Raw genomic sequence first — 144,179 nt, forward strand, 5'->3', positions numbered from 1 at the left:
TCCCATATTCAGATTGCTGAAATAGATATTTTTCCCCTCTTAAAATTTATTTTTACAAGCCAAAAAAATAATTTGCAGTTGACATCTGAAAGTATTTTTTTTCCTGTGTTCATGCAAGCTGTATTTCATATATGGTACAGGTATAACATGATGTAGAAATGTGTACTCTTAAGGAAACGGTTGCTTTGCACTCGGGATCCGATATAATAAAACACATCTTAATGGAGCATTAAGGCCATACCAATGGACACATAAATACAAATTTCACATAGAAAATACAGAGCAGTTCCTCACTCCTTAAAAAACAACGGGCAGAATCTCTTTCTCAAATACTGCATTTCACATTTTTGGAAGGTCTGTCAGTTGAGGAAATTCCTCCTAAAGTGCATGTCTTCAATGTTCATATTATCGTAGCTTAAATAAAACTATGGGCATTTACAAAAGAAAGCAAAGCAAAATTTCCCTACTGGATACAATTGATTGCTAGTCCAATAATAATTATTATAAGAGGCAAGATTTCTAGTAGCAGCATTGTTGAGTCTCTGCTCATCTTCAACAAATTATGCTTCCCCCCCCCCATCCGCTTTCCACACACTCTGTGGTATGGAAGCAATCTGTGTGACTCTAACTGCAGTATGAGTAGGTCAGTTGCATGCATATACTTATGGATGGATCCATTACTCTAATAGTCTTTTAGGTAGGACAGATCTACATAATGTTTTCAACCAATACTGTACAGTTGTTTGTTTTGCAGTATGGCATCACTCATGGGAAAAGAGTAAGACCCATTTTACTGCTTGTGCAAGTGTGAAGGAGGCATGTTGATAGTCAAACTAGGCATTTGATATTTGCCACAAAGGCAATTGACCTAAACAAATTGCTTTCATGATATCAGCAAGAACTCTTTTGGCCTCTGTGACACGTGCACTACCAATGCAGTGTTATGTGCTACTGGTATTTCTTTAGTAGCATGTGCCCATTTCTAGTCATCAGTAGACTGGATTTGCTTTTTCATGGTTCAGATGAGCTATCTATGATCCAACATTTGTGCTGAGGGTTAAATAAAAACAATAAAATGTGGTGTTTCAACAAGACTATTGCCATTGAAAGAGCTTTTGTATTATTTCCCACATTTAGTTATTTTTACATGCAATATTCTGTGACATACCTTGTCTCCAAATTCGAACAGATTTTCCGTAAAACCAATTTGATACATAAATAAAAAGCCTGATTTGTTCTATGCTACTGAAAAGATCTTCTGGATAAATATTTATTCTGTTTCAAATTATCCCCCTCCACCATTTCCCCTCATTAAATATAGAAATAAAAGTTAGCAAGATCTACAGTCAGGCCAAATATAGTAAAATAGACTTTCTGCAAGTATATTAGACTGTCATAAAGGACAGTGTAAATTATATGATTGAATTTGAAAGTTATGATGTTTGTTGTTCACCTGAAGAAGTTAAAACACAGGGTTGAACTCTATGGCTTCATTGTGAGAGAGGGTTTCCCAGTTCCAATAGATTATCTTAAAAGTTGGCCTAATGCAGTTCCCCAAGCAGGCTGGGGAATTCTGGGAGTTGAAGTCCACACATCACCAAGTCACCAAGTTTGTAAACACTGAGATAGATAATATGGCACATGCAATTCTGTTCTCTCCTCTCCTCTTAGCATTTTCTCCCTGAGCCAGCTCTGAAAGAAGGCTTAAGTTTGCACAATTGTGGCATCAGGCTTCAGTTACCTTACTGCAGCTCTCTATATGCCATGCTATGACAATCCAAGGGCCCCTTAGTGCTCAGTTAAAAATAACAAAGGCAGTTGCAAGAAAGCCCCATTTTGCATTAGCAGTCTCTTTTGGCTTTCAGCCTCAAAGCCAGGATTGGCAGCCTCTAGAATGTCATTGAAACGCGTTATTTAATGGGTGTAGCAGTGGCCTATATAATTTACCTTTTTGTGGTACAGTTTCTGTGGATTTGAATTGAATTGCATTCAAGCCAATGACAATTCTGTATCTTGCATAGTTAGATGCCACTACTGGGCTGTTTGGACCTTTCAGAATTATATTACAAGCTCAAAAATCCTTAAGTACCAAATTCTGCCTATTTTTGTTAGAATTCATTGTTGCTTTATGATTTAATCCTCATCATGCCACAGTTTCTGGTGAATATTTTGGATATAGCTTCCAACAATATGTAAAATTAAGAGGAGAAAACATAGATAAATAAATCAGTTTTTCAAAATCTAGAAATGGAATGAAGGGTTCTGTAACTGGAACAAAAAGGAATTGTTTAGCCTAACTATTGCTAGCTTGCTTTTGTAATCAGCGTTTGCGTCAGGGACAAATTTCATGCAAGCGTGGGAAACGTGTACATGGATAGGATGTACTGGAGGAGGAATAAGGGAGTGTACAGGAATGATTGATGTCTTCCTTATGATGTAATGGCTCTGTTCGTCTGATTTTCATTGGCTAACAAAGTTTATAAAGCAATGCTACTAACTTTCTAAGGTGTGGCACTTCTGGACATAACTCTGCCAGCATTCCAGATTGTCTGTCACCCAGCGATCTTATTTGATCAAATAAAGAGCTGTCTTCTTGGGTTATCTTATTAGATTGATAAGTAAGTTCAAGTAAGGGCCAGTGACCTTACAGGAAGATAAAACGTTTGATCGTCATATCTTTCATACATTTCCTCGGAAATAATTACTGCAGAGGCTTATGTTTACTACTATTGTAAATAAATGTGGAGTCATTCACAGGGAGCCAAGATGATGCCAAAATTATGAAATATGTGCCATAAAAACATAATATAAGTTCTGCCTTTTCAAAGTTGCATACAAATATGCAAGAGGCAGAGTTTGCATCACAATGTCACAACACACCTTCAGTGTGGACACCTATGAAAGGTGAAGACTTGTTTTGTTGTCTCAATGGTTGTTTCAAATGAAGAACAACCCTGAAGATTTCTCCAGAAAGCTTTTCTGGCCCAAAACTGAACACAATAAGTATTACATGCTGTTTTCTGACCTGAACATATTGCAGAATATACATATTTAAATCTAAATCAAGTCATAAACCTCCTGACAATGCAACCCTACATTTATTTATTGAAAGCTATGTCTCACTAAATTTAGTGGTGATTACTTCCAAACAAATAAGTAAAGGAATTCATGTATAATTCATTTTCAACTGGTAACTCAAATCTGATTGGATTGTCATTAGAAAATACACCTAGAGACCATCAATTCTGATGACATCTACATCAGCTTATTACTATCCGTGTTCAATCTCCAGAATATTCTCTGGGCTTATTCAGTATATGTTTTAATCCAAAGGAGATGATCTGTAACAGGCTAGAGTCTGATATATTGAAGGAATAAAAGTCAAGAGTTTGTTTAATGAACTTCTAAAATGAAAACAATAAAATAAAAAACATGAAGATGTAGAATGTATGAACTAACTATTCCAAATAAATTCCTTTGGGCCACTAATAGCCCCTTTGTTGAAAGAGAGAGTGAATCTGAAGAAAGCCATCAAGTGCATGATTTGATTCTTTATAAAGCAAAAAGAGGGCAATATTTTAAGAAGACATTTCAGAGAGAAGTTTAAGCAGCAAGGAAATTCAATACCAACATATCTTATTGGTATCAATATTATTGGCTATATAACAAAAGATAAAAATTCAGAATAAAGTATTAGTTGTAACTGAAAATGAAGATATAACAACGGACAAAGCAAAAATACTTACAGGAAGATAAAACGTTTGATCGTCATATCTTTCATACATTTCCTCGGAAATAATTACTGCAGTGGTTTGTGTTTACTACTATTGTAAATAGTATAACATCCTATTTGGAAACAGAAGATCTAGGAAAATGTAGGCTTAAAAACGAATGGAATAGCCTCATACAGACGTATGGAATGCATCAATTCATGGTAGGATCACAAGACTCAATAAAAATGGACCAATACTGTCATTATACTCAGCCAGGAATAAATTCTATATGTGATATTAATTCTTTTTAAAAATGGGAGAATATGAATCTACTGATAAATATAATATGGGTGATATGCTTTTATGGTTATTCTCATAATGCTGCAAGAGCATATTAAAAATGAATAAATTTAAAGCATCAGAAACAAATATGTAACTTACTAATTACTGAATATAGCTAAAATTACTTTAATTTAAATACTTGGCAGAGTACACAGATGATTCAGCATATATTTAAATAAGGTAAAAGGAGATTTAATTTTTATGACAGCCAGACTCCACAATTGAATGGAGATGGAGATGATATATAATCATTGATTATATATTTAATAATTTATTAAACAACAAAACAGTGGAGTAGCATTAAAATAATTATAGGAAAGGGCTTTGAATTTTTTTGTGTATATAATAGATAAAATATATTAATTCAGTATCTATAAATAGCATTTTCTAACTGTTAATCCTTGGATTAACTTGTATATTTTGAATGCATGTTGATTTACTAATATGATATTTATATTACATTTAATTATGTTGTTATTATGGTAATTCATGATACAGATAACAAAAAAATACATGGTGATGTTCAGTGGTACTTACAATTCATTAAAAATGAACTCAGAATTTAAAAAATAAAAAGCAGATAAAATTAAACCACCAAGCTGTATAATAATTTATAATAAAGAAATCATGAGCTTGGGGAAAAAAAGAACAATTATTGGTCTTGAAAAAATTCTCCATTCTTCTTAGTGGCTATTTTTAGTTACACTCCAAGAGGGCAAGTCTCTAGTTTAGATTTGTATCATGTACATCTAATAAACGTATTACTAAATATATCAATCCTCTCCTGGAAGAGCCACAACCAAGACAAATGGTCAGACAAAAGAAATTAGAGGCTGAACCTGAACCCAAGTAAGCATCTCAGATAAAACCCTCCCTGCTTCTCATGAACATAAAGAGAGGGAGGAGAGAAGCACATTCAGATTTGCAAATTTCTATTACTATAAACTTATAATGAAAATAGTATTAGCTTACTACTGTATAAGCTTATAATGAAAATAGTATTAGCTTGCACGACTTTGGTTTCCTAGCCTGGTTTACCTTGAAGGACTGACAGATATATTCACACCAAAGGCAGCATCTGATTATATTAAGTTGAGAAATTGTATGTGTATAGGGCAGGGGTAGGCAGCCTTGGCTCTTTTATGACTTGTGGACTTCAACTCCCAGAATTCCTGAGCCAGCACAGCTGGCTCAGGAATTCTGGGAGTTGCAGTCCACGAGTCATAAAAGAGCCAAGGTTGCCTATCCCTGGAATAGGGGATGGGGATGGATCCTATTCCTCAAGGTTATTCCTTTTGCCCATTACAATATCATCTTTTTAGTTAGAAAAGTTAAATATGAAATGGAGAAATGAAAAAACCAGAAAAAAACAAAGGAAGAAGTCCTGGTTAATTTTAATTTATGAATAGTTCTAGACTTTGATGCTTCTAGGTGCACGGTTGTCAGAAGGTGGGGAAAGGGGGCAGGAACTTTCCAGTTCTCTATTTACACTATATTTAATATTTACTGTGATCTTCGCTTAACAAAGTATACTTATATTCAGTCTGTGAGTGAGAAGATGTCATTCCCTCCCTCCACTCTCTTTCTCATGGAGCTTGTTTCTGTGCTTTTACATTGTCTGGCTTCTCTTGTGTCCTAGGAAGGAGAAGGACCATCTTAGGTTACAGTACCTTCATCAAGTTTCCGGACTCTTTTTCCAAAACGGTGGTCTTTTTAATCAACCATTTCACTCAGTAGATCATTTTTTCACTTCCTCTCTGCCTCTCATTATCTAGGTGACACTGAGCTTGATTTTGATTTACAGAAAAAAAAACCCACTTTAACCTTGAGACCATTCCAAATCCATTGGGGCAACTTGTCCTGTCACAGTGACACTGGAGTCCTATCTTTGCATGATATGTTGAACTTTGCTAGCCAAGCCAAGGGTAACTCATCACTCTGTGAACACTTAACAAGGCTTGAATCATGTGTAAAGTGCCAAGCTGCAAGGAAAGTCTGTGGGTTAGAACACACTGCATTTCTCCTGAAAAAAAACAACAACCCAGTTTTCTCCAAATGTTTGCTTATCCATATATCAATTGTATGGCCGTCTGGTGCTTAAGAAAACGTACTGTGGACTCTTTAAATTCCCATGAAACATATGGAATCTTTTCTAAAAAAGGCATTATTGTCGAGAAACATTGACTGACTTGAATATGGGTTGACTAAATTTTGGTCTCATGCTGCCTTAAAGTAAGGTGACCAACTTTTTTACAATGAAAAGGAGGACACAAATAAATTGAAGAAAAAAATATCGTAAATAAAAGAAACATTTTTTTCATTGCAACAATAATATAGATAACTTGCATGTGCAAAGTTTGCCAGCCAGGTGTTTTGGCGTGCTCAGCAGCAATTCCTATTGGCTTTCGAAAGCCAATTGTGGGAGTAGCACAGCTCATGCAAAAGTTGAAAAAAAAAACCCATCAAAAAAAGGCGCCGGAACGCCGTTCTGAGAGTGCTATGAGGGAAAAAAAAAAGCCCTGCAGATTAGTCTTCAAATATCGAAAAGGAGGACATGAAGGAGGACACTTTTTGAAGGAGGACAGAACTTACAAAAGGAGGACTGTCCTCCCTAAAGGAGGACGGTTGGTCACCTTACTTAAAGTGGAGAATTTTTTTTACTGGGAACCACAAATAAGCAAATAAAATACAGTGCAATATTTGATAGAGGAAGAGATTTGTCTGTCATGTTCTGCTAAGATTTTTTTTTTAGAAACAACAGCTTTTTCTCAACTATTTGGTTATCTACTTTACTTCAGGCATCAGCATCCCAGATGTGCTGATCTCCTGATAGAAATAGACAATTCTATTTCCATTCCTTTAAGGAAGCATATTAAGAAGGCCTCCATAGGAAGCTAACACAGCAGCTATGTTTTCTATCACCTTAACTTCCTTTTCAGTTGCAAGGGCAATTATTGACAATGTGTTGATTAAATGTAGTATCCTATAGTTTTATTATTATTATAAGCCACCCAGAGTTGTATTCTACAAAATGGGTGCCATATAATCTTGTATATAAATACAAACATGAACATCTGGAAGGGCGATCAGAGGTATGTGATTGTTTGTATGTATGAGAGAGAGATGCACAATGATATATATGCACATGGCATTACTGTGGCTTTGATGGTACATTACAGAGAGGGTATTTTGCAGAAATATGGTTTGATTTGGTTTGGCTTTTTTTTTTTTAGCTAAGCAGAGAAAAGATAAAAGGCGTTCACTGTTCTGCCTAAATTCTTTTTGTTTGCTGTCAAAATATTGGGTCTCTGCTATGGATGCAATGAAATAGCCTCCAATGTTATTGCTTCTCCAAAGTATCAATTTGATGTAAAAGAAGGATCCAGATAAATAGGGATTTTTAATAGACATATCTAAGTCTCAAATAGTTGTATGAAGAATATTTAAGTGCATAGCTGAGAGATAAAACATACCATCTTTGCTATTCTTCTCTAAGTACGTCATACATGTAAATGCTTTTAAACAGTAATTCTGGTAACAAAATGTTCCAAAGCTTCCATGGAAATAGGATTGAGGCATATCCAATAAGGGAGAAGAGAAGTGAATGATTTATTAATAACAAATTATGATAAGCCTCAGAGTATTTGTGCTAATAACCTGTGAAATAGATGGAACCACTGTACATTACCCCCCCTCGCTCCCCAGTGCTAGATCACTTGTATCACTAAGCCATTGTGGAGGTGACATAAAGCCTGCCCTTATTCTGGAATTCTGGATGATTCCAGAAGATGCCATAAATCATTTGTGGGGATCCTGCCTGACTCTTCAAATTTGATGCCTTTGAAGTGCTCTGGAATGTAAACCTTATCATTCCCAGTTTGGTAGTAAAAACAGGCTCCAGTTATCAATTCTTTTCTATTAACCTTGTCTATTTTTCTAACAAATAGAACAAGTTGGTCTCCTTGTTCTTTAGGAAGTTGCTCAACATTCTTTCACAAAAAGAACAGAACAAGCTGTAAAGGAAGACAAAAAAAATCAATTGGCTAACAAAGAATGATTGCATTCAAGTGCTGAGTCTCTATGCTCTGCCTTCTAAATTTTGCTGGAGGGCAAAATGCCTTTAGCTAACCTGATCAACCTGGGATTTAAACAATAATAAGCTAAGATGATCCAAATGATTTATCTAAGCTTGGAGAATTGGGCATATCCAATTATGTAGCAGATTTATGTACTAAATGTGTGGTTTCATAAAAATAAGCACCTTATGTTGCAGTGATTGCTTGTTCCTAACATGTGTTCTCTACCCCTTTTCAGGAAAAAAACCTAAAGTGTAAAAGAAAATAGGAATCTCTGATCTTCAAATCTGGATAGTTGGAAATGGAAATTAATTTTTAAGCCTTTCATGGCATGGGTCTGAGGGACGGCTTTTCTCTGCTTACACTAGCCCATCTCAATCAGATCTCACAAGAAAGAATGTTGCAGGTACCATTGGCCAGGGATCTACATTTGGTGGGTGTCAGGAGACCCTTTTCTGCTGTGGCACCTACCTTACGGAATACTGTTGCCCATGAAATTAAATTGGCCTCATCCCTTTTGGTTTGGTATTTGGTATTTGGTAAGACTTGATTCTATGATCAGGTCTGGGGGCCCTGTGGAACTGGAGACTTGTCCAGATGGCTCCATTCTTGAGGGGGGCATTTTAATTTCCTTCTCCATTCTTGAAGGGGGCATTTTTATTTCCTTCTACTATGGTTTGCATTTTTGGGTTTTATGATATTTACTACTACAATCTTCTATATGGGTATTTGCTCTTTGTAAAATGGTCATAAAAGCAGTTAATAAAAAGAACAAATACGGAAAGTAGCATAATCCCAGGTCCCCAAGCCAGCAAAACAACAACATTTACCTGCTTCCTAAATCCTACAAATTCAGGGCCTTCTGGACATCTGAAGCAAAACAGAAAAAGTCTTCCTTTAAGCTCCTCTTCCTCAAATGTGTCCCAGGTTATCATTTATGATTGAGCATACAAGGCAGGCTGACTCGATTTGGCAAAGACAATCCCGCAGGTAGCCAAACAGGCCTTATAGATCAAACTAACTGACAGCCAATAGTGATAAACATTCGGTCCCAAACTCTACTCAGTTCAGATAATAATTTGTTCCTAATATCTAAAGCAATACTTGGGCATAGTGCTTTTTATTAAAACCATGTGCCATTCGAGGCACCTAGTTGATTTTGGAAGCTATGGCTTTGGTTAGTACTCAAAAACACTCCAGAAGGAATGTTCTATAACACTGTAATATAACAGTTAATAAATCACTTCTGTAATACCATCAAGAAAACTGCATGATCATGTTCATGAAGTCACTAGGTGTTACTTGAAGGAAACTTGGTTCACTTCAGGTATGTGGATATTATAGCAGAGCCTTCCCTACTAGCCTCCCCCAGATCTTTAGGAGGCTTCAATCTTCTGTTATAAATATGGAAGATTACAATTTTGGTTTCATCGAAAAGGGCAATGGCTCAAGGTAGATTACATCACAGATTTCTTCTGAAGCTATCATTCAGCTATGGCACCTTTACTGCCTTCCTTCCTCCAGATACACAAATCGCCATGAGGAATGCAAACCTAGTCTGGCTAGTCTGAATTTAGAGCATGCAAGTCATTGTTTAATGGATCTTGGTTTGTAACATTCAAGCAGAAGGAAGGAAGGAAGGAAGGAAGGAAGGAAGGAAGGAAGGAAGGAAGGAAGGAAGGAAGGAAGGAAGGAAATAGGGGTGGGGCAATGGTGGTGGAGAGTAGAAGGGAAAGAGGAGAAACAGAATATTTGTTTAGTGTGTTCCTGTGCCGTGTAGGGCAGATAGGAGAATTCCTCCATTTGCTCCCTAGCATCAAACAAGTACAAGATGCTGAGTGGGCTCCTGTTGAACAGAGTATAGGTTTGGCACAATAAGCCCCTTGGTGTTGCAACAGGTTCAACAAGTAACCTTAGCTCAATGGCAGCTGTGGGACTGAGACAAGGCACAAATTATAGACTTTGGATTGGAACTGTGATTCTGCTACAATGCTTTAAATTCCAAAGGGGTCAGTGTGTGTGTCCATCTGCATGCAGGTTTTCTTTGAAAGCTTTGCAAATGAATGAAAGGAAATCTCCCAGTTGAAGGACTAATATGAAAGACAAAAGCCTGCTAATGCTTTTGCATTACTTTACAGTCTATCTCCATCAACTTTTATGAGGACACAGATCACAGCCATTTTAAAGCTATCATTCCCAAACTATGCCTCCTCTCTCCCCAAAGTTTCAGCAATCTAAACCTCAACTATTAATGATCAAAATTGGTTTTGCCAAATTTTTGTGGTTTGGGGCCAAGAAAGTGCCAGTGGGTTTTTCTTGTCATATTTTGTTCCTTGTGCAGAAAAAAAGAAAGAAAAAGCTAGACAAAAGTCTTTTAAGAATGTACAAAGTGCTTGATAGTGCATAACTTCAACCAACCAGTCTTAAAGAGAAGAGACTTTCAGAATAGATGCTATAATTCTCAGACAACACATTTTATTTCCTAAATTTAGGAAAGTGATGCTTAAAGACTGCACCCTAGTTAGCTAGAATGGAAGACTGCAGCCAATATATTTGAGTATGTATGGGTAGATGGGTTTATTAGCCAAATATGGACTAACTTTTATGGAAAGTGACATTGAATATTAATAAGTGGAATTAGTGAATCTTTCCAACCAATGTAATTTTATGGCAAATTTACTGGGATTTAAAATTGATATATCAAAACAGAAAGGGGGAGGTGTGATGGTTTAGAAAAAGATGATTTTCTTCTTAACTAGAGTAAAAACATTTCTAGGCTGAAGCCTGAAATATAAGGGAGAAGTACTTGGCTTTATGTCTAATCCTATAGAACAACATTCTATTTTATTCAACAATTTTGGTATTCTGACTATTATGTATGGGCTTCAGGCTATTTGGGCAACTATATTGCACTGTGCTTGAGGGTTAGTAAAGAAATCCTAAGTGTAAACAACTTGGACTGGAAGGCATTGATACAGCTATTTGGAACCTTAAAGGCTATTGTCCCCAAAATAAAGCTTCAAGTGAAATTTGTTTAAACTTTCTGACTCTTTCTCTTGTCTACTTGCATCAGTCCTGTCTGGAAAGTACCATTTTTTAAAAATAACAACCTTTCTTTGTTAAAACTGTAATACTCAGTATCCCTAGTCAATTTGGCTAATGCGCAGGAATTTTAGAAAACAACAGACATTATATCAGCAGGTTAGGGAAGACTAATTAAATGGAGGTATCAGAACTTTGATAAGTATATCTCTATAAGTTGGCTGGAAGTTCAGATATATAATATATAGAGATACTTTTTAAATAAGAATACTTTATTTTGAGTTCTTGGTGCCCTCTGAGCTAATAATTTCTTTCAAAACCCATAGATTGGCTGGCTGAGATTATGCAGTTAAAAACTAGGATTTATTTGCTTTATTAAGACCGCCCCAGTTCTGGAAATGCTTGGCACTGTAAATCAATTAAATCAAATATTTTGTGAAAATATTTACCCAATATTTATTTAATCAGAATTATGTCATCTGTGACAAACATTAGAGGTTTTCTCTAGCAAAAACACAAAAGATGGATATAATTTATAATGAACCATATATAATTTATACCCAGGCATATAAGTCGGTGCTTAAAGGTGTCGTATATAGTTTACAGTCCAAGCAAATCAATATGAGTTTAAAGATGCACATATTGTATATCTACAGATGAATAGACCTATCTATATGAATCTATGATGCCCTAACAGTGGCATTGCTTACAGAAATTATATGTTATTCAGCTGCCTGGGAGAAAGTAATGTGCGGATCTGGTCATGATATTCTAGCATTTGAATATGGGCTGATTGTCTTTCTTCTTGTTGACTCTGAATCTCCCTTTTGAACAATAACTTCCTAAAGTGCAAATATTGGGAAATTACTTATACATATTCATATATATGCTACTTATACACACACACACACACACACACACACACACACACACACACACACACAGATAAGCAGGGACAGAGACAGAGACACAGGCACACACAGACACAGACACACACACACACACACACGCACTTCCTGTTTCTGCTCAACCATCCCCGTCTGGAACATGAAGCATACTGCTACTATTAAGGGCTTTAACATCAGTTTCAACTTTTCCTGTGGAGCTTGTCAGTTCCTCAGTTCATGTAAACTTTGATGACTGTTTCACCTCCTCTGCAATTTGTATTAATCGGATCAGTAGAGAGCAGAAAACACCCACAACTGCCAAATTGCAGAGGAGTTCAGAAAAATCTCATTTGTGTCTCCCTAGCCATGAAAGCTCATTGCAGCACCGAAGAGAATTACAAAAATATAGTTGGGCTAGCAACCCCACTTGAATATTACTTATGCTATGAAATGTCAGAAAATAATGCTTATCTTTTCTATCGCTATATATATATATATATTGTTCTTTCCCATCCCCTTCCCCAGATTTTCTAATTAAAATCAATTTTCTGTTTTTTTTTATTTACATACACTCACACAATGTCTTCCTCTCGCCTGATGTGCAGAAATACCTTCTTTATGTGGGTTTACGTTTAAAGCTTTAATTCTCACAGTCGCTACTTGTTTTGCGTTATTGGGTCACTTGAAGAAAAATGGCAAGATTATTCCAAAATTGCACATATGTGTGAAGCATTGTACCGTGTGATAGTGACCTCAGGAAATCCAACATAAGTCAATAGGAATGAGTTGTGATTGGGCATTTATGTTTGAAAGACACTTCTCTACCTTTAGCAATTCAACCGCCAATGTTTTACTCCCCCCCATCTTTTTCCAAAGAGACTAAAGATCATAATTTTAGATGGTTTCCATGGAGCGATTTTAGCATTCTTACTGGCGTCACTTTCCAAAGAAAGGGGTTTTCTTTGGAAAGTGCTTTTCAACATGCAGCGCTTTTCAGACCCTTCCAGTGGAGCCTGATCTTTTAAAACCCCTGAAGACAACTCATTCCATCTTCAAACTATAGGTGAGCAGCCTGGGGCCAGTTTACCATCCTCTGCTTTTCTCTCTTTCTTTGCTACTTTTTCTTTTCCTCTGGGTGCTTGCTTAGAATTGGTATGGCCTTATAGAGCAAGAGTCTGGTTGAAGCGTAATTGCAATCCTCTTTGCACATGGAATCAAGAATCGTTCCATTGGCTTTAGAATCTAAGCTGTTAATAGGCTAAAAAAAAGGATTTCTTTTTTTCTTCTTCTGTTTTTGCATTATAGTTAAGCATGAATATATATTTAATATATTACACTGCTTGGACTGCTGCCATAGCAATCCTAAATCTTGTTGCTCTGTAAAATAGCTCACCTTTCTTGTACTCTCCCCACCTCAAAGATTTTTGAAAGCTTTCTTCCCGTTGCCCACCCACCCACCCACCCCCAGTATCCCTCAGTTCGTATGATATTTTTAAAAGTCACCCCACTTTTTAAAATAGATATTGCCACATTCTTAAATTCATGCATCACTGCATTGCTATTGCACATGGTGTGTATAGAGTAACCCATTCATCTTGCCTTCACACTCATCTCTCCTGTTGGGAATGTGGGTACAAGCCCCCTCCCGCTCATGGCTTGTGTACATCTTCCCGTCGGACGATCTTGTAGATAATCCAGTAGAAAATGTTGAAGATGAGGAAAGCCATGGGGAAGCCAATCCGCGAGATCTTGTCTATTTTCTTGGCTCTCTGGACGAAAAGCTTGCGCATCTCATCGGGGGATTTGGAAGGGGGCGGTGCTGGGTTGGTGGTATTGTTGTTGTTGGCTCCTTTGACTGAGATGCCATCCTTGGCTTGCAGGCAGGCAGGTCCCATCCCATAAGCCGAAAAATTGAACCTGCCTTCTCCAGTGTCATCTTCCTGAAATATATTAAACATAGGGCTCTACTTAAAAATAAGATATAGACAGTGCACCCCGGCTATAAGGCTCACTGCCAGGAACTGGGGACATGCAACAATGCATTGGGTATGAAGGACAACCCTTCCTTGGAGAGATCAGCCTTATAGATGGGTGCAGTTGAATGCACAGAGGCAAAGCAGGGGATCCATCTGGCACAAGAATCCTTCTATTTCCTTAACTGGATATCCCCTGTTTTGCTTCTGTCCCTCCTCCCCATCCAGACCTTCTTTACATTTGGCTCGCCCAGAAGGAGGGGGCTCCATGGAACTCTTCTAGTTAAAGTCATTCCGTCAATACTGCTACAGTAGAGTTGCATGGATTTTGAGCAGAAAAGCTCATTGTTTAAAAGATATCCACACGAAGCATTAGTTTAATAGTGAAACCATATTCCCTCTCTTCAGGATAGTCTTGGGGTTTCTTTTTTCCATTTTGCTTTTCACAAACCTAAAACTGGGTGAGGCATTTTTGGAGCACTCTAGTGAACGTGCTTAACTTTTGAAGTTAAGAGGCAAAGGCCGCAGGGTTTGCAATAAAGAGATAAGATGGGCAGGGTCATATGCATGGAAACAGGGCTGGGATTTGAACTTTTCCCCAGCTTTTTTTGGGGGGGGGGGTCCATAGGTGGGCACTCCTTTATTTTTTCAGAATGGTATTCAGACTATTCTGCCTGGAGAAGTCCGGGATAGTGGGAAAAGAGAGAGGAAGAAGATGACTAGTAGCAAGGTGGATGGACCCAATGACAGTGACAATTGGTATATTATTAGAAGAACTGAAGGGCCAGGCTGGAGAGAGGTCATCCTGGAGAAAATCTATTTTTGTCATCAAGAGTTGACTCTGACTTGACAAGCACCTAATCAATCAAGAATATTTTAGTTGTTACATCACCTTTCTTATCCATATTTTCCACCTCAAAATAACAAGGAAGTGCGCCGCTGGTTTTGAGTAATGTTCCCAGTTTTCTATAGACATTCTCAATCATCCAAGTCATGGCTGTCCCAAAGGCACTTTTCCAAAAGGCAACTGGACTTTCTTGTTGTTGTTTTTCTTTGAAAATGTTTTGCTTATCATCTAAGAAGCCTCAGTTTAGAACTGAAGAAGCTTGCTGGATGAGAAGTGAAACGTTTTCGAAGTTTTCGGTTCTGAACTGATGAGAAAGCACCTTTGGAACTTTGGAAAGCACCTTCGGGACATCTTCCCAATTGACATTGAGTTGCACATTCAGAGGGAATTTGGGGACCACAGGTGGTATCCCCAGTTTCCAAGCCTTAAGTTTACTGAAGTGTAATCAGAGGAGTTCTGTAAGGATGTATATGTGAGGGAAGGTGGAAATACCTCACTAAATACTGATTTGAGAAAAATAAATAAATTAATAATAATTCCCAGGCTGTCAGGCAAACAATGATTACTGTAAGAGAATAAAAATGTAAATACAATTACACAGAAACTGGGAGTGAATAAGAAAGACTGTACTTAGTCCAAACAATAAGAACAATTCTGGATTGTTCAAGGCTTTAATGAAGTACAGATCATGAGAACATAAGAGGAGATACTTGTTACTGTACATAGATAGTAGATTTAGTTCTCTTTCTCCTTTTGTATTAATTTTTCTTGAGTATTAAAATTATTTGTGGATTTCTGCAATTTTTGCAGATCACAAAAGAGATTTAAGAGTGAGGAATTATCTGTTTCACAGGTGGAGTTGCTGGGAAGAAACTATATGCTAAATCCCCCCAAAAAATAAAAATGCCCAGTGGGTTTGAGTTGGATTCTGGAAGGATGCTTAATAAAGAATACTGAACAACTCCAGCAATTGCCTTAGATATAAGCTTCTATTTGTCTCGGGTGTTCAAATAGCAATAACTACATGATGGAATATATACAGATCAATATTCCTGGATGAAATGCAATTTTTCCAAATTGTAACTCTAGATTAATTCAGAATTAAAAGCTTTCTTATTTCTCATGGCCATTAATTACTTCTTCTTGTGGACTTTACTTCTGAGCGGTACAGCCAGACTTTGATATATGGCTGTTTTCAAGCTTTTCCTTGTAGAATATCTTTTAAGAATGACCTCGCTTTTCACACTGCATAGTATGGATGAATTGTACAGCCACACATTTACAGGAAGGATGTATGAATGTTGTCGAGAGCACATTGATAGCTTGAACAAATGATGCCGTACGAAGCTTTGAATAATCTAGCATTAGCTGCAAGGCATGGGGCTTACCTGAAAAAAGTTGTCAGTTGTCTCAGAAGCAGATAGGTTTGTGAGTCCCTACCAATATCTTGTGGGCTTCCTGTTCCTTTGGGTGCTAGCATTCTCAAGAGCCAACCAACCACTTTTTTTTTATCTACCATTTTCTCCCTTTACACAGGTTCACACCAACATAATGCAAGGAACTGTGACAAATGTCTGAAAGCTGGGATTTAAAGTGCTCTTTGAGACCCATTCAAGTACTGGGACATGGACTGGTTTGGAAAGAACTTCAAATTTCAAAAAGCAATTTGTTATTCAACAACAAAATTTAAGACTCTGTAGTTGCCCCCCCCCCCAGTTGTGTGATACAAAAGCTTTTCTGAAATGTTCTCTTGGACATCTAATATTTTTGATGCTTCTCAGTCTTATAACCACTATATTTGAAGACAATGTTATCAGTAACATTTTCTACCATGTTTTGTATTTTCCCCAACACTTCGTAATGGAACTGATCCTTCAAATACTAAGGAAAAGAAATCACAATTTTAAATATTTAAATTAGCATTCCCTGTTTCTAGGAATGCTTTCATTGTTCTACTATTTCTCTTCTTAGGAAAATGGTGGAAAATGAGAATCAATACTGAGAAACTGAGTAAAAGAAAAATTATAACAGGAGCCCCTTCCTCCTGAACTAATATTCTACACAATTGTAGGAAACTTCTAAGTACTTTAATAAGTCTGAGGGATATTTTCTTTCCTTTGAACTATTTCCATTCAAGGATAAAATGTGTCCTCAATCAAGTCTAGAGTAAGAGGAAGTCAGGAGTTCATCCAACTATTATTTCTTCAGTTTGATAACAATCTAAGAAAAAATATTCCAATTTATTAAACAGCCATATTTAAATTACAGTGACACAGAAAAAAATGTGGGTTATCAAATTATGATGTGACTTTTGCTATTTTAATTTATGAGAGAGATGAAGTGGTGAAACTTATCACCTACTGAAAAAATGAAGTAGGGAGTTAAGAAAAGGGAGGGGCGGGGATTTGGCACTTCCTGCCCTTCACACCATTTAAAATAAAACAAAATCCTCTGCTCTCGCCAGCAGGGGGCAGTAACATCAAAAGAAGAAACGTACATTTCCCTAGAAATCTGCATTTTAAATGCACCAGAGCCAGACTTTCTAAACTTGCTATTGGCACAGCAGATGAGCTCACCCACCCACATAACAGCACTCGGGTCTTGAACACAGATTTGTAGATTGTCAACCCAGCCTTTTAACCCTGTGAGCCAGCTTGGTCCCTGATCTGGTCATTGTTATATACAGATAGGAGTTCCATGAACATAACTTGGCCAGAAGAAGATTTTAATACAGTCCTTTCTTCCCATGTAGATACAATTTTTATTCATTTAAATTTACCTTTATGAATTTCCTTTCCGCAAACATATTCAGTGTGACTCACAGATGCAAAGGGCACCCATTTTGTGTGTGCCTATGTTATTGTCTAACAGTCAAGTTACAAATGGTGAACTGGCTAATACAATGATGTTGGCAAATCTGTTTTGGAAGAGCTTTCTGCTGACCTACTGGGGATGGTGCTTCTACTCCATCCTACACTTTGTCATAGAATAGTCGTTAAGCTTTAGGATGACAACCTAAAGTTTCTTCAGAAATGTTTTCTTTCTACTTATTCTGCAACATATTTTCTATGCACATTTAGTGAGTAATCTCTTTTGAATCAAACAGAATTTACTCCTATTCCAAGTTATAGTTTTATTCAAATGGTTTCTTCTAATAGAATACTAAAGTGCTGGGATTTTCCGCCCTGGGCTGGCCAAAAAGCAATTATTAGTTTCTATATCTTCACAACCCTCCTCGGCATTCTTCAAGACTGCAAACTTTTTCTAAATTTGATGCCTTCTAGATTTGTGGTCTTCAGCCCTTAAAACCTCTGGTTATTGGGGAAAATTCTCGGTTTTGGAGTCCACAGATCTGGATGTACATCTGGGAGGTGGAGGTATCACTTGAGGATGGGTGAGAGAAGAAAGGAAGTGGCTGGTGACTTATAAAAGGAGGAGGGAGAAAGAGATTAGCTCTTTTGGTCCCCAGCAACTTACAGGAATACTTTTGGGAAAGAAAGGATGTCTGCCATGACATGTAACTCCATAAATCTTACTGAATCGAAACTTTCTTAGGCAGATGTCTTTTCCTTCAACTAATGCTTGATCCTTTAAAAACAGGAGAGAAAGGATTTAAAGAGAATGGGGAAGAAGAAAAATATGTCTTTTCCCATTTCTCCTGTGAAATATTTTCTATCATTTCTCAAAAGCCTTGGTTAAACTAAAAAACCCAACAACTTTCTGTTTTATTTTGGTTGGAATGGCAAACATGAAAAAAAAGCAAGCTAGATTAGGATTTTACTGCAACATCTTGCGTGTTTCTTAAATACTATTTGTCATCTTAAAAACTTCACCATGGCCAGGACCAGAAGTGGCACGGAGAGGAAAAGTTTTCTAAATTCATCTTGCTCAGCTTGAAGTCAGTCATTGGCAAAATCCATTAAGTCAGATTAATATAATAAAAAATAATAATGTAACAGGACATTTGATCTGTGAGATAGTACGTTTCACCTACCTTTAGGATATATGGAAGTGGCTCATCAGTGATGTGACTTGACAAGTGTCCTTGCCTCTCACCCAAGGAAATAAGCAGCATGAACCATGAATGATGTCATTGTATGTGAAGCAATGCATACACACGAATGATAGAACTTCCATTTCAAAGATAGATTCTTGAATTGGCAAAATTAAAATATTTTGTTCAATTGGGAGAGCACACTGAATGTCACAGGGCAGTAATTGAACTGGCTTTCTCTTCTGAAACTTGCTTTTTATCACTCAACTTCCCTGTCCCCAAGACTGTATATATTCTCAGTCATTAGAGAAGTTTTATCCTTTACACTATAGAGTGAACAGCTTTAAAAGGTATCTACTGACCTCCGTGAGAAGTTTTGTATTTAAACAGGAGTGATGGATGTCTGTAAATATATGAGCTTATTGACTGATTCTGTACTCAAGTGAAATATTTCACTGTGGTTTCCAAATAGCTGTCAGCAGCAACAGAAGCAGCTTGTGAAAAGCAGATCTCTCTTCAAACATTATACTGTTTATCTTATAGCTGGCATGCTAAAATGCAGTGGTCCCAATATCCCTTTTGACCAGGTGACCTCGTGTTGCAACCCATCTCTTTCAGCTGTGCTCAATGTACAATACTTGTGTTGACTTGTATATTGCTTACCTTGTGGTGCCGCCTTTTTCTTCTGAACCTGAGTAGTTCTTTGTGCTGCCGGGACACAAAGTTAACAGCAGCATACTCTAGAAGGGCTGAGAACACAAACAGCAGGCACACAGCCATCCAGATGTCAATGGCTTTAACATAGGACACCTGAGAGAGGAAAGAGTATGCAGTTTTCTTTGTAGAATATAATTCAAATACTGTCTACCAAGATCAAGTATTAATACTACAAGATCAAATACTAGCTACCAAGGTACCTAGATAAATAGGCACCACTTCGGTGGGAAGGTAACAGTGTTCCATGATGTCATACTGGCTACATGACCACGGAAATGTATTCCGACAGTAGTGGCTTGAAACGGAGATGAGTACTGTCCCCTAAAGTTGGCAATGACTAGTGGAGTAAAATCTACAGGGGCTCCTTTACCTTTACCTTTACCCTACCAAGATCAACATACTATATTCCAAATTATCTAGCTGTCTTTGATTATCATTACCCTTGGATGTAAACTCTCTACTGCCTTTTCCATATAATAATCACTAAGCTTCAGTATGAAATAGTTGAAATAGTAATCTGTTGGCTGGATTCAAAATACATTGCTATGCCATAATAGGATATATTTGCTTTTGGCGTTGTATATTCAGATACTCATAGTTATAAATCAAGGCTTAGCATTATGTCTGGACACAGGCATTATATTTGTCATTTCACCTTATCTGTTGACACATTTATGATTGCATGAGCTTTTGTGTATACAGTCCAATTCATTACACAGGGATTCACATTTACACAGTTGCTTCTTAACCATTGCATTCTTTTTTGTTTTCGTTGCAAATAAAAGGAAAAAAAACTCTCCTTTCCTCTGATATCGCTCTTGTATCTATTTTTAGAAGACTAAATCTTGTTGAATGAAAGTTTTGGTTCATACCATATTATTACTGTTAGGAAGATTGAAAGCCCCTTTTATACCCTCAAGTGGTAGCTCCTGGCTGACCCTGTCTTGCTTTCAAAGCTAAGCAGATTTGGGTAGATGGGAGAGTTTCAGGACATACCGGGACTGCAGGCTAGACTGGGAAATCAAAAATCTTGGAAGAAGCAAATGGTAAACCATTTTGTATTGTTGCTAAGAAAACTACATGGAAATATCCATGAAGCTACCAATAAAACTACTTTATTTGTAAACCACTTTGGTGAAGAGGTTAGGGTGCTAATTTTTTAAATACGTTGGGGGTGGGGGAGGTTGATTTCTAATTGAAACTAAAATATTTGATACTACTATAAGGGAGAGAGATCTTACAAGAGTATAATTATAAACTCTCTTTAACAAGATGGTGGCAGAGTAGAAAGTGAACAAAAATCTGATGATACTATCTAGTTTGGTAATGAAATATCTGCAAGAGAACCATCAAGGTCAGAGAGCACCACGGACCCCACAAAACAAAAATCTATCCATTTTCAGAGATTGTTCTAATTTCCTCTCTATTCCTTCATGCAGGAAAGAATTATACATTGCTTTATAAATGTTATACAGAACTTGCATCCTGCCTTTCTCCCAAAAATAATTATTAATGAGAATTTGCCAATAAACTCAGTTGAGGATGAGGAAACTAGTATTATAATCTGTTTGATAAATATTAATAAACTATTAATCCTTTCTAAATAACATGATTCATGAATGCAATTGTTCTAAGAGTACAGTAATTGAATTGTATAATACAATTGAAAATGACAATTTAGTATTTGAAAAAATATATTTCAATATTTGTAATTTTATTTTCCAGATTCTCTTCTTCTGTATCTGTTTAAATATTTTTTTTCTGTTTCTGTGCCTGCTCTTACTCCCAAATAAATTGTATTTAGTAACCTCAAGGGAGCATATTTTCAATTACAGGCATCTTATGAGTACAAATGAAAATAAATAAACAACAAATTGTGCTACATCTTTCTAATACTTATTTTTCTCCCTGTAGTTCTACTGCATAGATAAATTACAGATTTAGGGTGATGAAGGATGCTAAGACTTTTCTGCTGATTTCCAATTGACAATAAGACTAAATGCTAATGATTAAGGGCACTGAAATAATTTGATATCAACTTCTAGCGAATTAAACACACATTTCAAACCTTAAAAATGATATGCCTATATGCTAGATTTGGGCAGAAGACTGGGAACATGGTAGTAAATGCCCTAAAAGTATTATCTAATATATGATTTTTCAACTTTGCATTAATATTTTCAACTTTAACTGGGAATGGTTCTTCTAAGGTTCTCAGTGGGGAACTTTGCGATCTTCCAAATCCTTTGAATTGCTGATATCAATTTTCGGAACTTCATTCCAACACAGAGGATTCAACATTGACTCTTCATAAGGATAATTTGTTACCTTGGGCAAAGATGCTCGAGAACCAGAACTTTGTGTGGTCATTGTGAGCACTGTAGTGATGCCCAGACCGACTCGGGCAGGTGCAGCATCCATGTTGATCCAGAAAGAGATCCAGGAAAGAATTACAATCAGCAGGCTGGGAATATACATCTGGATCAAGTAGTAACCCATCTGTCTCTCCAGGTGGAAACGGGCTTCTATGCAGGTGAATTTGCCTAGGAATTACAGGAACCTTCATTAAAAAGTGAACTTTAAAGGAGATCCACTGTGACCAAATTTCTTTCTTGGCATTAGACAATTGCGATGATCATGTTTTTCCTAAGCCTGGACACACATTTAGGACTGTATCACACATGAGATTTTCTGGGGTTGTTCTTTAGGAATAGAACAGAACAGAACAGAATAGAATAGGAATAGAATAGAGCTGGAAGGGACCTTGGAGGTCTTCTACTCCAGCTCCCTATACCACTTCAAACAAGTGACTGTCTAGTCTCTTCTTAAAAACCTCCAGTGATGGAGCGCTCACGATTTCGGACGGCAAGCTGTACTACTGGTTAGACAAGCTTTATTCTTTATTCTAAATTCTTTTATTCTTAATAAAATAATATTTTTCCAGAAGGTATCTTATAATACATATATTTTATATACAGTAATAGAGGTGAATAGCCCAAGGGTGAAAAAACTCAACATCATAAGCTAAGGATACTATAAGCCTGACCTATTTAAAAAATGAAAGAGAGAAATCTAAATTCTCATAGAATTTACATGGAAAAAAGGTAGCCCAATCAAAAGAATAAATTTGTAACATATCATCCAGCTGTAGCATTAGAGCAGTGGTCCTCAACCTTTCTAATACCGTGACCCCATAATACAGTTCCCCATGTTGTGGTGACCCCCAAGTGGGTGTGGCCACCAATAAGAGGGAGTAGGACAGCTGGGGAAAAGGGAACAAAATGGTGGACAGCATGGTTTGGCGACCCCCATGAAATGGTCGTTCGACCCCAAATGGGGTCCCGACCCACAGGTTGAGAACCACTGCATTAGAGGTATTATTAACTCAATGGTTGATGGCTGAATGAGAACCTTGCTGTCCTGATAATTTCCATGGAGAAATGCTTAATGTGGATCTGCCATCACTAACCTGTGTTGTAATGTTTTGTGCAGTAGCGCAAGTCCTTTTCTTCCTTCAGGATGAATTGTGGCAGGGTTAATCCATCAGCAACCTGCACTGCTCCTTTCTCTTGCCACTCAAATATCAGATCATTCATTGTATAGCCAACTGTGGAGACCAAAGCAGGAAAGACAATCAGCATGGATTAGAATGGATGGTCATTGCAGATCAATGGGTGATAAGATTAACAGCAGAAATACATACTAGTCTTCACTAAAATCACAAGCTACTGGTATTGTATACATAGAACTGGTAAAACCCACACTAAAATGGAAAAACTCAGCAACTACAGCTTGTTCTATCCTCTCCTTACCCAATATACAAGGGCAAAGGACACATTTGGCATTTTAGTGACATGCCAAAGGCCACAGTGCAAAGAATTATGGTTGAGGCCAGAGCAGAACCGAGTTTACTACATTTAATAATTTCCTCCTTTGGTCATATTACAACTTGATAACAACCTTCTCAGAGGTTGTGGTAAGGCTTCTGGAGTCATGTCTGACCTCATCCCCCTGGTGTTCCATAGAAGACACAAGTGGCTCTGATGCTTTTTCTACTTCCCTCCACTCTCTCTATAGTAACTGAGGAATTTGGTTAGGAGCTGAAAAATATAATGCAGCATGTATATGAGAGTGGCAACTTTTTAGAGGAGAAACTTCAAGACTCACAGCTCTCTAGTTGCATAATACATGTCTGGACATCCATAGGGAAGTTCTTTAGATCCATGGGGCAAGCCAGGGTCAGGGTTATTCTGTGAAGAGAGAAGAGACTTAGTTCTAGCTATTTCTAGCTGAGGAATAACAAGCCAGTAGGTCAATCTTAGGCCTAGTGAGAAAGGAAACTATATCAATCTAGATAAATTACTATAATTATGAAAATATGGTTTGTTTCCATTTCATCGTCACTCTCATTTCTTATGATTCCTTTATTTTTTTAATCTTCTCTTCCATAAGCAAATACTTATCAAACTAGAATGGCCAGAATCTAAGCTAGAATAGCTGATCACATGTGACAGAGAGCTCCTGTTAGTACAGTCCCCCTGTACTAACAAAAACCATTGTTACTATGGCTGAAAAGGGGAAAAATCAGTTTACTACCACAAGAAGACTATGCCCAGTTCCTAGGTGTGGCTTAATGTGTGAAAGATTTGAAGTATCTCTACCAACTGTTAACACAATTCTGTGAAAGCTGCTATAGGTCTCCAATTCTTCTTTCAAAAGGTGGGAGATAAATTGCTGGATTAACAGAAAAAAAAAAATTAGCAAGACCTACCAACACATTCTCTGCTAAAATCTTTTAGTGCACCAATCAACATGAGTCTTGCTTCATTGTATACTTTTCAGGTAGCATAAATATAAGAGCACTTATTGATGTCTCCACTCTCACCTTTCTGAGAGAAACAATAAATGGAAGGTCACCTTTGGTGGCAATTACTTTAATAGCTACCTCTTGTTAGTTGGAAAACATTTTTATGATTGTATAAATTAAAGCTTTAAATTCCCAAAGCTCTGGCTATGTGCTTTGGTAAGTGTTATGCTGTCTGGTCTCTGATGTTTGAACTGAAGCCGCCTCCTTTTCTCTCCCTGTATTACAATATTATTTGTTTTGTTCCTTGGGCCCAGGAGGATATCTGTGACATGAGTCAGGAGTTCCAATGACCTCTTTGCACTGTGGGATTGTACTGCCAGGCTTCAGCAAGCTGGAATATGCAAAAAAGAACCCAAGTTTATATATATAAAAAAGGTGCCCGTATGTTCTTTACTGAATTTAACAAGAAAAGTACATGTTCCTAATTGCATTCTTTCAGTAAAGGACAAAGTAAGGTTTGGAGGTGGCTAGAATGGATTATTTCTAAATTAAAATGAGTCCACTTACTGCACTTCACATATCATAAATTTGAAATCCAATGACCCAGAAATTACTGTGTTGAGAAATGATGGAGTAAAAAAGCCAGATCTATCTGGTTCCATTATGTGATTTGTCATTTCTTACTTAAAAAAAAAAAAATCTCCTGAAAACAAAAGTAAGTGAGCTTGAACATCTTTTAGACTGTAATAGGCCGGTGCAGGGAAGATCCATTTATACATTGTCCAACTGTGCCAGACTGTCAGAGAATTTCTGTTGTATGGGATAGAAATGGTCCTTTGTCTGCCTTACATGGCTGATTATTTTAGTAGTGCAATTTGCTGAAGTGTCAGTTATGAAGCAACAGGATATACTTGGAATTTTATAATACCAAGGACCTAATTAATCTGCACTCAATGAGTGTGAATATGGCTAAAAATCTCTACATGCATATTTAGGGATAAATATAATTGAATCTAGTGGGCCTTTTTTTTCTAAATAGAGAATATCGAATAGAATATCTTTATTGTCATTGTGTAACTCACAACGAAATTAAGTATGCATATGACTGTAGGGTTTTTTTGTAAATGTAAGACATATCTTACAGGATCAGACTAATGCTGATTCCATATCTGATTTCTTTATAAAATTTCCTTCTCTACAGAAAGTGGGGTGGAGTCTTCAATGTATAACTGTATACAACTCTGCCTAACTTTTAATACATACACACCACTTTATTATATTGATGTCAAGGGCATTTAATTATACTGAACAATTATTGAGAAAGGATTTGGAGCTGACAAAACGGGATACCTCTTTTATAAAAGAAGCAAAGAAGAGTGCACGTTCAGTTTGCTTCTCAGCAGATACTCTAAATGAATTAAAACTTGATAACCTAATTATAATCAATTATAATTATCTTTAGTCTATTCTACCCCTTTGCAGTTTACTTTAAAAAAAATGAACATATTCAGTGTTTTAAAAACAGACTATGAGCCTCAAGCTTGATTCCCCATCTTAGTTAGGATAGGATAGATGTCATGATTCTGACAAATGAAACTCTTCAAAAGAACTTCAAGGCATGTTTACCTTAAATAATTTTTTATTCGAGAAACATAGTATTGGCACTACATAGTTGAAACCAAAAACTAAATTCCCCTCCCCAGGGTACAATGTAACAAAGCACAATTTCCTCCTCCAATAAACAGTCATAAACCACATTCTCCAATTAGCTTGAAGCGCGGGCTTTCTTCCCAGCTCTCCAGCCCACCAAAACTCTATCAACTCAGGGCCCAATGACCTTAGGTTCCCACGGCTGAGTTATTATTGTTATGACTAGCTGGACTCTCACCCATATTCCCCCTCCCAGCATCAACTAACTCTAAAAGCAATAGAGGTAAAATGGCTGCTTTTCCATCTGTTGTCAAAGCAAGAACATCCGATGTTAGCAGTGTTGACATCAGACATCAATCCTCAACTTACACCCATTTGTTTAGTGACTGTTCAAAGTTACAACGCTACTGAAAAAAGTGACATGATCATTTTTCACATGACCATTGCAGCATCCCCATAGTCACATGATCAACATTCAGATGTTTAGCAACTGGTTCATATTTTTGACCGTTGCAATGTCCTGGGGTCATGTGACCCCCTTCTGTGACCTTCTGACAAGAAAAGTCAATGGGGAAGCCAGATTCACTTAACAACCCTGTTACTAACTTAGCAACTGCAGTGATTCACTTAACAACTGTGGAAAGAAAGGTCATAAAATGGGAGAAAACTCACTTAACCAATGTCTTGTGTAGCAACATAAATATGGGCCTCAGTTGTGGCCGTAAAATGAGGACTACCTGTACATCTTATTTAGAAAAAGAAACCTACCTTATACTGTATAGGACATTGCCATTTTTGGAGATCCGCAGGAGTTTATTATCTGTAGTGATCTCGTGAAAGTGAGCCCCTTTCTCGTTAGCAAAGAACAGATCTGGTTTCCAGATGGAATCCAACATGGATGGGTCCAAATCTAGGGCATCATCTGGATATTCATTGTAGGCCAGCCTGGGATCATTCCACTGCTGCCGCAAGAAAATATTCACTCTGTAATCCTGCATTGAAGAAAGAAAAGCAAAAGGATTGGCGAATGCCCAAAAAAAGCCCTATTAAAAAAACTTGTAATCCATAAACTCAATGCAGCATGAAGCATAGCAAGACTGCTTAGGGTGAATGAGTAAACACCCCCACCATCTTCCCATACTAGGTCTTCACTACCAATTGGATTCTACTCTTCTGTGAGTATCCCTGCTGGTGATATTTCACAGAGAACTATATTTATTTTTAATCTCTATAACCAAGAGGTTCAGCACTGGGCAAACAGCTGTAGTCCACAACACCTGCTTCATGCAGAAATGCTCAGGCCATTCTGTGGCAAGCCAGTTCTGGGGTGCATCCAAGTGAAGAAAACATTATTCAGGCTCATGTACTGATCAATCATTCTCTTTTAAGATTGATAATGCGTTCAAGGTGCATAATGGTGCTTGAAAGGACTATGTCATTCAACCCTTAAGCATAATAAACTTTAGATACAATAATTTCTAAAGCTTTCTTTGAAGTGTGCACCTTTACATTTACTATGTAATTTTTACATCTTCACAACAGCTTTATGAAAAAGTTACCATTAACCCTATCTTTTCTATGGGATCGACTTTCTACAATCAAGAAAAAGATAAGGCACTGAAGAAGGAAATGGCTGACTTGCAGAAAGAATTAGTTGCTTGGCTGAAACTTCTGTAAGGAAAGATTAGCATGGCAAGCACTGAGCTGTCCCATGCCTTGAGAAAATTAAATTCTTCTCCTCCCAGCCAGGAGACCCTTTTTCAAAGCAGAAATTTTTCTGCTTTGCCTGAAATGATCCTCGTACACTCATACCAAATTCAACTTGGGTCTATTTTTTGACATTCATCTTGGAGCTTTTCTAATTCTATTTGAAGCTGCTGCTGATCCTGATTTTTTGACTGAATCCTCATTCTCTTTTCCACTTCTTCTTGTGAATCTCATGTGGTGCACAAATACGGGGCAATCCAATTCAGCGATACTGATTGGGTCAATACTATCCATGCATTTGGTTAACTCACTGTTAATAATCATTTTAGACATGATTCCTGTTTGGAAGAAGACAAGCCCGTGGGAAGCTGCCTACTATAAATAAATGATTTACTCTGATTAGCCATGAGTCTTTGTGTTTCAGAAGAGGTCTTTTCCAGTTTTTAAAAATTACAACAACAATAAGGAGAAGTTTCAGCAGAAGACAATATATGTAGTTCCATATGGTTTATGAAACCAACATTTTAACTGGGAAACTGTGAGAATCCTAATCCAAACTAAATCCAAAAACACTAGGAAATTCCTGGAAACTTGGCATTGACAAATCAGCCATCAATAGATACATAGAAATTACAAACCAATAAAAATAATAATAAAAAGAGGTAAAAAAGAAACAGAGGATCATATCTCATCCTCTTCAACAACTCAGATAAGTGAGGATTTACACCAGACAATCAAGCAGAAAATAATGCCATTCAAGGAATTACAAAGGACATCTCCATCAACACTTGTAGGGCAAGCTACTCTATATAGACAGGAAGATGACCAGGCTGAGCCTGAGGATGGGGTCAAACACATAATTAGTTTGGCATCTCTATGCTCCTGTAAAAGACCTAAGTTCAGTCCCTCTAGAAGTCCATTGACTCTTTTCTGATGCTAATTTGCCTTGACCATTAGTAGTTTAGATTCTTGTGTATAGGTAGCATAAAATAAATTTGCAGTACTTTTGAACTGTATCCTGGTTCTTGATTTCTTGCACTTGACAGGAACAAACTCCACAATCATGAGCACTGATGATATGACCTAGTCAAGTAATTAAACATCTGCAAGCAAACAACCAGAGAACACCAAGTAGAGGCATCAAATACTCAGTGTAGGAATTTATGCATATAAAACCTATGCATTGTCTCTTAATCATTTCCCCTTTCTGAAGATGGAACCTCCGTATTCAGAGGTAACATGTGTCTGAATGTTGGATGCTAGATATTATATTCTCAAAAGAATTTGGGTGGATCAGTGTGTAGAACTATATGTTGCATTTGTTAGAAGCATTTAGACACAGCTTGTCATGGCCTTTGTGGATGAGCTTCTGTCCAAGGTTCAAACAATATGAGGACTCCCATGATCCCATGAAGTAAGCTAGTAACACCAGAACCTTCCTATGTGATATCTGGCAATTGAACCTGATCCAGATATAGAAGCGCATGAGAACTTGTGAGGAAAGATCCTTTAGGAACAGCAAATCATGTCCCAGAATATTAGTTTCAAATTACCTCTAATGAAGTTTGGCTGGAGATTTTGATGGTACGTGCAAAACAACCCACCTGGGTACAAATCTGTGAGTGCTTTGGTATATTACTGCCTGCAAATTGTTACTCTGTTTACCTGGACTTGATTAATGGTTGGCTATAGTTTTTGTTTGTAGGCTGAGCTTAATTACCTTAATTTTCCTGCATTGTGCTTACTCATGCTGCTTTTTTCTGGTTGTCAGTTGAACAGCTACTGCAGTCATCTACCTATACCTCCTCTCTGCCTACCTCTTTGTTTGCCAGTATAATCTACAGTAGATCCAAGCCTGATTTAGTTGTTTAAATAACAAATTGAAACAAACTGAGTAAATTTGGATGACACAAGAATCATAACTTCTGCTTAGTCACAAAGATGCCTGATAACCCCATCTGGTCATCCCTTTTGTTCCATGGCAATGCCTTTCTAATAACTGCTATTGGCTTTTTTAAGATGCTCATAATAGCTCACTAGTTTATGGAGTTCCTCCATCCAACTGCAAAACCAGACAGTGCTGCAAATGTTATGGGCTTGTCCCATAATTTAATTGGAGCTTGTCTCACCAGCTCCGCTGAGAATGAAGTCTGCTTCTTAATCTCATGTCTTTACAACTCTCTTGAGCATCTCCAGGCCAGGTGAAGACAAAATCTTTTATCCTGGACAATGGGGGGCATCTTTGACTTCCTTTGTCTGGCCAGAGACTCTTTTATGCCATCTGTCCCTTTCCTCCTTGGCCTCAGAGGAGAAAAGAAGCAGGTGGTATTTAATAAACAAAAGAGGCAATAAAACCTCACAATCACTTCCTTCATTTGCATTTTCAATGGGTTTGAGGAATGCCAGGTCGTAAACCATTTCCACTGCCCTTGACCAAATTAACCGTTAGGATTAGGATTTATGTGTTTTGTTTAGTACATCTCTTCCTTGGAAGGATCTGAGACAGTGAGTCAGAAGCTGATGATAAAGGAAAGGTGTGGATAGAAACAATGATATGTGTGCTCATTGCTAACTAACACAGAACCTGCTGATTCTTTTCTTTGTCTTTATATATGTCAATGGTCCTTAGAATTACTGTCTATTTGGGAAACATTTAAGTTTAGGTTGTGGAGTACTAAACCAGATTGAGACAAGGACCTTGAGACTGATTAAGAAAAGGGTTCTCTAAGGCAGACTTGGAAATGTATCCAAACCCTGAAAACAAGGAAAGGATGGTGATGAGGTGATGGGCATGAGGACTAGCTTTAGATATTTTCAGAATCCGTTTGCTTTTCATTTGGCAGTGATTTAGTAATTGCAACAACAAGAGATACAATACTGCACAAAGATGCTTCTAATGAAAATTAAACTATGACATTTTCCCTTCAAGTTAAGCCCAGAAGATATACAATATGCAACCGTCATATATTCTAAAAAGAATGGACCCTTTTGAAGAAATGTGGATCTACCTTGATATGGAAGGCATATACAAAGGTTCTTGTTTTCAGAATGTACGTTTAAAACTCAACCGGCAAATAATTTCATATTTAGTGAATATCTGACATTTCTGGTAAAGTTCAGAAGTCTCATTTCATTCTGGACAATTATGCAGTCCTAATGGCACTGCCTAATTTCTTCCTACTGATGGGTCCTCACCTCCAGTTGAATGAGCATGAACAAAATTATATTCTTTGCTACTTACAAGGAGGGCCACACTCGCATTCCCATGTTCCAGTTAATTAGCCATTTCTTCTTCCTAAAAGTATGATGTCTCTCAGATAATGCAGAAGACAGCTAATAATGTGATCAACCTTATATACAACTAATCAGCTGCATGAGTTAGAAGTCGGGATAGAAAGATATGGGAAAAACTGGAAGGATTTAGAAACTGGAAGGATTTGCTGACAGTAGCTACCTGAACAAATCAAATAAATGGATCTCCCCTCCCCACTTTTTTGTTTGTTTGTAAAAATCAGTGATGGCTGCAGTCAGTGAAAATCAATGTAATTGATCTAATGGCCTGAAAGCAAAATACTATTGTGCTTATTTAATTGTAATTGCTAAGATCTGGCAGATCAGTTTTGTTCTTGTGCTGATTTCACATGAGACACGATATAAATGCATATTATAAAAATGATGCCAGGACATAGTGTTCATAGTGTCCATAGTGATGGACACAGGACTCTTCCTTCTAGCCAAATAAAAGTACTATCAACCAGTCCTTGAGCCAGCAGAAAAGATCTTATACAAAATTTGCTGCTCCCACTAATAATCCCTATCTATTCTCAGGCATTACGCTGAGAAATGATGCTGCTCTTATTTATAATGTACAAGACATAGTAAAGACAAGAACTAGTGGATTCCCCTAGCTTTGTTTTCCTTTTTTTTTTTTAACCAAATATCAACAGCTGGTGGGAAAAGATTCACCAATTACTTTTCTTAATGTGGGATAGGCTGGGTGAGCTGAGTTTGGACAGATGGTTAAACCGGTAAGTTTAACCATTTGTTTAAATTTGTTGGGCAGTGTCCAAAGAGTTTTTGTCTTTGGGCAGCTGAGGCATGATCTGGTTCTGGGGGGCATTACAGTCCTCTTGCATTGGTTACCTATTTGGGTAATGAAGCATCTCAAGCAAACAAACAAGCTCAGAGAGCAGCAAGAACCCCACAGTTCAACCATGTGTTACAAATATTCTCTGCTATTGGTGGATTGCATCACCTTGTATTCATGGAAAAAGTTGTGTTGGGATATGGAAGAAAAAACTTCTTTCTGACTAAAATAGATAAGGACAACTTAAGCTTCTTCAGGAATGAACAGTAGATCAGATGGAGGTAACATCTGATTGATCGAAATCTGACTGAAAAAAAATGTATGTTCCTGGACATGCTTATATCAGAATTTGATAAATGTGGAATGGCTCATGTTACTGTGTTGCATATTGAAATAACACAAGAATGGCTTGCTTGCTTTTAGAAAATCTAAATGGAAGTTGGAGCATATTGCCTTAGGGTGAGAAGTTAAGGAATGTAGAAGAAAGAATTGAATGGACATAGACAATAACATTCAGGGTTTTTTCATGAAACTGAAAGTACATTGTACTTACATCTTTTTTAAGCATTAAGGGGTCTTTTAACAACAGTCACACAAAGTATGAAAAACTATAAGGAAAAATGCTGCCAAATTTAGGGATATACAACTTTTTTGGCGACAACAGGGACATAGTTTGCCATAGCCTTCTTATGTTTTTTTTTAATTTTTCCAATCTAATCTACTGCCTTAGGATTTTTAGGTAGTCATCCATCCAAATATTACTTCATTCAGATTTGTTCAGAGTCAGCCAAGGTTGGCTATATGCTATTGTGAGAAAGCCCAAATGCAATTTATAAGGTATAGATAGATCAGATAGATAGATAGAAAGATAGATAGATAGGTAGATATGAAAATTTCAGTCTTAAGCACCTTTAATGGCATATTAAGGGACAAATAAGATTTTCTCGAGTGATGAAATCTAAACAATGCAATCAGCCTGCAGGAATTCCATTTTAATATGCAGCCCTGATTGATTTCCATGTAGGCAGTAAAGAATGGAGGTGAAATGGACTAAAGTTCTCTCTGCTCTCCCGTTCAGCAGACACTCAGTCGGCCTGCAGGTTGCTAGAATGCATGGATATTTTTCAAGTAATTGGCTGAAAATGGAATGGCTCACAGGAGCCAGGAAAAAAAAAGAATTCTTACCAGTTGGTTGCTAAGACCACCCATATACTCAAACATTGCAGAAGAAAAGACAAATGTTGATCCTGGTTCAGATAAACTAATGGAGAGCCAGGAAAAAAGACGACTCAGCTCTTGAAATGATTGGATCAGCCAGTTCCAGTGCCAAATCTAAACTGGTCCAAAATCATAATCTGGCAGTACCCAGAGGCTCAATGTCTTTGCAATTTAGTTGAAAACTGTCAGTTTCATTTAGACATGTCCTGTAGTGGAAAAAAGTCAAGAATAGATGGCTGGCTCAGGAATTCTGGGAGTTGAAGTCCACGAGTCATAAAAGAGCCAAGATTGCCTACCCCTGAACTAGGGAATACACAAAGAAGACTTACTTTATGCCTATGATGAATATTGCTGTGCCTTAGAGGGCAAAAAATTGGTGCATGGGTGGAAGAAAAATATTTTCCAAACCATTTCCTTCTTACACACCAACTGACTCTTTGTATTTTATATTTTTAAAATGTGATAGTACAATAATTTATACTCTTCCCACAAGCATAAGCTTTAATTTTTTTTTACTCAAAATAGATTACAAAAAGCTGATGGTTGGCATTGTATAAGATAGCAGAGTTTTATAAGGCTGCCACTTATCTTTCAAGAGTTCTGTTGACTTTGGCTGATGGGATATGCCTCTCTTTAATTCAACCTAAGTATTTGCAGTTGTAGTAGAAATAGAAAGCAATAATAATTTACCAGGCATTGCAAAGAAAATGTCAATAAGCCTTCAAGTGAGACCAAATCAAGGGAAGGGTTCTGATCCTAAATTGAAATATTGTATTTTTAATATCTCCTGTTTATCAAGATACTTTGTATTTGATTGTGAAATTATTTGACACCTAACTGTGATTTTCAATGAATTTACATCCAGACTCTACTTTCTTGAGTTCACTCTATTACCCTTTTTAGCAGCAGCATTTGTACTGCAGTTCCCTAAAGAGTTACAATATGGATGACTTTAATCTATTTAAAGAGAAGTCATCCATAATATATCCATAGATTATAAAGTCATCCCTAATATCAAGAGATCACATAGGGCACTGCTGAATGAAGATACCAAATGTCAATGCATCGTCTTTAAAAGTTGCTTTCTATCTCATTACTTTGAATTGGTTAAAGGTCTTTTTATTATTTCAGACTGGATATTATTAATTCTATGTGACTCATCTCTTTACATATATTGTATTAATAACTTTTTCATCCTGGCTTTCTAATTCTACACTTTATATAACAGAGACATAGCAGGATCCCAATGTTTATTCCAAAGTTTAGAATATTTTGGAAATATATAAAAAAGAACAATCTCTTGAATTTATTTGTTTAATTAATATATTTATATAGTTATCTTATAACCATCTAATAACCAGTTCTGGCCAGTCCCTAATTGGAAGTTAAAACAGCATAAAAGTCATACTAAAACTATAAAAACCTGTCAAAAGCCAAGTCAAACTTCCAAGTCAAAGTACTTGAGGGAAAAACCAGATCTTCAAAGATTTATGGAAGGCTGGGAAGGCAGTGGCCTGCCAAACCTCAGACAGAAAGGTGTTCCATAGAACAAAGGCTACTGTGGAAAAAGCATGCATCCTAGCTCCTATAAGATGGCAAAATTTAGGGAAAGGGACTAGGAGTATGCCCACCCTATCTGATTTGCTTAGACAGGTAAGTGTCCTTGGGGAAAGGTAGTACCACAGATAACCTGGCCCTGTGCCATGAAGGGCTTTAAAGGTGACAACCAGCATGTTGAATGGCACCTGGAAAGAAACTGGAAGCCATTGCAGTTTGTGCAACAAAGGTATTATATGGGCAATCCTAAGGGGTTCTCTTTACTGTGCATTCTGCACCAGTTGAAATTTCTGGGTGATCTTCAAGGGCAGCCCCCTTTAGAGCACATTGCAGCAATCCAAACAAGAGATGACCAAGGCATAAGTGACTATGAGCAAACTGTGCTCAGTGCCTAGTGATTGCATGTTTCACAATGCCTTCCTCTGGGCTTTTCTTTGCTATAACTCCCCAAACTATCCTAGAGCCTTGAGATTCCCCCATAATCTCTTAGAGCACTATTTAAGTTCTACATGCTTGCCTTACTACTACTACTACTACTACTACTACTACTACTACTACTACTACTACTACTACTAGTCATCTACAGGTAAGCACACCACCTTAACTTTAGAGACCTCCTCTTTAGGCATTCTAAGAGGAGAGCATGTTGATGTATGGTAGCCAAAAAGTGGAAGGTATCTATTAGCATTATTTCTGACTAACAAATTTTATTAAATTAAAAGCTTATTAAAAACTGTTTATTACAAGGCTTAAGCTTTACAAAGCTTATGGCCTTTATTAGCCAGAAAAAGGGCTACTCCTTCCCATAACCTGAGTATTCCATCAAAAAAGGCTGCTCTTTTGTGTTCCTACCCACCACAATTCAGAATACTCCTCTAAATAATAATTAATTAAACTGGAGGATTCACTGCCGTTAGATGCGATGATGGTGGTTTCAAAAGGAGACTGACCAAATTTATGATGGAACTGGTTGCCAATATTATTGTTTGCACGATTGTACAGTAGCATGCACCAACTGCTTGGAACACTAGGACTATCATCTTACTATCTGTGCTTGTAAACTTTCTGAAATGCTTATGATGCCGAACGCTAGGCCAGTAGTCCAAATGACTTTTACAGTGGTTGGATTGCATTCTGTCTGCAGCATTGGCTCTCAATTGGTGGTTTTACATGCAGCGTCCTCCTTGATATGAACTGACACTAAGTGTCTTCTTGCACAGCTTTCATGGTATAGGACAAATTGGGCATTCATTACATGTGCACCATTGAGCAATGAAGCTACTTGGCCTCACTTATGGTAACAGCTTGCCTTGCTGGCAGCCGGGCACTCAATGATCACACAGGATGGATTCCAGTTGTCTTTCCCTCCACTGCAATTATTAGTAAAAATAAGAAATCCCCTCCCTTTCACTTGCCTTCAGCTTCCACTCAAACCACTTCTAGGTGGTGGTGAATTGATTTTTACCAGTGACAAATATCTAAATTAGCCAAAATGCAAGAAAGCTACCTTTAATAAAATGTGAAAGGTTTTTTTCCACACTTGTTTGGTACCATGCATTGGGTGGTAGTAGTAATGAATAATAGTAGTAATAAAAGTTCCCATGATTCTTAAACTCACAGTTAGAACCCAAATCATCAGAAAATACCTAGTCTAAAGACTGTGATATTTGTTGGATGAATAGATAATAAAAACAGGAGTAAGAGGGATGGCAAACCAGAAGGGACAGCCCTTAGCTACATTTTCCAAAGCCTAGTTTAGTATTTGAGATTCACTGCATTGCAATAAGTAACAATCACAATTTAGCAACCGACCAGCACCAAATATCTACATATTGGTTTGTAAGAACATTTTGTTTATTACTTTATATACCACTCATCTCACTGTTGAAGTGACTCTGGGTGATTTACAATTAAAAAATGATAAAGTCGGCATAAAAGCCTGTACAAAAATAAATAAGTTAAAATCAGAGAGAGAGACAGAGAGAGAGAGAGAGAGAGAGAGAGAGAGAGAGAGAGAGAGAGAGAGAGGGAGAGAGACAGAGAGACAGAGAGACAGAGAGAGAGAGAGAGAGAGAGAGAGAGAGACAGAGACAGAGACAGAGAGACAGACAGAGAGACAAACAGAGAGAGCCACCAGCCAAACACATAGTTAGATCCTATTCCTGGATCCCCATACTAGTTGACAGAACCAGATCTTAATACTCTTTTGGAAAGTCAGCAGAGTGGAGGCCAACCTCATCTCAGGGGGGGGGGAGATGTTTTATAATACAGCAGACTGTCTTCCTAGACCCTATTTGTCAATTTTTTTCCACTAATGGAGTCTGCAACAAGCCCCTCCTGCCTGACCAGGTGGGACAGGTTGGGATGAAATTGTTTCCTCAGATGACCTGGGTCCATGCTACGAAGAGCTTTGAAGGTCATAACCAATACTTTCACCCATTGCAGCTTGCGCTGTAGAAGTGTTTCATGTGTACTCCTGGTGGCATCTGAAACCGCCTCTGCTGCTGCATTTTGCACCAGCTGCAGCTTCCAGATGCTTATCAAGGGGAGCCCGATGTGGTGAGCATTGCAGTAATCCAGTTGATACAAAGAATGAGAAATAGAGTAGAACTACATTAAGATTTATAGGGTACCTTTGCCGCTGAAAACCCATTCCATATACATATCCCTCCAATAAAAACTAGACAGCTATATGGATACCTGCATAGAGTCCTACTCCTTTCTTTGTTGCTTATTTTGTGAATTGTACCATTGGAATCCTCATCCTCAAAATTCTATATATCTTCTGTGTAATTTTCCTCTTATCTTCCCTGATGTTTAAGGAATATTGATCTGCTTGCTAGAATTCTCTTCCATGTATCTCCTGATAATCTCTCCTGTATTTATAGTCTTTGTACTCTATGCAGCATATATTATCCCCTTTTGCAATGGCGAACTCATTAGACCTTTACAAGGTAATGTAATAATACCTATCACTTTCTGTGATGCAAATAGACGGTCCCAAGCATCTTTAAATGTCAACTTTAATGTCTTATCTGTGAGCTAAAATTCCCAACACTGGCATTTTAATAATCTTTCCAAATAATAAAAAAAGGAAATTATAATAACTGTGTAAATTTCAACCCAAGAGAATAAGTATTTGTTCAGTGATCCCAAAACTAAAGTAGAGTCATCAAACTCTGTTGGCTATATCTGTTTAGAAAGCCGGCTCTTTGTTTTTCTACAAAAATGATCTGATAATGCAATTTTCCACTTCAAAATAAGTCTTTCAGAATGCTAAAATAGCTCAGTGTGGCTTCTTATTTCCACAGCTAAAATGAGCAACTTCTATTCCTTAATGAAAAGCTGTGTCTCCATTAAAAACAAATCTTAAAGTGAGGGGGAAAATTCTGTCCAAAAATGATAATAATAGCAGCTTCATGGTCTGATGATGTAAATACTTTTGAGTTTCAGCCTTCCTCTTATGTTTTAAATAATGGGTCCAAATTGGTGCACAATGCTAATACTGTATTTTCCAGCATATAAGGCGACCCGGTGTATAAGACGACCCCCGACTTCAACGCCGAGTTGCATGCCTAGAAAGTCTGGAAACTACCATAATTTCCGGCGTATAAGATGACTTGGCGTATAAGACGACCCCTGACTTCGGCGCCAATTTCAACGCTTTAGAAAGTCATCTTATACGCTGGAAAGTATGGTATATTAACCATATGAAACATTACAATCCTGTCCGTCTGCCAGGCTGAAATCATGGCATAGAATGTTATCAGGCAATATATACTTGATATGCAGATAGTCCTAGAATTACAACAGTTCATTTAGTGACCATTCAAAGTTACAAAGGCACTGAAAAAAGTCACTTGTGACTGTTTTTCACACTACCGTTGTCATGTGATCAAAATTTGGACGCTTGGCAACTGACTCATATTTATGATGTGGTTGCAACCATGTTTTTTTTTTACAACTTTTTGATAAGTAAAGTCAATGGGGAAGCCAGATTCCCTTAACAACTGTGTTACTAACTTAACAACTGCAGTGATTCACTTAATAACTGTGGCAAGAAAGCTCATAAAATGGACCAAAATTCACTTAACAAATGTTTTGATTAGTAACAGAAATGTTGGGCTCAGTTGTGATAAGTCATAAGTCAAGGACTACCTGTACTGTAGTATATAGTGTAAAGCACATGGATTAGCTGTGTTTGTATTAACTTGAATGCACCCTGAAGACGCTGAATCTGTAGCATTTTTTGAAATTGGAGTTTTCGATTTTTGCTGGTTCAAGAACCAGATTGTAGCACATGACTATAAACTAGTGGATTTCTAATGCTAATTTGTGAAATAACATAGGTTCTAAAACAATCCAGAAATCAATTTAATCTGCTATTGAGTGGAGAAGTTGATTCCCTGTACTTTCATTTAAAAATGTTGGCCTCATCCTCTCAGTAAAAATACAGCCAGTTTGAGACTCATTGCTAACCAAAGGGAAAAATAAAAGATGGAACAGGGAATCAGTAACATATTTGAAAGGTATAATAAATTAAATGTCTATGTTGACTTGGGAAGTTCGCAGAGATGACATGCTTCATTCTACTTACCATTGTTGTTTCTGCAATAGATCCAAAGCTGTTGATGAAAATATTGCAGCTCACATTCACTGGTGGACCTGTAAAGTAAATAAAGGCTGATGGAATCTGTTGTGTATCCATTTGTCAAAGTACAGTAGACTATTACAGTTGAATTAAAGTACAGTTGGCAGTTGTCCTTTACTGAATCCATTGCCCTACTATGTTACAATGGTAATAAATTTTTCATTTGGTAACATTCTGTTATTTCCTTAAAGTAGATCAGTTTTGTAATTTGTGAAGACTATTCCTACTGTCTTCCAACCAATTTGTTATAATGCATGGAAGATGTGTACCTCTGCTTCCCATCTTGGCATCACCAGTGGCTGTTTATACATAAAGTCTACATACTTATAATCTGTGCACCCAAATCTAGTGTACAGAGATTTGACATAGGAACCACAGTGTAACTATATTTCTCATTATACACTTAATTTATGCAGTTGGAAGTTGCTACACTACGGTATAACAAAGAGGTTAGATCGTGAGGAAAGCAGATACGATTTTAATTTGACAGAAGAGGTAATATTTTAATCATGTAGGAAGAATATCTATCTATCTATCCTGCTCTATGGAGTAGAGAGTAGGTCTCTGACAGAAGACCACCTGAAGAGACTAGAAGCATTTGAAATGTGGATTTACAGGAGGCTGTTACTAATATGTATAAGCTGGGTTGACAAGATCACAAATGAGGAGGTGATAAGCCACCTGGGAAAGCCAAGGGAAATCATCAAAACAATTAAAAAATGAAAATTAGAATATTCCAGACATGTGATGTGACACCCAGAAAAATACGGCATATCCCATTTAATCCTTCAGGGAAAGATTGAAGGCAAACGAGGTCCAGGCAGAAGAAGAACATCGTGGCTTCAAAATCTAAGGGACTGGTTTGGATAAAACGCAGCAGCACTTTTTCGTGCGTCTATTGATAAAAACAGGATCGACAACATGATCGCCAACGTCCGATAATGGATATGGCACAAAAAGAAGAAGAAGGAAGAATATTAACTTTGTTTCATAGATTCACAGAATTTTAGAGTTGGACATACCTTAGAGATCATCTATCCCCTTGGAACATCTGCTAAGGCATTTTGGAGAGAGAGTCCTCTATTTGAAGACTTCTAATGTAACAAAACATTTCATGAGACAGCCTATTCTACTGATTGACAGCTCTCACTGTCAGGAATTTTCTTCTAGTATTTAACTTAATTAAAGTTATGTAAAGTTGCTGGCTTTTTTTCCTTTGGCCCCACTTGCTTAATTGCATTGTTCCCACCTAGTTTTTGGAGATATGCCTCTAACATGACATTTAAAGACTAAGGGAGATCATTAAGTAGAACTAGTTATGCACAGAAGGCTTTATATGACACACAGAGTTATTTTTCTTACATTGCCATCATTGCCATGCTTTCTTATACATTTATCTGTATGATTAAGATTTAACTTGATCCAGCAGGATATAGGAAGCATGTTGTACTGATTTGCATCTTCCTTCCTATTCATTGATCTTTGTTTCTTTTTCAGACTAACTTTTGTGGAGAAAAGGAGGACTCAGTGGGTAAATTGGGGCCCATTTCTTCAGAGTAACATTATTTAAATCCTTTCAGCTCCTTGACTTTAGATAACAAAGACCTTGTGGACAAAAGAATTCAGAAAACCCCACATGTCCTTTCCAATAAAAGACCAACAAAGGGCATCCAAGCTGGGAAGCAGCTGAACACGTCCCAAGAGGAAACGATAAGTCGAGTCAGAAGCTTGAATGTCTAGTAACTGAAACGATCAGAAAGGTGCCGCATCGAGATTCGCTTGATTTCCTTTTTGTTTTAGTATCTGTTATTTTTTGGCTGTCTACCTTGGAAAGATGACAGAATTAAACAAGCCAGGCAAACCTAGCCCAAATATAAATAAATCTTTGCAAATAGCTGTGGCAGACTGCAACATTCAGTAAGGCTAATGTATCAATCTATATTCAGGACCAGGATATGGCTGACTGGACATGAAGGGGAAAAGGTGAGCACGGATCCGGCTGGCTTCAAAGGGTTTGCCAGGAAACAGCTCCTGCTGATTGTCTAGGTTCTTTTAGGATTCCTTGATAGAATCAAAGGGCTGGTTCATATCTGCTGGCCAGTCAGTGGGGTTCTGTATATTTTATTACTAGGTATTTGAATTCCATATGACTACATGATTACAATAGGGCAGGGGTGGGGAGCTATGGTCCTTTTATGACTTGTGGACTTCAACTCCCAGAATTCCTGAGCCAGCCATGGGAGTTGGGAGTTGAAGTCCACAATTCATAAAAGGGCCATAGTTCCCCACCTCTGCTATAGGAGAATGCTTATCTAATGCCAAACTAGAAAAGGCTCTGACCAGGCTTGTTGTTTTTGTAAGAGGATGCTAGTTTGGGAATAAATCCCAGCAACATGAAGTTTAATTTTGTTCAAATCTACGGTGTGATGTGTAATGTGCTCCTCATTTGTTACAGAATGAGTCTTATTTTGATATGGTTGGGAAAAACCTGGACGCTTGTGGATTTTTTTATAGTAGCCAAAGGCATCTCCAAGTCTGTGTATCAAAAATGACAAGATGGGGGTTACAATAAAAGCCCTCTTCCTTTTTTAGATGCATCATGTGTTGTACCTAAAGTTGACAGGCCTTGATCACATGATCTTTAGCACAATCTTGATGTCCAGTGCCCCCACCCTGGCCATAGAAATCCGAGGCACGAATTGTAACACTTTATATGGATTTAGCATTCAGTTGTCAGTCCCTCTGATAAGGGTGAGGCTTTTTTTTCAGAACTACCCAAATGTTTTGCTCTTCTCTGTCTCCATTTTGTGAAACAAAGACGTTGTGTATAGGCATAGGTATAGAATAGTTGAAAGGTGAAGGCATAGGATATGAGCTGGATAATCCAATCAGCGGAGGAGCAGAGAGACATTGTCTTCACCCTTCCCCCCCCCCATTAAATGATGGTGGATTAGCTTATTGTGGAGCTTTTTCTGAGTAACAGATTTATTCATAATATGATATCTTGTATCTACAATGTATGTATAGATGAAGGGGCAGACTAATGCATAGAAAAGAATCCTATATGATTATTTGGATAGCAAGATGGGCCACATATAAATGTAATAAATAAATAAAAAGGAATAGGGAGCAGTGTCACCATTAACAGTAGATGGAAGAAGAAGAAGAAGAAGAAGAAGAAGAAGAAGAAGAAGAAGAAGAAGAAGAAGAAGAAGAAGAAGAAGAAGAAGAAGAAGAAGAAGAAGAAGAAGAAGAAGAAGAAGAAGATTGAATGATCTGCTTTGCGGTAAACCGCAGTATCTCAAAAGTGTAAGAAATAATAGAAATGCAGAGGAGATGAGGCAAATGGCACTTTTGTGTGGCTTTCTGTAATAAAAGGCAAAGGAGAGAGCGTATCTATGCTAGAGGCTGGAAATATCATGCCAGCTAGAGGTACAAGGAGTGATTCTACCCAAGGCAGCTTTAACTGAACTAATGTTAGACTCCCAGAATATTTTGAAACTGTGGTGAATGCTCTAGAAATGTGAGAGGCTTCAAACTTGTAACAATATACTTAGAAAAAATTAATAGATGCAAAGCAGAGAGTAAAGGATGTTAGTTCTGCAGCAATCTTCAAGCACGTGCCAATTGAGTGCTCTCAAATAAAGAAACTGCATGAAAACAAGTTGCTGTACAGCAGTATTCAAGAAATGGCAACACAACAACACAGGCAACAGAATGATAAAGCAGGCAGACAGAAACATTATGTTGATTTCCAAAACTAACAAAAATCATTATAAAAAAATCTGCACTAATTTGGTGAAACCAATAATTTAATTAAGGAAGGGGAGAGATTCAATTGGGCATGGATTGCAAAGCTTCCATTTATCTAGCAGATGGAAGACAAATCTGTTTTAAAGGGAAAGATTCTCCATTACTACAGGGAAATGAGAAAGAGAGGAGAATTGGGCAGCAGTTTATTTGAAGGAGAAGGCTAAAACTGCAAAATAGTAGCTGTATAAGAAGAATTTGTGGTATAAAAGCTAGGTAGTACAAACTGGATTCTAGTATCTCAACCTGAGAATCCAGGGAAACTGAGCAAGAGATCCTGGTGAAATAAATGTATATACTGTATGAAAAGGCAAAGAAAAAACAATTGCATTTTGGACTCTCTAAGGAGTTTATCTTTACTATGATGTTGCTGGATCCATGACAACTGAGATCCCAGAATCAACAAATATCTATTGGCCTTTATTATCAATTTGTTCAGATATATATTCACTTACATAATCAGTGAACTGATCCACTAATTTCTGCTTCACATAGCTGGCTATCCCATCAGATCCCTTGTTTCAGTATGCCTAGGCTATATTTTAGGACAGGAAGGCCTGGAGGTACGTTGTCCATGGGGTCGCGATGGGTTGGACATGACTTCGCAACTAACAACAAAGGCTATATTTGCTCCTTTCCAGTCCTGTAGCATCTCTATGGCACCTTTCTTGACTCAAGAAATGAGAAGTATCTTGCACAGTAAGTAAATAAGATAAATTAAAGCATAGTAATGTGCTCTTGAGAGTGGTAAAATAACCACCGCTCTGTCTACCAGCAGTCCATTGGGCAGATCTTTTCCCTGAAGGCTTAGGAAAGGAAACATCTGGTCATGGGATGTTAAATTAGAAGACATAAAGGCCTTCTCTTCTAAGTTGCTTGGGCAATTTGAGGATAACATTGATTCTACTCAGTATGACTTTGATGCCATTATTGATTTAGACTCCCCAATAGCAACAGATACATATAGTCAGACAAAAACAACTCCCTCCAGCATTACACTTGAATCCAATAAATTTGCTCTGCCATAAAACCCAAGTCTTAGTCCAAGACTATATGTGTAAAAAATGAAATCATATGCACTCAGCATAATTTCAGATCATATGAATTTGATATAATAATTACATACAGCATTCTGTTTCTCCTTTCTCCTTTCTCTTTTTCTTCTCTCTTAAGAAAAGTTTTACTAGTCTGTTTTATTGTCATGCATATCCCCCCACCTCACTTTCTTGTCCAATTAAGCTACACTAATGAACTAATGCCACAGTGTTCAGGAAAGCTTTGACAATGGTAGGATGTTCATTTCAGCTACAAGCTAGAAGGCTTTGTGATTTAACATAGCCAATGGTTTTCTTTAAAAGGGTCTGAGATCCTGCAGGTCCAAACAGGAACTAATACAATATGTCATTGCTTTTGTCTGGCAAGACTTATACAGTAAATAATCTTCACCATGCTTCAGTGTTTTTACTAAGTACGACTATTTCGAAGTGATTGTCTCTGGACACAAATAGCTGCATCAGTTATAATAAAGGAAGTCTTCTTGTTCTTTTCCCCAGTACTGATATAAATGCTATTCAACTGGTTTTGAATTGCCAGTTGAACTTCTTCTACATCAGGGGTAGTCAACCTTGGCTCTTTATGACTTGTGGACTTCAATTCCCAGAATTCCTGAGCCAGCTTAGCTGGCTCAGGAATTCTGGGAGTTGAAGTCCACAAGTCATAAAAGAGCCAAGGTTGACTACCCCTGTTCTACATCCTTGGTCCTTCCTATTACGTTCCTGATGCAGCTGACTAGAAGCTGTGAAGAACCCATACTCTATGATCCAGACACATACATCACCATACCAGACTTCTTTAATATTTCCTCCCATCATTGATTCTTGGAATTGTAGTTGCTATCAAATGAAATGGTATTTTCAAAGCAGATTTCATCATTGAACAATTATTAAGATTCTTTGAATGAAACAAGAAAAAAAAGGTACATGATCATCGCCTTTATTTTCATTAGATTAATAAATTGGAATTAAAAAAAATCCACTGCATCAATAAAGGGTATCCACACTGGTGTTTGGGTGTGTCAATATGCCCCCACACAACTCTTCCCCACCTAATTCCTTCCTTCATCCCTTTATGTTCAACACAGCAAAAATCAATCTGCTGACATGGTGTGTCATAAGACAAAAATTAACAAGTCACTTTATTAATTAAACAGAGAAATTGTATGGTTCTGTGATAATTGTATATTTTATTTTAATATTAAATTAAATATTAAATTTCATTTAGTGTTAAAATGATCTCAATTATTCAAAAGTTATATTGGCAAGACAAAAAGAGGAAGAAAGAACAGATTTTTTTTTCTTTTTTCTCCTCTCTTTATTTTTCTTCAATTTTCTCCAAAGACTTTCAGAACATTTAGATTTTGTGCTGGAGAACATCAGAAATTCCAGCTGGATTTTTCCACTGGAAAACACACAGAAATTTCCACTGGAAAACACATTTCACATCCTCTTGGAGGAAGCATGTGAAGTTGGGTATCCATCCATCCATCCATCCATCCATCTGTCCGTCTGTCCATCCATCCATTCATCCACCCATCTCTCCATTTTTGTCTTCTTCCTTCTCATTTCCTACATAATTCTGTCTGCATTCTAGAGCTACATTGAAGAAATGTGCAGTACACCATCATTTAAGTTTTAATGTAGATAGTTTTTGTGTTAATGAGAGCTGCCTTATGCAAGTGATAGGGCTTGCTTAGGTCCTTTAAGAAAGAGCAATTAATTCTAGGGAGGATGCTCTGCACCAGAGTCCCTACAGTATGATATTTAAAAACTTATAATGAATACCTGTTTTAGGACAAAGCAACCCAAAGTGAATATCTAATGATGTACGTCTTCTTCCTTGCTTTAATTTTTTTTTTAAAAAAATTCAGTCCTAAAAGTGCTTTTCAAAAGGAAACTGGACTTTCTTGTGTTTTGTTTTCTTTGAAGATGTTTCACTTCTCATCCACGAAGCTTCTTCAGTTTTGGCTGAATGGTTAGGGTATGGAAGGATTTATATTCCTTAGCAGTTAGCATGCCAAAGAATGACCGACCTTCAGAGTGCTAAAAAGCAGATGACTGTTAAGGACGTGAAACATATTTTTTTAAAAAATCAAGAAATTCCAGTTGCCTTTTGAAAAATGCCTTTGGGACAACCATGACTTGGATGATTGAGAAGACATTTTTAATTTCAGAAATAAAGAAATAGTAATAAGAAAAAGAAAGAAAGAAAGAAAGAAACTCAGTGGAGTCATGATTTTATTTTCATTTGACTGTAAACCATTAAACTGCCTCAGTGACTTATTGACCCATTCTTCTGAATAATATGCTCAGAGGCGTATAACTCTAAGCTCTGCAAAGCTTCTTCTGTGACTTTCATATGAATTGGATACTGATTTATGTGTGACAGATGAAGTCAGTAAACTGGCCCCATGAGGAGTTTCTTGAAATAAATCTGAAATTAAATTATCTTGAATGAAATTACAATGCAGCTGCTTTCAGCAAAAGGGAAATGTATATATTTCATTAAATATTAAAGTTTAATTTCTTTGGGGTGTATGTGCAGATATAGGAAAAGTTTTCTCTAGTTTACTTGGCTTTTTTCAATACATTTTTTTCTCATAGGATCTGATACATTTTCTTTATAAGACACCCACATCCCTTTGTTTCATAACTATGGATTTTCAAAGATAAGACAATGTTGATCAAGCTGAATTTGGAAGACATGTATTGATTGGCCTTGGACTTATCTCTCAGTCCCTGCCCCTCATCTATAAAAGATTTTATCTCTTTCATAGGGGGGAAAATATTGAAATTTCTCTCATTAAACTCACTCCTTCTGTTGGTGAGTGCTAACTCAATAATACTTGAGGATTTTCCTTGAGTCACATTGTACAAGGAACAACTTTAAGTAATACTTACAAGAGAAAGGCACAGCTTTGAAAACAGTTATCCCCAGATTTTTTGCATTTTATGAAGTGTATTTTGTAACTATTATTTTTTAAGTCAAAAGAGCATTTTAAGTGCAATTTTGCTATATTTCTTGCCTTCCAGGTGCCTCCAGTGTGGACTAATGAGGAAAGGGACAAAAAGACCTTAGGAATGAATATGTAATGGCAAAACAAGAATATTCATAGGGAGGTTTCAATTAAAATAAATAAAATAAAAGCAGTAAGAAGCTTTGGGGCTATTGGATACAAGTAGAATTGTATAAACATGCTGTGGGTGCTCTGTCAAAATGGCATGCTACTATGGAGCAGTTATCAGATCTGTTTTCAGTTGCAATCATTTCGGTTGTTATAAATGTGAATCTATGAAAATTGATTTTTGCATAGAATCATTTGAATTATACCTTCTCTCCTGATTCTTTTTGCGGATGCATAATTTTTGATTGAGGCAATATGCTTTTTCCAAGCCACAGTGAAGAACAATCTGTGTTCCCTGTTATCCACAGTAACTTGATGAAATTAAAGGAGAGTAATTCCAAATTCAACTCCATGCTTGAAAACTATAAATTATTGTCCCTGCCTATGTCTGCAGTGCTACCTATCAGAGGTTCTCTTGTATATATAAATCTAGTAGTAAGTTTCCAGATTCTGTTTTATAGAACTTATTAACTTTTTGAGGTTTCTGCAGCAGGTTTGCAAAGCCCTAAGAATTGAGAGAGAGAGAGAGAGAGAGAGAGAGAGAGAGAGAGAGAGAGAGAGAGAGAGAGAGAGAGAGAGAGAGAGAGAGAGAGATGTTTGGGAATTTTATTTCCATTTTACTGAACTATTTCATTGGGTTTCAGCTTAATTTTAGCAACAAATTTTGTATTTATCTTTCATTACCTACCACAAAACACTGAGAAGGTCTGATCTTTATATTTAATGAAACATGCACGTTTGCAATTAGACTGGAGGAGTAAATGCAATGGTTAATAGCACTTTGAAATTATGTGTTTAGCATACTTCATTTCTTTGTTTCTCCTTGTGCTGAGAAATGTGCGTTATAAAACCAGACCATAAAAACAAGCTTAACTATGTCTCACCATTTGTTCTCAAGGATCCTTCTAGAAAAAGAATATATTAAAGCAACAAAGGACTCAGGGGAAAAGCATCCACTGGTCTACTTTTCTTTCTTAACCTCACCAGTTTGCAGAATGAATACCCCCAGCTTCAAGTATGAGAGATGAGGTTGAAAAAAGAACAAGTCTCTATAACAAACAATCAGCAGGTGGGAGAAGTCACTGCAGAGTTATCAAAGTAATGGATTTTCAGAACATTTCGTAAACAACTGGAAAAAAGACATTAAAAAAGCTTCAAAGAGAACTGCCTTAATGAGCTCGCCAACAAATAAGAGCTGGAGGGTTCCCACGTTAGTTATCACGATTCAGTACTCTGAATACCTAATTCTTGGTATTAATATTTATTCAAGGAGGTTCATGTGAATTTTGCTCTCTTTCCTGTGCTTTGCAAAGGGTTTGTTACCAAGGTACAAATAGATAAAACACAGAAACACTGTATGGCAATTTGACATATCATGCACAAAGATAGATGTATGATCTGTTCTGCAGAGGTGATGTATGTTGCAGAAGAAAGTCTAAGATGTTAGATCATGGTGAGAGGTCTACACTGTATAAAGTTTATGTCAGTGTGTTTAAAAAAACAAAAAAACTGGACTGAATTTACCCTGTAGTCATGTTGGATCAGCAAGACACTGGCCGAATTTGATTGACCTAGCCTTTTCTCTATGGTGCTCTGTGCTGCAATGTCCATGTGGCTACCCTCAAAATAGTCAAAATAATTTATGAGCAAGATATGCCATTTCAGCATAGGCATCCATTCATCTCTTAAAGATTATAGCTGTCTTTGCTTTGCTGAATTAGAATTGTATAACAATGTTCCTTGCTCAACTTTAGCCATGCTATTTGGAAATTTTGGGAGTTGCTAGATTTAATAGCTTAGGGACAGCTACATTAGGATATATTGTAGTTGTAATTTATTATATGCTGCCCAACTCCCAGAAACTCTGTGGGGTTTACAAATGGTTTTTTTTAAAAAAAAAAAAAACATTAAAACCACAAAAAAACGAACACAGATGGCAGGGATAACAAACCCAGATGGGAACAAGAAAAAAGGCTAAAAGGGGGCTTCAATCACTATCACCAAACAACTGTATGTATTGCTTGCTACATTATTCTGTCCTTTGCTGTGATGTTTCCCAATGCTGGGACAATAATTTCTTAGAAATTTGAATTTTAGTACCTTTGAATGATTATATAGATTTAATTAATATTCAACCTGAGCAAGATTGTGGGTATTTGGACCCTCTGGAGACAAGGATCTTCTGTCTTTAATTCTGTTGGGGTTATACGACCCCAGGCAGACCCAGTGCACAATCTGGGGATTCCCCTAGAGTCACACTCCCTTCTTGAAGAGCAAATGGCAGCCGTGACTAGGAGAGCCTTTGCACACCTCTGAGTGGTACATCAGTGGTGCTTATTCCTGGACGAGGGGGCCTTATTCACTGCCACTCATCCCCTTGTAACATCTTCTTTAGATTACTTTAATACACTCTACACGGGGCTATCCCTGATGTGAATTTGGAAATTTCAACTGATACAGAATGCAGCTGCACAGGTAGTAATATATATTTGCACACATTGACTGAAATGACTGGCTGTACAAATCAAATCAAATTAAATCAATCAATCAGTCAATGGATATGTAAATACTATCATAACATATACATAAGATAACATAACCATCAATATCATAACTGTGATTCACAATCATCAAAAAGATCTAGAGCATTGCAAACATCCAAGAAAAGGCAAAAGTGTTTCCTAAACTGCAGGTTCCACCCAAGTATTTTCTAGTGCGACAAATGTTGACTTAATGTATTAGTGCTAGAATGATAGCTATGGAATGATTTTAGGGGCTAAAGAGACATAGACATGTTAAGAACAATGTTTGAACTGAAAACTGTCTTTCCTGCCTGAAAGACTTGTGGAGTGTAAGGAAAATTCACAATGAAAAATAATGACACTTTTTACTTTCCTCAAAAACTTAAAAATCCTTCAGGGAAGCCCAATTTTACTTCTATCCTGGACAATCTTTTCTGCTCTTTATGAGTAAGTTGACATTCAAACCTTGGTGGCTTTATCAAAAAGTGTCTGACTACGTAGTCAACTACAGCATAACCATAACTAGCACAAATTATGCAAACGGAAATACTTACATACATGAATAACATCTCAGAAACAACCATCTATTACAACCACATGGCATCACCATAGCACCATAGCACCATAGCACCAAGCTAAAGACCTCCAAATAAGCCAAAAGACCCAGCTGCCCAAGAAGGAAATACAGGAGTCCTCTATAACATACAGTATAAGGACTGTAACAGCCACTATGTAGGACAGACAGAAGACTAGCAGAGTACATCCATGAACATCAATTAGCAGTCAGAAGACATGATAAAAACTTCTTAATCTCATAAGACATGGGAAGACTCAACCATAGTTTCAAATGGAAAACTGAGCATTCTAGATCAAGTTAAATCCATAAATGGTAGGCTAGGGAATTCTTAGAAATTTGGCATTCAGACAAATCAGCCATCAATAGACATATAGAGATAAACCATTCAAAAAAAGATAGTAAAGCTAAGGAGAAAACCAAAAGACCAGAACACCTCCCCTTTAACAACCAAATAAGTAGGAATTACAGTAATATCACAAAGATAATCAAGTAGAAAACAATGCCCCAATCAAGGAACTACAAAGAAGAAAACCACATCCCCATCAATGCTGACAAGGCAAGCTACTCTATATAAACAGAGACACACTCTCTAGAAGTGATAATGTTACCTAGTTGGGTAATGGAATATCTGCAATCAAGCTCAAAGAGCACCAACTATTTTAAAGTTTGGTGGCTCAAGGCTCACATTATTATTAAAAAATGAATATATTAAAGCATAGAAAGTACTGTATTATTTGTATTTAGTCTTCTAGGACAGTGAAGTCTCAGAAAATAGCATTAATTGTTTCACATGAGATTTCTACACTGGTCCTTCTGTGCGACCTGACTGATCTTGGCAATAAAAGGTGCATTTAGACAGTATAACATCAACTGGCTAGCTTCCCCTATCAGATAAATTACCTATCAGATGAGATTTCACACTGTGTTGAAAAAGTGTTCACATTCAAAGCAGCTCTTTTGGCTGACCTTGCTTGGATGCTTGTGCTGACAGAATGTAGACAGATTGTCCAAATCTGAAGGAGCTGCTGTTGCATGAATTTCAAAAGATAAACATTTTCATGTGCTATGAGATCATCCTGGATAAACACTAGGTTTGCTAGGTGAGATGCACACCATCTGAAAATAATTTCTCCTTTGGTCTCTTAGACCTCAATCCTCATTACTAAGCAGGAATGCTAAGATTACACAATGGCTTATTTTTCAGGTGATGCATGAAATATGTAAGTGCATAAAATGAGTTTAAGCATTGGCTCATGCCCCTGTTGCAGGTACCCAAGTGTTTGAAATATACATTTACTTGTTGATATGACTTACACACTTAAGAAACTCACTGTAAAAACCATTGGTATAACCGCAGTGCTTCCTGCAACAATTGCAATGTAAAGTCTAATAAATTCATTCAAATTCCCTTTGTTTCACGTCCATATGCATTATAGGAATGAATATGAAAATGTAAAAGATTATCATTTGCAGATAGTTGTGCATAAATTTGGATGATATAGTTTAAAATAAGAAACTTTCCAACTGATTTCTAGGAGCAATTCAGCTTAATTGTTTTTTTCCTCACATTATTCTAATCCACACAGTAATAAAGATATGGGAAGATTATTAAATCCTTAAAACTTAGTCATTTTCATCCTGATGCTGGCAAAAGTCCATTAAGGGTTACCAGAGATAACAGCATATCTATTCCTTCTTTTTACTTCTAACGATCTTGATTATTACTTTCTTCAAATATATGGTATGTCCTAGAACTTGTTTTCATTTTTATTTTGTCCCTTCCCACAAAATTCTTCAAAATTTTAACAAATCTCTCTTATACAAGTAATATAGAAAAATTATCCAGGTCACTCTCTTGATTTGTTATTTGTATATCTTTTTTAATTATTAAGGCATTAGCCAGTTTCTTTTGTATGTCCAGTTTGTGTGTGGTCTGTAATAAACAGTAAAAAGGTTTCTTAAGCATATATTTAAAGGGTTTTTTTTCAGCCAAATGGCTGTCCAGTCTCTTCTTAAAAACTTCCAGTGTTGGAGCATTCACAGCTTCTGGAGGCGGGTTGTTCGACTGATTAATTGTTCTAATTGTTTTTAATAAGGTTTGAAGGAAACTCAGTGCTGTAAAACCTGTTGATTTAAAATTGTCAAGTTTGGGAAACACTGATTTAAAGGTTCCTAATAAATGGAAAAACATTAAGAAGCAATTTCCGAAAGTGTTTAGAGAAGGAAATATGCAAACTCAGTGCCATTTTTAAGATGGTGATTGTGGTTTGAGCAAGATGGATATTCTCTCATTTTCCAGGGGCTCTAAACCTGCCAGACTGCTGTCTTGCAATCTCCTCATGAGGAGAAACTGTCTGGAGCACTTTTGGGCAATCTCAATTCTTCTCCTTGTCCAGAGATGAATTATTGAAGAGCCAGTCCACTGAAACAGTGGAGCTGTTTTCAGTCCACCATTTCCTCCCCAGAAGACAAAAAAATGTTTTGAAATAAATTATTTATTTAAGATATAAGTACTGTATATTTATGGAATGCTCAGTAGAAATGAAATCAACATATGATAATGTACAAATAGGGAAATGGAATTCCCATCTTCAGGCTATCTCATAGACATTTGTTATATGGAAGTCTATAGTTAAAAGAATAAAATTGGCAAGTTATAGTTTTGGACAAAAGGATTTTTTAAATTGATGATATTGGAAGTTCACTGCAATCATGCTTAGCCTATCCCTAGGGTATTTCTAACAACTGACTAAACTTTAGTTGCATTGGATTTACAGAGTCTGTTATCTAGGATAGTGAATACACACTTAATATATTGAAACATAAGAAATGATTTCACAGTAAAAGACAAAATACCGCTATTCTGAATTAGTAATACTTTAGCAATCACTTTCAGAGCATCTTCTATTGAAGACAGAATGTAACACTAAATATACTCTTAGGTTGTAATCTTGCATGTGTTTTTCTGGGAATGACTCATTGAATGTAATGTAATGGAACATATTTGCTAAAGGATTTTGTTCAATTTACATTTTAAAGCAATCAAGAACCATCTCATGCTCACTTTCCATAACAATGCATGGATCTGAATATATTTATCCTGTGGATGGTCACTTTGTATCCAGTGATTTAAAGGCAATAGGACAGTTCTGATCATGACTCAAGAAACATGAAGTAGATGAAGCTCTCTATTCCTTTTCAGTTTACTAATTATTTTTTAAATTACTTGATCTATATTTAGCTTTTCTGCCTTTATTTGTACCATTTCTGTAGATACACTGACTAAAATTCTCTGAGCTGTGGTTAGAATGTACATTTTTTGAATGTACCATGTAAGAAAAAGCAGTCAGGAGGCATTTGTTAAACATATAATGATAACATGATCATTTCTTTCCTTAATTAAACATACTACTTTTTGGAAGCAACTGCTATTTCCCCCCTAGAAATAGATTTTCTTCTTTTTCTGGTTACCGTCTTTTCTGTCTGGACTTACAAATACAGCAACATTCAGAAATACAGTGGTATTTTGGCAGGCTATTCCACAAGTGGAAAAAAAAACCCACATTTTTTTTATTACAATATCAACCCACCCAACCCCCCCTCTCCCTCCCCCACTTCCCAGAGCTGAATACAGGATTACAAATATGATAATCATAATCTAAATAACATTAACCAACTATATAAATAACCAAGTCCATAATGCACTTTAACTCCCCTTTAACATAAATATAAACAAATTAAAAGTGAACATAATAATAATGAGAACATAAACAAATTAATATCCTAATTATTAAGCAATAAATCCCCAAATAGTTAAACAATGTTAATACTAAAAATAATAATAATATCATAATAATACTCTAAAATTCACTCATAGGCTAAATGAAACTTTTTAGTCCCATATTTATTCTGAATATAATTTATCCATCTTCTCCAGACCGAAATATATCTTTCTTGTGAATGATCCTTCAGATAAGCAGAAATCTTAGCCATTTCTGCTAAATTTGACACTTTAAGCGTCTATTCTTCTATAGTAGGCTAGCAATCCTTCTTCCAATATTGACCTACAAATAACCTTGCAGCTGTTATCAAGTTCAACATCAAATTAATTTCTTTAGCATCACAATCTGTAATAACACCCAATCAAAATAATTGTGGGGTAAACTTTATCTTTCTCTTAAAAATCTGTTGAATGTTCCACCAGATCTTAATCCAAAAGGCTTTTATATTTCTACAAGTCCACCATATATGAAAATAAGTGGCATCCAAATTACCACATCTCCAACATTTGGGCTGTAAATTAGGATACACACAAGACGACTTTGTAGGATCCAGATGCCATCTATAAAACATTTTATAAAAAATTTCTCTTAAATTTTGTGCCTGGGTAAATTTTACATTTCTAACCCAAATTACCTTCCATGTGTCCAATGGAATCGAAAACCCCCACATTTTAAGTGCTGGGTTTTTCCCCTTGTCTCACTTTTCCTGGCAAAGAGGAAACTCAGGTAAAATCTTCTGCTTCAAATGCTGGTTGTCTACTTTAGCAAAGCAATGACCATGTTTTTATATTGCAGACAAGTATTTAGAATTTCTAGGCAGCCTCCCCAGTTTAAATGGTTTCAGTCTGTGTTTATCCCCTGCTTCTGTCTTTCAGCTACTGCTGCCAATCTAGTCTGCACCATCCGTTGCATGCACTGAAAGGAGGAATGAGAATAACATGTTGGCAGGGAATGGAATATAATGTTAAATTATGACACAAAACCTCTGATATTAACAGGCTTCTAAAGCATGCTCTTTCGTCCAGAAAAAATGGAATGGAATTGGGAGAAAAGGTTACATACCTTTAAAATTGGGCCTGATTCTGGCATCGTATCCTGATATCCTTCCCATCAATTTATCCAGGAAATCTGAAGGGGACATAAGTTTAGGAGCGGATCGAGCTGCAGCTCCAGTTTCTTTGGAAGCGGCGAGGCTGAGCCAAAAAGAAGAGAGCAAGCAAAGATTGAATTAGTAGTCCATCTACTCTTCTTGGAGTTATGTCTTTTGTCCCACACTGTAGGAATTGAGAATAGCATTCTTTGTAGCTAATACAATGCCCATTACAAGTCCTTATGGCTACCTCTGTGAGTTGCTAATGCTGTTCTGTAAATATTTGTTTGCTCAGTCCAAACATTCCCGAATGTAGATTGCTACATTTGATTCAGCAAGGGAAATTCCTTCCCCAAATCAGAGTTGTGAATTTTGGACTCTTACTTTAGTGGGGACACATCAAGATTGTCCATGTTCTGTTATGGAGCATCTATTATTGTGTAATTAAATGGTAGGAACCAAAGAAGAACCAAAATTATGGTGATGTTTTCTTTTTTCCACTACCTTTCTCACAGCATAGTGAAATTTCAGGGCATGAAGATTTTTAGTATCTAAATGGATTATTATTTGAGAAAGAAATCTGCTGGCTTCAAGGCAACTGAGATAACTGAAGGTCTTTGTCTCTGTCCAAACATATTAAAAACAACATAATAAAGACATTTAGTTTTCCAATTGTTTTGCATGTAAACATATTTGAACTCTAGAGTTAAAGAATAGTCATGTCTAAATCCTGTGACAATCAGTGAATTTAAGAAGCTTGCAATATACAGCCTTGCTGAGCTTCTTCTGTGCAGCACTGCATGCTGTGGGCAGTTTGCGTCTACTTGCAAACAGGTCTCATTGATACTTGTAAATGAAAAAGACTGTTATTGAAACTGGTAGAAAAAAAGAGCAGCTGCCTGGACAAAGGAGAAAATCTGGGAGATTTGCTTTATGGCTCTGTGCTTCCTTTCCTAACCTGCCATCACCTTTTGTCTTTTCATCTCTGCTTCTCTTGGCTGAATACAGTTAGGTTTAAGATTAAGTCAGATTTGTTTTCAGATATGGATAGGAAAGTCCGGTTGAGGAATTACAGTTAACAGTTAGCAATTCCTGAAAAAGGAAGTAATGCAGGATGTATTAAGCTTCAAAAACTGAATGTCAACAGATTTTCCCCATCTTTTACCCACTGTTACAAGTATGGAAGTTAGAGAACTCTACTGAGGTTCTTATTGCAACATTTGACAGCTTGGTGTTTTAATTGTGATGGCTATGTCTATCTGATCTTCCTTGACACTGAAACATAGGGATTGAAAGGCATGTGTGTATGAAATAGCAGATCATCCTTTCATCATCTAACAGTCAAAGTTAAAATGTTTTGTCATGGTAGACGTGTATGAAAAACTTTACCATCTTTGTTTAGCAGTGAACAAGCTGCAGTACTACCCTAAATTTAATTATTACTACTTAAATTAAGCGGGTAGATTCACAGATGAGAAGAAGGAGGATGTCATCCTCTGATTACCTATAGGGACCTCTTTTCTTGTTGAGTCACACAACACACTTACAGAGCCGTGGTGGCAGAGTGGTTAAAGTGCAGTATTGCAGGCTTACTCTGCCCACAGCCAGGAGTTTGATCCTGATGGGGCTCAAGGTTGACTCAGCCTTTTATCCTTCCAAGGTCAGTAAAATGAGGGCTCTGATTGTTGGGGGCAATATACTGACTCTGTAAACTACTTAGAGAGGGCTGTAAAGTACTACGGAGTGGTATATAAATCTAAGTGCTATTGCTATTTGAACCTAATTTTCTAGGTTCCCAAAACCACCTAAACCAGAGGTTCTCAACCTGTGGGTCGGGACCCCATTTGGGGTTGAACAACCATTTCATGGGGGTCGCCAAACAATGCAGTCTGCCATTTTTTCCCCTTTTCCTTAGCTGTGCTACTCCCTTTTATTCTATTGGCTTTTGAAAGCCAATAGAATAGACTCTCTTGAATAGAGTCTAATTCTATTGGCTTTCAAAAGCCAATAGGAATTGTCCAGGCTGTCTCTACCCTACTGAGCTTGCCAAAAGTCCCATTCTGCAAATGATGCTGCACAGTTGAGTAGTCCTCGACTTACGACCAGTTGAGTAGTCTTCGACTTATGACCGGTTGGGGGTCACAGCATTAAAAAGGTTGAGAACCACTGACCTAAACCAACCAAAGGTGATTAAATGGCTGAGTGTGATCTGGAATATCCCTTTATTATCCTCATAGACTCCCCATAATGATGCAGCAGCTTTTTGCATGTTTAGTGAAGAGGGAGCTATTTAAAACCAGGGGCAGTTTTCCTACTGGGAATTTAAGGGGCAAAATAAATTCAAGGATTTCAGCTCTTGGTTCCATATTTTTCCACAAAATGTTGGAAGTTTTGATTCTGTCCATTGTAGTGCCATCGAAGTATCACAAGCCTTGCAACCATCAAAAGCCAACAACGACGACAACAAAGCTATGTGACTTGGCCACTGGAAAGCCATTAAGCTAAAACATGATTGGCTAGTTTGTAGCTGTGCAAACAGAATCCTAGAAAGGGTAGGATAGAAGGCAACTGCAAGGAAGACAACAGCTCACATTAAACAAAAGATCCAGTGTTTGGGTCTCCCCAAGATAAATGAGCATCAGTTAACTACTTGACAGCACCAAAGAGCCGAGGTGGCGCAGCAGTTAGAGTGCAGTACTGCAGGCCACTTTAGCTGACTGTGTTCAGCAGGTCAGCGGTTCAAATCTCACCGGCTCAAGGTTGACTCAGCCTTCCATCCTTTCGGGGTAGGTAAAATGAGGACCCAGACTGTTGGGGGCAATGTAAATATATATATATATATATACATTGCTTACTGGTGTACACCGCTTAGAGAGTGCTTGCACTTAAAGCGGTATATAAGTCTCATAAATAAATAAAATATTGTAACGAGTAAATGTGAATAAACAGGTTGTATAGGACATAGGAAAAATGCAATCTCTTCTTAATGTCATTATGGAGAGATGTTCTTTTCTTAGTTGTGTTTAAAAAATGTAGCAGTTTTATTTAAACATCCCTTGCAATTTTAGTGTCATTTCGCATTTCATCAAATGTTTATGAACCTAAATGGAAGGGTATTTGTTTGCTTGTTTGGTAGGGAGAAGCTTGGGGTGCAGTGTGAGGGACCTTGTTATTTCTTCTAGGGAAATAAATAACCCTGAAGCAAAATACCATTAGAAGTAGCTTTCATTTTCTCCTCAGCTTCCATAAACATCCAAATCCCAGGGTTAGAATAAAAGATTTAAGTTTGTGAAAACATTTCTGCGATTGAAAACAAACACAATGTACTTGCAGTTTCTCAGATTAATTAAAAAAACAATGAATTAACTATTAACTATTTTGAAAATGTTTATTCAGTTTCATGACATTCACTGTTAGGAACTTTCATATAGTTTTGCAGCCTAAAGAAATGGAAACCTCTTATAGGGGTAAAGAGATTGTCTATATTCTGAGATCATAGATTATGAGTGATTTAAAGACACAAATGCCATGTGAAACTGATAAGCAAATTCTACCAAACTCAAATAATATAGGCCAAAGATAATAGTCAGAAATGTTAAGGAACATTAGTTTGAAAACTTTGCATTTGAGTCTCTTAACATTCATGAGCATTTTTTTTTACCTATGGGAAATAAAATAATAGAATCATAGAATCATAGGGCTTGAAGGACCTTGAAAGTCTTCTAGTCCAACTCTCTGCCCAAGGCAGGAGACCTTATTGCATCCTGGACAAATGGATGTTCAATCGTTTCTTGAAAACCTCCAGTGATGGACACCCACAACTCTGGGAGGCAAGCTGTTCCATTGATTAAGTCAGTGTTTCTCAACCTTGACAATTTTAAGGTATGTGGACTTCAACTCCCAGAATTCCACAGCCAGCAATGCTGGCTGCGGAATTCTGGGAGTTGAAGTCCACATGCCTTAAAATTGTCAAGGTTGAGAAACACTGGATTAATTGTTCTCACTATCATGAAATTTCTCCTTAGTTCCAGATTGGATCTCTCATTAACAATATTCCACCCATTGTCCTATCCTCAGGTGCTTTGGAGAATTAAGTCAACACCTTCCTCCTTGTGACTGTCCCTCAAATACTGGAAGATAGTTAGTATATCATCCCCAATCATCCTCTCTTCTTTAGGCTAATGCTTAGTTTCCCTAACCATTCATTATCTGGTTTAACCTTTAGTCTCTTTAACTTCTTTGTTACTCTGCACTTTTCTCTAGGATCTCAGCATCTTTTTTGTGTCATGGCAACCAGAACAATACATAGTATTCCAAGTGTGGCCTTACTAGTGCAATATAAAGTGGTACTATCATTTTTTGTGATCTTGTTGCTATCCTCTGTTGATGCAGCCAAGGACTTCATTGGCTATTTTGGTAATTTCAGCACACTGCTGGGTCATAGCTAAGTGTTGGTCCACTAAGACACTAAGATCCTTCTGGTTTTTCAAATAATTTTGAGTTATTCCTCTTCTTCTCGGCTGAACTTTTTTTTTCATGCCACCAAAAAAATCTTCAACACCAGAAAGGATCTGAAATCTTATATCAGATTGTATTGCTCTTTCACAGAGAATGTTTTCCCCCTCCATTTATTTCTCATTTAAACTGGTAGCTACCCATTTTACCAAGTTTTATTTCTATAGAGGAGTCACACATTTTCATGGTCACAGAATAACAATAGCCTTTCATGGATTCCATATTCAAACTTCAGGTCAATGGTTTTCTGAGAAGGTAAGTATTCCCAGGGACACATAGGTCTATCTTGCTGGCCAGAGTTTTCCTACACATGTTGGTCACTTAGAAAATGCAGAATCTCTGTGTACACATGGAATACATGTGAAGACACATTGCTTAGAGTAATACATTTATCAGAAATAAACTACAAATATCACATGTGTACACACACCCACCCACACCCACACACACCCACAGACCATAATGGTATATGGAAATAACTTTTGGAGACAGGGGGAATTGCCAGAGCCAGGCCAATGGTTGAATAAGAGGCAGCCTGGCCCACTGAAGGAATGGGGGTGTGACAAATGTTTCAAAAAGGAAACAACCTTACAATAAAGTAGAACTAGTTCTTCTGGGTGTGCTTCTTGTCTGGACTGCTTCACAAGGCTGACATCAGTCTTGTAAGACTGAAAGTACATTTCTCTCCCATCATCTTTACAGCCGGAGAAACTAGGAAGGATCCCTTCTGAGACATTTGGTACATCCCCATTCCTTCTGTGGGCTAAGCTGCCATTTTATCTGACTGTTGCCCTGGCTGCAGCTCTTCCTCCTGTCTCTGAAAGTCATTCCCACATACGATCACACACACACACACACACACGAACTACAAATGCCATACTGATTCAAACAAGGTATCTGTTCTAAACTTTGAGCAGTTAAGACTAATTTTGAAAAAAAAAACAAGTGTAGGTGCATTGGAACATAGATGAAAATTCTATGTTATACTTTTAAGTACATTAAGGATAAAGGAAGTGTTTGTATTTTTTTTTAATAAAACAACTATCTTCTCTGGATCCGTCAGGGGGAAAATACTGTAGTTAGTTTAAAAATTGGTATAAGCTCAGGGGTAAATGGGGAGAAAGAAAATCCATAGTGGGCTTTAAATCTGTATTCCAAAAAAGATTCTGCATGGAAATGAGCCGGGAGTAGAAAAAAAAATTCAATTTAACAGCAAATGAGTTGGTGCCCAAAGAATTCTGCCAGTTCAGCAATGAGATGCCAGAAAATGCAATATACTGATTTCTTCTCATTAACCATGGGCTATAGAAAGACTATGGGGAATGAAGCAGTAAAATATAAAGAGTTTGTTTTAAAAAAGAAGACAGCCCAAAGATCCTGCATGCCGGAGATGAAGCAAAGGCCAAAGCACGAGCACATATTTTTCTTCCTGTATGTACAGCACTGATTTTTAGCATGCAAGGAAAGTCTACAGAAAGGCAATTCCCAACACTATAGGAATTCAAACTATTTCTTTATGAATAATAAAGACACCTACATGTGGCCCACCTTTATCTGCAGCAAGCACAACTCATGTCTTTAGAGAGTTCTAGTTGTAGGCTAGCACATTTCAGTTGATTCAATGAATGATACATACTGTACTGTGAGTAATATGGAATTTATATTTATGCCTGTCTTATGTAAAATATACCAGGGTATATAGATGCATATGGAATTTAGGGCAGAGCTTTGCAGGCAAAATGTTTGGATTGGGAAGATATTAAAATCAGCCGTGTCCAAAGCACTCAGCTTTACTATTAAACTAATAGTTTGAATTTTGTAATGTCAAATAATGCCAGTAAATGCCAGTTAAAAAAAAATTGTGGGAACTCCTTAAATTAATATTATTTAACCCCAGTCCTCATGTGTGGATTACCATGATTTACAATACTTGCATGCAAACACTCTTCTTTCACTAAAGGCAGAGGGATATAAATCATGGTATAGAGCAAGGGTGTCAAATTTGCCACATCACGTGACATGTTGTGACATATCATGACTTTTTTGCTATTGCCGGCAATGGGGTGGGTGAGGTTTCACTATGATGCATCCAGCCTGCTGGCCGGCAGTTTGACACCCCTGGCTTAGAGGAATAGAACAGGAGTGAATGTACAATTTCTGTGGCTCCAACAGATCCCAGGAATGACATCAGATTTCTCTGTCCAGTGCAGTGCTGGAAACAGCTAACATACTGTGCAGAACCCTCAAACTCCCAGGCCTCTGGTAGAGGACTCAAGATTGAGGAAGACACGGATCACCCATAAGGGCGAGAAAGGATTTTTTTTTTATTTTTTTTAATGTATATACTGTGTATATGTGAATGATATAGAAACCATTAAAACAGCAGACATATGGAAAAGTCCATCCTTTCTATCTCTTTCTCTATCAATAGTTGCTCAAACTAAATGCACTTTCTCACTATAGCAGTTCTGAGATCAATGTGCCAAGATGGTAGGCAGCCAATGGTTGGACAAACTGCACATCTTGCATATCCATTGTATTATAATTTCCAGCTTGACAGAATGTCACTCCCCAACATCTGCATCCCCTAGCAAGCTATGGGTCCATCTACTAAGATGGTTTTGGAGGGCATGAGGCAAATCTCTAGAATATTGGTTTGCCTTTAAATTAGAAGAAAAAGCCTTATCCTGCTTCAAGAAGAGAGCTAACATATTTTCTGGAACAGGAGATCTCTGAGAAGGATATTATTCCTGTGAAATGATAGTTACAGTTGTAAGTATTACATCAATATTTACTCTGGGATTATGGATGTATTATCATGCCAGTCATTTCTCTCTTCCCTGGCCTAAGAATTCATTTCTGAGTTCAATTCAAATAGTCTCTCCGCCCACCCAAATGACATAGTACGTGACTTGGAATTTGAATTACTAAGATCAAATCTGACTCTAGCTACTGTATACCTTTTCCTTCTGCATTCTTACCATGACAGCTAGCAATGAACACCTAGTGAATTGCACTGTGAGGGGAAAAATATGTGCCAGCTCCAGTAATGGTCCTGCCTTAACTCAAGTTATTTTGGAAGAAAAAATAACTCAGGTTGCTGTAGAATCCCAAGTTTCTGGCATTTCATTCTGGCATTACCAGAAACACCGCTTTGTCCCTTCCAACCTTAGGCAAATGCTGGATTCATTCTGTTTTCTAGTTTCATCCTCTTGTCTAGGAGACTCAAGAGATAGCCTGGCTATTAGATAACTCTCTAAAAGACCCTGGAGTTGCAGGCTAGCACAATTGATCAGTCAGAATTAATCAGTGGGATAAAAACAGATACAGGAAAGGTGAGCCAAATGTTTGCCTAACATTTATGATTTTAAAACATTTTAAAGAATAAGTTAGATGCAGGAAATACCAAACCTACTGCAAATAGTGAGCTCTACTACATTTTAGTAAAAGAAAGTAATAACATTGCATCATCTATAGCCCAGGAACCAATTTTTGTAATTTTCTATTACAAAAATAATGGAAGGAAACCCACTTATATTTTTCAGCTATCCATTTCAAGCTTGAATTCACATAACCTGATATTATGATGGTTATCGTCAATAAATTTTCTTTTCCATTAACAGGTATTCCTTGGGTTGATTGCCGAGAGGTATTTATGATAAAGAAGGCATAGAAAGTTTACCACCTGGTCGAATTTATAAACAGCACGTATAACCGGGGGGGGGGGGGGAAATCATGTAAAAAAAACCAGGGGCAAAAATCAATCATTTTAAAGTTCTTTGATTTCAGAAAAATGATGTAACACATGCTGCACCTGTCTAAAATCAGTGTAAGTCCAAGTACTTTACAGTGCTTTGATAAGTTCCTAAAGGTCGTTTTCCTGCTAGAGATGTATAAGTTAATTTTGCACTAACAATTTATACAATCTTCTAAAGTTACCCAACAATAATTTCTTCCAAAATAACAGTAATGCAGACAAGCTTTATTTCATGTTAATAATGGCTATGCTATGCTATGCTATGAAGATACTATAAGCTACTAGTGTGGAAATAACCATAACGCCTTCTAGATTCATCCAACCATAATTATTACAGAAATGTGGCAAGATTTTACATTGCTTCAATGATAGTTGGATGATGATATGAAAATGCTCTAAGACCTTAATATTATTTTTCATAGAAGGCTTTAAGCCCCATTTTAGCATGATTTTTTAAATTAATTAATAAGGTGTCCTAGTAATAGATCCTTTTTTTCTTGGTATAAACTCTAATGATCATTCCATCCAGCCAATCTTTTAGGAGTGGACAGTGGGGAACTGCTTCAGCTAATGAGCTAATGGGTTATAATCCACCTTGTTTGACAAGAAGAATAGAAATGGTGGACAGTGACAGGAAATAGAATATTTGTCATACTCTTGACAGGTTGCTGTGTAATGCCTACTCATGAGAGCATTAATTAATTTAAACATCATACTTATAAATTGTATGATTAATAAATAGAGAAGTGGATCCCAGTAGACCAGCAGTTCTCAACCTGTGGGTCGCAACCCCATTTGGGGTCGAATGACCATTTCATGGGGGTCGCCAACAACGCAGTCTGCCATTAGTTTTCCCCTTTTCCTTGGCTGTGCTACTCCCTTTTATTCTATTGGCTTTTGAAAGCCAATAGAATAGACTCTCTTGAATAGAATCTAATTCTATTGGCTTTCAAAAGCCAGTAGGAATTGACCAGGCTGTCTCTGCCCTGCTGAGCCCGCCAAAAGCCCCAGTCTGCAAACAGTGCTGCAAGTTGTCTGCAGTGAAGGCCAGCTGTCTGGAAGCTTCCACCCCTCCCTGCTGAGCAACTATTAAAAATGTAAGTAAAAGAGGGCCAGGGGTGGGAGGTGGGAGGCCGGCGGATGCAGGGAGGGTTGCTGGTGCGCGTGGGGCCCAGCGGGTACCTTACCTCCCTTGGGCTGGGCCAGCTGGTGGCCCAGCCAGTGGTCGCCCTGCGCCGTCGCTGCCCCTTGCCAGCTACATCTCGGCCGGCGCAGGGGGTGGCACCACACATGCATGGCACTCCTGGGCAGGGAAAGTCCTCGACTTACGACCAGTTGGGTAGTCCTCGACTTACGACTGGTTGGGTAGTCCTCAACTTATGACCGGTTGGGGTCGTGGCATTAAAAAGGTTGAGAACCACTGCAGTAGACAGACCCAGAAAGTGGAGAACTTGTTCCAACAAGTATCTATGGAGATTTTCAATCATCCAAGTCATGGTTGTCCCAAAGATACTTTTTCCAAAAGGGAACTGGACTTTCTTGTTTTTTTTCTTTGAAAGCATTTCACTTCTCACCCAAGAAGTTTCTTCAATTGTGAAGAAAAATGAAAAGCGAAAGATTTTCAAAGAAAAACCAAAAAAATCCAGTTGCCTTTTGGGAAAAAGCCCCATTAGGTTCCAACAAGTGCCTTTTGTTCACTCCTCTTTAAATATATCAACTCTCTTGTTAAGAAATGGAGCATCTTCATGGGGAAATCCTCTGATGAGCAGCACTGTCACTCTGTCACCTTTCCTCTGACTATCAAAGAGCTTGTTATTTCCACTTGGTGTTATGTCCCAAAGGTCCTTTTTCAAGAGGCAATTGCACTTTTCTGTTTTTCTTTGAGGATGTTTCACTTCTCATCCAAGAAGCTTCTTCAGCTCTGACTGGATGGTGGGAAATGGAAGGATTCATTGCAAACAGCTGGCCATTTGCATTCTTGATGTAATGTAGCTCAGTGATTCCAGCCATTGTTTCAGAAATGAATATTCAGATTTGGGTGTGTAGGGGACCTGGCCGAAAGGCTTTGCGGGAGCCTGACCGAAGAGAGAAGTGCGAGGCTCAGACAGCAGCGGCCAGCTTGGGCATGGCAGGCATGGATCGGGCGGAAGAAAAGAAAGGGGGAAGGAGAAAGGGTGGTGGTGTGGTTGTTGTTGTCGGTGAGAGACCAGTTGAAGCCAAAGAGGAGTTTGGGGTTTTCAGGTGATTCCTTTCCTCTGAAGTAGAGGGAAAAAGAGAGTGAGAAAGTGGAGTTTTATATCTTTCTTTTGCAGGGGGATATTCCGAGCAAAGGGAAGAGTGAGAGTGAGAAGAGGGAAAGTTTGCTGGGGTTTTAAATCTAAGTTTTAACTAGAAAACGAGGGAAGGGGAGGGGGATTTGGGATGGGGAGACCTGGGGCTAAGAGTGCCAACAGAAGAGAAGGAGGGGCTGGCTACTACCATATTGGAGACCAGTGGCCATCTTTGATTATTTGATTATTATCACTTGTGCAAGCTGAAGAAGTTTTTGGGAGTTGCCCTCATGGGGTGAGCTCCTGCCACAGAGCACTGACTATCTTTGCTGGTGCTTTCTGCTGCTGCCTGGAGCTGGAGGGTCTTCCCCCCACCCCCTTGTTTTTCCAAGCAGCTGCTACAAGCCATTGACTATTATTGCCATGACTGCCAGGGGGTTGATGAACACACTGACTGCCGCGGTTAGGGGCTGGTCATCTTTATTTCTGTAAATGTTGACAACAAGAGCCTGCCATCCCTTGACCCCGTGTGAGCTCCTGCTAAAAAGGACATTCCACCAATGCCTTGAGAGCGCGGCTGCTGGGCATAATGGGAAGGAGGCAGGGGTTAGGAGGGTCTGGGCTTTGGCGGCCTCGGAGGGGGTAACGCTACAGGTGCATAGCAATAGCTCTTAAACTTATATATCGCCCCATAGTACTTTACACTGAGCACTCTTGCCTCCCAACAATCTGGGCCCTCCTTTTACCAACCTTAGAAGTATGGAAGGTTGAGCCAACTTTGAATCCCACTAGGAGCAAACTCCAGGCTATGGGCAGAATTTGCCTACAATACTGCATTGTAACCACTGTGCCACCAAAGCGCATATTGGTTGCTGGTTTTAGTTTTATTATCAGGACTCCTCTTCTATCTGCACTGCGAGTCTTTTGGACTCAGTTGGATACTCAGCATCCACTTGCTATTCTTGGCAAGTCCTACAAGATCATACATTTCTTAAGTCTTTTAAGAACTTGTTTTTCTTCCGTATGATCCTTTTAATGCATCTTAAAATGTGAAACGTAATGTATTCTAATTAGTTCTCGTTGAACTGATGCATCTGATACCATTGGGAAACGGGGAGACATTTCAACCTAATTTAGGCAAATGTACTTAGCACATGAGTGGTGGGACTGAGCTCCATACTTCTCCAAATTATCACTGCTTATTGGCCCAGCTTCTGTGCTATCGGGAGCTTGACAGGTGTGGAAGAAGGCACAGAAACAGATGGCACATAAAGTCCTACTTAATTCAGACATTCTCATAATAGGCATGGATGTATCTGCTGATTACTTCAATTACTTTGGAGAAGATGGTTAGATGAGTACTAGCTCCTTTTTTATGTGGATTTTTCTTAGTTTTGCTAGTTGTGGGTAGAGACAGTTCCTTCCACCTTGATTAATAGGTTAGCATAATTTCTGATCAATTTGACTTTTTGTTTGCAACTTAAGCAGGAATAGGGTAAAATGAATTTACCTCAAGACTCAGTTACCTTGTGTTGTTTTCAGTAAAGGTAAAAACTAAAACACTTTTTATTTGGGTGCAAATGTAAACACACGTTTAGTTGTGTTTTCTGACTAGGTAAGAGAATTGCCTATAATAAATCAATTATTCAGAATAATCTTTCTAAGTCTGGTGGTCTCTAGAAGTGTTAAACATACTAACAGGGAATTCTGGGACTTGGAGTCCACCACATCTGTAATTTCAGAGATAAGAAACTGATTCAAGAATTTGACTGGATCTTGCCAACGATTGTGTGTGAATATTCGTGCATATTAGAAACATACAAAGCAAAAGATGTAAGGATGTCCAAATGCATGTATTAAAAAGTTAATATAAGAACAGTCAGGACAGTTGACAGTCTTTAGCACAGCTATCAAATTCCTGCATTAGAACAGATTAAAGAACTAAAGAAATCACTTTGCTTGTGGTATTTCTACAATCTGGTTCTATGTAAAAATGATGACGATAAGAATGAAAGATTCAAAATTGAAAGATTCAACTCACCCTAAACGTTTTAGGCTTTTTTTTCTCTTTTCTTCTAAGGACTTTTGAAATTTTTTTGTTGAGATAAAAGTCAATAGCATCCACATGCAAATCATGTCTATTTTTATAAATGTATGCAGTGCTATTTTATTGGATGCCACTAGTGTTTTAGAGAGTCCAAGGTTTTTGATCCATAGGAAATTCTCTAAGTGTGAGGCTTAGATTATTTTCAGAAAGGCCTGAAGCTATTATTTTAGGTAGAACTTAAAGGTAGCAGGACAAAAGCATTTTACCGCTAAGGCAAGCTGTCTTTTGGCCTACTGCCAGATTGATCCTATCTCAAATTAATTTCCATAGATTTTGGACTGATGGGACATAATATATATTGATATCAGCATATTAGTTGATTGTAGAGTGAGTAGGATACCACAAGATTCTCACCTGAGTCTTGCACTCTTCAACATATGAAGAGATGGCTTACAAAAATTTACAGATAAATTTACAGTTTTCGATTCCATTGGACACATGGGAGGTAATTTGGGTTAGAAATGTAAAATTTACCCAGGCACAAAATTTAAGAGAAAATTTTTATAAAATGTTTTATAGATGGCACCTTGATCCACAAAAAAATGTCTCGTATGTATCCTGATTTCCAGCCTAAATGTTGGAGATGTGGATGTTTGGATGCTACTTATTACCATATCTGGTGGTTATGTAAAAATATAAAAGCTTTTTGGATTAAAATATGGTGGAATATTCAAAGAATTTTCAGAAGAAGGATAAAATTTACCCCACAATTGTTTTTGTTAGGTATTGTTTCTGATTGTGACAGTAAAGAGATTATATTGATGTTAAATTTAATTACAGTGGCCAGGTTGTTAGTAGGGCAATGTTGGAAGAAGGAATCTTTGCCTACATTGCAAGAATGGTTTTTTAAAGTTTCTTATTTGGCGGAAATGGCAAAGATTTCGGCTTTCTTGAAAGATCAATCGCAGGAGAAGTATCTCCTGGTATGGAAAAGATGGATAGATTTTATACAATATAAGTTGGATATAAAAATATTATTTAGTTTTTGAATAATTTATAATTAAAGTTTAAGATATTTCTTAGATATTTTCTTTTTTTCTTTTTCTGTTTTTTCTTTTCTTTCTTCTTGTATTTTTTTATATATTGTTGTTAATTATTTTATAATTTGTTTAATTAACGTATTTAGATTTGTTTATGGTTTATAAGTGTTTCAAGATTTTTTTTAAAGTTTTTTTTAATTAAGCCTGTATTCAGCTCTGGGAAGATTGGGGGAGGGTAGGGGAGGGGTGGGAGGGTGTGGGGGAGGGGAATCTTTTCTTTTTGTAAAACCTAAAAATTTTCAAAAAAAAAATAAAAATTTACAGATACCAAATCAGATAGGATATCTAAATCTGTCTTCTAAATAGAAGACATAAGTAAGATTCAAAATAATCTTGATAAGTTAGAGAAATGAGCTGAAAATAATTGAATTAAATGATTAAATCCAAAATATTAAGAAATTTAAAAAAATCAAGTGCACAGGCTTCACTTTTTGATTTGCTTTGTTCCTTTGAATCAGGTTGATTCCCGTTGACTCCCTGGACAAGTGCTGCAGTTTTCAGAAGTCATTTGCCACTGTCTCCTTCCTAGGGCCCAGAGAGAGTGATTTGCCCAAAGTCACTCAGCTGACTTTGTGCTTCACATTGGACTCTCAGTTTCTAGCCTAAAGTGGTGCCTTAACCACTACAGCAAGCTTTAAAACAATCTTGGTACAGTCATTTTACAAACTGAGTATCTATCAGAGGTGTAGTAGGATTGCACAAACAAACAAACAAAAACAAATGTAATGTTAGGCAGCATTATCACAACTATAATTTCCATATCATTGGAAGAAATATTTCTCTGTAGGTTAGGCCCTATATGAATAGCAATGATCAAAGAAAGAGGGAATGAAGGCATTGGGTAGATGACTTGAATAGAGATATGAATAGGTGCAAACACCGGGACAGAAGAGATTTGAGACTATTCTTTCACAATCCAGAACACATGATAATGGATTCAAAAGACAGAAGAGCAGATTCAAGCTGAAAAGCTCCTAACTGTAAGAGACATTTCTGGGAAACAAGGGAAAACAATTATCTACAGAAAAAATAGACTTCTACTCTTCACTGGATGTGTTTAAATGGAGGCTAGACAATTTATCTGGGATGATGATTCATCCATCAAGCAAGGATATGGACTTGATGGCGGGGAATTCTGGGGATTGAAGTCTTCATCTCTTAAACTTGTTTAAATTATGAACCACTGGTCTCAATGACCCTTGTATGGTGCATGGGAATTCTATGATTCTATATTAATCTAATGGATAATCATGGTTATTTCTGTCAGCTGAGAATGGATAGATTCTTCATCTCCTTCAAAAAAAAAATTAGGTAACTAACAGAACTTGGGATTTTCATGTTCTATGACATAGTATTGACTTAATGCAGTCTTACTGAAAAAACCCTAAATTTTAATCTGGAATCCACAGGGTCAAAGTACATCAAAGTTGGCAAATATTATATTCCAACATAATATTTTTACTGTATACCTTTAAAAAAAGAAAAAAAAGAAAATTTATGAATATAAACTGCATTCGTATGCTTTTCCAGGAACTATGAATTTGTTGTATGGAGGTATGAAAAATATGCTTTGCAAATGTCAGGCATTGTATGTACAGAAGCTAACATTTCTAAATTGGAAATACTGATTGTCATTATCTGAATGATTTTGGCATTTTATATTAAAATGCTCTATTTTTTATTACAGTCTATGGATGAGGTTCTTCCACTAGGTGACTAATATAAACTAAAATTATACTTCACTTATAAATTAAACAGTAGATGCCATTGTATTTGGCATATCATTCTCTTGTCCTATGCATGCCAATACACGTGCCAGAATCTAGGCAGTGGTTGTTTTGAATAGAGTAGCTATTTTTTGACAGCTGAATAAATCACAAAGTGATCAGATAAATAAGTTATTCTTCTAGTAGAAGATTAATCAGGCATATAAAAAGCAAAAATTCAGGATTCCCTTTCGTCAGTATATTCACATCTACAAATAGACCTGAGCTATGGGAGATGAGATGAATGATGCAAAGATGCTGTATAGTCTTCACTGTCAGCAAATATCTCTTTACCAGGATTACCGATCACTGTAATTTCAAGTCCCAACTAGCTATTCCTTCTTCCCAGAGAGAGATAAATTCAGAAATAATCCAGCAACAAATCAAGATGCCTACTGCTCTGACCTTAAGCATACTTATGGCCTGTTTGTCTGTGCAAGTTATTTTCACATGAAGACAGTGAGAACACAAAAGGACACTGCAAGGCTGCTGACCAGGAGGTGTTTGCTTGAGGAGGTTATACATACAGCTGCTGCAGTTTATGTAATCCTAGTGGTTTGCTTAGTTCAATCAAGCTTTTCCATGAATGCCAATTAAATATGAATACATATATAAGAATCTACGGAAGTCAGTAGTGTAGCCATCTTAGTGTCTTGCCATTATTCCAACTTTTTTACAACCCTGAGTAAATTATATGGCTCTTCTTTCAAAGTTATGGAAATTATTAATAAAATGATTTATTTTAAACCTCTCCATTTCCAACAGAGACCTGTGCTTGGAGACCTTAAATGCTAATCTACCAAGTAGAAGTGTAATTTTCAATAGGTTAAGACTGCAAAAGATGAAATCATAGCCAACATAGCAGCTTTCCTTCAACATAGTTCCTTCCAGATGCATTTATATAGCTTGGATCAAAGTATTACTGGGTAGCATGGCTATCTTGAGAGCGATGGTCCTGGCTCATGAAAACACCAGGTTAGAAGAAGCTGGCATGAAGAACCTTGATATAATAAATGCTGGAAGTTCCAGACTCATGAGATGCAAAATAAGTTCAGAAATACATATTCTAGCCAGAGGAAGAATCACACAATTACAAGAGAGATCATAATGCTCTAGGGAGAGATCTGTATCACATTTGTTGGTAAAATGGCTTTAAAGTGATGTTAAAACACCAGCATTCTGATAGTCTCTGAGGAAATTTCTGTGGAGAATGGAACCAGTTAAAAAAAACTTGGAGGGAGGCTGTATTAATATATCTGAATGGGCAACCTGCCTTATTTCTGGGTGAAAAGAAAGGACTCTCTGTTTCCCTCTTTGAAATAAAATAATGTCTGACAATCTTGGCCAGGCATGTCAAACTCGCGACGTCACGTGACATCACGTGACGTCACGTGACATATTGGAGCTTTTTTGCCATTGCCGGCAATGGGGTGGGCGCGGCTCTGGTATAATGAAACCGGACCGCGGGCTGGTAGTTTGACACCCCTGGTCTTGGCTATCTTGATCTCAAAATATTTGCAGCTGCTTTGGTTTTTAAGCCTCCTCTTCCATCCTCCTCTCTTCCTATCTAACATACGTTTTCTCTTATTTTTCCCCTAATTCACTTATGCTTGTCAGATTATTTTTTTCTTCCTTCCCCTGCCTATCCTTTTTTTTTTGTCTAAAAGCTTGAGCCCATCCTTACATCTTTTCCCCTTCTCTGCATTTTAATTCAATATTTTCAAATAACTGACAGCTTTAATCTTTGGTGGCTTCTGCATAAATTATTTTCTATACAACTTGAAGCAAGGGCTAGTGTCCACTCAAGCTTTCTCCAGGGTGTAGTTTCTACATTTTGTATTAGCATTTCTTCAGACCTAGTTTGGCTTCTGCAACATAATAATAATAAAAAACTTTAACATGCAGAGTTTTTTGAATAAGAGGTTAAATATTAAAATAGACAGGATTGTCCATATTTGTGTGTAATTCAGTTAAAAACAAGCCAGGTAGATTTTTAAATACTTTGGGGTGTGTTGTGTGTTACCTTTGAATTATAATTATAAAAGATTTTTTTTTGTATCTGAACTAAGTTCCCTCTATTTGTGTTCCCACAGTTTTAACACACACACACACACACACACACACACACACACACAATCCATGTGTCTAGAGAAAATTATATATGCTTTTGTATCAAACAGGAAAAAATAAAAGTATTTCACAGATGTAAATCCTTAAAAAGGAATGAATTTGGGAAGTTCTATTTGCTGACTCATATTTTAGGGATTGATGGATGCCTGAGCCAATATATTTAGTCTTGAAGTTTAGAGTCCTTGATGCTGAATTCTATATGAAGCATAAAGAGAGGATGTCAGTTTACAGATGGCGGGGACTGTTGAAGATAAATGGCCTGCAAGGAGGAAGGAAATGCGCAGGAATATCACATAAATAATAATCTGCAGTCCCAAAATGGCACAGGATCCCCCTTAAAAAACCATAAGTAGGATGCTTTTACAATGGATCAATCTACGATGGGGCACTACTTCACATTTACGATTCATTTGCCGAATCTACACCCTGAGCAGCATGAGAATGCACATAACGAAATGACACTAGCTATCTTCCTTCCCTGCTTTAGCTGACTGCAGCTGTTTGTCAGCCAAAACAGCCACCAGACGAAGTCTTTGTGTGCTTGAGAAAAGGGCTCAGTTGAAAAAAAAACCAACAACACTAGCCCCCCCCCGCCCCCAGGAAGATGCTGTGCAGCTGTCCCATCGTGGCATGACATCCTGGCCATGCACGCCAAAGGCAGAGGGAGAGGACGAGCTCTCTCTGATGTCAGATGTCAAATTGTCCTTGCCTGGAATCGGAATTGCTGCTGTTGCGGCAGGAAACCATTACAAAACTGAAACCCTGGAAGAGAAGAGAATGAAGCACTCTTCTTCAGGCTGCAGCAAGTGGCTTGTGCCAATGGAGCCTCCCATCACCCATACCTCCTTCCTGCTAAAGCTTCTTGGAAACCCATAAAAGAGCCCAAACCCAATTAGGCAAGCAGTAGTAGTGGTAACAGAGGCCAGATGACCCAAAGGTGACTTACTATCATAGGGCTGGGGGGGGGGAAGCCTTTTCATATGAGCAAACCTCTTGCTACCAACTGCTCTGAACAGCCTGATAGTGGAGCCTGGCTTTTCCAAATCCCAGGCCCATCATTAATGATGTCCCTTCTGTCCCACATCACCTTAAGTGCTGTTGCCACCTGGCTGTTCTCTCATTTCTCTAATGAACATGCCCATACAGGGAGAGCTCTGCTGTCATCACCTTGATAGGATGCAACTGACCATGGCATTAATTAGAAACTGTGCTATATTACATGTTTGTTTAATGTAGAAATGTTCCTCTTTATGCAGTTTTTACTTGAACTCAAGCTAATTTTTTTTCTTGTCTGGCTTTTTAGTATCACCGTAGATGGGATCCACTCTGAATTTTACCCTTTGAAAACTATGCATTATATGTAGATGGTCTATAACTCTTCCTTAAAAAATGTATAATGAAAAATGAACTTTAGTAATCAAGCTTCCTATCAGTGGCTTTCCAGAGGAGTGAGCCCAAAAATTATATAGGCAATCACTGCTCTGTAACATTACACTGAACCTGTACAATAGCTTTTTTTCTGGCTCAGCATGATGTGTGAATAGCATCAGAGAACAAACCTAAGTTTGTTTTAAGATAGTAAACATTTGCTTTAAACCCAATTTGCTGCTGGCTTATTAATTGCAGTGGTGGCTTAGCAAAATGTGTGAACAGGATTACTTTCCTGATTTCCTGGTTTATTCCTGGTTTAATTTTATGCTATTTACAAGCTTTAGAGATGCTAAAAGAGGAAAGAAAAATGAGCTGGGAATTGGTCAAACAACCAATGATTGCTTTCCTGGTTTGTTTTTGACATGTCTGATAGCTTTAAAAGAAACTTATGCCAAAGAGTGTTGTATATATGAAGCATAGTGGGCTTGTCTTTACTATCAAATTCTCCCTAAGTAGGAGATGGATCACTTTTATGACACAATGTATAGGAAGGCACTATTAAGTGAAGTCCTGTATTGTTATTATTTTACAGTATATCACTTTTGGATAATCAAGCATATTTGTTACTGTAGATTTTTCTAAGCTGTGACCATCCAGATGCATTGGCCATTTTTGGTGGGGGAATCATGGTAGCTGAAATCTGAAATATTTGCAATTATTTGCAAATATTTGTTCACTATTGCAAATTTTGAGAACTGCAGTCACTCAAATCAATAGCAAGAATTTCATTGACTGCATTCTGGTGTGAGCATATGATTTCCCCCCCTCTTACTTATCTGATATTATTATGACTGTATATCTTCATTTTAATAACATAGCCACATGAATGTGGCAGCTTGTAATAGATTTTTAAAATGAATGTAGGGGAGTATAATCATTTGTTAAAGTTGGATAAGAGTCCTACTTTTTCTAAGCAGTGGATTTTATTTATATTTCACTCTATATTGAGCAGACATCATTTCTGGCATGCATAATCTTTGCTTTTGATTTTATGAAATCATATAACAAATTGGTGTCCAATTCATCCTGTCACATATCCTTGAAATAAGTCATATATTGTTGATTTTATGGTAATATTGTATTCATATTTGATTAATGTTAGAATGTACAACACAGAAGAACCCACATAATTATTCATCAGGCAATGATTTAATGATGTTTTGTGTGCTTTAAATAAATGGTCTCAGCAACTCATGGGACAAAATAAACAAAACAAAAACAGAAATTTGAATGTGTGAATTCACTGATTTATGTTCCCAACCCACTGAACCATCTTGACAGAATGGAACTATCCTTTTAAGTTCTTTCCATTGTTCACAATATTTATTTATTTATTTATTTACAAATATTTATATGCCGCCCAATCCCAAAGGACTTCAAGAATCTCCTTCTTGAACTTCATTTGAAATAAAATGGTTGTTCCTGACAGCATTCTTTCTCTGTCCCCTTACTACAACTTGGGTGCTGTGACAACACCCATTTAAGTCCACTGATGAGGGAGAAGTGAAGAAGAAAACAAGATACATAAAGTGATAGACATGCCTATTTTTTTTTTAAAAAATTAAGGACTAAAAACAAAGCCACTTAAGATATATGAAAGAAGCTCTTGGTTTTTTTTATTGAATTTTTCCTTGATACTTCCAAAGTTTTTTTCAATTTCCTCCACCTCCAATTGTAATATATTGGACACAAGAGGTTCCATTGTAAAAGGCCTTAACATGCTTTAAAATTTCAGAGATCTGATTTAATATGTATATCTGCCCCAACTTTTGGCTAAAAAAGGAGTGAAATTTGAACAGGAACTGATTTTATGTTTGGCCTGAAGAATCCATCAACATGAGTTCTAGTTTGCTCTATTTATTTAATATATTAAATATGCTGAAGCATCTTGACATCAGGCTAGAGACAGCAATGTGATCCTAAAGTTTTCATCTAAAATACAACCTCAAAAATGCATTATTTCTTCTTTCAAGATGGAATCAGTTTCCCCTTGTGCAAATGTTCTTATCTAACCTCTTTTTCCCCTTTGGGGTCGTGGACTGAATAGTGGTTTCTGTAGCAACACTTACATTTATATTTCCACAGTAACTAGAATGGGGGCATTTAAAAAAAAAACAGAAGAACCACTGTTGGGCAGGACACAACAATCACAATTTCCCATTTGTTTTCTTCCTTGTTTTTTTTTTTTACTTTTGTAACCCATCTTTTCAACTAAGCATGATAAATATAACTAAGAATATCGTCAAAAATGCACAAATGTAAAACTATAAACAAAAATAGCACAATGAAAGTGCAACTAAAATGTAGCTGAAATGTGTTCAATTAGAATATATTCATAACTCTCTTGATTACAAAATGAGGTAAATTTGTGCCCGTATTTCAAAGCTGGGTTATGAATACAATAATAATAAAAATAATAATATGTAGAACATGTTTTGCCCTGGGAGAGATTAATTTGATTTCCGTGCATTTTGGGCTGCTGCTTCCAGTTTCCATCTCAAGGCACCAGGCAATGATGAATGGCACTGCAAAAACTACTGTTCTTCTATGTGATGATCTTCATATCAGCAAATGCTTACCATTTTTTCCATCCCTTTCTGAGAACAAGATGGATGACATGTCTGTTTGTCTGGAAAGACAGACACACATTCCAGATTTCTGAGGTTCTACAAATGCAGAATCTTTGTGTTATAAAGAGATTTGCAAAGCATGGAGCATTTGTTTTCAAACAAGATGTCTTTGCACCAAAGCAGTTTTACTTGCTGCCAAGATAACAACATATTTACATGCTGTAATGCTTTAGCATTATGTGAGCAGCTTACCCAGTGCAAAATCCTGAACAAGCAACTGCCTGTACTGTACATAACACATTTTGCTCTGCATTAGTAAAGAACATTTTCCTTCCTTCTCTATTACACTTTTCCAGAATATATTATTGCTGTAATTTTGGAGAAGAAAATTCTGGTATGGGTTGAATATGTGGGCATAGTCTTAATTTTCACAATATTCAAATGTTTTAGTCAACAGAATTAGATACATTTTTGACTTATTTTCTGTAATTATAAAGCTGCTGTGGTTTTTTTTCATAAGACATTGTTTTTGGGGAGCACATTGAGGACTTTGTTAATATTTGTTGGTGAGATAATAAAACCAACATAAATATATGGGATGAAGTTTAGTGCGCAAGCTTCAAGAGAGCAAGACACACTAAAGCCTAGAATTCCATGAATGCCAAATATTCAGTGATTAGTTTGTCTTAAGAACACTCATTTTCCAAGACATGACTTCTAATAGTTTCACAAATAATGTATATAGATTGTATATAGATGCAGGCACCAATAGGTGCATAGCAGATCTTTCAAAAATGGTGGTCTATATAAATTTTCAGTGAAGTAGCATGTTGATCCATTTTAATGCAAATTCTCTATACATCTACAGTTCTACAGTTATGAATGCATAGCATAACTATGAATATTATATGGAAAGTAAGTTAATTAAATGTGCTCAGTGATAATAATCTTTAGTATGCTTTTTTTGTCATGTTTGCTTTGCAAATGCTGGTTTCTCATTGCAGATATATGTAAAATGTGCAGCAGCTATAGGCTTACATCTAACTGAATTTCAGAAAATAGAATAAAAAGTAATTATTGAGGTATCCTACTTAATTCAAATTACATACATGGTCCATTTATACTTTTCTGGCACATTATAATGCTAATTTGTCTAGAATACTTGAATCACAGCTAGCGTACAAATTATACAAAATAGTTCCAATCTTAGAATGCTTGGAAGTTAATTTCCAATAAGCATACATAAAATTCTATTTGCAGCTTTATTATTTAGCATATCTTGGGAAATAAAACTTTTTCAATTATAATTACTGGTTTGCCATGAAAGCGAATACGGCTAAGGAATAAAGTATATTCTATCATTAAAAGCAGCTAAACTTTGACTCCTAGCACAGATCAAGGCCTATAAATCTAATTGCACATATTCTTCTATCTATCTATCTATCTATCTATCTATCTAAAGATTTAATTCTCTAACTTGAAAAATCTACAAATTGAAGCTTGCTGGAATATTTATTTAAGGTTATTTTGTATGGTAAAAGATTTGAACAAATATATGACTTTATAGTGATGCTTCAAAAATTAGCATTTGGCTCAATATCTAATATTTTAATTTTTGATGTATCATGCAGTAAGATGAAGTAGAAATCCTTATTTTTTATTTCTAAATTGCCATTACCTCTTATAAAGATGCTTTGGATATTTGCTTTGAAATGACACATATTTAACTAAGAACGATTCCCCAAGAAGAACTATCATCTACTTAGTTCTTAGTGCCAAAATTTGGATTGCAGTGCAGTGTTAGGCCTATAAGTATCCTAGAGTCAGTAAAATGACTGTGAAAAAAAAGAATGGGAGATTTTCAGGGAACGTCTTCAGTAAATTGGTTGGCAGGTTTTATATCTGTCAGAAATTGAACAAGAATTGAAACAGAAATACGTCATAGTTATATGAAGCGTGCCATGATGCTTTGTGATTAATTTGGCCATCTAGGGATAATTACATTCCCAAACGTGGTTTGAAGAATTTTTTGAATTTGTTTTCTTGGATTGTCCGAAAAATGTCAAAGGGGTTCTTAAAAGTTTTGCTGATGAATCCTGTGAGAAGAAGCCAAGGCAACGATGTAGCCTGTTATCAGTCAAGGTATGGTTCTACTGCTGTTCTATTATGTTATACAAATAATTCTTAAAATGTATACATTGTTTTCTTTACTAGTGTGGTGCATATTATCCATAAAAGTTTATTTTAAAAAAAGAAAATGAAGGTGTTTACAAGTTATGTTATTCTCTCATGCTATTAATCAATGCAAAGGGGATTCTAGTATGAAAAACAGGCTTTGGCCATCTATGTCAAGATGGCAGTTACACACATATAAAAAAAGAGTGGGACTTTGATCACATGGTCATGACAGCCATCTTAATTTCATCCATGATGAAGGGATATCACATTTTGGAACAGAAATGGCTACTCTTACAAATGCCTAAAATGTTGAGAATAACTTTCTGACCAAAGTTACGGTTTCTAGAGTGAAGCACACCCGTTCACTCCAGTGTTATCTGGCGTTGCAGAGGAAAAGTGAAAAGATTAGAAATTTGAAATGGAATCTCCCTTTCAATTTTGCGATCCAATATCCTATTTGTGTGACTCCGGCTTTTTAAAAAATATTTGATATTTTTTAAATAGAGGATGAAACATCGCTATTCTAATTTCCTTGTCAAAGACAACTAAAAAATGTACATTTCCTCCCATCCCAATTATATCATGTTTTTGCAATAGAAACTGATAGGATATAGAAAAATACTAACTGGTAATGAACATATTGAACACGTTCATCAAGCTACCAGAACATTTCAGTATATTAATCTGACAAACTTCACCACCATTCTAGTTAACACAAATTCCTCTCCCCTGCCCAAAGAAAGCCTGATTTAAGATGTGAAGTACAACATAGCCCCAGATAATACTTTTTCTGTAATCCTAGTTTTGTCAATTTATCTAGCTGGAAAATGTTGCCAACTTTAAAATGATGGCTATATAAAGAAACCCTTGTTCATTCTATGCACCTTGTGGACTTGTTTCTTAAATGAAGAAACAGAACAGAATTTATATTTATTTCTATTTTTATGTGTGTGTGTATTTGTGTGTGTATTCACATACATACATACACACACAGAGAGATATGTATATGTATCCACATATACAGTAATATATTTCTACCTTGTATTTACTATCTTTAACAAACTGCATTTAATGACAGAATAAAGCAAAGCTCTTGTGCCTTGTTGGTAGACAAACCTAATGATTTATCCAAACTAAATTAATTGGTTTATTTCCTTTCTTTTTTAACCTCAGCAATCCATTCTAAGTATATGTTGGAACTGTTTCAAGCTTTAAAAGCCAACACAGATTGGTATGTAAACTGATTATATATTGTTTCATTTAAATGGCACTTGTGAGTAAACTGCAAATTCTTTCAGAAGTGCTCTGAATAAAATGCAAACAAATATATTGGGAATGTCATAATATTTGCAATCACAACCAGATGTTATTTGTCCCTGTTAATTTAGTTAACGTAATGGTTTATCAGAAGGTCTTATGTTTAACCGCAAGCTTAGATTTCTTTTTTCATGTAATTTATGGATACATTTCCCCATCCCTCTTTTATTTTTATTTTGCACAGACTATGTTCTGAAATGATACTGACATTTACTCCAACCTTAAATAACTGCTTTGAAAAATCATTCAGTGATTTTAATTAAGTACATATTTCTATTCCATTATGGACAATTGGATTACTAATTGCATGTTTAGTATCTCTCCACAGCGGATATTATTTCCAAAATCTTTTTTAATCCAGTATTCTAAAATATCAAAAGTGATTTGTGAATAAAATATAGGTTTGGAATGTTTGGTGACAAACAAGCAACATGTTGAAAACTGGCAATGTTTTCTTTAGAAGACTCTTTGTTGCTTCTGGAAATTTTTGCTTCAAATTTCTTATATCAGGATGACTATTGGGAAAGCACCAATACAGACACAACTGAAAGGCCTGGTTTCTATGAAGCATAGCAACATTAAAGTTGCTGCATGTGTATATATGTGTTTAAGCGAAATATGGGGTATAGGAAAATGTAATGGTTGGTACCAAAAATGCTCAAGGACAATAACAAATATATATTATCAGATATTTTTGAAAAAAGTCTTCTTCACACATGTGTTCCATAGAAAAGACAGGCAATTTATATGTCAATAAAATGAGGAGAGATAATCTGCATGTTGTTTTTCCTGCTTTTCTGTTGACTGGTAAAGTAAAGTATTTGCCACAAGATAAAATCCCTGCTAATACTTAGTTGACAAAATTTTAAAATATGCTTTTAGAAATTTTAATACCAAAACTTTATTAATATATAAGTATATGCCCTAAAACTGACCATAAGTTACCTGCATCCCAATAATATTTGTTCACTACTTTAGTAATAATTTGTTGCTGGAACTTTGCACTTTGATATGGCCCAAGAGCTAATCAATAAAGATTTATTATTATTATTATTATCCTGTATGGAGATTTGAATTGTCAGGATCAAAGAAAAGGCTAGCAATTAAAATTTGGAGAATTGGTGTGAAAGCATAGGAGATATTTGTTGTGAACTAAGATTGCACTCTATACATAACCCACTTGAAAGCTTATTGAAGTAAATAGTACTTCAGCAGTGAAACTGAGTGCAGAATTTATGCTATATGTGTATCCTTCGGTAATGAGGATTTTTTTTTAATAAAGTGATTCCTTATATGACCAATATACTTTTAACTTGAGATATAAAGTATTTTATATTAGAAGATTGGGGAAGCACTGATCTTGACATTGCTGAACAAAATGTATTAATTTTTAAAAACTAAGGGAGAAGGAAGGAAGGAAGGAACAAAGGAAGGAAGGAAGGAAAGAAGGAAGTTTTTAGTAAAAGTTTTTTTTTGTATTAGTTAATGGGTAACTTATGTACTTAGATATATACAGTGATTCAGCATTCTTTATCAAACGACCAGGTTTTGCATTTCTAAAACACATGGAAGATGAAATGTCCCAGTCATGCAGAACAAATGATTTGTAAGATTGATGAAGCTTGCAGTCTGTGGAATAAATATAGGTTCCCAAATGCCAGCTGATGACACTTCTCATTTCCATAATATAAGATTATAAAATTCATTCCCGTACAGTAATTTTGCCTTCTCCCTGTGTCTTTAATAAGAACTTCTGAGACAACCATGTGGCACTACTGCCAGTTTTATCATATACAGTTAACAGATTAATCATAAACATGCAGAGATTTCAATCTTCTATGCATTTCTCTGCTTGTACGTTATGGCAATAAAAGAGGCTTAATTCTAAGTAGGCATCGAGGAATTGTATAAGTTTCTGAAAAGTGAAAAATTTATTGTAGTGAACCAGTACAGCTTGGTTTCTGAAGCAATTCTAGCAATTCTCCGGAGACAAAGGAATTATTTTTAAAAGTGTCATTATAAATAGATGACTAAAGCATAATCCAAACTTTTTAACTTACGATCTGTCCCCCAGCAACTCTATGCTTTAAGGCAGAAAGAGAAAGATTTCGTTTGTGGTAGATACGTGCAATGCTTGCTGCCACCGCTAGTTGTCGCTTTCTCACCAATCTGACTATCTGATGTTTTCAGCACTGCGGTTACAAGCAGAGAATGCAGTGCTAATTACAACGAGTAACTCATAAAGCTGTCAAAACTCCTTCTATTCAGAATTAAATAATTAGAAACAAACAAAACATATAACTCCAACCAACAAATAAACAAGTTGAACGAAAGCTACGAAGAGGGAATCCCAAAAGAGACCGGAAATGTTTTGGCAAACAGAGCTCAACTAAGGCAAGCGTACCAAATCCAGCATAGTATTTCCAACACCCAGACACCCCTAGCTGAGTGGTTTAGGAAAAAGCCTACCTGAAGAATACTACGGTCTCCCAAAGGTAGACTCCAAATGCATTGAGGTTACACATTTTTTCAGATCGGATGGATTTGTAGTCCACAGGTCAGCACAATAAATTGGCACTTAGCAACAAAATAATAATAGTAATAATAATAATAATAAATAAATAAATGCCAGACTGAGTAAAATGGTGGAAATTTCCTCTTTGTTAATGTTCTATACAATCCTTGTATTAGAGACGCCTGGACAAGAGGAAGACGCTGAGCTCGGACCGACGAGGCGCTGGGAATTCAGGACCCTGGACAGAAAACCGCCCCCCTCCCCCACGTTCTAGCACCTTGGAGAGAGAGAAAAAAAATTGGCCTCTAAACTCCCGCGCTGCTCTCCGTGTTAAAACAGCCTCGCTCAAGCGGCCAGATTCCTGCAAAGAAGAGAAGAGCTCCCTTTTTTTCAGCGGAACTCCAGCGCTTCCACCGGGCGTCTGGACCATGCAGAATGCCACGAGAATAAATTGGCCATGTGGGGAGGGGGGGGAAGAAACCCGGGGGCTAATCTCCTCGGTCTTTTAGGGTTATCCCCTCAATTATATCCAAAGGGATTTGCGATCCTCCGCATTTTGCTGCATTGTTCCGGCAATGTTGTTTTCCCGCTGGTCGATGTTTTTGGTGCCCTTGATTTCTTCCTCCAGGGATCTATCCCACGCGAATAAGTTATTATTGCTGCAGGGACGGTGTCCCATTGCTCATGACTAAAGCGAGGAAGGAAGCTAAGGGTAAGTTTCACGAGCTTCGATTCCCATTACGGTCGTAAAGCAAGAAAAAGCGAAAAGTCTCTCGATTGCTTCTCAATCAGGTCCATTTTCCGCCTCGTCCTATCTTCTCCTCGACAGAATTCGCGGGATTCTCAGACTTTCCTGCTGCATTAATTTATTAAACTAAGGAGGAGGAGGAGAAGGAGGGGGCTACGAGGGAGGGGGAGAGGAGAAGCTTCTTTAAAAAAAAAAAACACGAAGAAAACCCCACCGTAAGCCAACCCCTGGAGCATCCTGGCTCCGCCCACTAGTTCTTCTCATTGGTCAGTGAGCTTGAAAAGCCACCTTTTGTTGTGCTTGGATCAAACGCTTATTATTCAGAGAAGGGAGTTAACCTTTAAAGTGCCGGTGGGTTTTTTTTGTCACTTTTGGAAATCAGCGCCTTTTAAAGTATCTTCCCCTCTCTTTTTTCCGTAACGGGTTCCCGACCTAGAACAGAGGAGCGCCGAGCCGACAGACGCAGAACCGCGCGCGCGCGTTCTCAGCCTTTCTTTGGTTTCTTCCTTCCTTCCCCCCCTTTTCCTTGTCGTCTTTCCCGCTGATTTCCCCATGAACGGAGTTGGGAAATTACACACACAGAGAAAGAGAGGTAAGAAAGAGCTCGTCAGTTCTGCTTCACCCGCGCTGAATGTGACCATCTTTCATTTCTCAATATCAATTCTCTGAAAACACGCGGTTTATCCAAATCCTAGAGTCATTTTTTTTTAAAAAAGGTGGGCGATAAAAATTCTATTTTTTTTTTAGAGCACTTGAGTCTGAGAAGAGCATGGAAATCAAACAAGTCTGCCTACGTTTCCCTTTAGGCACCTAATAGATCGTTTTAATTTTTTTTAAAGAAATAATTTTCTGAACAGGTGTTGACCCTGTGCCTCTGTTCTCTGACTCCATCTCCTCAACTTGAAGGATGGAGAGAGATGCTAAATCAGGATTTGGCTCAACTGCTACGCTTGCTATGCTGGAAATCACCTTCTCTTGCCTAGTAGTATTTTCACACGTTCGGTACCTCAGATCTATGTTTATGTCTGTTTCTGAAAGATAGCTTTGGAACTTGATGAAACTTTTCCTCTATGAAATCATTTGCACATCTGATGATTAAGTAAATGTTATGATATGAGAAAAACAGTCATTCCCTGAGATTTTTCACATAATTGAATGATACAATGATCTATCTGTTGTACCTGCATGTTCAAAGAGAGCTATGTTCATATTGAATGTACTTGGTTTTATTTTAGTTGGTATCATGCTACTTGTTTAGTCACTGATAATGAGTTATCTTCCACACAGAAAGATTCACACATGTAACTTTCTTTGCTTGTTTTCATGACTAAATTAAACAGAAGTAGGAGTCTTTGGTAGTGAGCAATATTTTTTTTCATAACTGGGTACCAACTCAATGTCTACAATAGTGTAAAAAAAAAAAAAATCTACCCAAAGGGGAAGAATTAAATTAGTGGGAAAGACAAGATAAGAGAGGTCATTTTGCATTGTCTGCTTATATCAAATACATAACCAATGTAATTTAATCCTTCCTTCCTTCCTATGAATAGAATTAAACCCCAGTAAGATTAAAAATAAAGGATTTTCCCCAAATGTGCTTACAGCTTCAGCCCACAGCTTTTTCAAGTTGTATGGTAATCACATTTATATGCTTTTGCTATACTCTTACAGACATGAAATGGTGCATTTTAGATGTTCTTGAATCAAAAAAGGAAGAGATTTAAATGTTGATTACTGTTAAAACCATTCAGAATTAAATGCTTAAAATTGTCTGGATTAAGCAATTAAGAAGTTTTCATATAAGGTGGAATATTTTTGTTTGTTTTAATTGCTGCTGTAAGCTGTCTCAGGCAAAGAGGATGTCAAGAAAAGATATCTACTTGGGAAAGATTCTATTTAAACTATTAGCCATCTGATTATATAAAATACATTGCAATGTCTCCTTCTCTAGGACTTTTGATAAAAAATTTCAAAGGTATAAACTTGGAATAAGAGATGTAATGGATTTCTTGTTTTTAAACCTCTTTGCTTTACAAACATGTTTATCATGGACACCCAGCAGTATTTTTCATAGTAACCAGGTATAAAATATATAACAAGTAGGCAATGATATATATATATTCTATGTCTCCCCCTTCATCTTACATTCTTAACTCATGAATGTGGATTTCAAAGAACATTTATCTAGCTCTGTGGAAAATATGAGTGCTGAGTGAAATAGGAACAAATCCTTAGAAATGACGTATTTTAAGGTGTATAGCAAAAAGACTTCTTGATGACATCTTGTAATACTTATGGGGCTAAGTGCAACAATGGTTTGCTTTAAAAAACATATCACATGATTTTAGAATGTGTGCTCTCAAAAGTAGAAAGGTTAGGTTTTTTTTCATTTATTTACCACATTCTGTAATTTAATTTCAGTTCTTATATTGTTCTATTTTCATCCATAGTAATATATCTATCTTTATGAATAGAGATATGCAATTTGCCTGCACATATGTTGATATGTGAGAAAAGTTAGGAGGAGTCACTATTTTCATTTCCCTTCTGAGAAACTTTCTAAAAAGACACTAGAGCAGGCATGTCAAACTGCCAGCCCGTGGGCCAGATGCATCACAACAGAACCGTGCCCACCTCATTGCCGGCAATGGGGAAAAAGTCGAGATACATCGTGTGACGTCACCTGTCGTTGCAAGTTTGACATGTCTGCACTAGAGTAAGATGTAATAGATGTAATCCTGGGCATTAGATATTATTGGTTATTCTGAAGAGAATAAACTTCAGTTTTCAATTTCTTTCTGACTAGTGCCCATCTAGAATATACAACCTTTTGATTTCTATCTGTTTCTGTCTCTCTCTCTTCTGTCTCTCTCTGTCTCTCTCTCTCTGAATTGAGTAAGAAAAGATTTTTTTATCTTTAATTTAATTGAATGTGGAAACTAGAAATAGAAACATAGTTCAGTACTTGGATGGGACACCACCAGGAATTTATAAGTCTGTGGACTAGTTGGGAAGCTTGAAGAAATGTTCTGGAATAAAGCAATGACAAACCCATTTTCCCAAGTCACAAGGAGTTGACCTTGAATTGAAGTTATCTTGACATTTACTTCTTCATTAACAGAAGTACATCATTCAATGACAGTGAAATCATCAGAGGGAAAAAAACAGAGTTCAAACTGATCCTCTATTTATTATTTGTCTATACTTTTTTAAAATCAAAATTCATGATGCAGAACTTTGGTTGCAGATGCTCTAAGGCAAGGATTGGCTAGCTTTTTGGCCACAAAGCTACTTGTAATGACAGTTGATAAAGTCAGTCTGTACAGATCTTTATGCTTATGCACAAAGAAATAGATGATGTACACACAGCCCTACACACACTTTCCCCTTTCTATGTACAGAAAAGGGCTCACTTTCCCATCTTCTCTGAAATATTATAGTCTGACCAACGATGATCCACTCAGCTGCCTGGTACTTTTTAGTACTGTATTACTGGGATATAAACTGCTATTTGGTGCTACAACACCCTAATGTACAAGGCTCTGGTCTACAAGAATAATATGGATAAGGAAGAAAAGAAAGATTATGGGAAAATGCAGAAGGGCTAATGGAATCATATCATCCTGCATATCGTGCAGAGATAAATTAATTACTGGTACTTTAAGATATTATGATTGTATAATTATTTATCAGCCACAGATCTGTCTCCACTGGATAACTCAAGTGAATCCAGACTGATTGCCCATCTTAAAACCAAACTCTGGGCAGGTCACAGCCAAAGGACCAAACAATATGTACAGATAGTAAAATCAATCAAATCAAAACCAGGAAAACCAGAGGAACCACACCAAACTTCTCCAGTGAAGCCTACAATGCTCTCCTTCCACTCTGATCTCACTATCCCAACACTTGGGAAAACAGCTCTTAAGCGCTTACTGGAAAGTTAAAAGGATAGGGGCCTGTTGGATCTCTTATACATGCCATAAATAAGGAGGTAGCTACAGAACAATTACACCACTACAATGGACAAACAACAAGTACAAGTAATAACCTAATACTTAATTCTAAATCACTCAGACCACAAGAGAGACCATCTCAATCTGTTCAGCTGAAACATTTCTTCTGCGAACATGAGAACCTATTTAATAAGGTTCCTGGTAGGATTATCATCCATGTATCTTCTCACCACTCTGCCTTCTGCCGCTTGACTTTTTGCTTTGTCTCTTCCTCTTCTTCCTTTTTCTTAACTGCTTTTCACACCTGCTGATCTCCTGCTGCTTCATGGTAAGTGCCCATTTCCTGCTTAATGGGCACCGCATTTGAACTGATTGGCATATTTGGAAAGTCATTTGGGGACTTTCTCAGACTGAGAATCTAGAGCATCTTGGCTGTCTATTATCCATGTCCGTAGGAGAATCCATGTGTGGGCATTGTGACTGTGTGTATGCATGCGTGTGTGAGAGAATACTTCTGTAGTGGTGAAATTAATGAGGTTAAAATTCTTTTGTTGCATCAACTGAAACTTCTGGAGGTAGAACACCTTCGCAATAATCTAGCCATGTATTGATGAGGGCATGAATGAATATAAGTAAAGACTTCTGATCCAATAGGATGTGACCTGACCCAAGAACTCTGGCATGTTCCCCTTGGAATAAGCCGTCTCAAAAGCGCTTTTTCAAGAGGCAACTGGACTTTGTTGTTTTTCTTTGAAGACATTTCGCTTTTCATCGAAGAAGCTTCTCAGCTCTCAGAGCCAGATAAAGAGGGCAAGGGCAAATAAATAACTATTGTAGGAATGACTTTTAGCTGGAAATGTTAGTGACAGGGCATTATATTTAGGTACATGTTCTTCTGATCTTGTTCTATAGTACCAGCTTTCTGGATACCAGATGGTTTCTTTTTACTTCATGCATGGGTCTTGTAGTCCAATAGATGTGCGTTACCATATTTCTCTGAAAATAAGACCCGGTCTTATACTTTTTTTGCCTCCAAAAGAGGCATTAGGTCTTATTTTCGGGACACAAAGGCCTCTGCTGGTGAAATGGAGGCCAAGTCATGATGCATGCATCATCCTGGAGCTCCATTCTGTGCTGCAGAGGCCTTTCCTGAAGGCCTCTGCCAGTGAAACGGAGGCCGGAGGTGACACGCATGAGCGGTGGAGAATGGCCACAGAAGAAGTGGGCTGGCGGCGGCCATGCGGGCCCCTTCTGGACAAGGCTGCTAGTGTTGCCACCAGAAGGTAAGGCAGGTGTCAGTATGTTTGCAGTCCTGAGGTAAGCAGGTGCAGGGCACGTGGGGCAGCTCCACCCCCACCCCTGTCCTAGCTTGATTGTGTGCGCCTTGGCCCACCTTGTGCTACCAGATGGAGGGACAGAGTGGGTGGGGCCTTAACTAGGGTGTATTTTTGGGGTACGGCTTATATTAGGTGCACACATAAAAATCAAGCTAGGTCTTATTTTCGGGATAAGTCTTATAAGCACAGTCAGGGATATAGTTAATGATGAACTATATACAATTTAGATGAAGTTCCTGCAGAATCTTTTGGGAAGGGCATGTTTGGAAAGGGGGTGCATTAAAAAATATAGCCATGTATTATATAACAGATTAAAATAGCAATAGTACTTACACTTACATTCCACCCAATAGTGTTTTATAGTACTCTCTAAGCGGTTTACAAAGTCCATGGATTTTTAAAAAGTTGTTCTTCCAACCTTATGCGGTCTCAACACTGCTAAGTTTAATATCATTTTATTTAATGTGAAGGGTCCAACTGAATTTGGCATGGAGGAAAACTATCTGTGATGTTCAAGTTCGATACTATGACTTTAATAGCTGCAGTCTAATTATATCTGTTTTTCTTCCTGTTCAGTTTCTATGTCATTACTTCCAGATCCAAAAGCCATAATAAGATAGGTTTGCAAAAGTTGGATTTGAATAGCAGGTGGGATATTTTTTCCCCTTTTACCCATATAAGATTCTTAGACATACTATGATGGGTTTGAAAAAAATATAATGTTATAATAAAAGAGACATAGAAAACAAGCATAAAGCTTTTTTTTTAAAAATAAAATTGGGAGACTTATACCATTATGTGGTAACTTTAACAATTTTTAAGGATACAACATTGAATTTACTTTCAAATATCTGGCAATGATATGCCTTCTTGAAAGTTGTGCTCTAGCTTTGAATGAGCATCCAAGGAATGCAGAATGACTTCTTAACAACTTCTGCACCTCTAGATCAGATGTCAGACTGATGCAGATGTTTGATATGCTGGAGAGGGATATCAGAGGAAGGTGACGGTTAACAAACCACAAATTGATTTAGGGTGAAAGCTGAAGCAACTGCTAAAAGCACCATTTAATTTCTACAAACAATTATTTCCTGAATACCACAAGATTGTTCCATCTGTAAAAGGACACCAAAGAAGATAAAGACTAGAGGAGCATTTACATGTACCTCGGAACAGTTTCTCTTGCAGCAATTCTAGCCATGTGCAGATTTTCTAGAAAGGATGCTTTTTGCATAGTTTTAATTGTGCCTTGTAACTTCAATAAAAATTCTGACCACAGACTAAACTACACATCTCCTTAGTGTCATGTTTTCCTTACATGCAAAAAGTCTTTATTGTGTCTAGTAGGCACAATAGTAGGTAGGGTAACATTGTTCAAAGGAGAAACAATACCCAATACTCCCTAAGATAGTGATGGCAAACCTTTTAGACACGGAGTGCCCAAAAACTGCCCTGCCCTCGCCTCACCTCTTGCCCCGCCTGCCCGCAGGGCCACCTACTGCCTCCACAGCCTGCCGCAGCAGATCACCCAGGTGGCCTTGCAGCACCATGACGGTCATGCCCTCCACCTGTGCCCTGCAGCATCATCTACACATGATGGGGCACAAGGGTGGAGTCTTGTCCCTGCTGCCTGGCTGCCATGTCCTTGGCTGCACTGTTCTATGTGGGCCGCGCTCAGGGGTGACTCTCCTCCAGGGGAGCTGCTGGTGAGAGCGGGCCATGGGGGTAGGCAAGGTTGGGGCGACGGCATGCATGCCCACAGAGAGGCCTCTGTGTGCCGCCTCTGGCATGTGTGCCGTAGGTTCACCACCACTGCCCTAAGATGTCCCATCACCCCCATTTGAATTCTACCACTGGTTGCTCCTTCTCAGTTCTGAAAAGAAACTGGGAAAACAACTAGAGCACTTAGTTAATGATTGGCCTGTGATCAAGGCATTTGAATGCTGCTTAGACATTTGAATTCTATTATTTGGACCAGGGAGCACATGTAAACTGGTTTAATTTGCAAATTTAAATTTGGTTTTACATTTTGATGATGAGAGGTTGGTATTGGTTTGGCATGCTAAATAATGATGAGGAGCTGCAATGTAAAGAAGCACATGCCTTATAACCTCTTCAGCAATTTCATTAAATTTCAGAGATTCCTTCTACTGCTTTCCCTCTACCAGATATCATTTGGCAGGGGAAGGAAAAATTGCCTTTTTATAGCCCTTGGATGAAATAATGTATTCTCAGAGTTCTTTGTGTAGGAAATGACCAGGATGGCCCTGAGGGAGGAGTCAAATTCATCATAAATCATGAGTCCCTGCATGCCCATAAGAGATCTAAGTCCAGACCACCTTGAATACCTCTCTTATCTCCTGCTCATTTACCTTGACCACCTTGTTGGTCAGATTCTTGTAGAGAGCTTAAGCTTGCAATAAACCTTTATACTCATTTGAATAATCTGAATTTCCTGATTTCCCTGACAAGAGACAGTTTGTATGGTCGTGTCACGGCCAGCATTTTAAGTGGATATGGATGTTGCTTTCTAAAACACTTCAAACATTTTCTGTATTTGGTTTTCGTGCTCTTCTACTTTTTTAATTGTTATTTGATTGTGCATTATATTCTTTTCTTGTGATTTTTAACCTTAAATATGGCAATCACCTTGTAGTCAATTGAGAATTTAGCATTAAAAATAAAATGGATGGCTGAATAGATGAACAGGAATAAAGGAAACTCGTGGCATAGGATTAATAAGTGGAGGAAAATGCCTTGGCCACACAGCTCCACAACTGAGGAAGCCATTTTTTCCCCCTTCATTTTGATTGTATCTTGGTTTTTAGGATATTTATTGCTTCATTTTTTATATTTATACTTGCTGTTTTTATGTTTTTATCTAGTGCTTTGTGCCACACAGTGTTGCCTTCAATAAAATCCGTGGCTATATAAATCTGGTTAATAAAATAAAGAAATAAAATTATTTAACTTTATGGAATCCAGATATATTAGGCTAGAATTCTCATAACCTTCATGCATGTTTATAATGTATAGCAGATTACGGGAATTGTTGAAAATATTCTAAATGGCATAGGGTTCGGGAAGGTTGATGAATAAGACTGTATCTTGAAGTCAACATTCTCTTTTTTTCATTTATGATTTCCTGTCATTATAACTGTCAATTGAATCTGTGTTTTTTTTTGGTTAGATTTCTATCCTGTTTTCTTCTGAACCATCAAGGCATCAGAAGATAATATTCTCTCTTCCAATGTTATTATCACAACAGCATTCTCATTGGTTAGCTTAGGTTGAGAGGTGGTGACTACCCCCTAATAAGTCTTGTGATGAGTTTGAATCTCAAGCCTCTAATAATCTCCACTGTTATAATCCAGCACTGTAACCCTTAGACCACCTAGGTCAGTGGTGGCGAACCTATGGCACGCATGCCAGAGGTGGCACTCGGAGCCCTCTCTGTGGGCACACGTGCCATTGCCCCAGCCTCACCTCCCCCATGACTCCCTCCTCACCAGCAGCCCCCCTGGAGGACAGTTGCTCCCGAGCGTGGCCCACGCAGAGCAGCATAGCCAAGGACATGGCAACCAGGCAGCATAGACAGTTGATGCTGCGGGGCTCGGGCAGAGGGTGTGGCCACCATGGTGCTGCTGGGCTGCCTGGGCGATTTGCAGTGGGACCTGGAGGCAGTGAGTGGCCCTGCGGGCAGTCGGGGTGGGGACGGGGTGGGGGCAGGGACAGGGTGGGGGCAGAGCAGTGGGGGGGCAAGGGGTGGAGTGGGGGCAGGGGTGGGGCCACCTTTTGGGCACTCGATCTCTAAAAGGTTTGCCATCACTGACCTAGGTTCTAATCAGCTGATCACACAAATCAAACCAAAATTAAAAAGGTGCTTTTGTGCATAAAAAGAACATAGTCACCATAGACATTTTAACAATATTGATTTTGGAAATATTCTTTTTTAAACCTGATATTGAAGGAGATGACCAGGCTGAGCCTGAGAGCAGGATCAAATACCTTTGCCTCTTATCTACCACCAAGTTGCTTTGACTGTCAGTACTTCAGATTCTTGTAGAGAGCATTAGCATACAATGAACTTATATATTCATTTGAACTGCCTGGATTTCCCAGTTTTCCTGGCACTTGACAGATATATGTTAAGCTCTGCTTCTTTTCCTATGTGCTTGGTTCAAGTAGTAAAATCCCAGTCTCAGTTTTTGTCAGATACCTGTTGCCCTACCTGGAAAAGCACATTGCCAGATTCAACTTCCCCATTCTTGTTTTAGATCCTACTTTGCTCAAGGCAAGAGAAGATTGCAGATGTTCAGAAAGAGCAAGATAAAATAAAAGGTTGCAATGAGAATTTAGAAGTTGGGCCCAGTGGTAATCTTTGGCATCATACTCCATTTCCTTCTACAGCAGGGGTGTCAAACTCAATTTCATTGAGGGCCGCATCAGCACTGCGGTTGCCCTCGGGGGACCGGGTGGGTGTGGCCAGCGTGGGTGCAGCCTACCGGGTAGGCGTGGATGGAGTGGGTGGGCATGGCCAGCTCTACATCATTCGTGTCAAGGGTGCCTGTCGGGGCCTGGGCAGGAGTGGGACAAATCTGAGGGTCTCTGGCAGAAGGGAGTGGGACCAGGGCAAGTGCCAAGGCATGGTCTACTGGAGGAGCCTCACTGTTCCCCTCAGGCCATGCGGAGGGGAGGCTCGATGGTGGTGCGGACTGCCGGGAGTCCTGGACAGCAGAGGTCAAAGGCCCAGCTTGGCCCTCGAGCACTCGCAGCACCAAGCCCAGCCCCACTTCCCCAAGGGGGTACCCAGCTGCACTTACCTCCTCCTCAAGGCTGCTGCCGATGTGCTTTCTGTCCTTAGCCAGGTTGCTCATGATGGGTACGAAGGCAAAATCAGAGGGAGGCCCATTCCCTCTCCATGGGAGGAAACCCAGCTTTGTATCCAAAGCTTCCTTAGCAATAGGATGGGAGACCCCCAGGATAGGCCAGGAGGAGGGGGCAAGGGGATGGTGAAAGGGCACCAGGGCAGGACTAAGGCAGGACTTCCCTCAGACCCTCTCTCTCCTTCTTTCATTCTTTCTATCCTTCCTTCCTAAGTACAGAGTGGTGGGAAAATATTTGAGATGAGGGAGGGAGAAAAACAGGCAAGAAATGCAACTGGGGAGGTGTCACTCTTTGTGAGGAATGAAGAAATGCACCATTGCTTGGAAGTTGCCCTCACCTACTTCACATATTTGGCTTGGTGGGCTCAGGGGGAGGGGATGCCATGAGCAGCGTGAGAGTCAACCTTACCTGCGCAATGCCCATCCAGCTCCTAGCCTGCCTGGTTTCGGCAGGCAGCGGGGCGCTTTCCTCACAGTGCCAAGAGGTTGAGCCAGGTGGTGCAAAGCTCGCCAGCTTTGCATTTTGCTGTCTGAAATTGGGCAGGCTGGGGGCTAGGCAGCATTGCACTTCTCATCAGATTCGTGCCACCCGGCTCAGCTCTTGGCACTGAGAGGAGAGCGCCCCGCTGCCTGCTGAAATCCCTCCCCCAGAGCCCATCAAGCCAGATATGTGAAGTAGGTGAGAGCCATTTGCTAGCCACTTCCAGGCAATGGTGCATTTCTTCATTCCTCACAAAAAGTGACATTTCCCCAGTGCGCACCCAGGAGGTGGAGCCAACGTGACAGGGGCCGGTCCCTTGCTGTTTCCAGACGGCCTTGTGGAGCTAAGACTGAATGCATTTCAGCATAGATGGCCACCACAAAATTGTACATTGGCTCCCGGCCAGCCTGGGCCAGGGCCAAGGCAGAAGGGGCCATTCCTTCACTGTTTCCAGGATGGCTTTGCAGGCCATATGAAACCACTTCGCAGGCTGCATCTGGCCCCCGGGCCTTGTGTTTGACATGTCTGTTCTACAGCCTTACGTTCTTTGTTGACTGCCTGCCAATAATGAATCAGCATTCCAGGCCTGCTAAATATCCTCAGTTCTGATTGGACTGATGGACTTTCTTCCTTGTTAGCATTTTTGCTTTCCATTTATTGTAGACTGTATGAATATACGTATTGCTTTGAGTAAGAGAAAAATCTACGTTTACCCTTCAAGTTTGAAAACAACCCATGCCTCTGCATTTATTGTTGAAATATCTTTGTTTCCCCAGTCAGCATTGAAGGATGCAATTCAAAAATATTATCTGATATCCTTGTTGTGGAATTAAGAATTATGTTTAACTTCAGTGCCATTAGCATCCTCCTTTCTCAGAAAATGGGTGCAGATTTTTAAATGCAACAGAGCCATTCTGTAGCTTCTCCAGCCAAAATATTTTATTTAGCACCTAGAAAGCAGATTGAATAGGCACACAGTGCATATTCTGTCTTCTATTTAGATTATTTCTAAAACTGCACCCATTTGTATAAATTAGTTCATGAAAAAGCTGCGTATCTTTTTGTATACACTTGTTTGGGAATGCATTTCCTCTTTTTTTTTTTTTGTAGGAAGGCTCAGTAGCTTTAGGGAGAGAAAAAGGCTGGAGATTCTAGTAGCATCTCTCTTGCTACAATATAGTTGTAATCCCTTAGCATTAATGTTATGAGATGATTAGTAACAACAAGAAAACATATTTACAGATAGCAAGCACTTATACATTAAGCAGCTGTTTTTTTTTAATTTTTGCCCAATGACTAGATGAATGACAAATTGCTGGGGGAATTACGGTTTTGTCTGGAGAACTGAAGATTTCATAATATTTGCTATCTTTGATGATGAGGAAATGACCACTAGAGGCAAAAAGAGATACAGAAAAATTTTAACTCTTAATTGACATCTACTGAGCATTCATCGTAGTTCATAATTGTGCAGCCTGCAGAATAAAGATGTAGAAGTGAAACATACACATACATATTCCCCTCCCATTTAGTTTATTTATGAAGGACGAGAGATGACATGATGGCAGAGTTCCAATATCTCCAGGGCTGCCACAAAGAAGAGGGAGTCAAGCTATTCTCCAAAGCACCTGAAGGCAGGACAAGAAGCAACGGATGGAAACTAATCAAAGAGAGAAGCAACCTAGAACCAAGGAGAATTTTTCTGACAATTAGAACAATTAATCAGTGAAACAACCTGCTTCCAGAAGCTGTGAATGTTCCAACACTGGAAGTTTTTAAGAAGAGACTGGATGGCCATTTGTCTGAAATGGTATAGGGTTTCCTGCCTGAACAGGGGGTTGGACTAGATGACCTCCAAGATCCCTTCCAATTATTACTACTATTACTATTACTACTACTATTATTATTATTATTATTATTATTATTATTATTATTATTATAACACATTTCAGTCACAGACAGAGAGATGGATGGATGGATGGTGAGGGACAGGACTGACACATGTTGGACCTGCTTTTTATATGGGGCAAATAGAAATTAATTTGAAGATGGAAGACACTTTCCTCAGCCTTTTTCTATATCAGACCACTTTTCTGGTTCATATGTGTATTTCCAATATGCCTGACCTCTGAAAATTTATTGGGATGGTCCATCTTAGGAAGGTGACAGATGCACTGGGTTTTCTGAGGATACTTGGGGAATCCTGCAGGCAGCTCTGTCATGTAGCTTGCAATATCTGGAATGTGAAGACAGCAAAACTGTTATGTGAGATTACAGCTGGGCAGCCTTTGTTTCACTGTAATTCCCAGGGGACTCCTTGGTTTTTCTGTGGAGCTGTAAGAGGTGAAGCAAAAAAAAAAATGTCTAGAGGAAAATAAAGAGTGAATATAATCAAACACAATTACATAGAAATGTTTAGGAATATACCGTGGTAATAAGAACAGTGAAGTGTGCATACTTCTGTTGACTTGCTCCATTTGCAAACGTGTAACTGGTGGTTCCTTTCAAGGTTACATGCTTTTAAGGAAAATTGAAGACTGCTGTAACTTGCCTATGAGTTTGTTTACAGATAAAATTGCTCACATTCTTTCAGAGCTGGATCCACTTGAGTCTAGCAAGATGACTTGAATAATGTATTGTTAGACTATCTGGAGTTCTTCTGAACTTGTAGAGATCAAGGCTATGCACAGGGACCTACGAGCTCTGTCACCTGTATCCCAGGTCGATTGTTTATTTCTGCAGCTGGATAGGGTTTGAGTGGCTCAGTACAGGAGGTGGTTAATGTCTCTTTGAGGGAAACTGTGATATCTCCTGCCCTGAAGAAAGAAGTTGTACCTTCCCTTCCAAAAAAGGTAATCTATTGATGCAAATTTTATTTGGACAACAAGCATGCAGGAAATTTCAAACTTCCCTTTCTTAGAGAATGGAGATTTTTTTAAGAAGATCTACTTGGATGGGGAAGCTCTGACAATTGTAACTGCTGTCCACATCTCCTTGTGATTAAGAATGTTTTAGAGAAGATGTGGCACTTTAGCTATAGACTGAGAGTGTCTTGAAGGAAATATATCTTCAGGCATGGGGATGGGCCAGAGTTTGGTTGTGATGTATGTATCAAAGGTGCTGTTTCTAAAAGGCAACTGGACTGTTTTTTTCTTTGAGGAAGAAGAAGTTTTGCTTCTCATCCAAGAAGCCTCATGTTCATTCAAGAAGATTTATGAAGTTTCTTGGATGAGAAGCAAAACCACCACCACCACCTCCTCCTCCTCCTCCTCCTCCTCCTCCTCCTCCTCCTCCTCCTCCTCCTCCTCATCCTCCTCCTCCTCCTCCTCCTCTTCTTCTTCTTCTTCTTCTTCTTCTTCTTCTTCTTCTTCTTCTTCTTCTTCTTCTTCTTCTTCTTCTTCCTCTTCCTCTTTCTTTTTCTCCTCCTCCCTCCTCCTCCTCCTCCTCCTCCTCCTCCTTCTTTTTCTCCTCCTCCTCTTACTCTTCCTCCTCCTAAAAAAACAGTCCAGTTGCCTTTTTGAAAAAGCACCTATGAGACAACTATGACCTGGATGATTGAGAATCTCCATAGACATTTGTCCACAGACATCCCTCTTGGTACTAATAAATTTATTGACAGAGATTGGAGATAGTGTTCTGTGGTGCTTCTGAATCTTCTTCAGTGGGCAATTTCAATCTGTGAGTATGGGGACCTTCATCTATCATCCCTACTTGGATAGGGAAGCTCTGACAACTGTAATTGGTATCCACATCACCTTGTGGTTAACTACTGCAATGTACTTTTCAGTGCCTTTGATGATGATAGAACTACAAAATGCAATGGCTCATCTGTTAACTGGGGATCTACAATTGACACAAAATTTACAATTGCTTCATTGATTACACATTTGCTTCCAGGTCCAACCTAAAGTGCTTGTAATCACTCACAAACCCTGAGAGGTTTGGTTTGCAGATACTTACAGTAAAAGATTATCCCTGCAAGAGTTGACCTATTCAAATGGAGGAAAGGTGGAGGGTTCTCACCCTGCATGAAATGCTGACGGTCTCTACTTCAGGCTTTGTCTATGGCAGGGGTCTTCAAACTTGGCCCTTTTACGACTTGTGGACTTCAACTCCCAGAATTCCTCAGCCAGGCACGCTGGCTGAAGAATTCTGAGAGTTGAAGTCCACAAGTCGTAAAAGGGCCAGGTTTGAAGACCCCTGGTCTATGGCTTTCCCCCACACTCAGAGACATGTATCAAGGTACAGGATGCCTCTAATTATTTGGTTTTCAGGAAGGAGCTTAAGTTCTTGTTAGGTTTTGGGGTCTTTGGGCACTAATGGTGAACAGCTGTCATTAGCTTGGGTGTTTTATTTGTATTTGCTTTTTTATATTATTTTGTTTGTGTTACTATAGATTGCCTTAGGTCCTAAGAAACATATAAACCTTTGTATGCACAAATTGATAAATAAAAGTAGTCTTAAACTGCTCTCCCCTTTCTTCTTCTTCTTGGTAAAAGGATTGATTAAGTCATCTTGTTAATATCCTCTCTCTCAGGCTGTTTCCAGAATTAAGTAAGCTCTGATGTTCCCCTTTCATTCATTCTTTAAGAAACTGAACCACTGGAGCATTGCTAAAATGAAGAATATTTTTGTCAGAAGAGATGTCTGAACATGTTACCTTCAAAGAATTTCGTGAGTTTTTAAAGTACAGCACACCAGTTCAATATGCAAAATATGGAGGTCTGAGTAGTTTCAAGGCAAACCAGGAACAACTTGGTATTTTCTGAACATTTCTGTGCTTTCCTGAATATATCATTGTTTGATCTTTTCTTTCCTTCTGCTATTTGCTAATTGTTCTAAGTACAATTATAGGGAGAAGATGAGCTTTAATGAAGACATTAGTTTGAATTAGTTATTATAATTGATTGAGTTTCCATTTAAGTGAGGAAGTTACAATATGAGGTGAACAGGGAATCAAATTATATAAAGGCAGCAGCCACAAAGTTAGTTTGTCCCACCAAGAATAAGCCTTACATAGTTTATCTAGAACACTGTCTAGAAACCTCTATTAGTGTTTATAGGGCAGCTCAAAGATGGAGCAATCCAAATTAGTTCTGGTTCTTTATTCTGGTTCTGTGATTTCCCCAATTCTCCTGACTCAGGTTGGGCTTTGTAGCCAGAGGATGCTTTGCTCAGGTGTATCCTATAGGTTTGCTTGTTGTCTGCCAAATTGGCCTCTCTATATGGTTCTTGACTTCACTGCTATTCCTTCCACCTTTCTTTGACAGCCATTGTGACCTGAACTCCTTGTTCATGGGATCATTATTAATTTTGGGTGAAGTGTTGTGGCTGGTTGCTCAGCAGAGGAATCCAACAGTTGATAGATGACTATTTACTGGGTTGATGACAGCATAGAGAGCCAATCCTTTCCTCATTATCCTTTCCCTTTATTCACTCGGCATCCTCTCTTCATCAATGTTTGTTTCATTTTCCCCTCATGCTTTTTTGAAACTTAGCATATTTATATAGCTGCCCATCCACCAAAGACACACTGAGTGGTAAACAAGATAAAATAAAACCAATTGTATATTCCATTAAAGAAAAGAAAATGATTGAGGCCTCTAAAAAATCCCAATAATAAATGAACAACAAAGCAAACCCAGCCAGAGCTCCATTAACACCTTGCACTCAGTGCTTGGGTGAAGAGCCAGGTTTTCATAGCTGGAAAGCCATCAGAATCAGCTGACTGTACCTCAGAGGGAAGGCTGCTCCAGAAAACAAGGGTCATGTCAAAAAAGCCATGCTTCCTTCAGTCCACTAAGTGTCATGCTTTACTTTGGGAGACCCAGAATATGCTTGCTCTGTTGGGGTGAGCAGAAACTTCAGGGAGAAGCAGCTTTTACAATTAGCCTGGCCCAATGCCTAGTAGGGTTTTAAAGGTGACATCTTGAATTACACCCAGAATCCTACTATAACAGCAACAATATTACATGGGTGTGCCATGGTGTGCCCATTACTGTATTCTGGACCAGCTGAGACTTCTAAATGCTCTTCAAAGGCATCTCATGGAGAGAATGTTGCAATAGGCTACTTGAGAGATGATTAAGACATGAGTGACCATGAACAAATCTAGGAATGGGTACAACTGATCACAAGATGTAATCAGGCAATGTTCTCCTGGCTACAGCTGCCATCTGCTCTATGAGAAGGGTTCAGGAAGTGCCCATATTGCACATCAATTCTGCCTAGGAGAATGTTAATCCCAACTACAGTCAATACTAGAAAATCCCTAGATATTTACAGGCCTCAAAGTCCACAGTCACTCAGGCTTGTCAGGTTAAACCAGTTTTTTTTTCCATTCAGATTTGTACAGTCTCCATGTTCTAGGAAGGTACCTTTGCACTTCTCAAAAGAAATACTTTCTTTTTCTTCAACTAAAAAAAAAAAGCTGTTTACCTACGCCTACGCAGATATTGAAATACAAATATTTTCATTTATATGTTGTATTATTGTTATATGACATTTTTAACTGAAGAAAAACAATAGTTTTTTGTAACAGTAGCTGCCATTCAGAGTACCCTAAGTTGAGATGTTCCTAGAAGTGAATTAAAGTGAAATGTGGCAGGTGTCACGGCTGATATCAAAGCCATTTTCTTCTCAAACTCGTATGTGTAAAGCACATTTTCTAGAAAATTGGGTTTCTGTTCTGATTTTCCTGCCTGAATGTGGTATCCCAGTTTATACAAAAAAGGGAGAGAAATAAAGGAAGTAAAATGTAGCTTCATAATCAGAAATAAAGGAAGTAAAATGTAGCTTCATAACCCGAGATGTTGAAATTCATGGTAGCTTGTCCCATGAATTTTCCATTTCTCTATTGAAGGACAGGCCTAAGCATTTTGTGGTAGATCCAGAATTGCTCTAAGTGTATTGTTCAGAACAGGAAGTAGTTTATGGCACTTTCTGTGGTGGGTTATTGGAAATACACAAGCCATCACTGAAAGATTGATTATTGGCCCTAGGTTGATGAATTACATATTCTAGAAAATAGGTGAACATCTCTGTTTTGCATTTAATTATCAATAATGAGAAGATGAAAGTATCATCTGTATGCTCCGTGAAATTACTATAATGAATAGTGAATGTTTTGTACCACTGCATGTTATAAAGTTCATCTTATTGAAGTCTTACTCTGATTGTTTATAACCTTATAATTGTGTACTGTCAGTGCAAAATATCTGACTGTATAATCAAACCTTCAATCATCTGAGAAAGTTGAGATACACACTGGAAGATTTTAAATATCTATAATACACCAAATATACTCAAATCAGATAAACAATGAGGAAGGGTTTTTTTTTTTGTGAGGGATAAGACACCTAAGTAATTCTTGCCTGACATATTGATTCAGTCAGATTTCATAATAAATTCCAGTTGAGCAGTTTCACCTTGGAAAAGCTCTTGAAAATTACTTGGTTCAAATATCTCAGTAAGCTGATTGTTCCCTTAATCATGGTTTATTCCTAAAGTCTGTATTACCAAATAGATGATGCAAATCATGTCTTAATTTTTTTTGTTTTGCTCTGCAGAGTTTGGGTGTCTTTCTTACTTCCTGCTATTTCATGCGTTGGTTTCATTAAAATATCTCACATGTCCTAATTCACTCATAAACCAAACTAGCATAACTACTTTTTGGCAGCTAAAATACTGCTTGGGTGGTTTTGTAGAACTACAGGAATTGCAGAGAATGGACTTAAAATACATAAACCTTGTATTTGGACTTGCTGGTTTTCATCATCAAAACTTTGCTCACTTTAAGCCCATATGAAAATCTCCCCAAATTTCAGAAAGATTTCTGGAACACTTTTACGTGAGAGTGGAACAATTGGAAGACCTGTAGATACAGAAATATAGACCTTTTGAGAAGTTGAGCTGAAGACCAGCTAGACATTCCTGTACTAGAAACAACATATTCAGTGCCATCTTGCTAAGTAAAGCATTTTTAAAAAAATTCTCATTTTAATTAATTGTAAATTTTTTATCATTACTACTCTCCCTATTCCTCTATTATGATTTCATCTGATTATGCAACAGCTTGCACTCTGCATGGAATGAAAGAAGGTAAAAAAAACCCCCAATATAAATGAAATAAATGATTGAATTAAATACAGAATATAAAACATATGAAAGTATCTAGGCCAGCTATTCCACCACCACCTATCTGTTTATTTATCCATTTGTTAATTGGTTTTTATTATCTCAAGATGATTCCCCAAAATGTGAACCAGATGCCTTTGAAAGCCAACAAAAATAGCCATCATCTCCTGATATTATACCTTAAAATTGGGATTCCAAGATACGTAACCTCTGAGTTTCAGAGTACCATATAGAGATATAATTCCTAGCAGACTACTGAGTGCCTCCAGTAATCAGGCTTCTCTTATTTCATGTTATGGAAATTGGAATCTTTCTTTAACACTGAAGATGGGACAGTGACCTCTCCTTGAGATCCCTCAAAATGTAATCAGAGTAGGAGCAGGTGCCATGCATTGGAGAGTGCTGACTCAAAAATATCTAAAGCTAATTGAGAGATTTATAAGAGGGTCATGCTTCTACTGCCTTTCTTTGGCATAATTAACCAAGCAAATTGTGACATCGTGGTCTCCAAGTTACAGTGAAAGTTCAGTCTAAGGGACTAATTGGAGGAAAGTCATATCCCTTATTCCATTTTTAAATTGGGCAATATGTCATACATGATATGTCATTAGGCAAATGATGCAAATCACTTCATTTGTGCAATAATGTCACTGTATAAATTACATAAGATAATATAATAAGGTGAACTATACCCATTGGATCCAAAACTGTTATTGATCATATAATTGTAACTGAGATTTCAGTGTACTTGGGTACTTCAGTTGAAATAGTTCTTAGATTCCTAGCAATTTGTTTCCACATAAAATATTTTCAACCAGGTTAGACACAAGCTGAACTTTCTAAACCTTTATGTAGAATTGTTTAGCCCTGCTCAGAGAAAAGCAGAAACAGTAAACCCAAAAGAAACTTATACATGATGTTGAGTTGATGGAGCTATGCAAGTTATCTGCATTTTTCCTAAAGTAGTCTGCCCCCTTCCTGTTTAGATTAAGACTGTTTATTTAATGTAGGATCCAATTTTGAGACAGGTGATTAGCAAATGATAATTTTGAGAGGTAGGGGAACAAGGAGGCAACAATTAATTATATAGTCCCCTTTTTTCCTGCTGTTTCCCTCCAAGATCACTTCCCCCTTTGATTCTACTTTCTAAAGAGATACATTAGCTGGGTTTTTGAGACATATGATGGAATATGATTTAACCCCAGACTTCAACATCTGTGCTAGTTTCAGGGAGCATTCCAACTGATCAGTGGCAAAATAAATGTTTTGCAAAATACAGAAGGAGCCAAATCCAACATTGTTGAAATTTGCAATGGAGTTTCTTTTCAGGGACCTTGGAGAGCCATTGCCAATTTAAACAGATGATGTTAGGAGAAGCATACAAGGAATTTGATTTGATAAAAAAACAATTTCATATGCTTCTCTTTTCTTCTGACATATTTTAGGACTTAAATATTTATAGATATCAGTTTGATTAAAAAATGTTTGTTCTGCTCCAACTGAGACTTCTTTCTAATAATAATAATAATAATAATAATAATAATAATAATAATAATAATAATCCCCCAATGAGGCACTATCTTGACGTGGTTGTGGGGCTTGTGCACTCTGAGGAAGATGAGAGCTATGCCAGAGGTTCAACCATACTGGACAGGTCTCATCAGAGGAGTCAAAAAAAGAGTGTCTCTCCCATAAAAAATATGGTGAGATGTAAATTACAGAATGCCATACCGGCTCGGATGTTGCCCGGGTTAACAAGGTCCACGCTAGATATTGGAGTTCCTGAATATCTGGTGAAAAATGGGTTACAGAACTCAGAACTGTTGGCTGAGCAACCAGGGCCAACAGCTGCAGAACTACTGGAAGAAAAGGTGTTTACCGTCGCAGATACACAGTGATGGAAAACAAAGAAATAATGATCTGTTACTACAGATCAAGTCCAACAAGAGGATATCTAAAACAAATGCACCAGTTCTGGAAAGAACAACATCCAGAATCAGAAATAACAGAACAGAGACTAGCAGATCAATGCCGATTTATAATACAAAATAAAGTATTCACAGAAACAGAATTGGACGAACTGCAAAGGTTTACCCAGGGCAAAGACATCAAAGTCTTACCAGAAGTAATTCAGAATGTAGAGGAAAACCAGGGGGAGTTGGCAGTGAAGGAATCCAGCAGAGATATACAACTGTTCTCATTTGGGAACCAGGCACCTCTTCCTCAAGAAGAACAAAACCCTCTAACTAAAGAAATAAAAGAATTGAAACAAAGAATAACTGAGCATCTAGAACAGCACAAAAACAACAGAATAAGGCTGCCTGCATTGAAGCTTGTTCCAAAGAAACAGTTAGCACAAGCATTAAAAGATGCAAATACTGCAATATCAAGTATAAGCACCAATTCACTGCAAGAAACAAACCAACTAATGTACAGCACAGCTGCAGTTATAACTGAATACCTGGGATGCAAAATCAACAAAGAAGAAAAACAAACAAACAGTGCACCAGAAAAATGGAAGGCTAGACTAGAAAATAAGATCAGCAAGTTAAGGTCACATGCAAGCAAGCTAGAACAGATGAAAGAAAAAAAGCTGAAGAACAAGAAGACCAAAGAGTACCTAATCAAGAAATACCACTTAGAAACAAGGAAGATCAAGGAAGCACTGGAAATAATAAAGCAACAAATAACAGCTATAGCCAGGAAAATCAGTAGATATGAAGCTCGAATTGCAAACTGTAGGCAGAACCTCCAATTTCAATCCAATCAGAAACGTTTCTACCAATCCATCAATGGAGAAACTGCAAGGAATCAGTCAGTACCTGACAAGGAAGAAACAGTGCAGTTCTGGAAGCAGATATGGGATAACCCAAAGAAATACAACAAGGATGCGGCTTGGTTAAAAGAGGTGGATGCAAATAAAACAGAAGTTGAAATGAAAGAACTAGTAATAACAACAAAAATGGTAGAAAAAAGAGCAAAGAAAATCAAAAATTGGTCAGCACCAGGTGAAGATGAACTGCATGGGTTTTGGTTGAAACATCTAACTGTTATACACCCACTTATTGCCAAACAGTTCAACAATATACTACAAGGAGGAGAAATTGAAAAGTGGCTAACAACTGGGAAAACCTACCTAATAATGAAAAATCCAGCAAAAGGGGCAACACCAGGCAACTACAGGCCAATTACCTGCTTACCAACAACTTTCAAATTACTAACTGGTGTGGTAGCTGATGCAGTACAACAGCATCTAGTTGAAAACAATCTCTTTCCACCTGAGCAGAAAGGAAACCGCCCCAATAGCAGAGGAACAAAAGATCAACTCCTAATAGACAAAATGATCTTGGAAAACTGCAAGAGAAGGAAGACCAACCTGAATGTGGCATGGATTGACTACAAAAAGGCATTTGACTCTCTGCCACATGATGGATAATCAAGTGCCTAGAAATAACAGGAGTCAGTAGAAACATCAGAAAATTTGTGCAAAGATCGATGGCACAATGGAAGACACAGTTGCAGATCAATGGTGAGAGACTGGGAGAGGTTAATATCAAGAGAGGAATATTTCAAGGAGATTCATTATCACCATTACTATTTGTTATTGCACTGTTTCCTCTGTCAGCAATACTGAATAACTCAGGACATGGCTATCAAACATCAAAAACATCTGCCAGACTATCCCATCTCCTTTACATGGATGATCTGAAGCTGTATGGAAAAACATCATCTGAAATAGAATCGCTGTTCAACACTGTATATATAGCCAAGATATTGTAATGGAGTTTGGCTTGTACAAATGTGCCACACTTACTATAAACAAGGAAAAATAGTGAAAACTGAAGGAATCAAGATGCCCCATGAAAATAATATTAAGAGTCTGGATGAGGAAGATTACTACAAATACTTGGGTATCCTTCAAGCTGACAACATCAAGCACACTGAAGTCAAGAAAAAGATTAGAGGTGAATACATCAAGAGAGTGAAGAAGATCTTAAAGTCCAAACTCAATGGAGGAAATACCATAAAGGCAATCAACACCTGGGCAATTCCAGTCATTAGGTACACAGCTGGAATAGTGGACTGGACTCAAGCAGAACTAAAAGCAATGGATAGGAAGACCAGAAAAATAATGACAATGAATCATGCCCTTCATCCACGCAGTGACATTGACAGACTTTATCTACCAAGGCAAATAGGTGGGCGTGGAATGCTACAAGTACATCAGATGGTTGAAGAAGAAAAAATGGCTTTGGAAGAATATCTGAAGAACAATGATGAAGATGCACTGAAATTAGTATATCAGGAAGGCTTACTAACTACTGGAGAGACCAAAGTGGCCTACAAGAAAGACCAAATGAAGAACAGAATAGAGGCATGGGAAGACAAAGCACTACATGGCCAATACATGAAAAAAATAGCTGGGAAAGCAGATAATAATAAAACCTGGCAATGGCTAAGAGCAGGAAAATTGAAGAAAGAGACCGAGGGACTAATTCTGGCTGCACAAGACCAAGCCTTAAGGACAAATGCATACAAAGTCAAAATTGAGAAGACAGCAACAGACAGTAAGTGCCGCCTATGCAAAGAAGCTGAAGAAACAGTGGACCACTTGGTAAGCTGTTGCAAGAAGATTGCACAGACTGATTACAAGCAGCGGCATGACAAAGTAGCAACAATAGTGCATTGGAAGATCTGCAAAAAATATCATTTGCCTGTAAGCAAAAACTGGTGGGATCATAAAATAGAGAAAGTCATAGAAAATGATAAAATAAACTGCTCTGGGACTTCAGAATTCAAACAGACAAGCACCTGCAACATAACACCCCAGACTTAACAATTGTCGATAAGAAAGACAAAAAAGTCTGGATAGTGGACGTGGCAGTGCCTGGAGATAGCAGAATAGAAGAGAAAGAACTGGAGAAGATAACAAAATACAAAGACCTACAAATAGAAATAGAAAGACTGTGGTAAAAGCAAGCAAGGATAGTACCAATAGTCATAGGCTCCTTGGGTGCAATCCCAAAACAACTGGAGCACCACTTGAACACCATTGGCATTGACAAATTCGCTAATAGTCAATTGCAAAAGGCGGCCTTACTAGGAACTGCTTCCATCCTGCAACGATATCTGTAATACCATCAAACATCCACATCTGCCTATCCCAGGTCCTGGGTAAGGACTCGATAGGTAGGCAAAATGCCAAATCCAGTCTGAACATCTGGCTGACTGTGCAATGATCCATAATAATAATAATAAAAAAAATTGGAAGGGACTTGGAGGTCATCTAGTCCAACCCGCTGCTCAGGCAGGAAACCCTATACCATTTCAGACAAATGGCTGTCCAATCTCTTCTTAAAGACTTCCAGTGTTGGAGCATTCACAGTTCCAGTGGAACAACTGGTTAACAACAGGAAGTTTCTCCTTAGTTCTAGGTTGCCCCCCCCCCCTCTCTCTTTCTTTCTTTCTTTCTTTCTTTCTCTCTCCTTGTGAATTCAATAGTCTTCTAGGAATTTCTACAACCATATCATACCATTAAGTGTGTGCCAAGCCCAAGCTAGAAAATATACCAAGAGGTTTACATTGCTGCTGAGACATAGCTATTGACTTGGCAGGAATAGCATTTAAGACTCAGCTTAGTATTGAATATTTCAGGGTCTCCATTTTCCTGGCCAAGATATACAACCCAAACTGACTTTTCTGGACATTGTTCAAGTTTTTAAATTGAAAAAAGGCAGGAGAGTTCGAACTGTGAAATCCCATTTGACATTTTCTAGAGCAACATTCAGGAATACCCTGAAATTATCTTTGTTATATTAATGATTTTAAATTTTGAACTTTGAAAGCCCCTCCGCAGTGAGAGTTATGACTAAATCATGAGCACTGGAAACCCTGCAGCTTCTATTTCCAGAAAAACTTTTGCAACTGAGATTAGCATAATATAATTTAATCTCTCATAATTGGACAATCAGTTACAAAAATACCTTTGGGTAATCACATTAGCTCTACGTAGAATATGTTGGTAGCCTATTTACCCAAAAGAATTTCATTGGCTTTATTGTTTTTGAACACAAGCGTGCTTAGAGGCAGATCCAGCTAAAGGTTCCTAGCTAGAGCAGACTTGCCTTGTTCATTTCAAATGAATAAATATTCATTTCAAATAATATTCATTTCAAAGGAATGACTTGTCTTTCCCAGCAAAAGATCTGGGGGATAGGGAGTTGAGACTTGTAAACTTCCCACAACTTTAGTAGAAAAGCAATTTGTTTTATAATGCCCAGATGAAACATAAGGGCAGATTAGCATGAAAGAGGGTACAGATTAATTTTAAGGAGTAAAAAGTAATGCAGATGGAAGAAATAAGAAGTTAATTTGGATAAGAAGACAATATGGAGCTGAGGTAATGCTCATGACAAATATCATAAATATACCAGCTTGTGCAGTTCTTGAAGTGGAAGCATGCAAAGAAGACAGCCTATTTCTTACTCATGTTTCCATGAAATCTATTGTGGATGGGTTAGTACAAACCATTTTTAAGGTAAAGATAGATTTCCAAACAATGAGAATGATAGTCAAGTCTTTCTGGTTGCTCTCAGGAAAGCAGTGCAAGATGAAATAACAGTGTTTAACTTCTGCAGTTGAGTCACCATGAACTGAATATCATTCCATCCAGTGAGCTGTTCATATCCAACAGGGATCATGGATTCCTCACTAGATTATGAAATAGAAGGCCTGGCTGCTAAAGAAAATGGAATATAGCAGTTGCCGGCACAGAAGTGGCCCTATTTCAGCAATCAATTTGTGGCATTAACTTAATTTCCTTTGGCTGGCCTACATGCCCTGTCTGTATAAACCAGGCAACTGATTAATTTTTAAATGAACCACTTGTGTCTTTGTGCACGTGTGTAAAGACATGCTTTTTTTCTTTTCTCATTAGCAACATCTGCAGAACCAAAGAACTTAAAATCATTGGAACAAGGCCTATACCTTTTAGTATAGATACTAAAAGGAGCCCCTTAACTGATACATTTAAAAGAAAAAAAATACTAGATTGAACAATACTACTAAAGAGGCCCTAGAATTTTGCTAATCTCTTTGGAAAGGTGGACCCAATAACATTGGTTGTGATCAAAATAATGTTAATCAGAATAACACTGACTTTATGGAAACCTGATGAAACTGTAGTTGAAACATCTAGATTTTCTTTGAAATTGAGCAGATGAAACTTCTAGATTTTCTCTGGAATTAAGCATTTAGCCTTTGGGATATTTGTCAATTATCTGGCACATTTATTTTTGCTCCACTGTTAATTCTGAGTGTTTTCATTATGATCAGTTGACTTTACTACAGGCTTAGAGATATTTCAAAAAGTCAGTGAAAGATTTATATCAATAGTATTTTGTAGTCTTTCCCATTAGGCAACCCATACATGCCTTAGTCACATTATATTTATAGAAAACTGCAATCATAGCAGTATACAATGCAATAAGGAGATGAAAAGTGAAGCTCTCAAGGAATTTCCTGGTTTTATTGGAGGTGAGTTGGGAAAAGAACTGCGCAGCTACTGAATAACATTGGTCAGGTGTGTTTGTATGCTGGAGTGTCCAGCCTCCAGAAGAAAGAATCCATTTTGTGCAAACCCATGGTAATGATGGTAAACTTTCAATCAATTATCTGAGAGAGGTGGAAAAATTTGCCTAGGGATAGAATATTATGGCATGCATGTGAGCATTGGGGTGAGAGAAACAAAATTGAGAAGCGTTTTTGCTTTTTTTTTAAATAGATGAAGCATGACCAGAAATGTCCTTGCTACGTCATGGCAATCTAGCCAATATTGCTGTAATATTATTTTGCTTTTCTAACCACTTTTCGTCACTGTCAACAAAACTCTACAGAAACTCTCCTTTATATCCCTTCCCTTCCCTTTTTTTTCTTTTTTTGCATGCCCAGGGCAGAGTAGGAGAAATATTTTGTAACTGATGTGTTCTATGTGTTCAATACTAATGTATGTTGGGATCAATTAATGGAGATAAGTCTTACTCTTAATGTCCCAATCCAAGTACATCTGCATTCTATACGGTCTGAAGGGAAAGTTTATGAGAACATGCTTACCCTTCTGTATCTTTGAAAACCAAATAAAGAAGGAATTCCAGAAGTTGTAAATATTTTAACTGAATATGCTTTCTCCACAATTACTGGATATGGAAGATTTGGGAAAAGATTCTTGCATCCATTCCCCTCCTTAAGATACTATTTGTCTTTAGAAAATGACTGAAACCCACCAAAGTGTTTTCCAACTATTTCCCAGTATAAATTTTGAAGCATTACAACAACAATATTTTCATTTCAACCATATCACACTGATCTGACACATCTCTACATCAGAAAAAGCAACATGTTAAAAATGACTTCCAAGGAATTATATATCCCATGATGCCTTAATTTCGGCTGGCAATAACATGAGAAAGAATGAATCTTTTTATGTCTTTATGGAACACCATCAGAAAAAAACTTTTATGATTGCATTGATTCATTCTCATGTGTGGTAATAGCTACTGTTTCATTTCTCTCACAATTTTTCTCTCCTATCATTCTGCCTTCTTAACACTGCTGCATTTCATACTCTAGCTGGAAAGTTCATTTCTGAGTATCTTCTTCCTGTAAAGCAAAATGCTTGAGACCATGTCTTAGATTAGCCTACCCTGGGCATATGGGTCTTCAGAAAGTAAATATGATGTCAATGGTGAAGTTAATTACATCTATGTAGAAATGTTAAAACTTTTTACAGGGCTCTGGAATGACAGTGTTGTTTTGCATACAGGCATACTTTTTATATTGATTGCTCAGAAAGTGTGTGTGTGTGAGGAAGGCACTCTCTGGTAACCATCCATCAGCTCTCATGACTCCCCGGTGGGTTGCAATTCAGCCATTGAGAAAAGTTGCCTTGTGCTGCTTGAGACAGAAGGTATGGGGAAAAAACTTGGTTAGGAGAATAACAGGTCAAAAAAGAATTAAATACTCTTTCAAGGACTTGGGTCCTCACACTAATCATATACTTTTCATACTTGGCTAACTACACATCCACACACACATACACACCCACCCACACTTTCAGATTTAATGCCATATTTAGTTTGGTATTTACCTCTAGGAGACTGTTACATTTGGAAACTGAAACATATCTTTGACCTAACTCCGTGGTGGCAAACTTATGCCACGGATGCCAGAGGCGGCACACAGAGCCTTCTCTGTGGGCATGCGCGCCATTGCCCCAGTCTTAGGCCTTCAGCTGGGTTTTATAAAACCTTTTCGCTTTAGGCCTCTGCCACCGTGTGCAAAAAAAAAAAGGTTCAATCAATCAGTCAATTTCAATTTCTCGTGGAAAAAAAAGATCTTGCAAAGTTGGAATTGATTAATTGAACTTTTTAGTTCCACCCAGTCTGCCGTTACCACTGCAGCCACACCCACCCAACTGGCCACACCCACCCAACTGGTCACACCCGCCCAATGGGCCACGCCCACCTGACTCCCGACGATACATAAGTGGGTTTTGGGTTGCAGTTTGGGCACTCGCTATCACTGACCTAACTTCTTTTGTTATACTTTAAAAACCCTGTAAGTAATTAATGCATCCAAAGGGAGTAGCCCCTAGTTATTCCAATGACAACAATTTATTAAATTTATATACTGCCAGAACTCCCTTGAACTATGTATTACACAGATATAATAGGAATTGTGGAACTAGTCTCTTTGCAGAATAATAAAAATGCAGACTTTAAAGAAACACAAAAAAAACATGAAGATGTGTCATCTGTGTTGCATCTGCACTTCGTTTTTATTATTTTATTTCAATATGATATATTGTTGAATTATATCAAACAACACATCTCTTTTCTGTATTGAGCAGTTGTATATAGTTGTGCCAATAAAGGGAGGGGGGAAGGATTGCTTGGGTCAACTATATTGTATATTAGAAATATCACCAAATATTCTTCTCATGGCTGGGAAAAAACTTTGTTTTACTGATACATTTCATTCTATCAGCTAATGATAGAATAGATGGGAGAAGGAAACAGGATTGCTTCAGTTGGATAATTCAAGCATTGCTCATTTGAATAATTCAGGCATTAATTTGTATCATCTGTAAACAGAATCATGATTGAACAAAGCCATTTTCAAGGCAGCCAAGCCTTATTCTAGAGATGATGGTCCTTAAGAAAATCAATTGCCATTTAATAAGCTGATTGAATTGCCTTCATGCAGTTATAGTGATTGCCATGAATGGTCTGGGGCAGTTCCCAGTTTTAATATTGTCTCTGCTCATTGGGTGGTGTTGTGAGAGCCTGGCTACAATGCTTAATGTAAGTGGGCATGATGGTGGTGATTAGGTAAAGAAAGGAAGCTTTGGAAGAATGAAGATCTCTTTCAAATATCACCTCTGCCGTAGGTCAATCATTATCTCTCATTCTCAGCCTTTTTCTGCAAGAGAAAGATAATATACTCTCCCAAGCACTGCTGGCATATTCTCTGTGACAATTCGAGGCCACATTTTATGAATTAAGGAATATCCTCTCTGGTAAAATTGTGAGTACAGAACAATAGGCAACCATTCTGCTGTATGGGATTGTAAAACAGTTGGAAAAGGCGTTACCCTTTAAGTGACATTTCTCTTTGGGATTCTATTGTACTTATGTAATATAGATTCACAATGGCATAGCACACTATGGTTGAACATGAGAATATCAGTTCGTTCTAATTTATATATGTGTGTCTAGTATCCAGGAAACCAAAGTATAAGAGCAATTTATAAAGATAATTCAGTCTTGTATGCTATAAAGGATTTACAAATCAAAGGCCTGCACTGTTCTTTCTGGTCAACCTCTAGGCAGTTATACAAGACATACAGCTTATCCTATCAGCTGTCAGAAATGCCTATTTAAACTATGTATAAAGCATATGTAGGAGGCATAATACTTTCCCAGCACTCCTGGCTTTCTATTCTTTCTATTTTTTCTATAGATAGCTATAGGACAGAGACAGAGTTACAAATTGCAGGTAAAAACCAAGTAAGAGATAAAGGGTTGCAATCATCTGGCGTTGTTATTTTCAACATTATTCTCTTATTCCATTTCAGACAAAAATGATCCCTCGGATGGAATTATATAAAAAAGTTATACAAGCATTTTTGAATCATACAGCTTCAACAAACCTAATAAGCACTATCCAAATGATTAGCAGCTTACTAAAATCTACAGTATTTCAGTCCTGGAAATCCACATTCAGAATGCAATAAGAATGCTGGATTGGCATGGATCATTCTCTGCAGATAAATGCACCTGTGATTTGCTAGTGATTTTATTTGGGGAAAAAAGAAAGAGAAAAAAAAAGAGAAAGAAAGAAAGAGAGAGAAAAAGAAAGAAAGAAAGAAAGAAAGAAAGAAAGAAAGAAAGAAAGAAAGAAAGAAAAAAAATCATCATGTATGGAGAACTTAGATCCATATTTTTAAGCAAGGAGGCAAAAAACCGATTTCATCCATGACTGTCATGACCATACAATTACAGGTGACCTGTCATTTGACAGTAATTTTATATGGCTCTTATATAAACATCACTGAATTTGTTAAATTATTCTGGATTCATGATTATAAATTATTTTGCAAACCTAAATGGGGTTTGTAAAGGTGGATGGATCCTGTAAAATTATGAGGATTATGGAGTATTTACATCCACTGCATTTTTACCAACACCTTAAAAAAGGAAGTCCAATTAACCCAAAATGTATGGTCATACACAGATGCTGCACACAATAAACAAGCAATTCATATAATCCTAGGTATACACAAATATATAACTAGAGTAATAATAACAACAGGAATGTTATGGAATAGAAAATCCTGCTGTTGTATTTTCTCTATGTTGGATTTTTGAAGCAAAAGTGGAATTTGGAATGAATGAACTAGACCTGTGAAATCATCCTTATTTGATATGAAATAGGTATTTGAGGACACATTACATTCAAGCTGCTTCAGGGTTTATTTGAAAAAAATCCTCCATCTGAATCCCAAAATAAATATATAACGGAATAGTAAATGGGTTGAAGAGAAAGGGAGGATAAGGAGATCCCGATGAAATCTTCAGAAAGAAAGAAGTGAGAAGTTTAGAGAACAGAAGGCAATATGTATAGTGTACAGCAGCAGATATTTGAGCGGGACACTGTGGTAGGAAAGATGTTTTTCAAAGATAGAAAGGTATATAAAGTAGTCCTCACCAGAATTAGGATCGGTAACTCTATTGCTAGGCAATGTGATCATAAAGTGAAATATCACATGATCATGCTGACGTATCATGTCATTTCCACTGCAGTCATTAAAGAAATCACTGCAGGTTATTAAATGCAATGGTGCATGGCCATGATTTGTGACTTCCCACCAGTTCCCCACTGACTTTCCTTGTTGGAAGCGAGCTGTGATGATCGCAAATGGTGATCACATGACAGTGGGAGACTGTGGTCCTCATAAATGCACCAGTTGCCAATTGCTTGAAACTTAATCACATGACTTTGGAGACCAGTCTTAAGTCTCTTTTTCAATGCTGCGGTAACTTCAAGCATTTGCTGAATGAGTGGTTGGTAAGTGAGTATTACTTTTACTAGTTTAATGAATGAAGTTGGCATAAACTATATATTAACTATATTCTCTTTTTTTCCCCTTATCTCATGTCATTTATTGCCTTGATTCATTATTTCTTACTATTTTATGTATTTTGCATAAAACTGCTTAGAAAGAATTGACATAATATGATGGAGACATACATATGAAGAACTGTCTATAAGATATAACGGAAATATACAAATACCTACAGATGCTTCAGTTTTTCACGGAATAGGATGAAAATCATATGGCTATATTTCAGTCCTAAATTTAATTATCATGTGAATGAGCTAATGAGCTACACAATTTACTTCAATTGTTTTTTGTCTGTCAGTGCTAGGTCACACGTGGCTGGCAGGTGCCAAAGTCTTAGACTCCAATCATGTATTTAACTGTCATTTTAATATGATGCAAGGAGAAGGCTATTACATTCATGGTGAGTAATTATATTAATATTAATCAAATCAAAACCATAACCTTAACCTTGTTTTCAGCAAGGGAGAGTGCCCTCCCCTTCCTGTTCTGATAAGGTTTAATTAAACCCCAAAATAGAGATTGCTCAACATCTGCTCACCTTTGCTTGGATTTCATCATGATTTCAGCTAGAAATCATGTTATTGTTGTTGTTCCGTCAGTCACACACTTTTGAATTTTGGGATCCAAAGGAGATCATTTCACCAAAATTGTCTACCTGTAACTATTTCTTTGAGTTTTTGTGAACTCATTCTTGTGTCCTCATTGATAGTATGTAACCACCTTGTTTTTTTGCCAGTCTCTTTTTTTGATTGCCTTTGACTTTTTCAAGCATCAAGGAAAAAGGTCTTGTCCAAGGATTCTTGCCTTTGTATTTTGTGTTCAAAATATTTAAGCTTTAGCTTTACCATTAGTGATTCCAGTGAGCAGATTGATTATATGTCACCTGGTATTGAATGTTTTGTTCTTCTTGTGATCCAGGGTCATTGTGTCTGCAGCCAGTCTGCTAACCCTTCGTATCAGACTGTCAATCCATATTCCAAAAAAGATAGGCAGCCTTTAATGCCACACTGTCGGTACACATCCTTACCCAGGTCACATGCAGAATCAGACTTTCCACCCGCCCTCCATTGCTCCCAGTTTGCTTGGTCAATAGAAACAGGACCCCAGTGGAGTTTAAACTTAGAACAGGAGGGGAAGAATCACATTTATTTCAATAATGTGTGATTAAAATTTAGAATCCCATGAACAAAATCCAGGAGATTGAAATAGAGGAAATTTTGCTTCAAGACAGATAAAATACCTAAGAATTTGTGCTAGGATTTTGATTTCTGCTGTTTTGTGCTAAAGTCTTATTTTCTTTATCTTGAGATACAACTTATGGAGTTGGTTATTTGAACTCAACCTTCATGTATATTTTAGGTTACATTCCTGAAACCATAAATTTTCATTTAGAAATTATTCTTGAACTCTGATATTTTGTTCTTTGTCTGGTGAGTTGTAGCGTTCTGGTCTGACAGCACTAATTTGTAGCAGGTCGGTGTCATTTTTGGGTTTGTCTGAAGCACTGTACTTTCTTTTTCACAAAGGAGTTTGTGATCTGAGCTGCGCTCAGTCCCAAGCCTTACTTTTGCTGACAGAATAGAGCTTCTCCTACTTTGCTTGCAGAATATATCACTTTGATATCTGTGTTCTTCATTTGGTGATGGACATATATAGAGTTGGTTTTTTTTTGTCGGAAAATGTTGGTACATACATGTTGGCAAAATACTATTAGTTCTCTATTACTGAATATCAACGCTAAATTTTCCATACTCCAATAGCTATTTTATTTCCACTTTGGCATTCCATTTTTTCAGATTTTTTTTTTTAATCCCGCCTTTATTATTTTTGTAAATACCTCAAGGCAGCAAACATACTTAATACTCCTCCTTTCTCCTGTTTTCTCCACAACCACTCAGGGAGGTGAGTTGGGCTGATAGAGAGTGACTGGTCCAAAATCACCCACCCAGCAATTACTTATAGAAAGCTACCAAACCACTGAGGCAATTTCACAAGTAGCTGACAATGCAAAGGACTGAATTGCAATTTTGGAATATAAACCTGACACTGATCTTTATTATGATGGTTTAAATGTAAGTCTCCCAACCCAACTGAAAGAAGAATTCCAAGAAAATATGCAATTTTCAAGAGAACAAATTTGGGACTTTTTCTTCATGGATACTGTTGAGTCCTTGGCGAAAAGCAGACACGAGAAGCAGTTGGAGTTCTCAGTTTTCTTTATTCTGCGTTCAGCTTACAAGTAGATGGCTTCAAGGCTTCCCAAACGCTCGCAGCCTCTTATATAGGCAACTCCCGGGTAATTGTGTTACTTTTCCTGCGCCAGCACCCGCGCATGCGCATGGCGCTGGCGACAGCCTGTCTGGTCCCGGGCAGCTTTGCACCTGCCCGGGACTGCCTGCAAACGCCCGAGCCGTTTGCAAGGCTCGGGACATAACAGATACTAACAAGGTTGAGAAATCCTTGAGAAAAAAGAGTTTATAATTACTTGATAAACATTCCAGAGAAGAAAAAGATTTTATTCTACGAAGATAAGTTTGGAACGAGTGACTTAAACTTAATGAGCTAATTTGAAAATTGCTTCTGGATTTTGTGCTTGTGGTGAAAAAAATGAAACTTTGATTTTGATTTCGCTGTTTAGATTTGTTGTTATAATATAATGCTATTACACATTAATATATATAGTATATATTAATGTGTAAAAGGAAAAAGTTGAGGCTGTAATGTCATCTTTTACTGTGCTAAAAAGAGTCAGAAAAATAACCAAGCTTTCGTCAAGTGACGAGGTCCAGGAGCCGGGTGCAGACATTGACCAATCCTATAAAGGGCACTCCCATTGACTACTGTTAAACCCTGATGATGTCAGTAGTTGCCGACGAAAGCTTGGTTATTTATTAAACCTTTCTGGTTTAAATTTTTCCTGGTGTTCAGGTTTGGATATATATATATATATATATATATATATATATATATATATATATATATATATATATATATATGTGTGTGTGTGTGTGTGTGTGTGTGTGTGTGTGTGTGTGTGTGTGTGTGTGTGTGTGTATTAGGGTTCAAGCACTGCTATTGCTATTCTGTTAAAATGATGGCTACTCCAATTTATTCAATATATATAATTTTGTCCACAGTAAAAGGTACTGTTGCTCCTCTCATGTGAAAAAATCCATTCCAATCCATTTCAGTTTGTTGATCCCCAAGATGCCAATGTTTAATCTTTACATTTTGGCTGTGACAATGTCAGGTTTGACTTGGTTTATGATTGTGACATTCCACATTGAAATGGAAGTCATATCTTTGCAACATCAAACTTTCCTTTTGCCTTTGGATACATCAGCAGCTGGATGACATTTCAGCTGCAGTCCTGCCATATTACAAACACCAGAACTACTTGAACTTGTCCTCTGCTCTTTCTCAATGACTTGTTGGTTATTTTCCAGCCAGGGGGGCTTATCTTGTAATATCATGTTGACATTGTTCTGCTTGAGAATGTCCATTTGGTTTTCTTGACAGAATATAAGGATGGGTTACCATTTCCTTCTTCATTAGATTGTACTTAATTTAACTGTCACGGGTCTTTGTGGGTTCATAAGAGTTGACACAGGACACAGTGCAGATGTAGAGAGCAGAGGGAATAGCCTTGAAGGAAGGGGAAAAAGCTACTAGGTTGCATGGTCAGATAAAAGGGGTCCAAGTTCTGGTCAAAAAATGTAATTTGAGAACCAGATCAATCATTTCCCTAGTTCACATGAAGGTAAAAGGGAGGGAGGGAGGGAGGAAGAGAGAGAGAGAGTGGGAGGGAGGGGGAGAGAGAGAGAGAGAGAGGGAGGGAGGGAGAGAGGGAGAGAGAGAGAGAGAGAGAGAGAGAGAGAGAGAGAGAGAGGCATATTCAAACTTATAAGACTCTCTTACTGTGGCTGTTCCAAAGGTGCTTTTTCAAAAGGCAACTGGATTTGTTTTTCCTTGAAGACATTTCGCTTCTCATCCAAGAAGCTTCTTCAGTTCTGACTGAATGGGGGAGGATGGAAGGATTTATATTCTTTGCAGTCATTTGGTCGCTAGCACTCTTTCTGAGAGTCACTGAGGCTACTTGAAGGTTTATCTGAACATTTATCTGCGCCTTCAAGGTCATCTGAATAGTGCAAATGGGTGTGGAACCTTCTTGGAACTGCTGAAAGAACTCTGTTTACAACACAATCCTTTCAGCCTTTCAGCTGAAACCCAGTGTTTATGGTGTTTATACTGTGTTTACAACACAGTCCTATCAGCAGATAAACCTGGTGGTGTCAGCAACTCTCAGAAAGAGCACTAATGACCAGATGACTGCAAAGAATATAAATCCTTCCATCCTCCCCCATTCAGTCAGCATGGAAGATGAAAAGTGAAACATCTTCAAGGAAAAACAAAGTCCAGTTGCCTTTTAAAAAAGCACCTTTGGGACAACCATGACATGGATGACTGAGAATCTCAATAGACATCTTACTGTGGCTGTTACAGTAAAAGCAGTACTGATTTACATAGCGTTTCTTTTTTTAATCTGATCTGCCTTGAAGGGCTGTCAGAATCAGGTATCATTTGTGCATTTATTTACTATTTTATTAATGCAGCAAACAGCATATAGCAATATAATTTCTCTTTTTGCTTTTAGCTAATGTTCCTATGCAGAAATAATTTACAACCAGGTAAATTCTCTTTCATTGCCTGCTTGCCCGATTAGGAATACAAGAAAGTATATATCATGGCTGATGTATTTAGAAATTGCTGGAAGGGTAAAATCTGATTTTAAGAATGAGGAAGGTACATTCCTCATAAAAAAATACAGAATTTTAAGTGCTTATATAAAATTACATACAAATTCCTGTTCAGAAATGACACCGAGACATAACAAATAAAAACTTGCATGGTAACATGTATGGAAAACTTTAAAGAAATGGACACAATTGGACACATAATGAGAAAAATTATGGACTAAATCTATAAAAGTCACTCCAAGTTACAGTCCAAAATAAAATTAATATAAAATATTTTACAGATGGTAGTTAACTCTGATCAATAATATCCAGGATAGATAAATCTTATATTAGCAAATATTGGAAATGCCATGAAACAGAACGAACATTTTACCAAATATGGTAAACATATATAAAACCTCAAAAGTATGGGATATATATCTGTAAAGGATATACCACTCAATCCAAATAGTAAATATAATATTTGTATCTTATAAATACATAAAAAACCGTGTCTTCCTCAATCTCTTCCTGAGACCTAAGAGTTTGAGGGTTTTGCGCAGTGGTGAGATTCAAATATGTGAACAACTGGTTCACATATTTGAATCCAACCATTGGCTGAATCCCACTCTGATTCCATGTAGTATCTTAGCTGTTCCTATCATTGCACTCTGTTGTTGTTTATGAGATCTGTTGGAGGGTAATCTATCAGTATCACTACAAGGGTGCAATGCATAGTGAACAATGATCTGGTTCCCCCCCCCCAGTCCAAACTATGTAGTTCAGATTGTATCCAGTTAATAATTCCAACAGTGTATCATGAGACAGATACAGACCAGGTATTGGTGACTTTGAGGGTGTTTTTACCATTCAATTTTGTCTTTAGCAATTTTCTCATTAGTTTATTCTTTACTAATCACATTTTTAACCTGTTCATATTTGATGTTATCCAGCTATAAAATTACCAGATACTTGTAGGTTTTATCTGGTTGGTTTGCCCATTCAGCATTTCAGTACTATGACCATTTCTGGTTTTACTTCAGTTTGTTGCTACTGTAAATCATTTCTCTAGGCTCAATTCCACTGCTATATCTGGGCTAAATATTGTTATAATTTCAATTTCTGATTTTTCATAATGGTTCAGATCATTTGTACAAAGCAAAGGTGAGATTTTATTAGCATCTTACTACTCATTCTGTCTTTCATTGCTTCATTATTTTTTCTTTAAAGTTCTAAAGTTTTTACTTGCACTAGTTGTTTCCAAACATTTGATGACCCAACTATGGGACAATGAACCAAATACTTTTTTTTATAATCAAGCCAGACTACATGCAAATTGGTTTTTTGGCTTTTGCAATTCTCCAAAACAATTTTATCAATTAAAACTTGTTCCTTTGTACCTCTGCTTTTCCTTTCCTTTCCTTTCCTTTCCTTTCCTTTCCTTTCCTTTCTTTTCTATTCTACTGGAAGAACGTTATTTTCTTCTAAATAATCTATAGTCTGCTATTATTTTTATGAGTAATTTAAATGATCAAAGACAAGCATATTATCTATCTATAATTTTCTGGGGTTGTCCCTCTCACTAGGATCTTTTTGAATCATATAAGTTTTGCCAGTTATTACCAGTTGCTGAAATCTCCTTTGTACAATACCTTATTTAACTGTATAATTGGCTGTAAACTAGTCAGATATTTGAGCCAAAAGCCATACAATCAATCATTTCGAGGAGATGTCCAGGTTTTAACCATTTTCATTCAATTTTAATTATTCCTGCTGCTATTATTAGTTCTTCCATTTGACTTTTATTAAATTCATTTTCAAATTATTTTATCCATCCAGTATTTTTATAACAGTCTTTTTGAGTGTTCTATAGATCGTTCTAAAACTGGATTATTTACTTTTAGTTTGGTTTTCCATTTTCAGAATTTTTATTGCCATTCATACTTTGGTTTTCAGTCTCTGATCTGACTGAAAATTTGATTTTGCTTAAATTGGATGATTCATACCTCATTTCTCCCACCTATGGTTGTTATTTGTTGCTTTATGGTTTCCTAAGTTTTTGCAATTTTTCTGGTGCTCAGCCAATATTTTTTAATAGGCTTGTCTTATTATTTACATTCTTTAATTTTTGCTCTTTTATATTTTTTAAATTACTTGCAAGAGTAAATTTCTTTATCTCGACCTCCAATCTAATCATCTACTTTGGGACTGAATATAATATTGCTTTTGCTTTTCTAATTTTGATATCCTATACATCTGTAAACACCACTGCTGTATTGTAGGCATGCTGATTGGTCATATTCACATCTTTCATTATAGGTGCCAGGGCTTTTGGAGGCTCTATTAGGCATAAAATTGACAAATGATCTTTTACACTGGAGTCTGTAAATGTTAATGTAAATGTTAGCTTGAGCCCCTTCCTTACATAGCTGGCCTACTGGTGTGATCAGCTTAGAGTTTAAAGACTATTGAAAGTCAAGTTAAGCTTTCCTTTAAAATGGATTAACACAGTGGTGTATCATCCTGTTGGCACAAAATAGAACAGAGTTGATAGCTTAGAAATTATATAAAGGCCATAGCCTAGCTACCCAAGAATTTGGATAGACATAGAATTTGAAGCTAGCACTCATGCCAGAATCAACAACCTGGGCAACATTTATTTTCCCCTCTGATTTTTCCAGATATGCAAATAATGTGTTTGTGAAAACCTTTGTTTGGTTTGATTGATTTATTATTGTTAAGATTATTTTAGTGTGGGCTATCTGTGGGGCTGTATATGTTAACAGCTTTGATTATTTTGCATCTGTATTTATAAGCCTCTTAGAGTCCATGGGAGTGGATGGCTATAATAAATTTAAACAAATAATATAATGACAATAAATAAAATTTCAACATGGTGCACTGGAACAACAGAAATGTCATCGAATCTGCCATTTGCTTTCAAAGGCTACAAAGACCTTGAAAGCCATCTGATTTGATTGCATGCTTCAAAGCCTGAATCCATTTCAATGGGGCAATTTGATTAAAGCTTCATTGAACTGAAGTAACCATTCAAAGCTTTGCGCAGCCTGAACATTCTTATCTGAAAGTGAAGGTTTTTTGATGATTAAATCTGCATACATTTCATATTGGGAATAAATTGTTAGCACAGGTGAATTAAATTTTTCTATTGTCAGCATTTTTCTGTGCCTGAACATGTATAAATTACTCAAAAGATGATCCAACATTTTCTCATTAGTGATGCAACTTTACAAATCCTGACCCACACAGACTGAATTCAATAAAACACACTCTTCTCTCTCTTTTTCTTGCAAACAAAGTGACTGTACATTCCATTTTGTCACATTCCTATGATATATGTATACAAAATGGCAAGCTATACACACACACACACACACACACACACACACACACACACACAATATACAGTAGTGGCCAAAATTGTGGAAACCTTTTGGGAAAAGTGTATTTTTGAGGTTTGATGGCTAATAACACCATTTTTTTTGCAGTAGTACCATAAAATTATATATCAATGGAAAGATACTTTAATCAAGAATGTAATGCAACAAAGTTTGTTCAATTATCTGTACTGTATTCTATGAAAAGTTATAGCCAAATAACCAGAAAAAGGAAGCACAACTTGCTTAGGTTGATATCAGTAGCTTTCCTTCATCTGATTGTAGCCAATGAGCATGTGTGTTTAGAGAGCCAATCAGGTGAACTCTTGTTTTGGCAATGAGCCAATCAGATCACAGTAGGATTCAGTTATTGATGTCATGTATTGAAGCTGAGAGGAGGGCATTTGTTAGTGTGTTATGTGATCGCTATCAAGTTGGTTGGTTTTTTTTTTGTGTTCTTTCATTTAGTGAGCTTGTAAAACATAATAAAATTAAACTAATGGTGCAAAAAGTTGACTGGTTGCCCAGAAAGCGATGTAAAATAGTATTATTAAGTGAACAAGGCTACAGTTATAAAGAAATTAGAAGAAAAATTGATGGAAACTTAACCAAAGTTGGCATTTCTACTGTACACTTTCCCCAAAAGCTTTCCACAATTTTGGCCACTATTGTATATATATATATACAGTATGTATAATAATAATAATAATAATAATAATAATAATAATAATAATAATAATAATAATAATAATAATAATAATAAAGTTGGAAGGGACCTTGGAGGTCATCGAGTTCAACCCCCTGCTCAGGCAGGAACCCTACACCATTTCGGACAAATGGCTGTCCAGTCTCTTCTTAAAAACTTCCAGTGTTGGCGCATTCAACGGCAGGTTGTTCCATTGGTTAATTCTTCTAACTGTCAGGAAGTTTCTCCTTAGTTCTAAGTTGCTTCTCTCCTTGATCAGTTTCCATCCATTGCTTCTTGTCCTGCCTTCAGGCGCCTTGGAGAATAGCTTGACTCCCTCTTCTTTGTGGCAGCCCCTGAGATACTGGAACACTGCTGTCATGTCCCCCCTCGTCTTTTCTTCGTTAAACTACACATACCCAATTCCAGCAACCGTTTCTTATATGTTTTAGCCTACAGTCCCCTAATCATCTTTGTTGCTCTTCTCTGTACTCTTTCTAGAGTCTCAGCATCTTTTTACATCGTGGTGACCAAAACTGGATGCAGTATTCCAAGTGTGGCCTTACCAAGGCATTGTAAAGTGGTATTAATACTTCACGTGATCTTGATTCTATCCCTCTGTTAATGCAGCCTAGCACTGTGTAGGCTTTTTTGGCAGCTGCAGCACACTGCTGGCTCATATTTAAGTGATTGTCTACTAGGACTCCGAGATCCCTCTCACAGTTACTACTATTGAGCAAGATACCCCCTATACTATACCTGTACATTTGGTTTTTCTTGCCTAAATGTAGAACCTTACTTTTTTCACCATTGAATTTCATTTTGTTAGATAGCGCCCAATGTTCAAGTCTGTCCAGGTCCTCCTGTATCTTAAGCCTGTCTTCTGGAGTGTTGGCTATTCCTGCCAGCTTGGTGTCATCCACAAATTTGATGAGTTCCCCATCTATCCCCTCATCCAAATCATTGATGAAGATGTTGAAAAGCACTGGGCCTAGAACAGAGGCCTGGGGCACCCAACTACACACTTCCCTCCATGTAGATGCAGTTCCATTGAGGACCACACGCTGAGTACGGCCAGTCAGCCAACTATGAATCCATCTGGTGGTGATGCTGTCTCACATTTTTCTATCTTATCGAGTAGTAGGTTGTGATCTACTTTATCAAATGCCTTACTGAAGTCCAAGTAAATTATATCCACAGCATTCCTCTGATCCACTAATTTTGTCATTTGGTCAAAGAATGCAATAAGATTTGTCTGGCATGATCTGTTTTTGACAAACCCATGTTGGCTTTTAGTAATGACTTTGCTTGCCTCTAGGTGTTCACCGATTCGTTGTTTGATTATCTTTTCCAGAATCTTCCCAGGTATTGAGGTCAGGCTGATAGGTCTGTAATTTCCTGGATCTATTTTTTTTCTCCTTTTTTGAAGATGGGAACTACATCAGCTCTTTTCTAGTACTCTGGTAGTTCCCCAGTGCTTCAAGATCTTTGAAAAATATAGTTCAGTGGTTCTGAGATCACATCTGCCAGTTCCTTGAGAACCTTGGGGTGTAATCCATCTGGTCCTGGTGATTTGAACTCGTCTAGGCTGGATAGGCATTTTCTTGCCTATCTTAACTTGTGTTTCTATAATGTTTTTTATGGCACTATTTTTGATAGGTTGGTCTGTTTTTTCCCTTTGTGTAAAGACAGATGCAAAAAATGAGTTAAATAGTTCTGCTTTCTCCCTATTGCTAGTCACCTTCTTACCACTTTCATCCACTAATAGACCAACCATTTCCTTCACTTTTTTCTTGTTTTTTACATGTTGAAAGAAGCTTTTTTTGTTATTTTGACTTTGGTCGCAAGCCTTAGTTCATTTTGAGCCTTGGCTTTCCTCATTTCATCTTTGCAGGCTTGGGCTATTTGTTGATATTCTGATTTAGTTATGTGCCCCTCTTTCCACTTTCTATACTTGTCCTTTTTATCTTTCAATTGGTCAGAGAGTTCTTTATGCAGCCATGCTGGTTTCTTTTGAGAGCTGTTATTTTTCCTCTTTGTTGGTATTGAGCTAGACTGGGCTTCTATTATCTTGCTTTTCAAAATTTCCCAAGCTTCTTGCGTTGTTTTCCCCTGGAGGATTCTCATCCATGGAATCCTTCCCAAGCCCTCTCTAAGTTTATATATATATATACAGTATACACACACACACACATACACACACACACAGTATGTGTGTATATACAGTATGTGTGTGTGTGTGTGTGTATACACACACACACACACAACCACATACACACACACTTACACACAGAGAGTATCTATCTATCAATCTATCTATCTGTCTGTCTGTCTCTCCGTCCGCCCGTCCGCCCGTCCATCCATCCATCCATCCATCCATCCATCCATCCATCCATCCATCCATCCATCCATCCATCTATCTATCTATCTATCTATCTATCTATCTATCTATCTATCTATATACTTTTATAGCAATTTGTACTTTCTTAACACAACAGTATTTTGGGTATAATAACTCCAGTATAATTTACCAAAGAACTTGGAGATGAGGCAGAGCTGTGGATAATAGTAGTAAAGGTTCTAAAATCAGGATAAATAACACAGATAATACTCCATTATGAAATATCCAGAGCTGCTATTTCTGAAAATAATCAGTTTATGGGGAAATGTCCTCCAAATTAAGGAAAATATGTTTTAAAATTGCATAACTAATATTAATTGGCTCACCCATGCAAGAATGTTTATCTCACGCCTCAGTGAGATATTAGCTGTACTTTTTTTTGCATGTAGTTTAGTCATTTCTTTCTAATCTTGCTGTTTAAAAATATATAGAATTTCCCTTCCCCCAATGTTAACAGTCACAGTGTGTTATTTTGCATTCTTGCAATTCATTTTCATAGAATAGAATAGAGCTGGAAGGGATGTTGGAGGTCTTCTAGTCTAGCCCCCTGCTCAAGCAGAAGAACATATACCATTTCAGACAAGTGACTATCTAATCTCTTCTTAAAAACCTCCAGTGATGAAGTGCCCATGATTTCTGAAGGCAAGCTGTTCCACTGTTAATTGTCCTCATTGTTAGGAAGTTTCTCCTTAATTCTAGGTTGCTTCTCTCTGGTCAGTTTCCAACCATTGTTTCTTGTCTTGCCCTGTGGTGCTTTGGAGAATAGTTTGACTCCTCTTCTTTGTGGCAGCCCCTCAAATACTGGAATACTGCTATCATGTCTCTCCCTTTTCTTCTTTTCTTTAGACTGGCCAAACCTAAGTCCTGCAGCCATTCTTCATATGTTTTAGTCTCCAGGCCTTTGATCATTTTAATTTCTTTTCTCTGAACTTTTTTTCAAAGTCTCAACATCTTTTTTGTAGTATGGTGACCAAAATTGGTTGCAGTATTCCAGGTATGGTCTTACTAGGATTTTATAAAGTGGTACTAATACTTTGTGTGAATTTGATTCTATGCCTCTGTTTATACAACCCAGGATTGTATTAGCTTTTTTGGCTGCTGCTGCACACTGCCAGCTCATAGTCAAGTGATCGTCCCTCTCACAGTTGCTGTTTTTGAGCCAGGTCTTGCCTGATCTGTACATTATTATTTTATTATTATATTGTTATTTTGCTGTTTGGTTTTAATGTACCAAGGAATTAAGAAAAAAAACAATAAAATTTCACTGTTTCTTTGATAAGAAATTGATAAGAGATAACAATTGACAACATTTTTTCTTTTTAATAAATTACAGGGATTTCTAAAATGCTGTTTTTACTTTGGCATTATGGGGTGTTGAGTGTAGATTAATGAGAAAAAAAAATTAGGCTGCAGCATAACAAAATTGACAAAAGTGAAGGGGATCTGAATACTTTCTGAATGTACTGTAAGTGATTGTCCACTAGGACTCCAAGATGCCTCTCACAGTTACTGCTATTGATCCAGGTTCCACCTATTCTATACCTGTACATTTGGTTTTTCTTTCCTAAATGTAAAACCCTTACTTTTCTCACCAGTGAATTTCATTTTGATAGGGCCAGTGTTCAAGTCTGTTGAGCGCCATCTGGATCTTGAACCTATCTTCTAGAGTATTGGCTATTTCTGCCAGCTTGGTATCATCTGCAAATTTCATGAGTTCCCCTTCTATTCTGTCATCTAAATCATTTATGAAGATATTGAAGAGTACTGAGCCTAGAACAGAGCCCTGGGGCACCCCATTACACACTTCCCTCTATGTAGATGTAGTTCCATTAAAGACTACACACTAAGTACAGCTTGTCAGCAAGTTACCGATCCATCTGGTGATGATGCTATCTATCACACATTTTTAAAAAACTTATTAACAAGTAGGTTGTGATCTACTTTGTCAAATGCCTTATTGAAATCCAAGTATACTATGTCCATAGCATTTCACTGCTCTGCTAATTTAGCCAGTACTCCATCATTTTTAAATTGCATTAAACCACTGATTTAATATCACTATCATTATTTAGTTATGTTGGGGTATTATATTACATCAATTTTTTTTTTTTTAAAAAAAAGCGATGCCAGAGTTAAACAGTGCTGTAGGAAAGCATAACACTGTGCTTAGGGGAAACACAGACACCAACAAAATGGCCAGGAAAAAGACAGGGCTGTCAAAATGAGCGCTGTCATTATTTGTTCTGCAGTAGAGAATATGTTCTTTTTTGTTTTCCTGTGTACAAGAAACATTGGACAATGGTATTGAAGCATAGTTCAAATAAAGACTGAGCAAAACTTATGTTTTAAGGTTCAGGGCTGCTGGAAGATAGATTATTCCTGAATCTGAATATTCAAGCATGGCTTGAATATTGCCTAAATGGACCTGAGTAGTTTACTTTGAGGAACAATGGATATGAAACAAAGTTTCTTCTGAATAATTTAAAGAATCTATAATGGGTGTCTCACTGTATTAAACATGCAAAATTGCGTGCCACTTAAATTAATGGGAAGGCTTAATAGACAATAAGTTGTGGAAATTGTAGACTGCTAGAAGCTACTCTGAAGTCTAAAGGAATGGAGATAAAACACTTGCAGTTTTTATAATTAAAACATGCAATTAAAACCATAATAATTGGTTTATAGCACCCCCATCTGACCATGGAGGAATACAGAATTAATCTGTGGATGTTAACGGAAATTTGGGTTGCTGTCACTTCAATACATTTTAAGTAATTTCATGAAATTACTGTAAAAGATGAACTATTTTATTCTAATAGAACATAGAAGATATATGTGATTTGATTTAGTTCTAGTAACTTTGGATGCTAGCCTCACCCTTGACTAGTTTTGCAATATATCGGCAACAGTCAGTAAATATAGGCAATTATCTTCTATTTTGCTTTCTTTGGTAAACAGTTACATTATAAAAATTATACTTATTTTATTTCTAATTGTATTTTCAAATGGGTTTCTGAAAGTAGAGCCATACCCAAACAACTGATGGGGATCGGAGCTTAGGAAAGAATATTTAGAATATTGCAACACTGTCATTTCATATTATTATATGAGTTGGCAATGATATGAGTTGGTTACTGATAGGAGATGTAAAGAAATCCAGACAGGTGCCTGGAATTGGTATATGTGTCCTGTATGTCTAGAAAGCCAATGAAGAAACAGAGCTTCAAAGAAATTGGTAATGTTTTGATCTAAGAATCCATCAATATATTTATTTATTTATTTATTCAAAGGCCTGAAGACATAATCAACAGACAACAAGAAGAGAAAGAAATAGTGAATAATGCAACTTGTGGGTAGGATCACAGTGGCCATTCAGAACATGAGATGATAAGCATTGATCATTGAGGGAGTTTCTCCTAAATTGCTGAATGCTTCCTAGTTTTAGTTTTTCAGCTTCTCTTCTAAGAATTGTTTTACTATTTGATTTCAGTGGTTAATATGAACACAGTTTCCTCTTCAGTACATTCTTCTCATTCATTTCCTATGTTTTTTTAGGAATACTTAGCAATATTTTAGGCATTATGATTGATACTTCAGACTATCTATGTCTTTTTATGATATCTATGGAGCAGTAGATATCATTGTTTCCTTATGTTTAAATATTTAGAATTTGGAAATATGCTTAGATTGGGAATAGGATAACAAGAGTTGGCATTTGATATAATTTGGTGACATCAAATTGGATTTGCTTTCTGAGGACTCTATGAACAAAAAGCTTGCCATCTTGACCAATAATAATTAGTAGCACAAATAATTAGAAATATTTTGTAGCAAAATTCAAGGTCATTTCAGCCATCTCTTTAACACTTTCCATTTAAGTTTTCTGTTGAGTTACCCTTCTCCTACGAAGTCAATGAACACCTTTTTCTAGTCAGTCATCTGCTTGCATCACATGCCCAAGGTAGGTGAGTAAAAATTCAGTAATGCATCTCTCTTCTCAAAACTCAGATATTTGGCAGTAATGTGGATGTAGTTTTCCATGCTTTCTACTCCAGTCTGGGATTTCCTTTGGCCTCCAGTCCAAATATTAACCAGACTTGACCCCACTTAGTTTTTTTACATATCAATTAAGATTAATTAGGTGCTGCCATCTGCTGTGGCACGAAGAATGTTACAATTTAGACAAATATCTTTATTATAAGACCTGATAGATGCTCGAGGAAAGGGGTGGAAAATTTGGAATTAAACATACAACTGAAGGCTTTTTAAAAACAAATATTTTAATGTCCTCCCTTCAGCTAAATGGGTCAACTTACCTGACCTATTCCTTATAGGTCTTACATTTTTATAGCTACTAGTTTCCATATATTTTAATTTGAAGATCTGAAAAGGGTACCAAGTAAGCTCCTAGTAAAATTTCTAGGTCTGAAAATAAAAATAATAAAATAGTATCTGGTATGTCTCAAAGATTCTATCCTACTCTTTCATTCCTGAAAGATAAGAGATAAGATAAGAGACAAGATAGAATAGGATAGGATAGGATGGGATGGGATGAGAAAAGAAGAGAATATTTATTGTCATTTTTTCTGTGAGCACATTGACATACATTAAAAAAATGAAATTATGATGCCCTCTCTCAAAATATATCTGTCTGTCTGTCTGTCTGTCTGTCTGTCTGTCTTGTCTTGTCTTGTCTTGTCTTGTCTTGTCCTGTCTTGTCCTGTCCTGTCCTGTCCTGTCCTGTCCTATCCTATCCTATCCTATCCTATCCTATCCTATCCTATCCTATCCTATCCTATCAGAACAGAGGCCATGGGCGGTAGCCATGTGCATCCAGAGGTCCGTTCTGGGCCTCGGAGGACTTCTCCAGGCCTCCAAGGCCCAGAATGGAGGCCATGGGTGGCAGCCATGTGCTTTCGGAGGTCCGTTCTGGGCCTCGGAGGCCTCCCTCTGCTCTTATCAGGAGCAGAGAAAGCAACAGAGTGGCTGGAAAGGAAGCAGATATTTACAAGATAAATGACCCAGTGCAGCAGGATTGGGGGGGGGCAATTATGGGGACCCCAGGGGAGGGAGCATGAGGTATCCATCACTAGGCCCCCCATGGCCTTCTCCATCCTGTGATACCTCATGTTCACTTAACAAGCAACACATTCACCACACATTAAATTAGCAAATGCATGGGTGAAAGCTGGGAGTGAATCACATTCAAGGTACGAGATTCACTCCTACAAATCCTCGAGTTACGAAATGAATGAGCAGGCTCCATTACATTTGTAACTCGAGGACTACCTGTATAGCAGAAAAAAGAGTCTTGAGAGTTAATAAGATTGATACTACAAAGCCTCCTCCCAGAAGGTAACACGAGAGGATATGTAGCATCCCAGACAATCCTGTGGTCTCTGGTCACTATCACTTATGTGCTATGCCCTGGATAGAAGGAAATGAACTTCCAATCATCTTTTCTTCCATCCTTACCCCTCTGTGAACAGAAGGGTAAAGATTTTCTGTGAATATAGCTATTAGTGTCATAAAGGAAAGCCTTCTGACAAAGGGACAATTGCTAGCTGTGATTATGTTTTGGTGGTTAAAAAAAGGCAGCTGATGGCCCTAACTGGAATGGCTGCTGATGAGTAGAAATTAGTCATTTTTCTCCCCACCTCAAATGGAGGAGGTAGTGGGGAGTATGACTTTGGACTGGGTAAGATCTGTATATGCTGGAGCTGCAGCAGGAAAGGCATAGTGAGATGGCTTTGTACTCTATAAGAAATTTTATGGCAGTATTGGTCTTCTAGGAATGGAACAGGAATCAGGAAGCTCTTGTTACATGAATGTTATGAGCATTATCCTCAATCATAGAGACTCAATTTTAGGTCTAAAAATAGACTTCGTTTTCCAGAAATGCAATTGGTTTTCAGCTACCCCTTTCCAAAGAAAATGAACCATTTTCCCACTCCTGATTCTTCATGTCTCAGGACTGTAATAATACAACATTAAAATAAGTGGAAAACCAGCAAAGCATGGCAGAACAATAAAAGAATATAACCAGCAACAGATCGTAAGACCTTGGCAAATAAAAGGACATTACATATGGCACCATTTGTTTCTCCGTAGTCTTTTCTTATAAAGGGCACTATAACTGATAAATCCCTCTGTTTTGGACAGACAAGGCTGTGGAGTAGGTGAAATTAATCTCACTGGCAAATCCACTTTTCCGATGTTCTAGAAGGATAAGAATGCAGGCTAAAATTCCTGATATACTGTTGTGTGTTCAGCTGGGGACCTCCTAGCTCTTCCGTGTAAGATCTCTCCTTTTAGTCCAGCTCTTTGAAAAACTGATAGGTAGGGTTTTGTATCTGAGGGAGATGGACAATTAAGAACTGTGAAATCTCTCTCTCTCTCTCTCTCTCTCTCTTTCTCTGTCTGTCTGTCTTTCTTTCTCTCATACACACACCCCTCTATCTATATCATCTTCCAGTCTTAGAATCTGTGCAGCTGAATGGTCTTTCACATGAGCAAGAATTGATAAGACATTCCCTTTTCAAATAATATAAACAGAACTCCAGCTGTTTAAAGAAACTTATTTAGGAAAAATGGAAAACAAGAACAAGGAAATATTATGGTCGCATCCATTCCAAACCAAGCAGAAAGTTCATTCATGGGCATGCTGAAGCAAAAATATCAAATGAAGCCTGCATCCTACAAACCTGTGAGGCAAATCTGATTTTGTTTTTTCCTCTTCCACCAATGCTGCTTTTTCAGACTAGGACTTCTTGCCAATTTTATCCACAATTTTTAGAAAAAATGGTGGATATTCCTTTGAAGTCAGTTGCCTTTGTGAAATTGGTATGATGCAATTCTGTCTCCCTGATGTAGATAATATTGCAACCTATGTCTTCCTGTAATGTTAGCCTTGAAATACCATTATTCCTGATCATCATGGAATTACAGGAATTGAAGGCCAGCACTTTTTAAAGGCATCAAATAAGACGACAGTGCTATCTTCATAGCCTTTAAACTTCTACAGTTCAATGCTGGCATTTTGCTATTACAAAGAATGTTCCCACAGTGAATTTTAGCAATAGCCAACTTATACTATTGATATATTATAACTTGTTGGCTTACTATTTTATTCTGACTCTCTTTACTACTCATTGCATTTTATGAATGTCCACATAACTGGTTCTGTATTTATTTAAAGTGCCCACAAAAACTGTGGAGCTTTGAATTTTTGATTGTCACAAAGGAGTCAAGGTACATGTTGAGTCCTTGGCGAAAAGCAGACACGAGAAGCAGTTGTAGTTCTCAGGTTTTCTTTTATTCTGTGTTCAGCTTACAGGTGAAGGCTTCAGCAACGCCCAAAAGCTCCCAGCCTCTTATATAGGCAATTCCCGGGTCAATGTGTTACTTTTCCCGCGCCAGCACCCGCGCATGCGCACAGGCGCTGGCGACAGCCTGTCTGGTCCCGGGCAGCTTGCACCTGCCTGGGACTGCCTGCAAACGCCCCGAGCCCGTTTGCAAGGCTCGGGACATAACACCCCTTTCCCCCGGGCTAAGACTACTACCAACATACAATTATTTCTTGATGCAATGTTCTACTCCCCAGTGCTTCTACTGTTTACTGGCTTTTGTTTGGCCAGCAATGTTATGTAATCCTCTAAGTATTTAGGAGATTTCCTTGCTCTCTGTGACCTTCTCAGCTCTGGGTTTCTGACAGGTGTTCCCTGACTGAGGGGAGACGTGAGCCTGTTCTCCTTATCATGCCTTGGTGCCTTCCAAGGACTGTGCCCCAATGCCTGGCCTGCTCGCTCGCCCACCGGGCTCGTCAGGCCAGGGCTTCTGTCACTTTGTGACCTGGTTGACCTGCCTAGCTGTAGGCCCTCGGGCCCCTTGAAGTGATAGCCACTGCTGGGCGTCTCTGTAGAACCTCCTAGGTCCGTCCAAGACCTGTCAGGAGGCTGTCCATTCCCTAAACCCCGTTCTGTGTCCGGGCTCGTGTGGGTTTCTGTACCTTCCCAAAACTCAGCTACTCCCTGATTTGGGCTAGAGGTGTTGCGGCCGGGACTTGGTTCCTCGACCACTTCCCTGTATGTTTGACCCCCTGTAGGACTTGGGGTAAGGTCAGGCCAACTCTGGGGATTATGTGCCAGCTCTCTTGCGGGGTATGATTTATTGGGATGCTCCTGGGTATCCTCCCTGACTGGAGTACTGTGCTGTGCAGGTGAATAGTGATTGTACCCCCGGGGTGACTCCCTGGCTTGAGTAGGCATGAATGCCTGGTAGTTGGATAGGCTCTTAGAATTCCTGTTTGGGGCACTCGCGGAATCTTGGAATGGGCCGTTTGTGGCTCCATCATTGGAGGTGGGCAGCAGCTCATGCCCCTCCCTTTGCTCTAAAGGGTCCCCCTCCCCCCTGGAAAAGACCCAGGAGTCTCATCTGAAAGATCCCGCCTAGGGCGGAGTTGGTCAATGTGCCAACGCAGGACACGACCATTGTCCAGGGCTACCTCGTAGGATAGAGGACCTGTGACCCTGGAAATAGAAGCGGGGACCCATGTATGACCAGGCCCGTAATTGCGAGTCCAAACTGGGACACCCACAAGTAGTTGTCTAGGTGCCCTAGGATGTGAGATAGATGAAGGCAGTCTGTCCGGATGCAACCGGTCAAGCTTCGTAGTAAGTTTGCGCCCCCAGCGAAGTTCAGCTGGGCTTCTCCATGTAGAAGTGGACGGTGTGGTGCGGTAAGAAAGGAGAAAGTCAGCCAACCTGTGATGCCAGTCCCCATAGGTGAGTCTTTTCAAGGCGTCCTTTGTGATGCGGACCATGCGTTCAGCCATACCGTTGGTGGACGGGTGGAAGGGTGCAGACATGGCATGACGAATCATGTTAGCCTGTAAGAAAGCTTGGAAGTCGGAGGAAGTAAATTGAGGGCCGTTGTCAGACACAATGACATCTGGGAGCCCGTGTGCAGCAAAAATCCCCCTCAGTATCTGAATAGTCTTTGCAGTGGTGGTGGATGAGACAGGTACAACCTCAAGCCATTTTGAATGACTGTCAATGAGGACCAAGAAGAACTGGCCCTGAAAGGGCCCAGCGTAGTCAATGTGCACCCTAGACCATGGGGACTGTGTATCCTCCCATCTATGCACAGGAGCTTGGGGCATCTCTGGGCGAGAGCGCTGGCACAGGTGGCATGCATGCACCTTAGCCTCAATGTCCTTATCTAAACCAGGCCACTACAAGTGGCTGCGCGCAAGGGCCTTCATGCGAACAATGCCAGGATGACCCTGGTGGAGGGACTCTAAGATCCTAGTCCTCATTGAGGTGGGAATGACAACTCTGTTTCCCCAAAGCAGACAACCCTGAGAGGTGGACAACTCGTTCCTTTTGGACCAGAAATTCTGAAACTCAGGACTAGGGCAGTGCTCAGGCCATCCAGACAAAACCCAAGAAAGGACACGTGAAAGTGTGTGATCTGTGCCTGTTTCAGCGGCGACATCCCTGGCATTCAGAGGGGACTCGGGCAAGGCTTGGATGGATAGAATGTTGACAGCTGGCGCAGGGTCAGCTTCTACTACTGGCAGGGGCAATCTACTGAGGCCATCAGCATGGCCCATTTCTTTCCCAGGCTTGTGGAGTAAGGAAAAATCATATGCAGACAGAAAAATAGACCACCTAAGCATTCTAGGGGAAATGATTTGGGGAGTTTGTTTACGTGTGGTAAACAGTCCCAGCAGAGGCTTATGGTCAGTGAAGACCGTGAAATGCCTGCCATACAAGAAATCATGGAATTTTTTAATTCCAGCAACAACAGCCAGAGCCTCCCTGTCTATCTGAGCGTAGTTGCGCTCAGCAGAAGACAGTGTTCTGGAGTAATATGCAACAGGAACCTGAGTTCCATCAGACCTGAGGTGGCTCAGGACGGCTCCTACCCCGTAAGGGGAAGCATCACAAGCGATGCACACAGGAAGGGACTCATTGAAGTGTGCAAGTACACTGTTAGAAGTGAGTAAGGCCTTGACCTCATTGAAACTAGCCTCATGTGTTTGTGACCACTGCCACACTGCTTGTTTGTCTAATAGCCTGTGAAGAGGCTCAGCTACACTAGCTTTATGTGGAAGAAAGGAATTGTAGAAATTCAGGAGGCCCAGAAAGGCCTGAAGTTCGGCCTTAGACTTTGGCCTAGGTGCTTCTAAAATGGCAGTTAGTTTGGATTCAGCAGGGTGAATCCCAGCAGCATCAATTTTGAATCCCAGAAATTCAGTAGAAGGCACCCCAATTTTGCATTTGTCTTTTTTGAGCTTGAGGCCTGTTTTCCTGAACCTTAACAGAACAGCCCTTAGCCTTTCAGCTAGAATGTGTGTGGAGTCTCCTGCAATTAAGATATCATCAAAGTAGGGGCAAACCCCCGGTATGCCCCGTAGTGTGTTTTCCATTATGCTTTGGAAAATCCCAGGAGCGACATTCACTCCAAACTGTAGCCTTTTTACCTTAAAGGCTCCCCTGTGGGTCACAATAGTCTGAGCTATAGCAGCATCATCATCAACAGGCAGCTGTTGATACGCTTGAGCTAGGTCAAGTTTTGCAAAAACGCGCCCCCCCTTGAGGGAGGCCAGAATATGACTGACCACAGGAACAGGATAGGCATGTTGCTGCAATGCCTTATTAAGAGTGTATTTGTAGTCAGCACAAATGCGAATGTCCCCATTTGCCTTTAGAGGCGTGACAATGGGGGTTTCCCAAGGGCTGGAATCAACAGGTTCTAGGATTCCCTGTTGGATCAGTTTGTCTAACTCACTGTCAATTTTACTCTTTAAAGCAAAAGGGACCCTTCTTGCTTTAATTCTAATGGGAGTGACAGTGGGGTCTAGTTTTAAGGACACAGGGGGTCCCTTGAATATGCCCAGCTGGGGGCTGAAGACATCTGCAAATTCTTTGCAGACTTCCTGTAGGTCGAGTGTTTGTAAGCTGTTGAGCCCCATGACGTGTATCCCCAAGGCTTCAAACCAATTGAGTCCTATGAGACTCGTTCGTTCACCCCCTACTACTAATAGGTCTAGTGGACCTTCAAAATTCTTATACTGTACGTTAAGGGTGGCCTCCCCCTTAACACACACTCTCGAATTTTGAAAGTCTGTTAACACAATGTCAGAAGGCCTTAATTTAGCCTGAGTTCCACTGCCGGAACAAATCTTCCTAAATGTATGTAAGGATATGATTGAAAGGGCAGACCCCGTGTCTAGTTCCATAGTTAATGGAACCCCTTGTAGCTTCACCTTGAGTGAAAGCTTTTTCTTGATGGGCTTGTGTGTGCCTGTCCTGAAGATGCTTCTTCGCGAAGCGCAAAAACCTACCCTATTCTGGCTGGGGACCCTGGTACCTTTCAGGCGCCGTTCTTCCTGAGGTTGTACCTTTCGTCGGCCCAGACACACAGCTGCAATATGTCCTTGTTTCCCGCACGCCCGGCAGATAGCGGAGCGGAACTTGCAGTCGGTTCTCCTGTGGCGACCTCCACAGCCGATGCACTTGAGGGGAGCTGCAGAGCTTCCTTTCTGATTCCCTTCCTTCGTGGGGTGGAGACGGTCGACTTCCTCGTCCGGATCCTCCTCGGAGTTCCCTTGGACGTCCTCTTGGTGCACGGATGCAACATCTGGACTGTTCCTGATCGGCCGCATGTTTTTGACGGCGCCGCCTGCTGCTTCTTCTGCGGTGACCTCTCTTAAGGCATCTTGGAAGGACAAGTCTTCTTTGGCGAAAAGCCTCTGTTGTAGATCTCGATGCCTTAAGCCGCACACGAATCGGTCCCTCAGTCGTTCTTCGAGGTCCTTGAACTCGCAGTGCTTGGCGGCCTTCCTCAATGCGGCGATGTATTCTTTGGCCGACTCTCCGGATCGTTGATCCCTCTGCTCGAAGGTGTGGCGCCATGCGATGACGGACATCTTGGGCTGGAAGTGCTCCTTCAATAGCTTCTTTAGATCTGTGTAGCTGACAGACTCTAATGGGACAGGTGCTGCAAGGTTCTCTGCGATTTCGAAGGCGTCTTGACCGCAGACACAAAGCAGGGTGGCAGCCTTCAAGCTATCTTCCCTCACTTGGTTTACCTTGAGGTAATTTTCCACCCTGGCTACGTAGGACTCCCACCGCTCTGGATGTGAGACGTCAAATTCCAAAAGCCTTCCAACTTTTGCCATTTTCAGGAGACGGGTCTATCAGCCAGCCTATCCCCGAATGCGCACTGGATTGGCGGGTAGCTGCCGAGTCAACGCCGTTCCGCTGCTCAGGACTCACTTGGGTAAGCTTACACCTCTTCCTTTCCAGGCGATGTAAGGCAACCCACCCTCGTCGCCAGTGTTGAGTCCTTGGCGAAAAGCAGACACGAGAAGCAGTTGTAGTTCTCAGGTTTTCTTTTATTCTGTGTTCAGCTTACAGGTGAAGGCTTCAGCAACGCCCAAAAGCTCCCAGCCTCTTATATAGGCAATTCCCGGGTCAATATATTACTTTTCCCGCGCCAGCACCCGCGCATGTGCACAGGCGCTGGCGACAGCCTGTCTGGTCCCGGGCAGCTTGCACCTGCCCGGGACTGCCTGCAAACGCCCCGAGCCCGTTTGCAAGGCTCGGGACATAACAGTACAGGTAGTCTCGACTAACAACCATAATTGGGACTGGGAATCTGGTTATAAGTGTTTACAGTCTTAAGTTGTTCCAGGTGATGTGAAGTGATTTTTTTACTTTTTTATTACACTGTGGCCATTAAACAAATCTCACAGTTGTTAAATAAACATCATGATTGTTAAGCAAATGTGGTGGTTATAATGAATCATTTGAGTGTATTCATTTAAATGGGCATTTTTGCTGGAAACCAGTCAAAAAGTGAAAAATTGCGGTCATGTGACCATGGAATACCACGAATGGTCACAAAGTTAACTGGTTCTCAAGTGTCCAACACACAGTCACATGACTGGAGAAGTGGTGTGACCATTTATATCAGCTGGGAATGCTTTATAGGCTGTAAAGCACTTATTCGATACCTGTTGTAAATGTGAAGACCATCTGTTTTGGACTAGGAGTGAAACGGCCCAGGCTTTAATCCATCTTCTGTCCTGTAACATTATTTTGGACCAGTCACTCTCTCAGTCCGGCTTCTTTCACAGGATATTTGTTATAGACAAGCATAGGGAGCAGTAACATTCTATATGCTCCTGAGAAAGAAGGCAGACTAGACATCTAATAAATAAACAAACAGTTCATTTCTGAATCTGGAAAGGGATATTTCCAAATACAACTGTTAGTTGTACATGGATGCCACAAAGAAGAGGAGGTCAGTCTATTTTCCAAAGCGCCTGAAGGCAGGACAAGAAGCAACGGATGGAAACTAACCAAAGAGAGAAGCAACCTAGAACTAAGGAAAACTTCCTGACAGTTAGAACAATTGTTCAGTGGAACAACCTGCCTCCAGAAACTGTGAATACTCCAACACTGGGAGTTTTTAAGAAGAGACTGGACAGCCACTTGTCTAAAATGTTATTGGGTTTCCTGACTGAGCAGGGGGGTTGGACTAGATGACCTCCATGGTCCCTTCCAACTTGGTTATTCTGTTATGGAAAGAAAGAAAAAGTGATAAAACAATCTTCAAATAAATAGAACATGTTGAGAGAAATTACTTAATTTGACTCTGGTTTTCTATGTAAGGTCCTTCCCCAGAAGTGGAAGGGAATTTCTTTCTCATATTTTGACTGATATTTTGCCAGTATCAGAATTCTCATGTGGAACTGAAAGTGGTAGGAACAAATGCTGGTGAGGCAGATTTTTCTTCACGTGCAACATTATGATTACAGAAGGCCAAGCTAGGTTATCTTTCATTCATCTAATTCTTTACCCCAAGGGTTAATCTTGATATTTTGTTAAGAAGAACAGCTCTTCAGCAGAACAAAAAGAGAAAGAAGATAAAACTTGAGTGATATAAGCTGCAGACAAGCTTGCTGGAGAAAGATACAAGCCTTTTGACAGTGTGCACTTTATTAGTAGATGCCATCTTCTGATGAAATTAATCGGTAAGACAAAAGCTATCTACTGAAAGGGTTTGTAATGTTTTCTTCTTTCTGGCCAACCCAGTGGCACTGAAGAGCTTATTGAGAGCTTATTTGCCACTGCCAAATGTACAATTCAAATCTCTTGGAAGATTTCCATTACCCAGTGCAATTCCATAGTAAATATGATGATCCACTGATCACATGATGTCATGATGTCCTGTGCCATTTGTATGCCAGTACTTGAAAGGATGCTTGGCTCAGCCCATCTTCTAGAGGAATGCGAGAGAGCTGGTACAGTTAGAAATAGCAATAGCACTTAAACATATATGCTATTCCATAGTGCTTTACAGCACTCTCTGGGTGGTTTACAATGTCAGCATATTTCCCCCAGCAATCTGGGTCCTCATTTTACCAACCTGGGAAGGATGGAAGGCTGAGTCAACCCTAAGCTAATCAGGACTGAACTCCAGACTGTGGGCAGAGTTAGCCTGTAATATTGCATCCTAAGCCCTGTGCCACCAGGGCTCCTAGTTAATAATGAAGTCCAAATATGCCAGTATTAGAAATTGGTGAGGGTGGAGATTCGCCTTTATGATGAGGACAGGAGCATGGAGAAAGATTAGTAGAATAGAATAGAATAGAATAGAATAGAATAGAATAGAATAGAATAGAATAGAATAGAATAGAATAGAATAGAATAGAATAACAAAGCTGGAAGGGACTTTGAAGGTCTTCTAGGCCAACCTCCTGCTCAGGCAGGAAACCCTATACCATTTCAGACAAATGGTTGTCCAATCTCTTCTTAAAATCTTCCATTGTCACAGCATTCACAACTTCTGAAGGCAATTGTTCTGTCACAACAAGAAGCCTATGTTTCTGATATCCTGATTTCTGAAAATAGTTCAAATGGTTTAGGTCAGCTTCATTTGTTATTTAAATAGGATCCAGAAAGCTTAATATGGAGAGAGTCATCTGAAAGAGCCCCTCTGCAAAATAGGAGGGGAAGCAATTATATTAGAAGGAAAAGGAGAAGAAAGTATATTCCTAAACTGTGATGATGGACATCAGTCAGATAACTGGAGAGGAGATTATTAGGTTTGCAGGGTTTGTTGGGAAATGATTCAAGATCTTTTACAGCTGCTGCCATATTCCTTCTCTCTTCTCTTCTCTTCTCTTCTCTTCTCTTCTCTCCTCTCCTCTCCTCTCCTCTCCTCTCCTCTCCTCTCCTCTCCTCTCTCGCTGGCAAGAAAACTGCTAGCCAGTTTTTTGTAAACATGCCAAGGTTTGAGGTTTGCTTAGAAGAGAATATAGCAGAAAACAATGCCCAGAGTAAATCTTCTGATTTACATTAAAGCAATGGTGGTTTTAACAGCATGAAAATATTCCCTCTTAGCTCTTATCTTCGTCATAGTAGTATACTACTTGCATGTGCTTACAAAATAGTGGGGCTTTGATCATTCAGTTACACCCACTATCTACTGTAGACCTCTTTTTATCCCCTCCCCCACTGTCAGGGTTAAGGAATGCCAGATACAAAAATAAATTATACACATGGCACTTTTGTTTTAAAAAATCATTTTTCTATCTTTGCCTTTATTTCAAGGAACTTACGTACGGTAAGTCATTTTGCCCAGCTAGGTACTGTAGAAGCCCACAGCCAATCATGGCTGATTTCAGAAAAACCATAGAGTTGCCTCTTAGTATTTAGATGAAGGACTCTCATGAAATCTAAGCTAGACTGGAGAATTCAAAAACATTCCAGAAGAAGAAAGAAAGGACATAACCATAGCATTGTCAAGAAAATTATACGAAACCATCCATGTGGTTAGTAGGAGAAATCTGTAAGGGAGGCTAGATGAAAAACAATGTTTGAATTATAGCAGAGATGGGAAAGGAGTTCTGTCTTTGAGACCTTAATTCCTATTTGACCTTTAATTCAATCCATGTGAAAGCAGGGTTTATTTAAAGCAGGGGTACTGCTTAGGTAGACTTGTGAGTCTCAATCTTTATCTTCAGAATTTTATTATCAAATGACAAATAGCTACTTGCTGGTCCACCTAAGATACAAATTTACTTCACTTGCTATTTCCCTTCAGTCCTGAGTCACATGTGACTGCCAGGTTCCAGAGTCTTAGCCTCCAAATCACGTGTTTAACTGTCATTTAATATAATAGAAGGGGAAAGCTATTACATGCACAGTAATTATGTTGCTGCTAATAAATCAAAACCATAACCTTAACCCCATTTTCAGCAAATGTGTGTGCCTTCCCCATCCTGAGAAAACATGTTCTGGTTAGTCTTAATTAGACCCCAAAATAGAGACTGCTCAACACCTGCTCAACATCCAATATTTGCTTGGATTTCATCATATTTTCAGCAAGAAAAGCACCTTGTTGTTATTGTTGTTCAGTCATTCAAACACTTCTGAGTTTTGGGGATCCAATGGAGGTCATTTCACCAGGCTTGTCTATCCATAATGGCTTCTTTGAGTTCTTGTGAACTCATTTTGTGTCCCCAGTGATAGTATCTAGCCACTTTGCTTCTGCCAGCCTGTTTTTTATTGCCTTTGATTTTTTTTCATGCATCATCATCTTCCCCAATGATTCTTGCCTTTGCATTTTGTGTCTAAAATATTTAAGATTTAGCTTTTAGGAGTCCATTTCTATTATATACTCTATTAAAAAGATATTTGGATGTAAATGTTGTTTCTATTTTTGATGTTGACTTGCCATTGAGTGGCAGCTGATTTGATCCATCGTCTGACAGTGAATGAACTGAATTTTGTGACTTATGAACTGTCTTAGTCAATTATTCCTACTTGAAGTGAGAAGATGGAGCTAAAGAAGAGAGGAATATTTTCGTCATGGTAAGTGGTCTGTTATGGATTTATTTAATTAACTCTAAACACTCACTTCACCCTTTAATTTAATGACAAATTTGCCACAGAATGAAATTGTTCTGGGTAACAGATTGGAAAGTAATGAGAATGAAATTAAGGAAAATTGGGAGTAGACCTTCCATAAAAGAAAAGGAAAAAATGATTTCCTTAAGTAGGCTGAAAAGATTGATATTTATCACAAAAAGTTTTAGGAGTGGACAGTTATCTGCCTTTCACAGAACTGAAAGGAAGCAGAGATGACTTAGTTTATTCCCCTGCCTAAGAGAAGGAACAATAACTCCCACTAAGACATTTACTGTTTGTTTCCTCCTATCCTTACTATTGTAGAATGTCACAAATGGCAGTCTGCAAAACAATAAATATTTCACATTTTGCAAAACCTCACTAGAAAACCCTCCCCCCCAATCTATACTTTATAGGGAAACCAAACTAAAGAATGATCATTTCTATTTCTGTTTTGTATGGGATAACAGCAATAACAACACCCACACAAATAGTAGGAAAACATTACAGGTAGTCCTCGACTTATGGCCACAACCGAGCCCAAAATTTATGTTGCTAAGTGAAACATTTGTTAAGGGAGTTTTGCCCCACTTTACAACTTCTCTTGCCATGGTTGTTAAGTGAATCACTGCAGCTGTTAAGTTAGTAACGTGGTTGTTAAGTGTATCTGGTTTCCCCATTGCCTTTGCTTGTGGTGAAAAGGTCGCAAAAATCAATCACGTGACTCCAGGACACTTCAACAGTCACAAGTATGAGTCAATTGCCAAGTGTTTGAATTTTGATCCCATGACCATAGGGATGTTGAAAAATGGTCATAAGTCACTTTTTTCAGTGCCGTTGTAACTTTGAACAGTCACTAAATGAACTGTTGTAAGTTGAGGACTACTCTGAAATTACAATTAAAGCATGGATATGATAGGCTATGACAGGGGTAGGCAACACTGGCTGTGTAGCGGGGCTGTTTGAGAGTGTTTGCA

The 144,179-nt window shown here is 38.0% G+C and overlaps 1 protein-coding gene across 2 annotated transcripts; it reads right to left on the reverse strand.

The window, feature by feature from the left end:
- Positions 1-13,538: 13,538 nt before the first annotated feature.
- Positions 13,539-82,900, reverse strand: GLRA1 (glycine receptor alpha 1). 2 transcript variants are annotated; one of them, XM_039335749.1, is made up of 9 exons: positions 82,780-82,900; positions 55,202-55,332; positions 39,215-39,282; positions 26,817-27,040; positions 23,759-23,841; positions 23,061-23,198; positions 21,920-22,134; positions 19,538-19,684; positions 13,539-14,000 (listed from the first exon to the last, which is right to left on the reverse strand). In XM_039335749.1, the coding sequence occupies exons 1-9, from the start codon at positions 82,833-82,835 to the stop codon at positions 13,710-13,712; spliced, it is 1,353 nt and encodes a 450-aa protein (XP_039191683.1). In that variant the 5' UTR covers positions 82,836-82,900; the 3' UTR covers positions 13,539-13,709. The 2 variants fall into 2 exon arrangements, with proteins under 2 accessions (XP_039191683.1, XP_039191682.1); XM_039335748.1 differs by having other exon boundaries at positions 13,539-14,024.
- Positions 82,901-144,179: the final 61,279 nt, after the last annotated feature.

The sequence above is a fragment of the Crotalus tigris genome, unplaced genomic scaffold, assembly GCF_016545835.1.
Source record: "Crotalus tigris isolate CLP2741 ecotype Arizona unplaced genomic scaffold, ASM1654583v1 scf7180000017658.5313226, whole genome shotgun sequence".
Lineage (NCBI taxonomy): Eukaryota > Metazoa > Chordata > Lepidosauria > Squamata > Viperidae > Crotalus > Crotalus tigris.

What these genes read in the sequence shown, in the direction of transcription:
- GLRA1 (XM_039335748.1), bottom strand. Translation starts at nt 82,835, where the DNA reads ATGTGTAACCTCAATGCATTTGGAGTCTACCTTTGGGAGACCGTAGTA. An exon ending in CTATTGCAGAAACAACAATG is followed by an intron (nt 27,041 to 39,214) that starts GTAAGTAGAATG and finishes TCTTCAATGCAG; the next exon opens with GATTACAGAGTGAATATTTT. An exon ending in CACAAAACATTACAACACAG is followed by an intron (nt 22,135 to 23,060) that starts GTTAGTGATGGC and finishes TGTAATTCCTAG; the next exon opens with GCAAATTCACCTGCATAGAA.